A 141,477-nucleotide genomic window follows, 5' to 3' on the forward strand; every position below is an offset into this window, starting at 1 on the left:
ATCCATACCAATAATTCCATCCGAAAAAATATTTCAATATATGTTTCTTTATTTAACCATAGTTAGACCTGTTCATGGGCTTGTGTACCCGCCCAAGCCCGCACCCTAAGGCTGGGCTTGGATAATAATTTTTTGTCTAAAGCTTAGCATGAGCCCAAAAAACCCAGCAATTTTATAGGCGTCTCCATATTTTATTTTTATAGAATTTCTTTTTTCTTTTTGATAATTTTTTATAGAATTTCTTACGTAAGCCCGAAAAAAGCCTGACCAAAGACCGCATATATAGAATGTAAGAGTCAGGTTTGGTTAGGAAATCTATAAACCCAAACTGCGGTCGAGACAGATTTGGCCTTATATAAAAATTAAAAGTCCGGCCGGCCTTAGCCTGGCCTATGAACAAGTATAATTATAAATGTTCAAATGTTAATTTTTTTTTATCTTAAAACAAGGTCATTAAGAACTCACGAGGTAAATCAATGCAAAAGCAAAAATATATGAGATATAAATTTACGTATAAAAGAAGATATCATGATAATTGATGCTATTATAAGAGTTCTTGTCCTTCCGAATTTCATAATAATCGCCGGTTGAATAAAGATGACTATAGTGCTCAAAATTGAAGATATAAATAAAAAGAGAAATTTTTTATGGAATGAGTAGTCCAACAATTGTAGCAGAAATGGCTCATAGGTTATGTATATAGAAAACGCTAATAACTAAAGTAAAATCTTTGCTACAACGGTAATTACTAAAGTTGGACGCCTCTGATGATGAAAAATTTCTGGAAGATGATTGCCAACTTTATATCTTAACACATTTTCTTCAATTTCATCATACATATCATCCACACAAAATGTATCCCTTATTTTTCTAAGCACGACCTTAGCTTTGTTTTGTCTTCCATGCTCAATTAACTAAAAAGGTGTCTCGTAGATGTAAAATGATGCAATAGATTAGAGAAACACAAACGGAATAATAAATCCACTAGTAAATCCTAATACCCACACATGGTGATACAACGCAAAATAGCTTACTCCTAGAGTAAATGCAGGACCAACTGCCGTAAAATATCCAAATTCTAAAATTAACTTATCCTGGAATACCTGATATTTCTGTAACGTAAGGATTGAGATTAGTAATTTCAAAATTGGAGAATAATAGACGAAATGGTTAAAATCAGCATGAACGAAAAATGTCGGAAAGGATTTTAATAAGAAAATAAAAGAAGATAAGGGATTATGGCAAAGATGTATATAAATAAAGAGTATAGGGGTAAATAGGTCTATTCATATGTGGGAGTGCGTGCCAAATTGACTTGGTCAACAAGTCAAATAGGTTTGACTTTTAAACGTGATAGACGATCGTTTGTAAGTAAGTCGGTTAGGCAGAATATTTTGACGAGCTACTAGACGATCGTCAGTCTAGTAGACGATTGTTTGAAATGGTAGACGATCGTCTGTGGGGTCTGATGTAAAAAAAAACGAAAAATATTCATTTCTTGTCATCTTTTCTCTCACTTAAAATTCTAGAGAGGGAGAGTTTAGAACTCAAGACTAGGGCTTCTATTACTGATTCAGGCCATGAAAGCTTAAGTTTAGGATAAGCTAACAAAGAATTTGAGGTTGCATGTGACGATGAAAGTGAGAATTGTAGAGATCTTGGGGATTTTCGTTCTTGAATTTCAAAGTTCCATATCTTCTTTATCTCTCAAACGTTTTTTGAGATTTTTGGAGGAGAGGTTCTTCTAAGTAAGATAATTAAACCCTTTTGATTGGTTGGTCTTTTTATAGTTAGAATTTTAATTGTGGATTATGTAGGATTTTGGTGTAACTTTAATTCGACCTTGCAATTTAAATTATGATATAGCTATAATACAATATCACAAACGCGTTTAATTCATAAGCGCCAACTTAACATGAAACCCTAGGTTTAAGGCTAGATCGACATCACGTTTTCTTGCTTTGATCAGCTTAACTTGTTGTTTTACTTAACAACTCGACCTTGCATAACTTGTACCTTTAACATTACATTCGATTTTAACATTTTTAATTCGATAGTCCTATCATGTCAACTCGATACCCTTTATTAATCTTATCGTTTATCTTTTACACTTAATCGGGAGTCTTCAACAACCCTTCAAGGTTTCGTCAAATTATAATCGAATACATGGGTCGAGGATAGGCAAAAATGCCCCAAACGTTGTCTTTGTCTATTGTGCTATCGCACAGCTTGCCAAGCTATGCGTTTGCACAGCCCTAGGAAATGAGGTTCCGGGCCGATTCTGACATACTTCCGAGTCCAAAATACATACCCATAATGTTTAATACCTTAATCTCTCCAGATTACAACTTAAAACAAAACAACGTGATTTGAATTAGTTCGATTTAGTTCGATTCGAATGTATTGAAACTAAACTAGAACAACCCATATAAATCAGAATTGCATAACCAATTCTTACCTTGAGTTGAAGTCTTAGGATGATAGAGGATCAAATTCTAAAAAAATCGGTGAAAAAATCGTTGAAAACGGATTTGGAACAAAGAAACCCTAGTTTTTATACATTCAGGTCGAGTAAAAATGAAGAACTGATTTGATTTCACGAAATAGGGGCTATTTATACCCATGAGCTGTCAAAACGTAGTGTGCTTTTACACACATGGAGTGTGCGTTTGCACACCTTCATTTTTCAAGGTGTGCGTTCTCACACCTACTGTGTCCATTTGCACACTATCCAAAACTTCGCAGATTCAATATCCCAACTGTCAATTTGTAGACCTCTTAGGGAGGCCTCCGTCAAGTTTCGTCTCGATCCAACGGTTCAATTGGAAGAGATTGTTGGTTTACTAAAAAGTGTCAATGTGCAGGCAACATTTGTGAACTGTCTCAGAAACTCTTCGAAAATGAATCGAAATGGCCCCAATCGTACACTCATTATGCAACTCCATATATGGTTCATATACACTCATTTCCTTTGATAATATATGTTATCCATGCCAGGTCAATAATCCAATTGCTTAGGGACACATAGTCTTATTCCATTTCAAAATACACTTATCTTTAATACTACTTCAATCCCGTAGCATATTTAACTTTATTTCCAAAAGATATCTCGTATGCAACACGTATCACATCGAGATTCCGATGATTCAAACGTCATATGTTAATAAATGACGTCACAGTTGGAAAATTTTCCGGTCATCCTCAGATATGTTCTTGGAACAGATCCACGATGGATCTGTTCCGAGAACAGATCCACCGCGGTTGTTCCTTCTTCAAGATCACCAGAGGTTCCCTCGGGTGGATATAAGAGCCTGGATTACCCTTTTTCCTATATATATTTTATAATATTTTTATACTATTTTTTGGACATTTTTGAAATTAATCCCAAAGTTATTAGAGTGAAAAGAGCCCATATGACGCATATATGCATTTGGGCTCTGATAGCCCATATAGCCTAATTAAACGTACCAAAACGGAGCACTGCAAATTAAAGTCCAAATTGCAAATAATAAAATCGCCGCCAGCAACGAGAAATTGGTTCTGATCTGGAAACGAAAAGAAGGGAATTGAAAAGAAAAGGAAACGAAATCCACACCACCACTATCTCTCCAAGCTGCTGCACTACTTCAATTCTCACATCTCGTAATCAAATACTTCTCAATTCTCCATTTCGTCACATTTATCGTGCTCTGATATTGAAACCAGATAACAAGACTGTAGAAAAAATAAAATCGCCGGGCCAAACCCTAACCCTAACCCTAATCCTCGTTTGTAATTTAAAAATTTGATGGCAAGCGACACCGAGGCTTCCCGTCGCAAGCACCGTCGATCACCTACGGACGATGATGCGCCTGCTCTGGTCGACGAGGAGAAAGATAAGCCGTCTAAGCGGCATAAACATCGCCACCACCACCGTCATCATCGTTCTCACCGAAGTAAAAAGCACGACGGTGATGATAAAAGCAAACAAGACGGAGGCGGCGGTCATGATGAGGTCTCTATCCTTTCTTCTGCTCCTCCTCCTCCTCCGGTTCCGAATGATGACGTGGAGGAAGGTGAGATTTTGGAAGAGGAGGATAATTTCACTTCCCAGAATCTGGTGTGTTCTATTCGCCCTTTTTTCGGTAGTCTTTTAGCTAGTTTTTGATTTTTTTTTGTGTAGATAGTTGTTGGGTTTCTGTTTGGTTGCTGAGAAAATTAGGTGAAGAAAATTTTAAGATTTACTAAATTTTTGAATGATTTTAAAAATTGTGAATATACTAGTTTTTTTTGCTACAGTGAACTCTTTTGCTTCTATGTTATTCAATTTAACTTTGTTTTTTTCGTTTAAATCAATTTTCTCAGTGACCAAATAAATGCTCATGGTGGTGCTGCTGTTATTATCATCCTTATGGATTATATGATGAGTTTTTTTGTTTGTTTGGTGAGAGTTTATTAGATTATGTGATGTACCATATTACTACATATGTAAGAACCTGCTTGCACTACACACGAACATGAGTCAATTATTCGCCAAAAAGAAAGAAGTTTCCTTTCCCCTTAGGCGTTTCAATGGACAACTGGTGGCTTTTGGTTGATTTGTAAGAGCCTAGTTACAAAGTTTTTTTTTCTTTCTCTTTGCATGCGCATTTCATTTGTTTATCCAGTATTCTTGCTGTATTTATAAAGAATCATGTATTTATCTTCTTTAATTGGTTTTTCCACTCTCTTAATTTGTTGATTATTGTTTCAGGCTGTTCATGCTGACAAAGTTGACAGTGGTTTGACTAATTCTGGCAGCAATGTTAGTTTGCCTAATGCTAAGCCTGGGGCTTTAGATGAATTAGATTCTAGAAATGACCACAAGTCTCTTTCTAATGGGGATTTAGGTCGTGAAAAATATTCTTTTGAGACCAAGAAACAGCATGGGGATTCTAGGACAGCTTCAAGAGGAATTTACAAGCAAAAGAGTCATCGAGGTGATTTTACACCTGAGGGTGATGACGTTAAATTGAATGATCGGGTGAAGCCACTGTCTTCTAAGAGTGGGGAGGACAAGTTAGAGACTGTGGCACGCGGTGCTTCTTGTGATAGATACCATGATGAAGTTATAGTAAGGAGTAGATCTCGTTCACGCAGCATATTAGATGAAGATGCTCTTTTGAAGAGAAGGCGACTAGATGATAAGGCTGAGAATGATTCTGGCGATGAGAGAATGCCTAGGCATGATATGTATATGCAGGGTGGTAGTAGAGATGTGGAGAGGGAGCGCAGTACTGGTTACAACCAAAGTCTGGGAAGGGAGGAGAGCCATGGAAGCTGGGGCTCACAAGGCAGGGAGAGGGAGATGGCCTGGGTACAGAGAAGGGAGCATGGACGAGAGATGAGCAGGGAAAGGGACCAAAGAAGAGACAAAGACCGAGAGAGGAGCAGGGACCTGGATTTGAGAATGGAGAAAGACAGAGAGAGGAGCAGGGGCAGGGAGATAGACAGAGATCAAAGAGGTGCGAAGGAATGGGAGAGACGGAAGGATAGGGAGATTGAGACAGACCAGAGAAGAGAGAAGGAACGGATGTGGAGCAGGGATATGGAGATAGAGAGGGATCGGAGAAGAGAGAAGCCACAGGAGAGGAGCTGGGATAGGGATGTGGATAAGGATCGCAGGGAAGAGAGGGGGCGCGGTAGAAGCTTGGATAGAAGGAGCTGGGATAGGGATGTGGACAAGGATCGCAGGGAAGAGAGGGGGCGCGATAGAAGCATGGATAGAAGGAGCTGGGATAGGGATGTGGACAAGGATCGTAGGGAAGAGAGGGGGCGCGATAGAAGCTTGGATAGGAGAAGGGACATGGAACATCGTAGGAACATGGACATGGAGAGACAGGAGAATAGAAGCAAAGAAAAAGACATATATAGGACCAGTGACAGACAAAGACATAGGGAGGGAGAGGGGCGAGATAGGGATAATCACCCTGTGAGGGAAAGAGTTAAGGACCGTGATTGGAGAACTGATAGGGAGAGTCTTAGTGATAGAAATAGGGACAAAGACAAGGACTCTAAGGGCAATTCAGCTAAGGTATATAACTCTAACAGTGGTTCTTTGGGAGGAGACAGGGAGAAATTGGAAAGGTATTTTTTAGAAGCTTCTTATCTTATTTTTTGTGATGAATTGCCTAAAGGCCTAGTTTAGTTAAGTCAAAATAGATCCTCCCATTGAAGTATTATCTATGTCAAATCTTCAAATTTTTAACGTTTAGTCCTTGGGTTTTTGGATGATTTTTTTTCTTTGTTTTGAAAGCGAAAAGGTGAGACATTATTTGAAATTTGATAAGAATAATATTCACAGAAGTGAAAGACTAAAGAATAATGGGATATGAAAGATTAAAGAACGAGTTTGGGACTAGTTCATTTTTAAATTAACACGGAAGGATTCAAGTATGAATTTTGTAAAATGTTAATCTGGTTTTGTGATTGAACTTCTTTTATTGAATTTGTTTAATATTGTATCCTTCATCTAACATGATTATTTATTCAGTTTTCCTTAATTTTATGCAGAGATGAAGATGAACAGGATGAGTTTGAAGAGAGGATTGCGTTAAAACTTGCTGAACAAGATGAAGATCTTGATAGAGTAAAAGAGGAAAGCAGAAAGCGCAGGCAAGCCATTTTAGAAAAATATAGGAATCAGAAGAAACCCCAGCAAAATGATACTCAATTAGTTCATGTGGAGAAAGGTAAGGTGATCTTGCACCTTAAAATTTAAGACCCAACTTGCTGTTATGTTGCTGTTTTGCATGCCTGTGATATTGGTATATACCTTGTGAAAAATTACATTGAAGAATTGAATTTTTTAATTTCCTTTCATGGCATGCAAATGATGTGACAGCGTAACTGTAATTGAAAAACTTTTCCTTTGTCTTGATATTAGATTTTGCTTTAGCTTAAAAAGACTCGAAATGTATTTTTGATAACCATTGCTTATTCAATGTTGAATTATGTTGTGTAGTCTGGAAATCACGAAAAAGTTCTTATCAATAATTGATGATTGAGCAGTTCTAAGAAAGATATTAGATCCTAACTTAAATGCTTATGATGACTTCTTTCGTTCTATATGTATACATCCATGGTATGCATAAGCTGTAACAGTGTAACTGTAGTTAATAAGACTTGGCCTTTGTCTTGTTATAGGATTTTGCCTTAGCCTGAAAATATTCAAAATGAACTTTTGATATTTGGCCCTCATTTAATGTTGAGTATTTTGTATGGTCTGGAAATCACAAAAGAAATTGTTACCAATAATCGATGACTGAGCAGTACTAGAAGTATATTAGATCATAACTTTAATACTTATGACTTCTTCTGTTCTATATACATCTATTGGCTCCCATTGCTGCTCATGTTTTACATCTGTGTGAAGCAGATAGCCCTCTTGCGCAATGTTCGGTCCAGTTATTAACTGCTTCTAATGCTGGTCCAGATTCTAACAATGCTAAGGTTGAAAGTGATCCATCAATAGCAGCTTCTGCTTCAGAAAGTATTCATGTTAAGATGGAAAGTGATGTGTATGTTACCGAGCCAGTATTTTCTGTGGGTAAGACACCTCCACAAAATGGAAATCAAGCTTCTGAGAGGATTTCTGGTGCCGCAGGGCTTGGTGAGGGTACTCCCAAGGTGTGTCTTCTTGTGCTCCTTAGATGATTTAACTTTGTGATACTGGCTGGTTGTCTAATAACATTTTTCTCAGTTTTTTTTCTTTAATGATTTTTGTTGGATATCTTATGATACTAGTTATATTCAAATTGCAGAGTGAGGGATCAGATGAAAAATACTGTGATGATATATTTGCAGAGACACCTACTAGAGTTCGTAAACCTGTATGATACTTGGCCTAGCTTCTCTTTTTAACTACTCATACAGCATGTCATCCAGTATACATTATGCTGATGCTTTGTGCATTCTGTCTTATTTAGAGTAAAGGAGATGGTTTACAAATTGCACGGAGCAGTTTATATGACAATTGGGATGATCCTGACGGGTATTACGGTACGTGTCTAGTTGTGATATTTGTTTATTTCTGCTTTTCGTTCTTTCATCTATTTTCTTTTTGAGTTTTTGCCTCTTAGTAGAGGACGCCTCTTTTAAAATTTTCCATTCTTCTGATTGGTAGGAGGAGCCATGGCCTTCCAAAAATATCTAGGTTTGAGTCAGTTCCTAAAAGATCTAACTTGTAATGCTATGGCCTCTTCATAGTGGGTACTTTTATAATTAATTTTAAAAAGAAAAGCCTTTAAGCAACTTGTAAATCATTGAATCTGTAAATGCATATTTTGCTTCACTTCATTCCCTACTTATCTGGGTTCCTCATTGATTTGATTATTGTTCTTCTTCATAGATTATCGGTTTGGTGAAAGACTCGATGGTCGGTATGAAATTGTTGCTGCTCAAGGGAAAGGTGTCTTCTCCACAGTAGTTCGAGCAAAGGATTTAAAGGCTGGTGTTGGTGAACCACAAGAGGTGGCTATAAAAATTTTACGTAATAAGGAACAAATGTATGTTTATGTTCTCTTCATAATTTTTACTGTCTTTGTTTTCTTCTTCTCAACAGTTTACAGATCGCTTCTTTTACTTATATGATGCAGGCATAAAGCAGGTCAGAATGAGGAACTGATATTCAGTAAATTAGCGGCAGCAGATCCGGATAACAAGCGCCACTGCGTTCGTTTTCTTTCAAGTTTTAAATATAGAAATCATCTTTGTTTAGTTTTTGAGTCTCTTCATATGAACCTTCGCGAGGTTCTAAAAAAGTTTGGTCGAAATATTGGCCTTAAATTAACTGCTGTTAGAGCTTATGCAAAGCAGCTTTTTATTGCGCTGAAGCATCTTAAGAATTGTGAAGTTCTTCATTGCGATATAAAGCCTGATAACATGCTGGTACGTTTTTTCTTGATGTACATGAATATACTGTTTTAAAATTAATCAAACGCCTCACTTTTATATTTTCATCTCCGTGTCTCTTCAGGTAAATGAGGCAAAAAATGTGCTGAAACTTTGTGATTTTGGTAATGCTATGCTTGCTGGTAAAAATGAAATCACTCCATATCTTGTGAGCCGTTTTTATCGAGCACCGGAAATAAGTAAGTTCTAACTTTGAGTTGTTTTTTCCCCTGTATTAACGGGATAGAATTTGAGTTGCACAACTGGCTGTGGCTTACTTTAGGTATACTTCTATTTCAGTTCTTGGCTTGCCATATGATCATCCAGTGGATATGTGGTCTGTTGGCTGCTGCTTGTATGAGCTGTATGCTGGGAAAGTCCTTTTTCCAGGTGCAACGAATAGTGACATGCTTCGACTTCACATGGAATTGAAGGGCCCTTTTCCAAAGAAAATGCTGAAGAAGGTGCGTTTTCTCTCTGCTATAATCATAAATGGTCTAAACAATGGGCCTAGTTAGTTTGATGTTCTATTTTCCATGTTTTTGTATCTTTGGATCAGATGATCTATTGGTCCTAGGTTTCCTTGTCGAACTTCAGTTTTTTCATGTCTGTAGTGCGAGACCATTTTTTCAGTGCGACTGGCTTGGATCTATGTTTCTCAAGCTTCACTTATTGCACCGAGGTTGTGATAACTTGACTTTATCCTTACAGGGCGGTTTTGTCGATCAGCATTTTGACCAGGATTTAAATTTTAATTCCATTGAGGAAGATCCAGTGACTAAGAAGGTATTTGTGTGCCTATGTGGTGAAATTTTCACATCATTTGATCGTTTTTTTTGGATGTGTCTTTGTCATGTTTTTCTTTTATACTAATTGAAGTTTGTTTAATTTTATAGATTATAAAGAGGGTATTGGTGAACGTAAAGCAAAAAGAAATTGGATCAATCATTAAGATCTCCCCCGGTGACGACTCAAGTATGCTATCAGCTTTTAAAGATCTACTTGACAAAATTTTTGTGCTGGATCCTGAGAAGAGGTTGACAGTTCATCAAGCACTAGCCCATCCATTCATCAAACCCTGATTTTACTGACTTCATGCTGTTGCTCTAGCTTATTCTACAATATGGTTTTATTGTCAGTCCTCTAATCAGGGTATATCTGTCGTCATTTTCAATATGCTGGCATATGGATGGTGAACAGTTTTCAGCGCCGATGAAGCCAGAAGCCATAATGTATGGTCAGGCGAACTTACCGACAGTTCTTTCTGGGGAATTTACTGTTCCTATCGTAAGACATTTTGCCAAAGGCGATTTATCACTCTTGTAACCATTCTTGATTAAGTTATGGCAGTGTGAAAATTTACCACATCTATTTTTCGTTTTCTTTGCCACCATTACTTTTGTACTTTATAGATAGTTTCTGCAAATTAAGTTGTGAGGATTAATAAGGAGAGATATTTCGGATTTCTTATTATTCAGTATTTTGGAATTTATTTTGTGACCACTTGCTGAACCTTTGGAGATTGATCTTTTCACCAGTATCCTGGTTTCTGCACAGTGGAATCTTGTTTTACTCCTGTTCGTTCATACTTTTTAGATGTTTGCTTATTGTTCTTGAGGATCTAATTCGATTTTTGGTTCAGGATGTCACTCTTGCTCTGGGGCATCCCTCAAGTGCTTAATAGCTTAAAAGGCACCCAGGAGAAGGTACCTTGGTTTGTTTATTGGGAGCATATTCACAAATGCAAAAATAATATAATGTTTTCTTGCAACCTTTACGTATGACTGTTGCCTCTAATTTGCTATAGAAAAGTTTCTCGTATCACTTTGGATTTGTTGCGGTTAGTTTCCTCGAGAGTAGTTCTAGGAGATCTCGGACATTGAACACGTGTACTTTTTGTGCATTCTTATTGTTATTGTAAAGGGAAATGTTTTAACAAATACACTATTGCTATGCATCCGAAGTACTAGACATAAAAGTGACTTGCCCCTCTTCTTGATGTATTTGTGCAAGTATTTGTTAAGTTGTGTTTTCAATCGCCTGGCATCATTTTTAACTTCTCTTTTGCTTTTATTTTATGTTTTTATCTTCTTTGTAACTTCTCTTTTTGCTTTTGTGTCCTTTTTATTTTTGTCATTATATCTGTGTAATCCGAGTTCTAATGTTTTCCTGTACATCTGATCCATGGACTTTCTATCTGGAGGAAAATGCTCCTGAAACTGCTGCTTCAACATTAACGTAAAAGCATGTGTGAGTATTTAATGTTCTTACTAAAGACTAGAGAGAAATTTCCTCATGGTTTTCCAAAAGTATTAACGGATTCATGTCTTTTCTTGTCTATTTAGGTGATTCTTGTCACAGCTTTGCGATTCGTGTAAGTATTTTAAATCTTCTTACTGGGTATTAGATCTTTTAGCTCCAGAATACAGTCAAATGGTTTTTATGGTAATTTTTATGATGTTCTGTGTTGTATTGTGGATAACTGCTGTTTGAGAGTCCAAGATTATATGCTCATGCTGTTTGCTTGCCGGTAAAATAAAAATGAGGGATTGTAGTTTTCTTTACCACAAAAGCATGAGCTTGGGGCTGTGTGATAGTCAAAGCTACTGCAACTCGTTAGCATTTAAATTTTATTTTATTTAATTAACATAAACAGAATCAATACTTCAATTTTTATGTTTTGTTTAGACTTTTAGGCACCATTTGCTCTATCTGCTTGTTTTTGTTTGCCAATGTTGCAAGTTGGTTAGGGACCTAGGGTCTATGGGATTTAGTTGGGAAGGGATAGAACAAACAGGTGGAAGTCAGGGGCACCATTAAATTAGTGTGGAAACCGTGGAATACCTTCTACATTAGTTTGAAACCTAAGTATTGTGAAATGGGTTATAAAATTATACTCCCTCCGTCCCAATAGAGTTGTCCATTTTGAGAAATTTTTTTGTCCCAAAATACTTGTCCACTTTCAAAAAGTAACTAACTTTTACACTTAATTTTTCTATATTACCCCTATTTAAAATCCACTAATGAGTAAATTGAAAGTAAATTGCAAGTGTGCCCTATATTAAATAGGGGTATGACAAGAAAAGTTAGTAAAAATTCACAAAACCCACAAACAATAATTGCTTTTCTTAAACTGTGTGATAAAGGCAAAGTGGACAACTCTATTGGGACGGAGGGAGTAAATAAAAGTATCTCCATAACTCGAAACGTTTTTCCTTAAAAACAAACCCCGAACTATATTTGTAACCTAAGTACAAAAGAATATGAATTTCCATAATATTGTCTGTTGGCAACCTACACCTTCTTGTAACTCCCTATGAAACCTGAAACGTTACACCTGGCCTCCTGATCGGCTGCTTCTACATTAGTTTGAAACCTAAGTATTTTGAAATGGGTTAATAAATTATAAATAAAAGTATCTTCATAACTCAAAACGTTTTTCCTTAAAAACAAACCCCGAACTATATTTGTAACCCAAGATAATTTGTAAAATGACGAGTACAAAAGAATATAATTTCCATCTGTTGGCAACCTACACCTTCTTGTAACTCCCTATGGAACCTGAAACGGTACACCTGGCCTCCCTGATCGACTGCTTCTGTGCAATGGTTTATTAACACTTTTTTTTTCCGCACAATTAAGAACTTACGTGTTAACTGTAAAGCTTTATAGAATTTGTTTTTATTTGGATTTTTAGATGTTTGATTTGTTTTGAGTATGAACTTGAAAATTATAAAGCTGTTTAGTTTGCTAGATTTGTTTTTCAATGTGCCATTTTTCTTTTTATTTGGTTGGACTCGATTTACAGTTGGCAATGATTTTTTTTTTCTTTCTTGACTTATGCTTCAGTTTGTCTTTTTGCCTTTGATGTTTTACTAGCATTATTTTCTTTTTCGAAACTACAATTTTTATAAATAATGTTTTTTTGCATTAATATGGAAATTTTTATGGGAAAAAATCTTGTTAGTTGGATTAAATTACATTAGGTTGTTGCACTCTGTGGATTGTTGAAAAATTTGCTCATGCAGACTGTTAGAGAGATTATATCGGGAAATAGTTTGTACACTGTAGAAAAAAATTTAAATTTTACATTGGTGTACTGCTAAAAATGAGAGGAAGAGCTTTTGGCTTCAGGAATATGTTTTTGTTCCCGCATTTTCCTATATAATTTCCTGCACATGATACAATATGCTAATAATGTGCTAATAACGATTGGAATTTTCCTATTGCAATTGCTTTATTGGTTTTTAGTGTGTATATATATTAATTGATCAGATCTCCGGTCTTGGGTCTTTGTTTTTTCTTTTATGTTTCACTATGCATCCTCACAGGTATGTGCAAGATACATAATTCTAGATTATTGATGATGTTGGATCCCATGTTTTGCCATCGTTACCGAACAGATACCATTTGGCTTTTGATTGTTTTGGGGGTAAAGTAATATTCGCTAACCATTGTGCAGTTATGCTTTTTACCCTCCAAGGCTTCATTGTGTTTTTGTGGTAAAATTGTTTAGCCATTGTGCTAAACAAAATTGTTGTGCTGCGAGGTGAAGACTGTCTATTTTATTCATTAAAATTTTTAATTCTTGTGACATGCGTGTTTTAGCAATGGCTTTGTGCCCCCAATGTGCGATGTAAATTTATGCGTGTAGTTTTAATTGATACATCACAATTTTCTTCTTTAAAGCTATGTTTTATTCTCAGGATAGGCAAGGAATGTTAAATATTTTTTGTTTGAAATCGTTGTTCTTTATTTGTCGTCCTTGTGATAGTAACTTCATGAAATTATTATTTTATGATTTTTATGGAATACGTATTCTTCCAAAAATTATTGAATAGTATGTTATTCTTTAGAAATAGCTATTTCATTTTATTTATATTTTCATGCTACAAATCGAGCATAACTTGTGAGATTTTCAAATAATGGGACGTCAAGCAGGGAGCACTACTCTCTACTTCACCTTTTGTTTGGGAATTTTTTTTAAAAAAATTCTCCTTATAATCATCCTTGTAAATTTTGAGAAAATATGGCACGAATTGAGAATTGCTTAAATTTTTTAAATGTTTACTGCTTTTATCAGTACTAACCAAGAATTTAAGTTTAGTATTAATATTTAAAACTTAAAATTTTTTGTTACAATGAGTCCAACTAGATCAATAATGATGATGATCTCCTAGCTTAATTAGCTAAGGTGTGAGACATAAGATTTAAAGGTCTTAGGTTCAAATAGGGAAAAATATTGAAGATTTATTGAGGGTATTTGGAGGAAGGTTTAAAGTGTCATAAACGATGGCTGTGATATTGGTGAGCTCGTAAAGGCGCTGCGTTCAATGTAAACCGTATGGATGGCGTACAATATTGTTTATATTTATAAATGGTAGTGTGTATATATATGGAGAGAGATATGTTGTAATAGTGCAATATTTATCCTTGAATATCTATGTATGTTAAAGAAAATAGATCAATTATAAATTACAGGTCAGTGTTCAAAATTTAAATTTTATTTAAATTTTATTTTTACTTTTTTCATTGCAATTCTATCCAAATTTTTAAAATCAGTCTAATTGTGACCATGTTCCAATTCTATGTTGCATTTCTGTCCACGTGGAGATCCGTGTTGCAATTTTAACCATTTGATTTTGATAGTGTTATGATTATTTTTAAATTTATTCAAATATTTTGAAGTTTGTTAATCTATTTTTATTTGACAACTTCACTGCATTTTTGCTCATTTTTAATCAATTTAAAGCCTGTCAATCTTTCCCCTCAATATAATACCTATTTATTCCATTCTGATATCTTTAGTTTCGAATTTGTTTCTTTTTTACTTTAGCCATCGAAAGTTAGAGAAGTTTGAAATAAATATTGATGTTGTTTTTAATTTTCTAATTAGGAATTAAATTATAAAATTATATAAATAAATTTTTTAATTATAGAGATGATATATAAATTCAACTGGAAATTTTGGCGATTAAAATGGTTAAACAATTGGATAAAATTGCAACGAAAATATCAATTTGAGTTGATTTTGCAAATGTTGAAAGAAATTGGCTTTTTGGCATCATCAAGTCAAGTGGTAAAAATTCCAACATGGCAAGCCACATGAGCAAAATTAAATCGTTATTAGAAAAAAGATAAAATTACAATGAAAAGATAAAATTGGGATAAAAAGTAAAAAAAGTTAGTTTAAATCTGAAAAATAAAATAAGCAAATGTTTGGATCTATAGGCACCATTTAAACTATTTGCATTATTGTTATCTTACAAGTGTAATTTATTATAAGTATTTTTAATTGAATAAACTAAACATAATTTGATATCGTAACTGTCATTGGAAGATAGTTTATTAACTAAACTCACCTAAAAAAGGACAATACAAAAATGACCATTTAATGGTTGACATGTGAGGAAAATCAAACTCAATCGGTTCAATTGAACGGACTTGACTATAATTAAAATAAAACTGTTTAAGACAGATTATAATTATTGAAATTGAAATTTTTAATTAGGATTGATTAAAATACCAAACACTCGAATTTCTTAGCTATTACTACACTAATGGAATGGAAGGTTTTCCAGATGATCTGAACAAAGAATACAGTGTAACTGACAATTCCTTGATTGGTTGAGGTTTAAATGTTGATTTTATGAATACTTGAGCCCCCCCCCCCTCTTCCTCCAAAAATAGTTAAGGTGATTTTTCGAGGTTACGTTTAGGTGATATTTTGAGTTAGTTAGATTAATTAGATTAGTTAATTAATTGAAGAGAAAAGGTGCAAAAATGACCTTCATGTATACCTCATGTATCTTATTGGCACTTCATGTATTTCGGATCTCAAATATGACCCTAACGTTGCGAAAAAGTATCAAAAAAACACAAAACATGGACGACGTTAAACATAAATGTGTACGGCCTTAAACGGAAATGTTAACGGAAGGGTCATTTTTGACACTTTTTCAAGACGTTAGGGTCCTTTTTGAGATCCGAAATACATGAGGTGCCAACATGAGACACGGGCTATACATTAGGGTCATTTTTGCACCTTTTCCCTTAATTGAATTAGGTTAATCAAAGTTAATTTTTGGATCAATATAAATTAATTATAAAAGAATTGGCAGAAGTGTCATTTTGGTCTCTGATATTATCAAAAAAGACTTCAAGGATCCTAAACTTTTAATTTTACATACTCTTCTTTCAATTCGATAAATTGGCCTATAAACATCTGAAACTTTGAGGTTGCGGATATTTGACTTATATCCGCAGTTCCTTTGAATCATTATGGGTCAATTGTAACAATTACGATTCGATCTTTTAAGTTTGTCGCTACATGTCAATTTGACCTCTGAATTTTTTTTAAAATTGACCAAAAAGAGGTTTGTATAGGATATTATATAACTAATTTTGAGTTAATAATATAATTAGATAATTTTACTTAATTTGATCCAATCAGTTTATATAGGTACTAAGATTGATTAATATATGATTAGTTGGTTGTATAGAATATTTAAGATGATAATTAATTAAAATAAACTCACATAAACATATTTAGAGTTAATTAACAAAATAATAGACATTAAATACAATCAACTATAGACATAGAGATTAATATATGTTCAGATGAGTGTCATACCACTGTGAATGTAGGTTTAAATGCTTTCCTCATATATTTTTAAATAGACAGACAAATTAAAGAGTTATTGTTATTGTTGTAAAATATCTTCACCTTTCGCACTTTGTTTTTCGATTTTAGCGCAATCTAAAAGACGTGGCATCATATATATATTTCAACTTTTTATTTTGTAGTATATATAGCCTAACTGTCTTATCGTTTTTGTCATTCAAACGGCTAAACTGATACTATTATTTTTACGGAAAATAACGTATAAAACGGCAACTAAGCTGTAGGATGAAATTTTGGGAAGATTGGAAATGTACGGTGAAACGTTTTTCAGATTGGACAGTGGCAGATGCATTGTTTGGTGGGTGAGATTCATGGACCCCTTCCTTTTTTAAGAACAAAAAATCCTCTATATATGCGTATAATTAAAGTAGGAAAAAACAACCAAAATCTTAATTAATCCAGAGTTGCAGCATCTATGTGTTAAGAAGTATAATTTCATATATTTGATAATAATAATAATAAAACTTGCAATAGTAATGTGAATATATATTATCTTTACATTTCACATTGAAAACTTACAAATTAAAATTCTAATAAACTTCATTGAAAAATTTAATAAGTTACTTATATTTATTTTATTGATGTTTATTAAATTTTAAAAGTTTATATTTCTTTAGTTATTTATTCAAGTTAAATGTATAATTTAATTTATATGTATATATACCTTTATTTAGTCAATTGTGTCGAAATATTATAAAAGACCAGGTTCGTGAGCAATTGAATTTAATTTCTCACTTTTTCAATAACCTAATTCGGCAAATATAATTATAATTTTTTTTTGATAATTGAGGGGAGAAAGTGTTTATAGGACTAAATTTTTATGTTGGTTAAGATGTATTTTTACTTTGAATGAAACTTATTTAGCGAATATTTATATATTTTGTAATTATAATTTTTAATATATAAGGACCCCATCATATCGAGGTTCTGGAACCTCAACTTCAGATGTAGATATTTAGTAACAATAACCCTAAACTAAATTAGACAAATAGTAAAATATAAAAACCTACATATAAATTATAAAATACTAACATCCAAACCCTAATTTTTGATTTGTAAAATTAGTTAGAGCTGGCCATGGGCCAGGTCGGACCGTTAACCGGTCTGATCAAACTCGGCCCGGAACCATTCCAAAACTGGTTTGAAACTGTGGAAAGACCGGTTCCGGCCAGTTCTTAATTTTTTGAACCGTGAACCAGCGGTATATTTCAATGTCCACGTTTGTTTGTTTTTTTCGTTTCATACCTAAAACAGTAAATAGTAAATTTTTTAATTAACATAATATTCATAATTTGTTTTGTTTCATTACTTTCTTACAATACTATCTTCACATATTATTTTATTTTTAAATTATACTTTTTAAAAATTAAATTTTAATTATACCTTTAATATTTTTTGAACCGCCTAGAACTCAAAACCGAAACCGGAACTGGAACTGTCCGATTCCAAACCGGCATGAAACCGTCATTTATACAGTTTTAGGTCGATTCTATTTATTCTTGAACCGTGACCCACGGTCACCTCTAAGATCAATAGTAATTCACGATAAAATTTTAATCATTATTTGAAAATAGAAAAAGTGTTATAGTTATGTAGGGTGGCCGGTGGTGACACCATAACCTTCACGGTAGTTCTTGTTTTGTGATTAATATGCTACTACAAATTTTGATTAACAACAGTACTGTGTTCGCTAAAATATTGTGCGAGAATTTCATCCCGCCACTTACAATAATATAAAAGTTAAATTAAAAAAATTATTTTTTTCACTAACACAACAAATATTAAAAAAAACTACGTATTTTGTTTTTATGAATAAACAAAAAATAAAGTTTTAAAAAGTATAACATATATACACTATTTAATCATCTGCACCCTTTGGCAAAATAAGAAAAACATCTGCACCAATCGTCATCTATTACTCATATTTTTAAATTTTATCTAACAATAAAAACAAAAATTAATTAATCAAAAGTACATATTTTTATCAAATTTTAGCCTTTTAAAAAAGACAGTGTCTTTCTAGTTATTTTTATGTACCAGTACTAAAAAGGATAAAATTGATTAAAAAAATCTAAACTCTAGAAAATGGCATGGGCAGACTGTTTAGTTTTTCAACTCATGTTATTTACCAGTTTAAAAAAAAAACTCATATTTACCATAATCTCACCAAGAAAAAAAAATGGTAAATGGGATCGCAGGCAGGGAACTGAAAATTATGAAACTGAGAGGTATTTTAGCAAAAAAAAATGGAGAGTGGTGAAGATAACAAAAAATTCGAAAAGTAAAAAAGAAAAAGAAAACAGACATAACGTATCACTGACACTTCTGCAACGTCCCGTCTCTATCATCCTCTCGTCTCCTTCTCCCCTACTTTTCTCTACTTATCTTCCTTCACTACCAAATTTTATTTCACTTCTATTTTTTTTGAGTTGTTCGTTTGATTTTTCTCTCGTAGTTAGTTAGTCAGTTAGTTAGTTAGTTCCGGTCTGAATAATTTTGGTTCGGTAGATGCGTCGCACAAGAATTTCAGCTCTTACTACTTTATGAATATATTATGTAAGTTCAGTGTTTTAGTTTACTTTTGTTCTTGATTATGTATTTTTTTTTGTTATGAGATCAGTGTTCTCTTTTAAAGTAAAGCTAATGTTTAATTATTTTAGTTTAGTATGTTCTTGAAGTTTTTTAATAATTTTTTTTATTGGGGAATTTGAGGATGACTGGGAGTTCTTTTGGTTTTATAAATATTTAATTAGTGTTTTAGAATAATGATAATGTTCATGTTTTTTTTTAATTTGATTTGTTTAATATAGTCAATTCTTTGCTGGCATTTTTTAAAATTTATTAACTTTTAAGTTGACATGTTCTGGTGTAGATCTAACAATGGAGTTTTTTGTTGATGATATCAAAATTGACCATTTCTTGACTTGTGTTTTTTTAATAATATAAAGGGTTTATTAATAGCTCCACAATCATTAATAAATGATTGGAAAATTGGAACCTCAGCAAAAATAAGTCTTAAATTTTCAGTCCTAAAATGAAATGCCTTCACTCTTTGATTCATGCTGCATTTTCTGCTCGTTTGGGTCGATTTTTCGAGTACTAATCCTCCGCTGTTAAATCAATATACTCACATTCGTGCTCTTGCAGCGTCAATTTGGGAACTCCTTTATCACTTCCGATTTGTTTTGGTTGTTATTTGTGTACTTGTATCGGATTTGGGAGCATAACCCATTCAGAAGAAGGTTTTGAATGATCATGCAATTTTCCTCCTTTGTCTCAATCTATGTTTATAGATATGTGACTGATTGTTAGTAAACTTCAGTATAGTTGCTCGGTTTACTTGCTCACAACTTTTATGTCGAAAAAGCTATAAAACCGGCACAGTGTAGTTGCTTAATCTGCTGTTTTTTGCTAGAGTAATTAATTGAATTGTTTCTTGCTTAGAGCTTGATATGTATATTTTCAGATACATTATGAAGAGTTTATGGCAATGGGAAGTGGCTTTTGCTCATGGAAATGAAGGAGAGACAGCGTTGGAGAGCTGAAGAGGACGCTTTGTTACGTGATTATGTTAAACAATATGGTCCAAGGGAATGGAACCTTGTCTCACAGCGCATGTGCTTGCCCCTAAACAGAGATGCGAAATCTTGCTTAGAAAGGTGGAAGAATTACCTCAAGCCTGGAATAAAGAAAGGATCCCTTACTGAAGAAGAGCAACGTCTTGTTATCCGACTTCAGGCCAAACACGGTAACAAATGGAAGAAAATTGCTGCTGAAGTTCCGGGCCGAACTGCTAAGAGACTTGGCAAGTGGTGGGAAGTGTTCAAAGAGAAGCAGCAGAGAGAGCACAAGGAAAACAATAAGACTATAGAACCGATAGACGAGGGCAAGTACGACAGGATTCTCGAGACTTTTGCGGAGAAGCTAGTGAAAGAGCGACCTACTCCAGCGTTCTCCATGGCCACTTCCAATGGGGGATTTCTTCATACTGAGCCATCTGCGCCTGCGTCGGCACCTGCAGCAAGTTTGCTTCCCCCGTGGCTTTCTACTTCGAATAGCATGTCCACTGTAAGACCACCATCGCCATCCGTAACTCTAAGCCTCTCACCTTCAACAGTTGCAGCACCCCCACCCCCTTCAATCCCTTGGTTGCAGGCTGAGAGAGGACCCGATAACACTCTTGTTTTGGGGAGTTTGCCACCGCATGGTTCAGTCCCGCCTTGCAGTGAGATTATGGTAATATCAGAGCTGGTGGATTGTTGCAGAGAGTTGGAAGAAGGGCATCGCGCTTGGGCTGCACATAAGAAGGAAGCTGCCTGGAGACTAAGAAGAGTAGAATTGCAGCTGGATTCAGAGAAGTCGTGCCGGAAGAAGGAGAAAATGGAGGAGATAGAGTTGAAAATGAAGGCTCTTAGGGAAGAACAGAAGGCTTCTCTGGATAGGATAGAAGGAGAATACAGGGAACAATTATCTGAATTGAGAAGAGATGCAGAAACCAAGGAGCAAAAACTTGCTGAGCAATGGCAGGCCAAGCATTTACGTCTTTCCAAGTTTCTCGAGCAGGTAGCGTGCAGGCCGAGGCATGCAGAGCCTAATGGACGGTAAGAAAGATTTGTTCTGTCTGGTTGTAGTTGGCTTGCTGATTTCAGAAATGGTGCAACATTTAGGAGAATTTTATTCATGGATGTCTACTTATTTAATGCCTGCTTACGGATTAGACTTCTTAAATGTAAGGTATGATTAAAATTCTGTATTTGGATTCTCTTTTGAAAAATATGTCATAAATGATATGCTTCTAGTGTTTGAAACTTTTTAGTGATGGTCATATAGGAAGATTCATATATGCAAGTGTTTGTATCCTTGAAGATGAATTGTTTAGAGGATTTTCGTCTATAATAAAATCCGAGTTAGTCACCGGTGATACTGTATTTCAGTGGTTACTTTTAAAATCATGGTTCAGTTTTGATTCTGTATGTTCCGTAACCGGTTCGGTTTTAGCTATTGTACTACCGAACCTAACCGTGGTCACTCAATTGATCATATATATCATAGCATGCGTTGTCCTTGATTGGAAAAGGAGCATTGATTATTACATCACGTTTCTCTATATTTGCTTCATTGAATATGTAAAAATTAGAATAAATATGAAATAATTAACCCTTACTTTTGGTTCATATAAGTTTGGGCATTTCCAAATGATGTTCACAGGTTTTACATGCAATGGTGTGAGCTTTCATGTTTCCGGTTTTGTAATTTTTGGAGTACAATTTCGTTTTTTAGCGTTTGGGAGATTTGGAAAGCAAAGAATAGAAGGATTTTTAGAGAAGAGGGGACAAATTATTTAGATTTGATTTTTGTTTGCATTAACAAATGAGTGATTCATTATAAATTTCATAATCCTAGCTTTAACTATAGGGGAAAATGATGTATTTAGATCACTAGAATTTTTCCTATCGGGCTAGTATTTTTTTTTGTCTTTCACTTGTGGTTGTGCTAATATAATTATCGTTTATCAAAAAAAAATCATAAAATTGTATAAAACAAGTATTCTTTCAAAAGTTAAAAATAACCATGTCATTCATTTCAAACAATAGAATGTCATTGGGAGCGACTCATCTCCTCTTCAGCTTTTGGTTGGAATTCTTTTTCTAACTTTTCCCCATAGACAACATTTTACATGTTGAAAAAAATATGCCATTAATAGAAGTGCCGATGACCTAAAATATCAAATGGTTGCCTCGTTTATCATTATCGATTAATAGGTGAGACTAGGGCTGTGCAACTGGTCGGTTCGAAAAAACCAAAAATCAAAATTTGATAAAAATTCAAAATCAAAACGAAACCAAAGTTATGTTCAAACTGCATCCGACCGAACCAAAAACATTTAGTTCGATTAGGCAAAAAATTTATTTTAAATTTTATTTTAAAAAGTTGACTAATGTTTTTTTTATATGGTATTAGTATATTTTATATATTATATGAAATTTATTAACCTACATATTAAGTATAATTAAAGAAGAAAGACTACAAAGGTATAAATAATTATCTTACTATTAATTTTTCAAATTTTTTTGGTCGTTCAGTTTTCAAAAAGCTAAAACCGAATATCAAATTTTTATATTGATAGAAACCGAAACAAACCAAAAAAACCGGATCAATATTACAATTTTAATTTGATTTGGTTCGATTTTTTTTGCCGGTTCAGTTTCTACACACCCCTAAATGAGAGTGCATATAGAGAAAAAAAAGATGAAAGAGGACATTACATATAAAATAACAAATAATGTTTTTATTTTCTAAATGAATATCGCTCTAATAATATAACCTTTTTTCTTAATTCATCCTTTTTAACTCATATGATATGGTAATTAAAGAATGGATGAATTAAAAATTGGTTTTTAAAATTTATATTTTTAAAAGAGAATTATACGAATGAATTATAGAAAATGAATTACAATGATGAGATATAAAGCCTTTTTCTTTTTAAATGGAATATCTCACGTTTTTATTGATTTCTTTTTGACAATGGAGAGAGCCATATATTTCTTGTCCATTAGTTTGAAAAGTATAGAAAACAAAATATATTTATTTAGAAGACGATTTATTAATGGTTAATGTCATAAAAATTCACCAATTTTACACGTTTTTTTTAATTTAATCACGTTCTTTCAAACTTCTCATAAACATACACCAATTTTCATTTTTTTTTCCCAAATTCATACATGAGGTTGACGTGTCACTCATCCATTGGTAAAAATAACTTACACCTCAGCAAATTGCACCAATGAATGAGTGTCATGTCAGCACCGTGTATGAATTTGGGAAAGAAATGAAAATTGGTGTATGTTTTTGAGAAATTTTAAAGAACGTGATTAAATTGAGAAAACATGTAAAGTTGTTGAATTTTTATGACATTATCCCATTTATCAATTATAAGGACCTGTTTGGAGACTCATGAAACCCGGTCAGTATTTTAAGAACAGGACCAGGCCGGCCGGTTGAATTGGTTAAATCGGAAACCAGCTTGTAGCTCGGTCTGAAAATGTAAAAAACCAAATATTTTAGTTGAACCGGATTGAACTGGATTGAATCGGATTATACCGATAAACTGGAAATTGAACCGGTGAACCAAAAATTAAACCGGTAAAAAACCAATAAACTATAATTTTTTTAAAGTTTTTTTAAATTTATTAAACTAGTTGAACCGGTCATTAAACCGGTTCAATCGGAAACCGGTAGTTTCAACGGTTCGGCCACCGGTTTAATTTTTAAAACATTGCATGTAACTCACCAAAGGTTTCTCATGAGACTTGATTGAAAATGGAAAAAAATATGAACGAAGGATAAAAATAACTCCTGAACTTAACACAAAAGATCAAATAAGTCAAAATCATGAAACCGGATCAAAAAAATCTACACATATGGTAAATCGGGTCAAACACACCCTTCACGCACCTTTGCTCACTCTCATACTGTGTGTGAAATGCAATCTCCTATTAAAAAGTCTAAATAGTCTTTATTATATTTTAAAAAATTCAAATTAGTACCTAAATTAAAAAAACAATAATTTTTAATTTTTTTTTTAATTTTTGGAGGAGAAGGAGCTGATCCTCCTCTTTCGAGGAGCAGCAGCTCCTCCAGCGAGGAGCAGCATGCTCTTCGGAAGAGCAGCAAATCTGCTCCTTGTCTTATAAGATGTTGCTCCTTGAAAGAGAAGGAGCAATTGGAATTTAAAAAAAACAAATAATCATCGGTTTGCGGTGAGTGCGCGACGGTCTGTGGTCGGAATGGAGTTTTCGGAATAGATGAGTGATTTGATCCGGTTTATGTTATAATTTAAGAGGTTAGTTTTCTCACTCTCTTTATTTTGATCCATTTTTACAACTATTAAATTTTTTTAATTTATTTTTACAACTTTGAACGTATTTGATCTTGCGTTGCCAAGTTATAGTGGTGCACCATGTCATTCGTGCAATAACCTATAATATGTTAGTCATGTATGTTTAATGATAAAAAAATATAAAATATACAAAAAAAGTTCTAATGCAAATGTTCATTTGATTATTGTAAAAAAAATGATATCACATAATAATTGCATGGAATAAACCTTAAACAATGGATTTTTTTTTTTCTGTCGGTGGTTGATAATTTTGGATGGAGTAAGATGATGAGTTGAGTATAGTGTGATTATGAAGTTTTTTTTATCAAAGGGTTATTCTAAAGTTATAAATTTATTAAAAACCTGGATCTATTACGGGGTCTAATTAGTCATAGAAATAATGTTTAAGAACGGTTCTACTTCTAATTCTATTAAAATCAACATTATTTATTATTTTGATCAAATCCATCTTTAGGTCCTCGTACTTTTAAAATTTTATTTATTTGGTTCTTTTTCAAATTTTTATCTTTACATAGTTCCTATTTTTAATTTATTTTGAGTTTTATGGTCCCTTTTTAGACTAAAAAGGAGTGTCATTGCCCTTGTCATGAATTGTGCGTGAGTCCGAATTTAAATATCTGGCTAACTTGACACGTTGATAAAATGTGTCACATCATCAAACTTTACGAGAGACAAACTAAACAAAAATTCATAAGTATATTGATTTACTGAATAGAAAAAGAAACCATATAGACACAAATTTGAAAGCATAAGAGCCTTTTGTGATTTTCGACGTAAAGATTGTTTATTACTTAACCGCGATTGAGCCACACGCTCACAAATTCCGTCCACAAAAGACCTATTAGCCTTTTGATAAATTAAGCCATATATTTACAAGTGACTTCCATGTATATAAAACGCGTTTCTTAAATCCTCAAATTTCAATTTATGTTATGAAAAAGCCGCTTTTTATACAAAGTCTTACCTGCTAAGTCTTGCTTAAACACGCACTCTTATTAATAATATATTACTATTCGTTTCTGTCATCAGACAAAGTCTTCAAAAAACACCTCAATCTTTCTCGTCATCTCATAAAGGACCAAATAAGCTGCTCCTACTTTGTTGTCTTCTGCCTCTCAAAAAAACCAACACTACACAAAAAAACAGAGGACATGGGCAAGACTATGGATTCCATTTTCAGAAGAACATTCAAGGCTTCGAAATTCAAGTCAGCTATCAATCTTGCTAACTCTCGTCTTGCGGTTTTCAAGAACAAGCATCAGGTCAGGTGTAATCAGGCTCACTCTGATGTTCTTCAGCTTCTTCAACAAGGCCACCATCAGCGCGCTCTTATTCGCGTATGTTTTTCTTTTCTTTTCTTTTCGTTGAGTTCATTTCTGTAAGGCGTGTTCTTGTTTTATTGATTTTTCGAGGTGATTAACAGGTTGAGCAGGTGATTAAGGAGCAGAACATGGTTGATGTTTATGTTTTGATGGAAGGATACTGTAATCTTATTGGAGAAAGAGTTCACCTCATTGAACATGACAGGTTGGTTTAGCAGAATACTGGTCAACGTTTGTACCATTTGAGCTATAGGTCGTTGGTTTCTTCTTATTATTATTGATTATGATGATCACATGTTATATTATCTTTCTGATGATGGTGTTTTTTATCAGAAATTGTCCTGAGGAATTGAGGGAAGCTATATCAAGTTTACTATATGCATCTACGAGATGTGGGGATTTCCCCGAGCTTCAAGAAATCCGGACTGTTTTAACTTCTTGGTACGGCAAGGAATTTGTTGCTCGTGCAACCGAATTACGGAACCATTGTGGAGTTAATCCAAAGGTATTACACATAGTCATCTTATGAATCAGTCAAGAATCCAAATTTAATTTGTTGACTTTGTCAGCTTAGCACAAAATAACATTTTGGTTTTCCATGCTTGAATTTTCTGTTACATTAGTCTATACATTAACATAATTGATTTTATATTTTGCTCTACGTGTTTAAAACAGGAACTATTTAGTTTCTTAATTTTACAAAATGTTGATATGTTTTGGTTTGTTATAGATGATACAAAAGTTATCAACCAAGCAGCCGGATTTGGATAACAGAACGAAGCTGCTCAAAGAAATTGCTTCAGAGCACAACATTGTTCTACAACTCGAAGAAATCTCTATCAAAACCGAGGTATGTATTGTTTATCTCGAGTATTAAGAGATGTTGTGTCATTAATGTATATGTCCGCTAACGTCTGAAAATTTTCAGAAAAAACCGGAAGCAAGCACGAAGCATAGTGAGCCTGACCCTGATAAATCAATTAATTCAGGCAGCCCGAAGGTCGTCGAAAATCTAAAATTTTCCTCGGAAGAGATGGGAAGTGACGGGTTCTCTGATTCGGTGAAGTCCAGGAAAAAGTATAGGGATGTAGCTGCTGCAGCTCAAGCAGCTTATGAATCAGCAGAATATGCTGCTGCAGCTGCACGAGCCGCTGTGGAGCTCTCTCGATCTTACCCTCGCGATCCTGACGATCAGAGCAGTCCCAGTAACAGAGGAAGAAAGGTATACGTTAATGAGGAGACTCAAAAATCTGAATCTGAACTTGAAAACCATGAAATCCAGAGTCAAATTGAAGACAGCCAAGTGAAAAATAACAATGCAGTGGAACAGAACTCGGTGCCGAGTTCTGCTACAAGTTCATTTATTGTGGGAAACGATTCGAGAGTGACATCGATGACCCTGGATGCCGAGGAGCTAGTTAGGCGGTTGGATAAGGATATAGTTTTCGACGAGAGCGACTCCGAAACTCATTATTCGGGTTCCGAAGTCCGGAAAATTCCTCCTGTAATTCAAGCTGGTAATAAATTAGATTCGGTTAACGGTACAGAAGGGTCAGGATTTCAAAGTTCAGAGCATCTAAACAGAGGAAGGCAGGGACGATTTTCAGTTAGGACGAGAAGCATATATTAAGTTTGACTATTGCGAGTCTTTTCCATGAGTTTTGTTCAATAATCTGATTCTTTTTTTTCTTCTCTTATTGTAGAAAATTTTGTGAAGTTTATAATGAGATTGAAAAGTATTGAATTTTGTGTTTGAAATTGTATGGCTCTATGAAAAGAAGTCTTAACAAAGAGAGCAAATTGCTCTCCCTCCTCTCTAAAATGTGTCACAATTCATATTTTTCTACCATTTAAAAAAAATTAAATGATATAGTTTTTTATTTTTATTTTTCAACAAAAGTTAGTTCATCCGTCCATTTAATGTGTTAATAGCTCAACTAAAAAATTTAACTAAAAAATTTAAATTTCAATTTAGTCCTTAAACTTATCTTTAAAACAAATATAAATAAAAATTATTAATTTATAGGATCCAACGGCTCAGGGAGCAGAACTAAGAATTCTACTATGGGGTGGCTAATTTGTACAAAACAAAATTTGAGGGGGCTAATTGTATAAAAATTAAAATTAAGTAACTATATTTTTTTAATAAATTAAAACTTAAAGGAGGAATTAAGCCAAAAAAATAAATTGCGAGGGCGGTCGCTACCTCAGCCATGTAGCTGGTTCCGCCCCTGCAACGGCTTAATAAGTTCAATTAATGTATTTTTTATTTTCCTTACTTTAAATTTCAATTTTTTTACTTCATTTAATTTTAAAACTTAAAAAGTTAAATTTAATAGTAGCTTTTTTTCTAAAAATTAAAACATAAATAAATACTAAAAATTAATGAGTTGTTAGCTCAGTAAATCTCATAATAATATAATTTTTATTAACACATAGTAAAAATATAAGTTTAAATATCAAATTAATTTTTTTAACTTAATTAACTAATATAAAAATAAACAGAATGACTAAAATGTCAACGGAAATAAAAGTGAAAATTTGATCATCGATCACAAGAAATAAAAGTGTGAATTATTATATATATGAACGCCACAAATTAATTTAATCTAACTTTATTTTTTAACGAAATCAATCTAATTATCACTTTTAACTATACTATAACTAAAATATTATATTATCATATTTTTATTAGAAATGATTCAAAAGCTATATGCAGTTAGCTTTTTTTTTTTTCAATGAGTTTAGATTAATTTAAAATCGAACTATATTTGCTAATTTTTACTTGTTATCATGCCTTGTGAGATTGACAATTTTTGTTGAGAAGAAAAATAAAAATAAAATAAAATTGGACAGACTAATTAATAAAAGCCCAGCCTAATAATGATTATTTCGGACCCAGCTAAATAATGATCATTTCGGGCCTAGCCCAGCCCAAAGAAAACATGTGCATAGCTAGGGTTTTATCATTTGTTTCTTTGGTTTTATACCCCTGAATTTACAAAACCATATCTCTAGTCTCTTGCAGCCAAGAGAGAGCCAGAGAGGGATTCAGCGATTTTCTTCTGCTGTATTTTAACCACCTCGTAAGTCAATTTCTTACTTATCCGTTGTTTGTTTCCCAAGAAAATGCTAATCTGAATAGAAAATGTTGCAGTTTTTTGGTTCGGTTAGTTCGCCTTCTATGTTATGAAAGTAGCCGAATTCGATTCTCTAGGGTACTCCAACCTTTTATTTTTCGTGCGGATCTTTTAGTAGTAGGGTATAATTAGCAGCTGTAGATTTAATCTTAATGTAAAGTTATCATTTTTTCAGTTTTTTTAATTTTTTAATTTTCTATGTTAATTACTTGGTAGACTATTAATTACTATCAATTAGAAGATTGTTGTATGAGCATCTGAAAATTTTTAGGAAAGGAAAATTATTTATATCTGAATTAACTCATTTTGTTACTTGCCAGTTGAGCAATGAAGCATAACAATGTTATTCCTAATGGCCACTTTAAAAAGCACTGGCAGAACTATGTCAAGACATGGTTTAACCAACCTGCCCGCAAAACAAGGAGACGCGTCGGTAAGAAGTTGTTTCTTTTGTTTTTTAGGTTGCTGCTTTTCGGTTAATGATTTGATTCTTGTCAGCTGTAACTTGTCGACTGTAACTAAGATAATGTTTTTTTATTTTTAACTCATTCCTTCTATTGTTGCCCGTTGCAACTCTTATCAGCTCGTCAAAAGAAAGCTGTGAAGATCTTTCCTAGACCTACATCGGGTCCTCTTCGCCCGATTGTTCATGGAATGACATTGAAGTATAACATGAAATTGAAGGCTGGGAGAGGATTTACTCTTGAAGAACTCAAGGTTTGTTTCTTGTTCTGTTGATGTTTCTCATGTTTTAATCTTCTAGCTTTATCTCTTAGGAACATTGTAATTTTATGTGAACTTACGTTATTGGTTTTCTTTATATTTCGCTTGGTCAAATTTCTTGACATAGTTGATGAGAGGTTCTAAATGTGTTTTTATAAAATTGATATTGACATTTTTTGTTTTAGGTTTATGACAAATCGTTAAATGTAGTTTTAATTCGAAGCACATTTCTCTAAGAAGTGATGTAGTTTGTCTACATTTGATGTGATATCGGTTTGTATCAGCTACCTTTGACAAATCAACTCTGATGTTTTTTGGATTATTATCAGGCTGCAGGTATTCCAAAGAAACTTGCCCCTACAATCGGAATAGCTGTTGACCATCGAAGGAAAAACCGGTCTTTGGAGGGTTTACAAACCAATGTTCAGAGGTTGAAGACCTACAAGGCCAAATTGGTTGTTTTCCCAAGACGTGCTCGCAAGGTCAAGGTAATGTAGATTCCATGTATTCCTAGTTACTAGTATATTTACTCATCTGCAATATCATTAATCTCTGAATCTGTAATTTTCTCATCTCAGGCTGGTGACTCTGCTCCTGAGGAGCTGGCAACAGCAACCCAAGTCCAAGGGCATTACATGCCAATTGTACGTGAACCCCCAACCGTGGAACTTGTTAAGGTCACTGAAGAGATGAAATCATTCAAGGCCTACGACAAGCTACGCATAGAGAGGACTAACCAGCGCCATGTTGGTGTTAGGATGAAGAGAGCTGCAGAGGCTGAGAAAGAAGAAAAGAAGTAGGAATTGTTTGTTGTTGTCTATCACCATTTCAAAGTTTACTTTGGACTGCTTTTTTGCAATTTATTTTCAAGTATGTTTACTGGAATTTTCTCAATTATTAGTGCTAGTCTCAATTAATGTTGCGTTATGGTCTTCTTTTAATATTATATTTTTTGGTTGGACTTGTAATCAATTTTGTGTACTCTTAAAGGCTTCCATGCTGAGCTTCAATTCAGATTTGTGTGCAAAAATCAATCCAAATGCTGTGCAACTAAATCAAACTATTAAGCTCAGTATAGTTTGGTTTGATTGCACTCTTGATTCAAATTTTGCTTTAGAGCTATTTTCAACATTGTTAAAAGACTAGAGGTGTTGAAATGCAAGTTAACCCATCATATTTCGAATGAAGTGAACCAGATCAAAATCTCTTAATAATTGAAATTGCAAATGAAAATAATTCAGTACAAAATAAAGGTATTGTCGTAAAAAAGTATATTTAAAAAAAGTTACAAAATAAATAAATTTATTAGAAGTTTGTTATACTCGAGAGCCGAATATGTTAATGTTGAAACTCGATTCGATAATTGACTCTCGCAGATCCAACTCGATTCTAATTGATTTGAGCATCTTGAGTCTAGTTTAAGTATTTTTCGAATAAATCTCAAGTAGTTTGTGAGCCGACCTGACTCCATTACATCCTTAGTAAATGTTTTTTTTTAAAAAGAAGCTATTTCGCTCACAAGGTCTATTGTACCTCTGATGATTAACATGGAATGCATATATTACCTGCAAGAGGAAGATAAGTAAAACTCGATATGCATATGACAAGACCTTCGATGCCAATACTGAGACGATTTTCCAACTTTGGACTGTATCCATAGCTTGGTTTGACAGTATTTGATTGGTTTTGGGACATATCCGTAATCAGGTTTTTTCTAAGATCAGGTTTTGGAAGATAACCATAATTTGATTTGCTAGTTTCTGGTTTGGAAACGATCAACTTTGGTTGTTCAGGTTTTGCTTCTGAGAATATTTTTCATCAGGTTTTGCTTCAAAATGTTTGACATTGGGTTTTACAATTTCTGATTTCTCTTGTGGACTATATTTTTCGGGTTTGGAGAATCTGGCTTTGTCTCGGGATACTGAATATCGGGTTCTACACTTTCCAATCTTCTGGACTGTACTTTATCTGGTTTGGCATCTTCTGATTTTGAATTAGGGTAGGTGCTTTTGGAAGTAAACGTCAGGTTTTGTGGTGTCTGATTTCGATTTTGGATTATAATGGTCTGGTTTGATTTGGATAGACAGTATCAGGTTCAACTTCAGTCAAGAGTCCAAATATAATTTGTTGATATTGTCAGCTTAGCAGAAAATATGCAATGTTTGTTCTAAACATTTTGGTTTACCATTTATAGTTTTTGGCATGAATTAATTGTATGCCCTCATATATTTTAAGCCTAATGATCTGCAAGAGCCGCTGAGGAACTCTCTCGATGTAGAAAATTTTGTGAAGTTGATAATAGAAAACTATTGAATTGTGTTTGAAATTGTATGGCTTTATGAAAAGTAGTTGTTTAAACTATGGAGATGAAGACACAATTAAGTGGAAACTGAAGTAAAATTACCTGTCTTACAAGGATGCAGAATATACAAACTCAGTAACATATATATATCCAGAAAGTGACTAGAAGTTGTATGCGTAAATACATGATAAAACATATAACTCATTCGTATAAACTCACTGGCCTCTGGTACGCTTCTTACCAGGTTGAAGCAAATCACTGAATGACTGCAAACTCACACCAACATCTTCATCATACTCGAATCCAAGTTCCTCCTACAGAGACATTAGCACTTGTTAAGCACAACTTGTGCCACGCCAAAAGCAACATACAAAACATGAATTTACAACCACCTTAAATTCCTTTAGATTCTTGGGTGAATTTTCAGTAATAGCGTCCCAGAGATCCTTAAACATCCTTTTACGCTTTTTCCAGTGACTTATTTGCTCTGAGTATATTTTCTCGATAGCCTTTCGCTCTTCTGGGCTAACCAAGGTAACTCCTCCACGAAGTTTTACCATTTTGTCCTCCATTTCCTTGACCTAGAATTGACAAATGGCATGTGCACAAAAAGTTAGCAAAATACACATTTCACATCTTTGATTTCCAAAAAATATTAAAATACCACCCCTCTGACCACTTGTATCTGTAGTTAGTCGAGACACTAAATTCAAATTGACGACAGCACAAAACTTCGATTTAGGGAGCAGAATACCAAACCATACAACAGTGTTCACCTTGTAAAAGTTGAAGGTGCACAATTTTAAGTGATATTACCATGAAATGATGATTTGAAAAAAATAACATCCTATACTGCAACTAAAACAGGCTAATAAAGAGTCCAATAAAGATGCAATTCCCTTCAACCACTAAGGTACAAAACAGGAGACACAAGCCTTAGTAATGGAGCATTCGTTAAAGGCCACTACAGGCACTTGCATTTCACCCTGAGAGATGTTGCAGTTCAGGTACGCCCAAGGCCAGAGGATGCACTTTGATCAATATGCTTTGGACTACATACAACAATCAGATACTTGAAAAGAATCAAAACTAATTACCTCGTTTCTCAATTTTACTTCTTTATCATGTATCTGCTCCAATGTCAAATTTGACTGCAAAGCCTTAATTTCTGCAAAAAAACAATGCAAATGAGATGAAACCACATGCTAGACAACTGAACCAAATTTGTTATAATTCTCCTAACATCAATGACAAGTAAATCCCACACAAATCTATGCAAAAATATCTTATTTTATAGGCCCATTCTTCTAATTCCAACTTACATAAAGAGTAAATAATATCAATTGTGCAAAGAAAATGCTACCTCCCTCAACCGCATTTGTTGCTTTCTTCTGCTCTTCAACCTGTTTCTGAAGCTCAGAATTTTTTTCTTTCATAAGATTAAGCTCTTCAGAGTTTGGAATTTCAAACTGATCTTGGCGAGCAATGTAAATCTTTTGCTTGCCATACTCTTTAAATGAAATCTTTCCACTATCTGCAAGAGAATCAAGTGCTTTCTGTACAGCCGCCTTTTTGAGATTAAACTTTTGCAATGCATCAGCAGCATTTTGTGAATTCACCGGTCTATTTTGCTGAAACAAAGACAAGTAGTAGAACCATAAAAAATCATTACATCAAGCTTGAAGCACTCTCTAATTCTCTATGTAATTTACGCTGTTTTGTCAATTAAAAGGCATAATTTCCTCTATCAAAAATGTACATGAGTATTAAATTCAAATTTATGTCCTCTTATATGGAAATATTCTGAAAAAACAGTATTAATCTACAATGTAACGTTAATCTACTGGTGTTCATAGCATAATCGACAGTTCTAGAAATACATATTATTATAATTATTTTAAGTAAAAAAAACGAATTAAAAAACTTCTACGCCAAATTAACAAAAATAAGGGGCAAAAAAGAGAGATTAAGTTACCTCGTTAACAAAGTTTAACACGATCGCTGTCAAAACAAAACATTAAAAGAGAAGTTAATTAATGAAATACCTAGAGTTGAAGAAATGCAGATTAAAATTTGAATCGAAATGAAGTAGAATAAACTGAAAAAAGTAATCAAAAATTTAGGGCGGAGACTGTTTATATAAAACAAGTAATTAATAAATGGAATAGAGATAAAGAGTCGTCTTCTACCTTCTGCGCTATCCGGTTTTGGAGCCATTCCTTATCTCGCAGATGAGTCAATCGGAGAAAATGCGCGGGAAATTAAAAGTAGCTAAAAGAAAAATGAGCCAGTGCTGTTTGGCAAATTTGATACGATAAAATTAGGAAAGAAGAATAAAACGGTGTCGTACTATTTTTTTGATTTTTTTTGTGTCGGTTCATTGGGTTGGATATTTCGACAGAAAACGTAACGATAGCCCATAAAATGAGCAAAAGGTTAAACATAGTCCCTAGACTTATGATTAGAGCAAATCAGTCATTTTCAGCTATTTTAATCAATTAAAAATAATACTCTCTATTTTCAGGATAATTAAGGATAATATTATAAGTTTTAGATCAACTAAGAATAAAATTGAATCATATCGATTTTCAAATTTGTTCATATTATATGTTTCTGTCTTTAATTGACATAAAAATGAAAAACATAATCCTTAATTGATCAAAATTGTTAAAATTGAGCTATTTAACCCCAAATTACAAGTTCAGGGGCTCAATTGACTACTTACTCCAAATAAAATTGCAGATTAGCCAGTGAGAAACTGAAAATAAAAAATGGCAGCAGCTCAACCTCTAACACTACTAAGTAACAGCTGCTGCCACTCCTTCAATACCTTTCCCGCTCCAACGACGACGTTTCGTTTCAATTCAAAATCATCAACAGTCGCTCACCGTCGCCATTCCATCTACAACAACAATCAAACTCATACCGCCCTGAAAAACCGCTTGAAATTGAATAAGATTAATACCCAATTCATTTGCCACGCTGCTCGCCGCAAACCCACCGCCTCAAACGCGGCCGTTTCAATAAAGCAGGAAGAAAATGGCGGCAAGAACAGTAAAATACTGAAATTGCTTCAAGTGATATTATGGGGATTTGAAGGTGTTTACATTTTGTGGCTCTTTCTTCTTCCTTATGCCCCTGTAAGCAAATTGTTCATTCCCACTGTTAAATAACTTCAATTTTTACCTAGGTAGCACGTACACAGGAACATAAGACATTTGGACACAGATACGGTGAAACAGTGTTATTTTAAGATTTTCTATGTAAAAAAGTAAAGTTTGGTGTTCGAAAGGTCCAAGTGTCCGAAATATTTCTGAAACGGGACACGTTTATTGAATGAAGTGTGCTACTTAGATTTTTACTAATTTAATTTTTGATCTGTTATGTGTTTGTGATTGTGTGTGTGAACAGGGAGATCCAGTGTGGGCTATTAGTAAGGACACTATAGATTCACTCATTGGCCTTTCTCTCAATTTCTTCTTTATCTTGCCTTTTCTCAACTTTGGTAAGGTTTTAGAAGTTTAATAACTTTGTGATAGAATTGGTAATTTAGCTAATGAAATTTTGAAACCTTGATTATTTGCTGCAAAATGGACTTTTTGACAGAGTAGTTGGCATTCATCTTATTGATGCCCCGGTGCTTCACCCGGTAAGCTCTAGAATTATTATTGTTTGCAGTGAAATTTGGTTGGGTTCCATTGTTTTTTTGAAGTACGAAATCTTTGTTTCTTCAGGTATCTGAGGGATTATTCAACTTTGTCATTGGATGGACTTTTATGTTTGCTCCTTTGCTCTTCACCGATCGTAAGAGGGATCGGTACAAATGGTCGTTAGACGTTTTGTGGAGCTTGCAGATGTTCCTTACTAATAGTATGTTTCCTAAACTTTTTGTGTTTTAGTTAGCTTATAGATTGTTAGATTGATCTTCATATGAATTTATGTTCTTTTAGTTTAACCATGAGTCATAATTTATATTTGGTCTAATTCAAACTTATTGACCTTTATTAATTCTCAGCTGACCTTTTATTTTCGGAAATTACCTGATTTGGATAATTGCATTCTAATTATAGCCAAATGTCTCATTTGAGTGAATATCACTCAGTTACATATGGGCGAAAGTCACATGTTATTCACTCATATGGAACATTTGCTATAATTAAATGCAAAACAAAATTAAAAAAGTCGAGTTAAAATTGATAAAGTTCGATTAGATTTGAATATTTTGGATGGTTCGACTTAGATCTTTAAATTTTTGTTTTTCCTATGACTTTAGCTACCATTTTAGTTTGCTAGTATAAAATGGGTTACTTCTTGGTCCAAGGGCAACCTGGTTTTTATTATGTTGAATAAATAGGAGTAGGATTCTGCTGGGAATTTTGTGCTAACAGATGTATCGTTATTTTTCATATAACACCAGCATTTTTGATACCTTATATGGCAATCCGGCTAAATGAAGCTGATTCTGAGTCAGTTCCACAAAAGCGCTCTCCGCTAGGCAGTGTGATGACAAATGGTGCACCAATAGTGGGGCTGATAGGTGGATTTGCATGTCTGGTTTCAGTATTATGGTCCCTTTATGGCAGATCGGACGATAATTTTGGAACCATAGCAGATAGATGGGAGTTCCTGATAAGTTACTTAGGATCGGAGAGGCTGGCTTATGCATTCATTTGGGATATATGTTTTTACATAGTTTTCCAGCCTTGGCTTATAGGTGACAATTTACAGAACATTCAGAAAAGCAAAGTGAGTTTACTGAACTATCTTAGGTTTGTTCCGGTTGTTGGTTTGGTGGCCTATCTTCTTTGTTTGAACCTTGATGAGGAATGATAGCTATATGCAGTTCAACAATTCATGCAAAGAAATTCGATAAGCTTCATCTACCAATTTATATGTGATGTGTGATTATTTTTTTATTTTTTTTAAAATGTGATGTCAAAATGAAGAAAATGTATTGAGTTTCGAATCTCATTATACTCGAAACTAATGTACTTCTATAATTTTATTTTATGTGTTATTACAATCCTTTTTGCGCTTGCAAACATCTTAGTATTTTGGAAAATAGAAAAAATTAAGATGTGCTGTTAAAGTAAAATAAAATAAAGTAAAGTTTGAGTTTTATTTCTTTTGTTTGGAAAGAAATTAAAATAAACAATGGATTAGTAATAACAATAATAACTTTGTATCTGATTGAAGGCTCAGTAAATATTGAATTATTAATATTTGAGGCCTAAGCAAAATAATTATCAATTTTTGAAATATATTTTAAGGCCAAATGCAAATGCATAATTATACTCGTGAATTTTAACATTTTTTTTCACCTACACATTTCAATTCTTCAAATCATAAAATGTCGTAGATAGAAGTTTAGACGTACAACAAACTCATGCTATTGTTAAATTTATATGCTAGAACGAAGCGAGAGGTTAAGGATCAATTACACATCTAAACTTAACATTTTTGTTAGATTTAAACACACTAGTGACAATTTGGAGATGACGAGCAAGGTGATATACGCTAGAATGAAATGAGAGAATAAGGATCAATTACACATGTAAACTTAACATTTTTGTTACATTTAAACACATTTGCGACAATTTGGAAATGATCAGCGAGATGATATTGAATAGGCTCGAATGAAGCGAGAGGTTAAGAATCAATTACACATTAAACACATTCCGAAAAAGTGACGGCCAACTTAGCTCACAACTAGGCACAATGATGGCAAATGGTGCATCATTTATGGATGAAAAATTTGGGAGCATAGCAGATTGATGAAATTTTTCAATCGTTCAGCCTTGGTTGTTCACTGACAATTTGCAGTAACATTCAGAAAAGCAAGATTGATATAATGAACCATCTCAAATTAGTTCCGATGGTTACTCGCGATCTATTCAAAATTAATCTGAAAACACGTAAAATTAAGTCGAATTTACTCGGTCAAGCTCAAAGTTTGAGCTAATACTGAACTCCAAATCAGATAATGACAAGGCCAAGCTCCGAATCTATGTTACACCAAAACCTTGAAACGAAAAATGCCGAAACAAATGAAATAACATTTTTTACAAGATTACATTATAAATATAGAATTTTACAGTTTCAGAACATAGCTCGGAACTATAAACTGGTAGAATGACAACTCTAAATTCAAATTAATGCGAAATGCCAAAACATGATAGAATTACAAAAATTAGCAATGCAAACACAAATACAGCATCCATGAACATAATTAATCAATGATACAACAGGATGCAATTGTAACAAAATTTACCAACTCAAGAGGTAAGATTGCCACCACTTTGCTGCCACAAATTGATAATATCAGTAGCCTGATTAAGCAATATAATCATTTTCTTCTGAGAAATCCATGGCTTACTCTCTAAAGTAGTCTTAAGCTCTTCCCAAGCATCTTTTCTCGGCCAAAAAAAGTAGGGACTCAAAGGAATTGTACCATGTCCAGGAATTACCTGATCAAGTGCCAATCCAATGTTCTTCTCCATCCATATAAACTTCAATACCAATCTTGGCTTCTCCACTTGCTTCACAGCCACCTCAATTTGCTGCATAAATTCAAGAAATCACAAAAATTAGCTAAAGAAACTAACAAACTATATAACTCAAATCGTATAAGCGCTGAGCAGCATTCTGCCAAGGTCGTTATAGAAACTAACAAGCTATAGATATAAGGTCGTGGGTTCTATTTCTCCCACAAGCGCTCGCTCTACCTAATTATATATTAAAAAAAAATAAGTTAAAGAAAAAGAAAGATTTGAACCTCTGAAATGGGTTCTTCAATTTCTGGAGCTTCTTCTTCTACGGTGAGAGCTTCGGCGGATGCAAAAGTTGGTAATCTTGGGTTTCTTGATTCTGGGTTGATAATTCTTGATGAGTGGAGGAGATTTGGTTTTGGATTAACGAAAATGCTTGTTTTGATCGGCTTGGATAAGGGTGTTTGATAAGGAATTGGTGAAAATGTTAGAGCAGGACTTATAGAAGATTGAATTGCTGTTATGGAGAACATTTTGATTTTTGTTTTGGGATTTTAGAGGGAGTAAGAAGTTAAGGATAGAGGATGATTGATTCTATGGGAGGAGAATTAGAGCATTGTGTTTTGGTATTTGTTCTTCACTGAATCACTGATGAGAATGGAGCTGGGTTTTGGATAAGGGATATGGGATTTACTGGGATTTGGTTGTGGGCTTATGGGCTAGGCCTACACTAATGTGTATGGGTTTCATTTCTATGGGAGGATCCGAGCAATAACCATATGCTTACCAAATTGAGGACATTACATGAGCACTGTAGAAGTTCTCTCTTACACGGACACGCTTGGTTTCTTACAAAATAACCCCACTTTTCTTCTTCCAAAAAATCGAGAACAGGGAAGGAAGATGGAAAATCATCAAGATAGTGAGAGAAGAAAACACAGAGGCCGACCAAATAGCTAAAGCGGCCTCAAAAAGGAGTGAAACATTCCAAGACCTGGAACTAAACGAAGAGATCAACCCTCCGAGAATCGACGAACCAACGAACTACTACGTGCAGGATGGATGCAACTGTTGAAACATTGATACCGATTGTTGAATCTTTGGTACCAATTGTCTTGACCGGTTCTTGACCGGATTGGTATGCGCAGCGGAATCGAAACCATTGGTAGGTATTTAATTATGGATTTGATCAACAAACAATAATATAGAAAAATAATAAATAACACAAGAGATTTACGTGGTTCTGCTTTAAAGCGTACATCCACGGGCGAAAGATTCGAGCCATCCACTAATCATCAAAAGGAGTACAAAATTGGTGTAGAATCACCAAATAGAGAACATCTCTAGTAAATATGCCCTTAGAAGAAAAACCCACAAAGTGTTTCTCTCTCTACAAGAAATACCCAAAAGGGTAAGAATTAACTTATATTCCTCACATCACACACACCCCCTTTTCCCCTTATTCACATCAATGTCTACATTGTGTGTTCGGTTTTTGGTGTCTTCTAAAAGGTGAATAAGGTAGTGTATATATAGTGAATAAATAGTCTATATGGCATTAGGAATATTAATCCTAATTGGATTTATACTTCCTAATTACTCAATGACAACAAAGTTATCCTTCACCTAAATACCCCACAATAGAGTCCTAATCCAAATAGGAAATAGAATTTTAGGCATATTCCAACAATCTCCACCTTGACTTGAATTCTCCAATAAACTGTGATTACTGTTGTGCTCCACCTTCTCCATTTAAGTTCAAACTGAACTTATTCCAAAAGAGGTTCTTTGAGGAGGACCATACAAGTTTCAAGAACGTCTTGAACTTGCTGAAACCAAAATGACTTGAAGATTTACTATCTTCGGGTGTATCAATCAAAATTTCACGAAGCTTCGAATTTTGTTGGTCTTAAAACTGATACCAGAAACAAACGTCATTAGTAGCCTATAATGATTAAATAAAAAAAAACAAATGTTGAGATCGTAGCATATCCCTTAATCTTCATAAGTCGATCACCCAATGAGCATACATCACAAGTGCAGCATCCAATCTCACTTCATCGCCAAATAACCCATAAAACTCGTAGTTTTATATATTGAGATACCAGACATGTGCATATAGAAATCATGTTGAACATACATTATTGTTCTAACTGCCTCATTATGCATCTTGTCCTTGACTGAACCAAAATCCCAAAATTCTGCATGTATTGACCGTTACCCATAACTACACTCCACTATCAACTCAGTTGTAGACGGAAAACCAATCGAAATTGGCACATATGTGATATGAACAACCTGAATCTGCATAAATTTTGGATAAAAAATATTCTGCCTATCTCCAAACAAATTGGCTTATGAGCGATTCAATAGTGACGCCGTTTCAAATTACAAACGTTGTAATCCATCTTGTGTCTAAGATTGCTACTTAATCAAAACAAAATCTCTTTTGCAATATCATGATTTTATCAAAAATCTGATTATGCCCAAACGAACTCTTCATTAAACAAACTCTTAAAAGCAATTTTTATATTACCAATAGAATTTTATGAGAGTATAAAGAGATTACCCCAATCATTCATCTTACAAAGGCTCTATAAAATCCTCAAATAGTTGTGTGTTTAAAAAAGTCATACCTTTTTTTTTCTTTGTAGTTTAAAGTAGCATATTGATCTCCATCACAAAAATCTCCTAAAGAATTTTAATACCCAAGTCTGTCTTCAATTGACGACTTTCGGCACTTCCAAATTTGGTGGCTTCTCTATCTCCAAATAATCTTCTTTGTGTCAAGTAATTTCGTCTTGCGAAATCCTCCAAATAATACTTTGCCATAATAATCATCTTCCAAAATTAAATCTGAAAACCAAATTAGCTCCGATACCAATTGTTGAAACATTGATACCGATTGTTGAATCTTTGGTACCAATTGTCTTGACCGGTTCTTGACCGGATTGGTATGCGCAGCGGAATCGAAACCATTGGTAGGTATTTAATTATGGATTTGATCAACAAACAATAATATAGCAAAATAATAAATAACACAAGAGATTTACGTGGTTCTGCTTTAAAGCGTACATCCACGGGCGAAAGATTCGAGCCATCCACTAATCATCAAAAGGAGTACAAAATTGGTGGAGAATCACCAAATAGAGAACATCTCTAGTAAATATGCCCTTAGAAGAAAAACCCACAAAGTGTTTCTCTCTCTACAAGAAATACCCAAAAGGGTAAGAATTAACTTATATTCCTCACATCACACACACCCCCTTTTCCCCTTATTCACATCAATGTCTACATTGTGTGTTCGGTTTTTGGTGTCTTCTAAAAGGTGAATAAGGTAGTGTATATATAGTGAATAAATAGTCTATATGACATTAGGAATATTAATCCTAATTGGATTTATACTTCCTAGTTAGCCAATGATAACAAAGTTATCCTTCTCCCAAACACTTCATTAATAGAGTCCTAATACAAATAGGAAATAGAATTCTAGGCATATTCCAACAATCAATCATAAAATATATGGAGGAGAAACCCTAGAAGACACCAAAGAGGTAGAGAAATAGAAGAATAGCTAGCATGTATGCTATCTGCCACTACACCCTATACAGAACATCAGTTAGTCATCCGTGGTTCAAACGCATATCTAAAAGGGAATGACTATATGTCCTGAGGAAAATACACGAAGGAATAGGCAGAACTCATGAAGGGGCTAAAGCTACAACATAAAAGGCATCATTACAAGGGTACTACTGGCCAACAATGGAGATAGACGCACAAAAAATGGTTAAGAGATGCGAAAAATGTCAAAAACACAGAGACAAATCACGTGTTCCATCCCAAATGTCTTTTAGCTGAGTTGTCAGTTCAGTTATTTACAGGGGACACTTGTCAAGCACGAATGGTGCGAGGTATCTTGTGTCTGTTAGAGTACATCTAGTGTGTAGAGAATCTCTAATGGTCCCCATACCTTACTTGTTGATCAAGTAGTGAGCGATATGCCTGTATCCCGACTAGTAGGTATCAATGTCGGAGAACGTGTTTTGATGCTGAGACAGGGGTATGGGATACAAAAGTACTGTGGTATCATTGTTTATCAGTGTTATTGGGACCATTAAACTCTATGAGTCAGATTTTATAGTCGGGAGTCTATAGGTCGGGATAGTTGTTTGGATTTGTAGGTCAGACTTTGTCTTTTTTGGACTTAGTGACATTTAAAGTTTTTGAGGTTGTTTTGCCCTATTATATTATCGATAGTTATATAATTTTGATGAGTGTTAGATTCGTGATCATTTTTTTGGCTAAAAAATGAATATCATTGATAGATAAAATAGACTACAAAAGTCTCAAACTACAGTACCAGGCTATATAATCACAACAAATACAAATAGAACATTCCGGCTAACAAATGTGTCACCCAAAGGGATCTATTACGTAAAAAAAATCTAGATTAAAAATAAATATAAAAAACATAAGTCATATTGTAAAATTTCAGATATATAAATATCTCTAGAGGAAACATAAAAATATCTCTGATCCGACGATTCCAACTTTAGCCGAATTTCCGAATAATATCTTGTTGAAGTTTCAAACTTGATCATTATCTGTTGCAATCGGATATTCGTGATAATGAAAGTACTTCTCAATACACACATATAGGTGATGGTCCAAATTCACAAATAAAGAAATTGCTCCTTACAATCAATCATCAAAACTGTGTATACAGTTAGCTGTTAGCTTTTATAGCCACGTTCCTATATTGAATGCATTCGTTAAAATCTAACGAATGATATCCCCAAAATTCAAACATCTCAATAGAAAATCACTCCACATATTATAAAATGATAAATCATTTAGACAAATATATTAATTCATTATCACTAAGTTAGTTAATATTTATTATATTATAATTTTTTTAATTTTAATTTTAATTTATTATATGTTAATAGTTAATTTTTTTATTAATAATTTTGTATTAGTATTAAAAATAAAATTTATTCTATGTTGAAATATGAACAAATTAATTTAGGGTGGGGATATTTTCAGAGCGAGTTTTGATATAGTCAGAGTAACTTTTAAAAATTTGACAACACTATCTTTTTATAATTAATCAACTACTTTTTTATTGGTTTTAATATTTTTATTCATAAATTAAATTTTTTTTATGGAAAGTAAACAACTACCTAAAATTTGTTTGCATATAATCTCTTTATCTTCATTCAAACAAAACTGTTTTAATAAACTGAATCAAATATAAAAAAATAAGATAAACTTTCTAATGCATTTACATTATGAGGTAAGCTAATATTGTTAACTCTTTAGAGTGCATCGATCTGACATTAATTCTTATTATTTGTTTATTCTCACTTGGGTTATTTATGGGATTATTTTTCAAATATTTGTTTTGGGTAAAGTATTTACACTATTTTGGCCTATCTTTTCCTCTTATCCTACATTACCTAATAAGCTAACTTATTTACTAAAAATATCCACTATATAAAGAAGAGATTTTTAGACAATTACCTATAGAACGCTGAAATATTCTCAAGTGTACGCATTGACCAAAAAGTATTAATTTTTACTGTTTGACCAAAATTTATTGCCAAAATAAACTTTTCTATTTTAAAAAATACGATTTCTCTGTGGACGTTATATTGCAGAAGCTTGGCTTACAAATTAGCATTTCTCAAACTCAACGGAGACGATAGTTTTAAAATTAAATCTAGGGAATGTGATGATCAATCAATAGAAAATGAAGAAGCAATTAACTTTGAGATCGACGACAAGGAGGAAGATGGTGAAGATTGGGAAGGAATAAAAAAAGTGAGTTAGAGAGGGTTTTTGGAGGTGCGATGGGTTCAATTTGGAAGAAGAGAGAAGCGTTCCTTTTGATTCCGGCATTTTTCCGTTCTCATAACTCGCCGGAACTCATCTTCTTAATTACATTAATTGCACAAAGTAATTAATTCAATTTCCTTTTCTTTTCTTGAATATCTCTGTAATTTTCTATTTTTATATGAAAAAGCATTTTCAATGTAGAAAATGGGTATTGAATTTTCTTTACAATTTTAAAAGTAGAAGTATGTGATTATCAACAGAAAAGGATGTAATGGCTCCTGGTGCTCAAAGGTAAAAGATATCGGTTGATTCCAGAATGTTCTTGTTTTGGGTTTCAAGATTTTGGCTTTGTTTCTTCATGGTGAGTATTTATTGCATTTTGATTGACTTTAAATAAGATCAGTGGGTACAAACTCATGTCAAAAAGTTGGGTTATTTGTATGATACTCTATGTTGGATTTATATGCTTTTTGTGGTTTTATGGGTCAGTGTCGCGGTGTGTTCGATGAAATGTCTATGAGAAATGTTGTATAAGGGACTATTTTGAATGTTGAAAATAGAAATGGGGAACATTATGCTTAAGTTTACTACTATAAACTTACAAAATTCGTTTACCTTTCGATTTACTAAAAGATAAGTCTACTATCGGTTTACTAACATTTTATAATTACAATCAATTTTTGTATAAAAATTAAGATTCTATTCATTAAAAGTTAAGAGCATGACTTTAGTTTATTAAATAATCAAACTTACTGTTAGTTTGCTTTCGAAATTTTAAAACTTCAAAGTTGACTAATGATTTGCTAACGAGTTATATATAGTTTACTAAAAAATATGTTAAATAGCGATTTATTATTAATTTACTAAAATTTTCATTAATTTCATTTCACTATCAGTTTACCTTCAATATTTTAAAAGGAAAGCCTACTACCGGTTTACTATTAGTTACCTGAAAAATAAATTTTTTACTTTCGAAATCATAAATTGTAGTAAACTATTTTGCTAAATTTATTATCAATTTACCATCAATGTTATTAAATATACAAAATTAAATTTTAATTTATAAATTTTAATTTTTCAAATTTGGTTTATCATGGATTTAACTTGAAAAAATAAATAAAGGAAATTAATTTCATACATATATATAACAATGGTAGTAAAGTGACAGTAAACTAAGTAAAATAATATACTTTTTAGCCGGTAGTGAACTAATAGTATAATATTGAAAACGTTTCCATTATATAATTACCGCCGAGTACTTAGTTTTACTTTTTCCATAATAATATTTCTTTCTTTCTGTTTCTTCTTCTTATCTCTTGTTCCTCAATTAATTTGTAGCTGTCTTGTGCAAGTACCCAGATGGTGATATCGATTGGTATAACATTTTAGGATTCGATTATGTCAGTTATATCAGTTCCATTTAAATTAAGTTCGCTATTGGTTTACTATTATTAGACTAGGGGTTTACTAAAACACAAATTTATTATTAGTTTGCTATCGGTTTACTAAAATATAAATTTATTATTAATTTATTGTCGGTTTACTAAAAGATAAATTTATTATTACTATACTATCGGTTCACTAAAAAAATAAGCTAACTATTAGTTAGTATCGGTTTACTACCAGCATTATAAACATGTACAAAATTAGTTTCTTTCTTTAGTTTTAGACTACTAAAAAAACAAATTTACTATCTTTACTTAAAAAATAAATTTACAAACAATTTACTAAAATATAAGTCTGTTTACTGACAATTTATTAGTTTTATTAGTAAATTAAAATTTATAATGCATGAATTATAGGTGGCACTATGTACATAGTTGTGGAAATATTAATCAATGCTATCGAACCAGATGTTCACTAACAATTTACTAATGGTCTACCATCGGTTACTTAAAAATCAAATTACTATTTTTCATTTTAAAATTATAAAATGTTAAAATGAATTATTACTTAATTTACTGAAATTATTGGTTACCATCAGTAAATAATTGGTTAACCAACAATAAAATAATTACAGATATATAAGTAAAAAAAATTACATAAAAAATTAAGAGCATCATCAAAAAGTAATTATAAATTTACCAACGATTAACTTAAGATAGATTAACAGTATTACTAAAATCAAATTTATTTTTAAATTATAAAATATTAAAATAAATTATTACTTAGTTTACTATAAGTTCACTAAGAGTTTACTAACAGTAAACTAGCAGAGTCTACTTTATAAAAAAATAAAGTTATTTTAAAATATATGTTTAAAAAACTAAAATATATTTTTTCTCTATAAATAAATACAAAACATAAACTTTTACTTAAAAATGGCCACTACAATTAGTTGATGCCTCCACAATCCTCCTCCTCTAGGCTTCCCTTCCTCCGCTACAAAAAACACTACTCAACAACTTACTTTATAAATCTTAATTAATTTCATAATCTAATTAGTTCACTAACGGTTTACTAAATATTCGTTCACGTTCACTAACAATTTACTAAGAGTTTATTATCAGTTTACTTAAAAAATCAAATTACTATTTTTTATTTTACTAAAATTAAAATGAATTATTATTTAATTTATTAAAATTATTAGTGTTATATTAGTAAACAATTGGATAACCAACAGAAAAACCATTACAAATACACAAGTGAAAAAAAAGTACATAAAAAATTAAGAGCATCATCAAAAAATAATTATAAATTGACCAACGGTTAACTCAAGATAGACTAACAATATTATTAAAATCAAATTTATTTGTATACTATTATTAACTATTAGTAAACCATTGGTAAACCAATAACAAAATCACTACAATCATAAATTACAAAATAAAATCACAAAACATAACGGGTTTGATTTTTCTCTTTCAGGTAGAGACCCCATTTTTCTTCTGATTCGAATCTCTCTGTTGTAGCATCATTGGAACGAAGAACTTCATTGAGCTGTGACTCCATGCTCTTTATTTTTGCGTACATCAAAAAGTGAATTTAAAAACATCATGATACATTTTACTAATGGTATATTGTCGGTTTACTTAAAAATCAAATTACTATTTTTTATTTTTAAATTATAAAATGTTAAAATAAATTATTACTTAATTTACTAAAATTATTAGTGAACCATTAGTAAATTATTGGTTAACCACCAACAACCATTACAGATACACAAGTGGAAAAAGATTACATAAAAATCAAGAGCATCATCAAAAAAAATATTATAAATATATCAATGATTAACTCAAGGTTTACTAACGGTATTACTAAAATTAAATTAGTTAGCTAACAGTTTACTATCTGTTATCTTCAACATAAAGATAGAAATTATACTCGTTGCAAATTAAAAAGATAAGTAAAAAAAACCATAAGCTTAGGGCAACACTGAGCCTACAAACGGGATTAGTTGCTCAATATCAAGTGGCTAATAGCATTTGGATATGTCCTCCATATAACATATAGGGAGCAATGTCCTCCATATAACAGCACCGCAATCAAAAAGTATAATTCCTACTACATTTCATAGGAATGGCTAGATATTGGCCATATTGGTATTTGATTTTAGCACCCAAAATCAAATACCAATATCTTAATGTCATTTTATCAAACAGTTCGAGTGCATCCATTGTCTTTCCATCCAAGCACATGCCTTTAACCAAAGTTCTAATAGTAACCAAATCAGGCTCAAAACCCTTCTTCATAATTTCACCAAACGCACAAAAACAACACCGCAACCATTACATTGACTAATGATTTCAACTCTTTTGCTTAATTACTAGTGCCTCATAACTAATCTTTCCTTTTGTATAAGAAAATGCACTTTGCATTAGAAATGAAAGAAATAAAAAATCACTGGCTTGAGAATATAAAACAAATTTAAGAAAGTATTATGCCTGGAGTTGAGACAAATTTAAAAAAATCACTGGCTTGAGAATCACTACAGCTCTTCCGACTAACACACTGTAGAAGATAAAATTCCCAAGTCCCAATTTGATAGCTCCGGTTGACCCCAACCCAATAGCCTCTAGCAGCAAAGGCTTTCACGTTCTGGACAACAGCGCCGCCTCCGCCTCCGTTGCACAACAGCGCCGCCTCCGCCTCCGTTGCACAACAGCGCCGCTGCCGCCTCCATTGCAAACCAGCCGCCGCCTCATGATTAAACTTTAGGGTTTGAAATTTTTAATTGGAGGTTTTAGGTTAATGGAATCTAGAATTGAAAAATGTGGAGAGTGTTTTATAACTGAGATTAGAAATTTCCATCAGATCGTATATTTATAAACCAAAAGAACAAAAATCAAAAAGAAAAAGTTCAGATCGTATATTTCAAATGGAAAATATACAGACGTATGTATGAGAATATTTTACTGTTTGGCGGTGCCTCGCGTAATTTCCTCTATAAAGAAGCCTTATCTCATTTTAGGTTAAACTTTTACATAGCCACTTTTTTTCCTCTCTTCTTCTCTCTTCTTTTCTTCTTCTTTTTCATTAGATTTTCAGTTTATCTCCTCCGATTACTTTTGCGTTCGTTTTTTCCGTTCGTCTTTCCGGTCGCGCTTCCGTTCGTCTACTTCCGATGGATTTCTCGTCGTTTCCGGTCGTTTTTCCGTTCGTCCTTTCCGTTCGTGCTAGTTCGTTCGTCTTTTCCGTTCGCGCTAGTCCGTTCGTCTTTTCCGTCCGCGCTAGTCCGTTCGTCTTTTCCGTTCGCGCTAGTCCGTTCGTCTTTTCCGTTCGCGCTATGAATTTCTCGACTCGTTTTTAGATTTGTGTAATTTTTTAGGTTTTTTTAATGATTTAAATATTTTGTAAATAAATTATTGTAGATCTATAATTTTTTGTTTATAAAATTATTATATTATTCATATAATTATTTATTTTGTCTTCTCTTATTCATAGATTTGTTTATTGCTACTGATTTTGTAAAGAAAATATTGATTTATGGTGCATTTGTAACAATTTTACAATATCTTTACGTTTTAGTGTATTTTTGGTGTATTTATAGTGTTTCTGCTATTTTTTAGTATATTTATGGTGCATTTACAATGTTTATGGTGTATTTGCAGTGTTTCATGGTTAAACCACAAAAAACACTACAAAATGCCATAAATACACTACTTATACACTGCTTATACACTATATAAACACCATAAAAACACTATATATACACTACTGTTACATTATAAAAAATAAAATAAAAAATTCCACGAAAAAAATCTATAAAAAATAAAAATTAACACTATATATACACTAATCTTACACTATATAAAAAAAACTGTCGGTCGGTCCAAAAACCGAAATTGAAAACCGAAAAAGGTATTTATTAAATTAAAAAAAAATGTATTTTTTGTAAATGAAAAAAGTCAGAAAAGAAAAGTCAAAACTTGTAATGTAAAGCTGTAAATAAAAGGGTTAATTCCATAAAAAATCACGAATTTTACATGAAATTTCATTTTAATCATGACCTTTAAAAGTTGTCATTTAAAGACACGAACTTTCATTTTGTTTCAAATCTATCATTTAAGAGTATTTCTGTTGACTAAATTCTTCATTAAACCAATAATAAAAGACGCAAATTATAAATCGACATTAAATCTTATTATCTTTCATTTGGATTATGTAGGATTAGGAATTTTTAGTCGAATAAAATACACCGAATTTTACTTTGGTGATAGATTTGAAACAAACTGAAAGTTCGTGCCTTTAAATGACAACTTTTAAAGGTCATGATTAAAATGAAACTTCGTGTAAAGTTCGTGATTTTTTTAGGATTAACCCTAAATAAAATGCCAAAACATGTATTTCGGGAAATTACCACTTATTTTATCCAAACTAAATATTTAACTAAATTATGATATTTAATTTTTATTTTTCAAATAGGTTTATAATATTAAATTCCAAAATATTAATAAAAAAATTGAAAATCACAAATATATATGTATATATGATTAATTTAATTATAAATTTGACCCTATCTCGAGATTTTAAAGAAGCTCATTAGGTATGAATATCATATATGAAACTTTTTTATGTTTTTACTTGTGAGATATCATCTTGATTACTTTCCAAAAAAAACAAAGTTAATTTAAGAATAAAAATATTAAACCAATAAAAAGAAATAGTTGACCAATTATAAAAGGATAGTATTGTCAAATTTTAAAAGTTGCTCTGTCCATATCAAAACTCGCTCTGAAAATATCGCCACCCTTAATTTATTTAAAAAGTATTTCAGCAGTAAAACTTATCTGGAAGTAATTATGCATATTTTCTATAGATAAGTTAGATCTTTTATAAAATTATTTATTAAAAATAGAATGTAATCTATAATTTAAAATGCTAAAATAATAAGGTGGCCTACCAATTTGGAAACAGAAAGTATGCATTCAGTGTATGATTTATTTATGGTTAAATTGTATGCTTAGCTTAATAATATATTTTATCAGCTCTTTTAAATTAATATTGATTATGAAAATCATAAACTATTTTTAACAAAACAATGGCATGTCCTTTTATCTGAAAAGCTTTTATAATTAAGCCCAAAATACAGGTAAGTTGGTAAGACGCTTTCCTGATTTAAATGAGGTCGCGGGATCAAATCTTATTTATATATACAATCATTTAAAATTGGGATCAGAGTATGTCCTTGGTTAGACACTTACACTACTCAAATGAGAATTAGTTTGAATATGAAAGGTTTAAAAGTGTTGTCTTATATTTGAGACCTATTTAAAAAATCTCATAAATATCTATAAAAAAAAGGTTTTTGAATCACAACCGTTTTTTTATATTAAATGATTTATATCTACCACCAGAGGCAAAGTCAAGATTAAATTTTATGGAGCTAAATATGTAAAAATTTATACTAGTTGATAGTTATATTTAAAAAAATAAAATAAAGCGTTCTTTTAAGAAAACAAATGTTAAAGGGATCAATTGTATAAAGATTTAAAGTTAAAATTTTACTTTTTTTTGTAAGGAATAAAGTTAAAGCCCTTTTTTCACAAAAGAAAGGGTTGGGGCGGGGGCAGTGGCCCCCTTTAGAATAACATGTCTTCGCCCCATTGTTTAATTAGAATATCTGTGAATAAATTTTAATTTAAAATAATTTATAATATAACTAAACAGTCATTGTCATTTTATTTTATAATATAATAAAAAAACGTGATAAGAAAATAATAAATTTTATTTTTAATAAAAGGTTTTTTAACTAACAAAAAGAGGATATATATCGGTCAATTTTGATCAAATATAAGGGAGTGAATTAGAAATAGTTGATTTTTAAATAATTACAAAAAAAATAGTAATCACGACCTAATGTGATGAAATAAATAATAATTATCCTTAACTTATCATTTGTTTAATTTTTGTGTGTCTATTATTTTCTTCCATCAATTTTTTTTAGTTTGACCATGAGTCTCTTGAACGGATTTCAACTATAAAACAGTACCTTTAAACTTTCAACATTCAGACTAATCCCCATTCAAGTTAGGTAGGTCCTTTGCGCGAGGTAAAACTCTAACCAAATTTTAAATGACTGTATATATAAATACGGTTCGAATCTGCAACTCACTTAAATCAGAAGAGCATTTTATCAACTCATTTTGCGCTTTAGGGTTCCTCGATGTATTACTTTATCAGTCATTATTATATTCCATTCATTTTGCTATATAGTTTATCATTTATTTATTCGATAATTCATTTTGTATAAAATTCCGGACAAAAAGTTGCTATTAGAAAAAGAGGAAATATTCAAAATACTCTAAAATGGGAGTTTTATTTTGGTAATCACATTAAAGAGGAAATTTCCAAAGTTAGTTCCCCTAAACTGCTAAATATATGACTCTAGATATTTTTTGGTTTTAATTGCTATATTATATATTTATATGCCTACATTTTGTTGTTTATTAGTATAGCATTAAATAAAAAAACTAAACTGCATGCCACACTTATAATATACTAACATTTTATTCTGCACTTCCAACTTCAACCATGGAGAAGTGTAAAGAAAGACAACCTCTTTTGAGATTCAAGGGAGTTAAATGTAACGGTTTAAGTGAAAAAATCAAGAATTCTCTAAGAAATTCTGATCCTTGGAAGATCATTTTTGCTGTCAAAATGGGGCTAGCATTTTCCACTGTATCATTTCTCATAATCTACAAAGAAATGAAGGACATTTCTCAGTATTCTATCTGGGCAATTCTTACTGTCATCCTTATGCTCGAATATACCATAGGTATATTTCGGGTTGAAAACTTTTGCGTGTTTCATCAGTAATATTTTAGTATCCCAACTAATATTTTTTAGAAACGGCCGCCCATTTCAGATCGATTTTTGCTTACATAGCTGCCGGCTTGTTATGGCACATGGTAACGTCCCATGTTAGTGAAAATGCAGATAACCTCTCTATGTAAGCAAAAACCGTTCTGAAATGAGCAGTATTTTCAAGTTTTTAAAAATTATTAGTTGGATTATTAAAATGTTACAAATTAAATATTATAACATTTTGTAAAAAGTGCATAGTTCGGTGATACAAATTCTTTTAACCCGTTAATTCTCTGTCTGAACCATCTAATCAAAAGTTTATTTTGTTTATTATTTATGCTTATTTGCAGGAGCAACTTTCATTAAAGGATTTAATCAGCTGTTAGGTACTCTATGTTCTGCAATACTAGCCTTTGGCTTGGCTGAGCTATCTTTGATGGTTGGAAGGGAAGAAGTACTAATTGTTTGCAGTATTTTCATTACAGGTTTTGTCTTAATTAATTAATTTCTGTTTGCTTTTATGAAATTTTAATGAACTGTTTTGTGTTTCTGCTAATATAGTCTAATTTTTCGTGCGTAAAATAGGTTTTTTTGCGTCGTGTTTGAAGCTGTACACGACGATGAAGCCTTATGAGTATGGATTTCGAGTATTCGTGTTGACGTACTGTATACTTATGGTAGCCGGGAAAGAAACGAGTGAATACAGTTCTGAAGGAGTTGTGGATAGACTGGTGCTAATTACATTTGGTGCTACTGTGTGCTTGGTTGTGAATGTGTGCACATACTTTATTTGGGCAGGTCATGCTTTAAGAATTTTGGTGGTAAGAAATTTCATGGATGTAGCAAATTCACTAGAAGGTTAGCTTTCAATTATATAAGATTAAAATTTCTTGCGATTAATGAACTATAGTTCTTTTACAGAACGGTTATTGACATTCGATTTGTTATATTTTGATAACCTAACTTTTATTTTTACAACAAGAGGTTAGTGGTCACTATTGGAATATAAGCCAGTAATTGCTTATGTGGTCAGCTTTAATTTCTATAGTAACCTCATGTTGTTGTAAAAATAAAGTTCACTCATCAAATTTAACAATTAAATGTGCAATTGTTCATTCCGTAAATAGCCTATATTTCAGTACCGCGCTTCAATTATTTTCTCCGAAAGATACATACTTCTGATGGATTTGCATAAAAAACTGAATTTCTTTTCTTCAGGTTGTGTTAATGAGTACTTAAAATTTGATGAAAATGAGAGATTCTCCTCAAAGATCCAAAACTACCAAGCTTATGATGATCCAATTTACACAGGCTATCGATCGGCAGTGGAGTTTACAAGCAAAAACGTATGCTGTTATTTATAGCTCATCCGATTGTACCACATATTCTCATAATAATTGCCAATTAAGTTTTCAAATATGCAGTTAGCTTTTGCTATATGGGAACCAGACCGTTTCAAAATGATGAATTATCCTTGGAGAAACTATGTTGAGATATGTAGTGCATTGAGGCATTGTGCATTTATGGTCATGGCACTTCATGGATGCATTCTCTCAGAAATACAGGTCATTTCTTTTACAAATTCTTGGTATTTTTTCGGTATATCAAACGATTAACTAAGTAAAGAATAAGTTTCTTGTGTAAAACAGAAAATTCTGAAGCGAAATCACATTTTTATAAAGTTATAAATATAAAAATATTGCAATTTCAGAAGTGTTTTCGGAAACGGAAATTAAATTCTGAAATATAGGATTGAACAAGTTTTCGTGCAACATAATTTGAAGTTGTAGTGTGATTCAATAGACAATTAATCAACAAGTGATACTTGTAGTGTAGTATCAGAATTATTTTAAAAGTTGTAGTTTGTATATGTAGGCCCCGGAAGCAAAGCAGCAATTGTTTCAGAGTGAGCTTCGTAGAGTTGGAGCAGAGGCGGCTAAAGTCCTGCGCGAGCTTGGAAACAAACTTGACAAATTCGAAAAATCAGGCTCTGAAGACATGCTAAAAGAGGTGAATAATGCAGCAGAGAAATTGCAGATAAAAATAGATGAAATGTCATACCTGCCAATCAATTCAGAGAGCTTGGAAATAATTGCTAGAATTCCTACAGAATTGCAGAATTCTGATAATAATCTTGAGTTTAATTCTAGTGAAACTGTGGTCAATTTGACATCATTTACTTCACGTTCATCTTCGAGCAAAAAGGAGTTCCGAAAATATAGGAGTGGAAGTGCATTATCTCCGGCCACATTTGCTACTCTTTTGATTGAATGTGTCTCGAGGCTCCAAGGTGTTGTTGAAGCATGTAAAGAGCTTAGTGAGAGAGCTGAGTTTATGGAGCCTACTGGACAGTGATGGAGCCATAAAATTATATTTGAGCTATACATAAAAATTAATGTAAAAAATATCTAAAATCACTAAGTGGATGAATATTAGCTTAGAGTTGTAAATGAACCGATCCGAGCTCCAAAATGTTTATGTTCGTCTTGTTATATGAATGAAGTATATGTTCATTCAAGTATGGAACGAAGTGTTCACGTTCTGTTCACTACAAATATACAATATTCATGTTCGGTTCGTGTTCAGCTTCTCTTCGTTTATTTAGATGCTAAATGAACATAACGAGCTCGCGAACACGTTAAACGAGCTCGTTCGCGAGTTTGTTTATTTAGTAGTTAAACGAATACAAACAATTAAAAGTTGCTTTTTATGTCAAAACTATCTCATTTTGTTTAAGATTATGTATTTTTGACAAATTAATATTAATATTTGGGAAAAAAAGTACAAAAAAACCCTTTCAGTTATTCAAAAAAAAAAACACATAAGCCCTTTAATTTTTTTTCCAGGGTCACTTAAGCCCTTGATGTTTTTAAACTGTACAAAAAAGTCCTCTAATTTTTTTGGAAAGAGTATTTAAACCCTTTTAATTTACTTTTTGAACACTTTGTTGAGTTTTTAGTAAATATTTAAACATTAAGATTTGATTATGAGAGATATGTCAGCAATTAACGGGAGTTTCTGAATGTGTTGGACGAAAGGGGCTATTTGTTCTATTTTAAAAATAAAAAGGGCTTAATTATTTCTAAAAATAGTTTAAGTGCTAATCTATACTCTTATAAAAATTATAAGATTTTTTAACCTTTTCCCTAATATTTTATATTTAATTAATTACAATTTAGTTCGAGAACTCTTAATCGAACATTTATACGAGTCAATTCATGAACTTTTTATCGAGCTTTATATATGAGCTTGTGTTTAACTAAACGAACATAAAATCAAGTTCGAGATCAGTTCGTTTAGAATACGAAGGAATACAAATCGAACTCCTATTGAGTCGAACGTTGAACTGCTCATGAGCAGCTCGATTCATTTACATAAGGCAGAAGGTACAAAAAAGCCCTTAAGTTTTTCTCAAAAGTACAGATCAACCCTTTTACTTTTTCTGGGCACAATTAAGCCCTTGTGTTTTTAAAATTGAACAATTAAACCCTTATTATTTTAAAATCTAACAAATAAACCCTTTTAGTTTACTTTTGGGACACTTATCCCCTCAAATTTTTGGTAAATATTTTAAATATTAATTTTTTTTGAACTTTTTTCCTATATAATTATGAGAGGCATGTCAGCCATTAACGAGTTTTTCTAATGATGTTGGATGAAAGGGGTTATTTGTTCTATTTGAAAACAAAAAGGGCTTAATTATACCTCAAAAAAGTAAAAGGGTTGATTTGTATTTTTGTAAAAACTACGAGGTTTTTTTTGTACCTTTTACCTTTACATAATATAAACTAAATATGACCGTACTATAAAGTATATAGATATTTCAAAGAGTAAAAGATAATTTCAATTCTTGAATCTATCAGTGGAATTTATATAAATCAAACCTAGATTACTTTTAATAATTTAATCTGTAAATTTTAAAATAAGATCGATTATATCTATCTAGAGCATATAAAAAATTAAGATAAAGATATTTTTATTTAATATTTAATATTTATTTACATGTATTTGATATTTTATGTAATTTACTATATTTATATTTAATATCTTCACGGTTGTTTTTTTACAGTTTTAAAAATATAAGAGCGGATATGAATATTTTATTTGAAGAATTATGGATTAAATCGTCAAAATAAACCAATTCTGATTTATATGATCTGTCTCATAAGTAGAAGGACTGGAAAAATACTTTACTCTAATTGCAAATACAGGAAAAATATTTCAAAAAACCAAAATTGAACATAAAAATAAAAATAAAAGGAAAACTTTAATTTCTCTCATTTTTTCTCACAGAGCTTGGTCAGAGGAAGCCGGCGGGAAATTCTTAAGATCGGTAACAGTTACTCTCATTTTCTTAATCTCAATCTCAATCTCAATTAAATTTGATTAATCTTCTTGATTTTGTAAAAAGGCGATAGGATTGAACAGGAAAATCATATTATAGTAATTAATTGATAATTCATTTAAACTTGAAAGTACCACAGCCGATTATTTTCTGGATTGGATTTACTTAGTTGATTTGTTATTATGTAGTAATTAATTGTTTAATTTGATTCTCTTTTTTTCATAATTTTTTTAGCAGCTAGACGGGATCAGTTAAAGTATTTAGGTTTTCATTTTGCTTTTATTATAGCAGAGAATTGTCTGTATTCTATTCTAGGGTTTGTTATAGATCTCGAAAACTTTATTTTTAATTTTTAGTTAGTTTTGACAATTTTTTGTTAATTATGAATGCTTGGAAGTCAGATTGAGCTGATCCTGACATTTCTATTATAACTGTTTGTGAACCTTATACACTACGGTTTACGATTTTTATGCTATATAACAGCGGCTTTTCAATATTATGGCGATGGTCGATGAGCCACTATATCCAATAGCTATTCTCATAGACGAGTTAAAGAACGATGACATTCAGCTCCGGTTGAATTCAATCCGTAGACTATCGACAATTGCACGTGCTCTTGGAGAGGAGCGAACCAGGAAAGAATTGATTCCATTTTTGGGCGAAAATAATGATGATGATGATGAGGTTCTTCTTGCTATGGCTGAAGAGTTGGGAGTTTTTATTCCGTATGTTGGGGGTGTTGAACATGCTCATGTTTTACTCCCACCATTAGAGACCCTTTGCACTGTTGAGGAAACATGTGTAAGAGATAAAGCTGTGGAGTCGTTGTGTAGAATTGGTTCTCAGATGCGGGAGAGCGACTTGGTTGACTGGTTCATTCCTCTTGTTAAGGTGCGAAAATTGCATTTTTCCATGTTATCGGTTATATTGTATGTGATAGTTTTTTTTTGCTTTTCAGATGCAGAATTATTTTTTTATCACTTTGGCTGTTGCAGTTGCAAATCTTGTAAAATATGCTATACTAATACATTGTTAGTTTTTTTGGTTGCTTGACAAAACTATGTTGCTATTAAATGTCTTCTGTATGTTTAAATTAAGTTATTAATGAAGGCATACAGTTTCAAGTTTACTAATAGGTTTTTAGTAGATCTTGTGGTAAATCTAAAGTGGCCTTTACGTTTACCATTTTGGCCTCCTGTATATTTGTATGGCATCGCAGTTTGCAATGTTATTATGTTACTTGTTTATGTATCCATGTGTGTGTGAGAAAATTCCTTTTTATGTCTATTTTTGGTCTTTGTGATTCAAGTTTCGTGTATTGGGCTCACAACTGGCCTAAGATTTCTTTTGGCTTAGATACTGACTAGGGTGTGCCTGTTTGGTCACTCAAGACTTGTAATTGTTAGGCAGATATGTTTTATTGTTTCTTGCATGCTCTTGCTAATTGCTATTATATTGTCTTCAATTCTATGATTGCTATATGCTTAAATTTTAGCTGTTTTATTCTCCAGAGGCTGGCTGCTGGGGAATGGTTTACTGCTCGAGTTTCTGCATGTGGGCTATTTCATATTGCCTATCCAAGTGCCCCTGATTTGTTGAAGACAGAATTGCGGTCAATATACAGCCAACTTTGTCAAGATGACATGCCTATGGTTAGGAGGTCTGCTGCCTCCAATCTTGGAAAATTTGCTGCAACTGTTGAACCTACACATTTGAAGATGGACATCATGTCAATATTTGAGGATCTTACCCAGGATGGTAAATGAATTTTTATCATATGCTCCCTCACTTATCTTTTTATCATGGGAATTTTTAAAACAAGCTTATATGGCCAAGATAATGGTTATTGAATTACCTGGAACTTCATGGTTGATTGATAAATTATGCGCAAAATGAAACTGGTATTGTAATTCAGTAATTTTTAAATTAACTGTTTCACAGTTACGCATTTGTGGTAGGAGCATTGTGCTTTTTCATTTCTAAATTTGCAATTCATTATAAGTTTAGAGATGAAATACTCTGATTGTGTTTCTCAGATCAGGATTCTGTTCGCTTATTGGCTGTTGAGGGTTGTGCTTCTCTTGGAAAATTGTTGGAGCCTCAGGACTGCGTTGCACATATTCTCCCTGTTATTGTTAGCTTCTCTCAGGTATTGATGTAACCTATCGATTACCATTTGATTAGATGTATAATTTATTGGGCATTCCAAGTCTATTGTTAGCTCCATGTCAAAAAAGAAAAAATTTTGTTAGCGCTATTCTGTTGCATAGCATTTGTTTCTTTATGGTCTATTTAATTAATCTTTAATCATACTCATTGATCAGTTACGTCTATCTTCATTTAACCCGAACAGGATAAGTCTTGGCGTGTGCGCTACATGGTCGCAAATCAATTATATGAACTATGCGAGGCTGTAGGGCCTGAGCCTACTAGGTATGTATATTATTTGATCTCTGCTTAAATATTTACCTATTCTGTATAATATTTTTTTAAAAATTTTGTTTCTAAAGATTCAGTTCTATGTTTAATCCCGTCCTGTTGATTACCCCTAGTGATTCAAAGTTGTTGATATGATGTTTTTTTAAGGACGGATTTGGTTCCTGCATATGTGCGGTTACTTCGTGATAATGAGGCTGAAGTACGTATTGCAGCTGCTGGAAAAGTAACCAAGTTCTGCCGCATTTTAAATCCAGAACTTGCTATTCAGCATATTCTTCCTTGTGTGAAGGTGTGTTTGCACAATGTTACTTTTCTTATTACTTGGCCATCACATTACCTGTTGAAATCTCAGTGCTCTCATATTTTTGCTCCTCAGGAACTATCAACAGATTCTTCCCAGCATGTGCGGTCTGCTTTGGCTTCAGTTATAATGGGGATGGCTCCTGTGCTGGGAAAGGTAAGAAATGGAACACAATAAGTTAAGCAAGAACATTCTATATCCTCATGCAGTGACTTTAAATTCGAATATAATAAATTTTTTACGGCTAACAAATTTTAGGATAGTATCAATTAATTTAGTTTTGTTGAAGTTATCCGTTTGGACTGACTTGGAGTGTGGTGGGTGGGGGTGGCAACTGCTAGTTGTGTTATCTCCAATCCATAAATTAAGGATTGGGACATAGGTTTATTCATTGTATGCTTATTCAGTTTTGTGCAATAGTTTTTCGATTGCTACGTGAGATTGTGATTTGTTACTTGAACAGATCTTCATTCACACTGGAGCCTATTACTAGTGATCTTAATACTAAAAAATTTAACCACTTATTCGTGGATGCTAGGAAAAACAAAATCGCTTCAAGTTGTTAGGCTTACTAGCTATTTAAATTCTTGTTCAAGCTCTTTTTTTCTTGATCTGTCCAATTGCTCTTGAATTTTAATTGGTATAGAATGCACATTGATCGCCTTGCAATCTTGACATTTGTTTGGTTTCTGATGCAGGATGCAACAATTGAGCAGCTTCTTCCAATTTTTCTTTCCCTGTTGAAGGATGAATTTCCTGATGTACGTCTCAACATCATCAGCAAGCTTGATCAAGTGAATCAGGTTTGTAACTTCTTAATGTAGCTGGAGGATCTTGTGCCTTAATATGAAAATGGGCCACCATGGCTGTCTTTTCTTTGTGCAATCAAAACTATTGCATGGGATATCATATATTTAATATAACAAACAATCAATGATCTCAAGGATGTCCTTTGCATCAAATCTCTTTTCTCAATAGTCACGCTTCCGCTTTAAAATTTTCAAGTCAGGACCTTCATACTAGAATATCTAATTTCTCTACCTACATCCCCTTTTTTTTAGTTGATGGCTTGTTGCTGAAGAAATACTAGTCTTTGTTTTTGTGACAACAGTTTCTTCTTGATTTGAGATAGATTAATAGCCTATTGCAGCAACTCCTGCTTATCTCATGATAGTAATTGATCTTTCTCTGGATTCCCATAGGGTTTTTCAAATGATAACGTGCATACTGTTTGAGTATTACCTGTGTAGCAAAGAAGAAATCATTATTTCCCATCTATTTTTTACTTCAATTTTCGTGATAATAAGATTTATTTGCAGGTTATCGGGATTGATCTACTGTCCCAATCATTATTGCCAGCAATCGTTGAGCTTGCAGAGGATAGACATTGGAGAGTTCGACTTGCAATCATAGAGTACATACCTTTATTGGCAAGTCAGTTGGGTGTTGGGTTCTTTGATGATAAACTTGGGGCTCTTTGCATGCAGTGGTTACAAGATAAGGTTTGTGTTTTCTCATCTTGTGCAAATTCAGTAGTACAGTAAAACCCCCTTTCTACTTAATTTACATTTGTGCGACATTGGACTCTATGATCAGCTACTGTTGCTATATACTTATTATTGTTAAAGTGAGATTAAGTAACTAGAAATTGCATTTAAATGCTGAGTGCTTTACTAGTTGAGAGGAAGCTGGATGTACGGCCTAGATTTCTATAGGATTGTGTATGAGATACCACTTACAGTGGAGCATAATAAATACCGGATCTTCTATTCATAAAGATGTGAGCTGAAAATTTGATTGAAGCTGTCCATAGCAATTATTTTTTTGTTGCCTTTAGATGAAATTTTCTTCTGTTGGATTATTGGGATTAGTTTCACTAGCTGATAGATGAAAAAGGGGAAAACAAATACTGAATGAACTCTGCTGTACTCTCTCTACGCCTCACATTAATTTCTACCCCATTAACAACTACATTAACTATTGGTTGATGCACAGTATTGATGTACCTCACTTTGGTGTTTACTGCAGGTTTACTCAATTCGTGATGCTGCTGCAAATAATTTGAAACGACTTGCTGAAGAATTTGGTCCAGAATGGGCAATGCAGTACATAATTCCACAGGTTTCTATTTAAATCTTCTGGATGAGAATTCCTCTTCATATCTAATCATAAATAGTTTTAGTACATTGCTTTTTGTTTCCCTTTCTGGGAATTCTAACCTTGCTGTCGGTGAACCCAAATATTTTAATATCTCAAACAAAAGCCCGAGGCATTAATACAGATGTCAAATGAAAGAACATATTGAGCACTAAGTACGTTAATCGTGTTCGTTATTGCTTAAAAGATGAAAGATTCCTCATTTCATTTTCGGTTTGGTTTTCCCGTCCACGTTACCTTAATACTTTTACCTGCATTTGTCAATTAAAGAAGTAGAAGGTGACATTTAGTTATGCAGGTTTTGGAGATGAGTAACAACCCACATTATTTGTACCGGATGACAATTTTACGTGCTCTCTCGCTCCTTGCTCCTGTCATGGGCTCAGAAATTACATGCTCTAAACTGCTGCCAGTGGTTGCTAATGCATCAAAAGACAGGTACCTGGATTTATAATACTTGCTGACTTGGTCAAAACTATTTTTCTCATGTGCTTGTGGATGCAGAGTACCCAACATCAAGTTCAATGTGGCAAAGGTCCTGCAGTCTCTTATTCCCATAGTTGACCAGTCTGTAAGTTCTTTTTCGCGTTTTCGTTATTTCTTTTTTGAGCTTTTTATTATAGTTATTATGCTATTCAGTGGACATAATTGATTCCGGTAAATTGTTTTCATAGGTTGCGGAAAAGAGCATTCGCCCCTGCTTGGTTGAACTAACCGAGGATCCAGACGTTGATGTCCGTTTTTTCGCCAACCAAGCGCTTCAGTCAATTGATAATGTCATGATGGCTAGCTAGAAGTTCATAATTACACTGAGCTGAATCTATGTTTCTATTGAAGACAATTCTGCTGAAGTTGCCGTAATATTTCATCAGATTAGTTTTTGTTCTTAAGCATTAGTGAGATGATGTCCTTTGGGAGTTGTAACTAACTTGTAACTGCCATTTTCCCCCTGCTAATATAGCGTGTTCTATAAACTCGTATTGTATTGTTCTGTGATGTAGTCCATTTTTTGTATCCCTCTCCCACTATTCAAAAATGGGTTTTCTTACCAAAGATTATGGTGTAATATAGGGGTAATTGATCCTAGGGTACTCAAAATTATTGTATTTTCTGCACTTTGGTGATTAAATTTTGATTTGTTTTGATTTGGTCATTAAATTTTATGTGTTTTTTTAATTTGGTTATTAAATTTTAATTTCTTTTCAATGGGATGCTTTCCGGAAGAAAAAAAATTGCACATGTGGGTTGGATGTTTTTGTTTATATTAGTTTCGCATTACGTGCTACGCACGTGGCTCGTAATGTGATTTGTCAATCATATTAATATATTTATTATAATTATATCAATTTTTTTATTTATAATCAATATTAAATACGTTAGAATTTTTATAAAAATAAATATAATATATTCAGTTATTAAATTTTCAAATTAATCAACATAAAGCACACTCAAATCAGCAACTCACCTTCAAAAAATTCCTCCACACCATCACAATTGATTACTCAAGCTTACATAAATTACAAGATAATTCAATCTTAACAATTTAAAATTATAATCTAAAACCATAAAACAATTTATATATTAAGTAAATTGTCAATTAGAACCGTGGTAATAATTTTAAAACCATAATACAACTTATTACCGATTGTGGTTTTACTTTAACAAAATTCCATTTTCTAATTGTTCTTGAACTGCCGATTTTCTTGGAATGAGAATGTATTATTTGTTATTTAGTAATTGGATATTACAATATTCGATAACTTACTATAATAGAATTTTCTATCTAATTATCTAAATACAATTTATAATTATAAAAATAATGACTTTGATCCACTACAAACTATAAATATTTAATAATTAAATCTAATTTGATTTGAATAAATACTCATAAAGTCCCAAAATAGCTGCTTCTCTATTCATATTGTTATTAGGTTTCAAATGATTCTTCTGTTCCTGATCATGCGCTAATATTAATCATACAATTGTGTTGTATTATATGTAATTTAATGTTTGAAGTTTATTTCAATAGAAACTCAAACGCATAAATTGGAGATAATTTAGTTATTTACTCTAATTAGGACTATAATTATAATATATGTTTAGTGATTAATTAAATAACTAATTAGTTAATGACTATAAAACCTTTATTTAATAATAAATTGAAAAGGATTATTCGGTAAATTTGCCTATCCCTCCCCCATCCGTGCTTTTATATATAGTATAGATATAATATTGTTATCCCAGCAGCTGCTCTACGGGTTAAGCTCTTGTTAAGTTTTTATTGACTTTTATTTAGTTAACTTTAATTAAAACTTCTATTAGTTTTAAATTATTAAATATAAAATTTTATCCTTAATGAAACCTATTAGCATAATTTTGTCTGTTCCCCCCTCCCCTCCTTCCCCCATATAAGATAGTTATAGATAGATAGATTATAGATAGATAGATAAATTTGACATGTATGTATATTTTGGTCAAAAATAATCCATTGAAATATTTTTTTAGAAAAATACAAGTTAAAAACAATTGCCAAGTGGCAGATTTGACTAGCACACTATTATTTTTACCGTAAAACATCTGTTAAAATAAAATTAAAGTTTAGTAACTACTATAAAACAAATCAAAATTCAATCATAAATAAAGCGATCGTTTGGGTCTCTTAGAAACCAATTACCCTATAGTATAGTGATGGACTGTCATTTTTACTGAACCATGAACATGTCGCAATTTTTTTTCAGGTCAAATTAGAAAGTTTTGAAAGGGGAGGAAATTAGGAATTGACTTCTTGATTAAATGTCTATTTTTCCTGAAAGAGAACTGTATAAAGCTATGAAATATGAAGAATTGATCTTCTATCATGTACATTGTGGAATCATCTTCCATGTCAAACCCATACCTCTAGCTATTTTTTTATCAGAACATATAGTAATTAAATACAAATTTACAATAGCACTACACTACATAAAAGTTTATGTAGAAATGTAGCACCCACTAATAAAATCATTAATTTCAGACATCATCTCAATAGTTCTAGTTTGTGCAATTTGAGACTTACTTAAAATCTGAAAGGCATGTCCTACACCTTTATGCACAACTCTCTTCTTCTTACCTTTACACACCAAATCTGAATTAACAAATTCCAAATTCCTGTCTCTTAATATATCCATCTCTGATATACACACCATCATTGGCAATTGTACAATAATTTCACCTCCATCCTTCAATTTCGCCATCGGATTACACCATCGATGGTCGCGATTAGCCCCGCGTGGCAATGCGAGTCTCCAATACGTATCCGATGCCGCCAAACTAAGCGCTGACCGAGGCGATTGTACTAAATTCTTCTCCGAATCGGTCCTCGCCTCTCCTCCGAAAAAGGGTTGGATCATAATCATTCCTTTGAGATTTAAAGTAGTATCAGAACCCACCATAGAAATAACATTGTAGACTATATTGGCACCAGCACTATCCCCAGCAAGAAAAATATTGGAGAAATTGCACTGTTTAGTCCACCAACTTTGACCACTATCACAATTTGATACAGACAGTTTTTTTAACCACATTAGAGCCGTAATCCCATCTTCATAAGCAGCAGGAAGAGGATTTTCAGGCGCTAAACGGTAATTAACAGACATAACCAAACAGTCTGTTTTTGCAGCTAATTTTGACAGAAACTCATGATAGCAACTCCAAGCAGACGACCCGACACAAAATCCACCTCCATGAAAATATACAATCAAAGGTTTTCGATCTTCCGAGGTTGTTGGAACATAAAAACGTGCCCAAATGTTAGAGACTCTGTCAATGATTGTGTCTCTTGAGAGTACTCCAAGCTCTGGAGCCAATCTGGTAGTGACACATGGAACTATCTGTGATCTTTCGACATGGCCATCTTTGTAAACTCTGATTAAACCTGGAAGTTCGTCTGTTACAGCTCCATGCAGGCGTTGGTAAGAACATTCTTTGCCGATTTGTAAGCTGCTTAAGCCTGAATCTAAAGAAACTGCAACCATTCTTATTTTTCTTTCTCAGAATGTAATATTTTTATGTTTAGTTTGGTTGGAACTTGGTAATAGTTTGTATTTATAGTGAGGAGAAGGAACAGGATAAGGCTAAGGATTGTAGAAATGGTGGGAAAATGGGGAATTGGGAAGTGGCCACATGTCAACATGTGATGAAGGTGTGGGGTGGTAGTGGTGGACTAGGATGGGGTTTCTATTTTCTAAGTTTCCCATTATCTGAAGAAAAGTAAGGTTGCATTTTTTTGTGGTTTTAAGATTTGAACCGGACAACAAAATCAAACAAAAAAATTAACCACCGCCTCTCCTCCTTTCTAAATTCTTTTTATCTCAAATCTAATCAATTATTTTGACTTTTGATTTGGACCAAAAATTGTAGTTTCTTCACGGATTTGCTAATATTTATCATGTTTTATCAATTTTTTTAAATAAAATCAACCATTTTTTTATCGTTTACTTGTCAGTTAAAATATATTATTATTTATAATGTAATATATATACCATATTTAGTTACTTGAGTCTGGTTGAATCGTAAATGGATCTTCACACGGATTTTACAGTCAGCTCATTTTTAGAACAATAACATTATTTGCATATATAATTGATCAAATTATTTTTTGAATTCAAACATTTACGTATTTTATGGTCAATTTTTTTATGTTTATAATTATGTTCAATGCGAACGATTTTTTTAGCAATTATATTCTAAAAAATTAATTTTTAAACCAAAATTTTGGCGTCTTTTATCAATTGCGACCAAATTTTCATATATATTTTTTTAAAAAAGTTAGATAATATTTTTAAGATTTAAAAAATAATTTCGAAATTTTGAAAAAAATTGTAAAAAAACTACTCAAATTGTATATAATTAAAGTTAAAAAAATAATTATAATTGATAAGAAATACAAAAATATTTAAATTTTAAAAGTAACTGTTATTATGATATTAGATAAATCTTGTTGCATTTGCGGCTTTCAGATAGGTTGGTGGGCTGTTTCTGACCTACATTATATGTACATGCATTTTAGTAGAGAATGTTTTAATTTAAAATAAAATTGACAAGAATAAACTACATGCTGTGTTCCTTAAAAAGAGAAGGGCAATACATGCTGTATTGTACAAACAATGCAAGACAGACAGACATATATTCATTTTGGGTTAGACGAGATTTTGACTAGGAACAATTCAGTTCACTAAAATAAATGAGAAATTCTTATTTAGTCCCGGTTTATGAATTTTCCATACACCTATCCAATGAAGTGTTAGAAAATCTAATATAATTTTCTCTTTCTTTTTATTATTTTCGTTTTCTTCTCATTTATCTAATACCTCATTGGATAAGTTCATGAATTTTTCATGAACCGGGTCTAGGTAAGAACTTCCCTAAATAAATTAGGTACTTACATAATTATTGAATAGCAATTGAGTACTACTTTACGTAATTCATCAAAAACAATTTGAGTACTTACGTAATTCCTTAATATTAATTAGCATTTAAAAGAATAATTCAAGCATAAAAGCTTGTGGGTTTAAGCTGAAAAGAAAAACATTAGACAAGAATTACATAAAATCATATAATTGTATAAATTAATTTTTTGTGAAGATATAAAGGGATGCTATCTTTAAATTGAGTTGCAAGTTTTCTTTTTACTCGACTGTTATAAATGAAGCTCTGATGAAAAGTAGACTTAAGGTCTTTTCTCCAATAAATTCCGATCAATTGTAAAAATAATGAAAGTACAAGGACTTTGTTATGAGTTTTGCTTATATATGTAGCTTAGATAGTGGAGTCAAAAGTCAAAGATAAGCTACTATCTACACCTAACTTTGGAGTTGCCTTCCAATAACATCCCTTCAGAACCACTGTATTGGGACCGTAATTTTGAAAGAAGTAGTATGAGGTTTGAATTATAGTGGGTTGTTCTTCCATTAAAAGAGGAGGATGAGTCAGATTTGCATGAGAGTTGAACATTTTGTATAAATAGGAATTCAAGTTCCATCTTTTGAGGATTGCTACCCAACATTCTTATTGCTCTTTCAATTCTTGTAGGCCATTTTTAAAAGTAGGTTAGAAAATTGTATGGTCAAAGGGTTTGTATATTTTCAGCTTCTTTAATCATTTACATTCATGCATACTTTCAAACAGTAGATAGCTAAGCCATGACTCTAATTGTGATGGACATTTCTCAAGCTAGATATTTTTTTAGTATGGAGTCTATGGGATTTTTTGAATAAGTCTCAATTATAATACAGCACTTTAAGCCTTTCACATTTAAACGGCTGTATATATGAATAAGATTCGAACGCGCGATCTCACTTAAGTTAGAAGAGCGTCTTACCAACTCATATGTGCTTTTATTTAAACATTATTTAAATGGTGAATAAATACATGTTTAAATTTATTTTAATTAAATTAAATTATAAAATATCAAACTTATTCTTTTAGTATTGTATTTGTATACATTCCTTAATAACATGATCCAAACATTGTATTTTTATTAGAAAGAAAGGAAGTAAACGTTTAAATTTGGACTTTAGAATAGGGGACAATCTCTACTAATATGAATCGAATTCTGCGTTTCTTGACATCCTTGAATATAAAAGATAGTATGCAGTTTGGTGTGTGTTCTAATCAGTTAATTTTTTAAAGTCTAACCATTATGAGAAGTTGTATAATAATCCGAAATTTATTATTTGAAGATAAATTAATATCAACGTTGTTTATCAATGAGTTATAACTCAAATAGTATAAGTGTTGGGCAGCAAACTGTTAGATCGTGAATTCAAATCTTCCCACGAGCATTCACCCTTTCCCAATTATAAAAATTAAAAAAAATTAATTTTCAACGTTGTTTAATGGGCGAGGTTAGTGTTAGTACAGCTCAATGTCTAGATTGTTGTTCTCTTCATCTAAATCATCAATAGTATTAATACTTTTCAAAATAAAGATAAAGACATAATAGTTTTGCAGAAGTCATACATTAAAGGGGTAAAATAATAGTATATTTTTCTACATCAAACATATACATATATTCTATACGAAGATTATTAACTATTTATCAAGCAATACATTTAAGTTTAGGCAACATCCTTTTCACCAGATAATGTGATATAACTTTGCTAGAATGATGAGTGAAATGGCCTCCATCCCAAAATACATGTTCACTAGGATTTGGACAAATCGGTACACCTTTAGCTCCACACATTTTATCCAATCCAGGACTAACATTATATTTTCCTCCAATCCCGCAACAAGCTTTTCTGTATGTTTTAAATCCTGTATGCATAATTAACAAAATTATAATTTAAGAATATTTAATCATATGTATATGTAGGGTCATATAGAAATCTATCTGAACCGATAAATTCCATTCGGTTAGATTTGACTTCGTAAAAAACATTAACCAAATGCACTTATATTTATATGCAATACAAAAGATTTGAAGTTGACTCACCAAGGGTTCGAAGATTTTTGATTATTGAATACGTCGCATTGTAAACATCATTGTAAACAATGATCACATGTGGATTCGCTTTTCGTAATTCTTCGAGTGCTTTTCCAAGTTGAAAGTTATGATTTTCATAAATACTATTGTAATCCTTTAAACAACCAAACGAATCAATAGCAGAAGTCTTATTCAAGAAAGACGATAGGTATGATGGCGAGCAACCAAGGGGATAGGCTGCATCGACAACTATACGACTAGCACCGTAACTAATTATCGTCTGTAACAAAGAAAACATAAAATATAAGATGACAGGCAATTGAAGGCAATATATTTTACAAATCTACTGCTACGTAAGACGCCATATCACATGACAACCGACATGATAGCATAGTTTAAAGAAACAAAACTTCACTCCTTCACTTTATCAGTTCGGAAAGTAATGCGATGTTATCATTTGTTCAAAATTAATATCAGTACATACCACTTTGATACAAATTTTAAATTTTGACACTGAATTGAAAGATAAAAAAAGTTTGATATCGCTGAGACTTTTAATCTGATATAAATTTATAGAATTTTCTATAATTAACTTACTTGGATGCCATCTTTAATGGTTTGCACAACTAATGGTGTCATTGTTTCCTTAGTTTTTGCAATGCTCACATTTTTCCACAATGCACGGCCGTAATCATTTGGCCCGATCCCAACCGAGAAGAGGGAGGATTTAAGTTTCTTTTGACAATCTATTGAAAATATCAATCATTAAATACAGAAAATTATATATATTTTGAATTAATTGGAATGCAATGTGAATATTGTAATTTGTAACCTTTTGTATCATTGCAGATAGAGGATAAAAGTTTTTTGAGCCATCCAAGTTGAACAATGAGGGAGCTATTAGAATATCCAAGATCAAGTTTTAATTCCATTAATTTTTCCTTAGATAAAGCTGTAACACCGGCAACTGCAAAATCCGCTCCATGAGTAAATGTCGAATTTGGATTCTCGTAAGGCTGAAGCAATGGAACTCCGGCAGAAAGTGCTACAAAAATCAACAAAATTAGACAGTTTAATTTATACATCATGAAAACAGTAAAAGAAATGAAATATTAGAAGCTAGAAATAGAAAACTCGTTTTCCTTTTTACAAAAATATATTAGAAATATAAACCAACTAAGTTTTAAAATTGTTTTCGGAAATGAAACGTTAAAACATAAAAGTTGATAAGTTTTCGTATATATAGGCAACCACTCTCATGTGTGTTACTTATTAAAACAAAATGCTTAGTTACCTAGAAAATCAATCATTAAATATCCGTCTGAAGGTCGACCAGTTGCCTTTCCAATAGTTTCACCGTAAGGCAATCGAGCATGATAAGCTGGAGGAACTTCTATTATAGAATTTCCGGTATCCGAAAGAGAATCGCCTAATTGATATATTCTATCGAATTTACAAGACTTGAGATCTTCTGCCTTGGGATCTTTTGCCTTGCAAGAAATTAGGACAAACAATGAGGCAACTATGAGAACTTGAAAGAAAGCTGTGTTTGTATTCATGTTTAGTTAATTAATCTATTGCTAAGAGCTTAATTATTAAAAAATAATTTGAACTAAAGATTATATAGGCACGGCCTATAAAAGGATCCTCTATGATTTTCAAACATGTTAAACTAATTAAATAACCAAATGAATTGATTTGTCGGGGTGGGATGATGTGTATTCATAAATTTGAACCTGAAAAACAGAATTAATTGATTAATTACCAGCTATAATTAACTTAATGTATGTGTTTTGAGGGGCTGTACATGCATCTTGGAAAATAAATAAGCAAAACTGTGGAAAATTCTTTACTAAATATTAGATAAATATTGTAAACATCTACTCGATAAATAACAGCATGTGGCAGCTAGAATTCTCATTTTTGAACAAAAATTACAAGAAAAGAAAAATTCAATTAAAAGAATAGAATCGAATTAAAACTGATACGGAAAATAAATAAAAACTACTGAGAGAATGGCAACTGGCTTTTTGTAACTATTTTACATCTAATCCTGTTTAAATTTATAAATGAATTGTGGTTTATTTTTAAAATAATTTTTAAAATATTTACACTCTATAATATTTTTTTTGAATTCATCGGATCTCATTAAATTGAATATGAAACAGTTATATTTTTAAGAAATTCGGGATAATTTGAAAACTAAATCCGATGACCTGACATGGAACAGATAACATGCTGCCTGATTCGCAGATCTTACTTACGAAAATAAAAATAAATTATTAACTGTTTCGCGAATTAAGTGCCGTCTTCAATCACTCTTCGTTCAAACTTCTCCAAACACCCGCAAACTCACTGCATTCGATTCAATCAACACTTGATATAACTCCTTCTAAAAAAAAGACAACAACTCCTTCTAAAAAGGAGACAACATACCTTTCACAGAGAAAGGTGTAATAACCCGAAAATTTAAGAATTAAAATATAGCCACGTGTCTAATATTTTATTAGACGGGAGTAGGTAAATTAAATTTAAAGATAAATTTAATTTACAAGTGTCCCTAAATTTTTATTATGGCTATAGGATTACAAATTTAAATTTGATTAACTATATAATTAACGGTGGTAATATGGATTTATGAATTGGGTTTAGAATAATTCATAAGTCCCTAGAGAATATTTTTGTTGCTAATATTCGCGAAATATTTTAAAAAGGTTATCGTGAAAATTTGATAAAATTTGGAAGCAGAAATTTTATCAAGCGCAGTCAATGCAGGCTTAATAATCGAAAATGATTTATTAAGAATAAAATATAAGTCGGATGGGAATTAAAATAATATTTTTATTCTTTTTATATTTTATTAGATTTTTGATAAAATTTTCACGAAATTTGGAAGTCGTTTCCGTTTTGGCTACGAACGACTAGTTTAGAAGTTGGTTTAAAGTGCATGATTGAGCTAGTACTAAACTGCACTTTAGCCATTACTATATATATATATAAACCTAACTTAACAAATTGAAGGCAGAGCCTTCATTCTTTCATTCTGAAAGAATATATTGAGCTGCTTAAGCTATGAAGCACGGTGACGATTAGGGTTTCGCGCCGTCGATTCGTTTTTCGATTCTAACTCAATTTTTTTAACGATTACTCACGTAATCGAGGTATTATATCCGTATTAAACGTTTATTTCGGTTTATTTCGAATATAAACTCGTTTATAAACGGTTACCGTATCGAATTATCGTTTTAAACGTCCGTATTGATTTTGAATTGTGTATACGTGATTGTGAACGTTAGAATAGTGTTTTTGGACGTTATATGCAGGACGGGAGGTCCCGGAAATTCAATTCCGGGGCTGGGCGGAAGCACAGCCCACTGTGCGACCGCACAGCACAGTGCGCAGGCGCACACTGTGCTGTGCGGGCGCACACTGTGCTGTGCGGCCGCACAGCATAAGTGTGCGGGCGCACACTAAGCTATGCGGGCGCACAGCTGCCCCGACGAGCAGTCGGGGGTCGATTTTCTTCGGGCTTTTTGGAGGACTTTCCGGGGGCGATTCCGACGTGCTTTCGCCTAATAACCCGAGGTGTTTTCCAACCGAACCTAAAACATTTTTAATAAATGTTTTTAAACCAAAGTTAATTATTTAAAAACGATAACTTGTGTTAGAAGAAAGTGAAAAGGTTTTATAACCTAAACCTAAAGACTTTTAAAAAGAGATTTTAAAAGTAAAGTTAAACGTTTATAATGGACTTTAAAAGAGTTAAAGTCAACGTTTAAACGGTTTCAAAGATTTAGCAATTGAGTTGCTAAATACTTAGTATATGACCGAGAATTGTTTTGACAATTAGGTCTATACTATAAATGGTTTTCTTTAGGTATTGCGATATCTAAAATAACTTCTAATGTGAAGTTAGAACGTTTCCTCAAAACGAGAATTTATAATATGGTTTTAAAAGAAAACAGACCATAAGTGTTACGTGTTATATGATTATATGTTTAACCTAGATCTGGGTTTAAGGACCAAGAAGTTTTATAGGAAACATATATTGATGTGTTTTATCCTGTTTGCTTTGTGTATTTAGTCCGACCAACTAGCGAGCAGTCTGACCACAACCACAGGATTAAGTTCCAGACCTAGTGTTTGTGAGTTCATTTGTTTACTTTTGAATATTAGTAATCAATTGTTTTAACTCCATAAATCGCACTAAGTATGAAACTTAGCCAAGGAAGATCCACTGAAACGAGCTATCTATTGGGCAACAATAGGACTGTGTGATCACCGGTGTTAATGAACTAGATGAGAGGTAAATATTATAAGCATACATATTGAGATTAGGTTTTAAGCCAGATGCTTGCTAAGCGGCTTAAACCTAATGGGTAGTCCTGAGGTGGCAGTGATTTAAGTTCCAGCCCAGCAACCCTATACAGAGTCAAGATGGCTGTGATACATAAGTATACAGCTCATCCAGTATTAAACAAGAGTTGTGCATATGCATTATATATATGATAGCATTATAACGTAATCAGGATTAGGGTTTCATTTGGATCGAGGACTGGTAATATTTTTATATTCCGATATTTTGTTTATACGCGATTTTGGTATTTAACTGTAAACCTATCTACTCACTAAGAAATATTTATATTTCTGACCCCGTTGTTGTTTATCATTTTCAGGTACCTAGCTACCAGGTCTGGTCGAGCTTCCACCCTTTTTCATCAAGGAAGCTTATCCTGTTGTTATGTAAATAACACTTTAAACTCTTAGATGCTGCAATAGTGTATATATGTTTGATATGCCTGTGGCCACGTCATGGTTCCCCTGTCTATATACTCTGATAGGAACCTGACTTTGTCTAGCTCTAATAAGTGGCTACTCAATAGGCATATGGTGTTTTATGGTGTCCCCTACGGGTGGGCCAAGCTTCGTGTTTTTGGTCTGCAAAGACACTGTGTGTAGTTTAGCTGGCCTTACGTTTGTGTGCCTGCTGTGCATGTTTTTAATATGTTTGATATAACGCTTTGAAAAGGAAAGTGTTCAATATATTTTATTAATCATATTGTTCGGGTGCGCGGTTTTAGACAGGGCTGCCTGCGAGGCAAAGCATGTGAGCCAAGTCCCTATACCACCGCACCGGTTTTCAGAAATGCGCGTGGGTCAGAATAACTAGGGTTATTCAACCAGCATTTCTGAAAACGCGATTTCGCTTATATGAATATTTTCAGAATGTGTTTTCCCCGTTAAACGGAAAAACAATTATTTTAACGGTGTTTTCTGAAAACGGGTCGTACGCGATGTACGATCTAGATTTATATTTGCGAAAAATTTATAGAGGTTTTAGGCTTGCTACGGGTTTTGGAACAACCATTCCCATTCCCTAGCGCCGGTCTCGTCTCGAGTTTCGAGGCGGAAATCGGGTCGTGACAAATGTGGTATCAGAGCAATGTTTTAGGACTTGAATGTCTGAAGTATTGTTGCTGATATATGCTAAGTAGAGGTACTAGAAGTCATAAGAATTCCTAGTAAACTATTGCAGCAATATAGGATTCTAGTCATGTCTTGATCAGTTGTCAGTTATTGAATACATTCAGCTATAGATAGCAGCTATACATGTGTGTAGTATGTATTGATGTTTTGATCAGGAACACATGAGTTGTTCTTGTGTTCGGACATGTTATAACTGATGGAGCATGTGAGATGTTCCTAAAGTTGGAAACATGTTACAATCATGAAGTGGAATGGTCAGAACAGATGACCATTATTCGAGGAGAATGGTTCTATTAGAACACAGGACAAAGCGAAGATTTCCTCTGAATTTTTGTTCGAGAAAATAGTTCGATTTTCTCTGAATAGTGTTTGATTGTTATGTGTTTTGTTTATATAGGTTTAATAGTTGATACCTGTTATATGAAAATGTGATTCTTCTATAACTATTACATACGGTACTTACGCTGAAAATTTCATGTGTTTCAGTATGTCTGGGCCTAGTAGAGCTCATACGCATGTGGGGTCTGATCCACATAATGTACTAGGTTTGCCTGTTATACATGATACATCTGTTCTTTTAGAGGCTGTTGACTCAACATCAGCATGTGACATGGACATATGGGAGGATGCTATTGGAGTAGAGGAGTTAGAGAGAATGTTGAATGAAGACATAAACAGTACTGGAAATAGCCATAGCTCTGTGTCTGAGTCGACTGCTACATCAGCTTATCTGAGATTTAAGGTAAAAAAGTTCTTAGCTGAGGTGGACCATCTAAGGAGGGTTCAACAGCAAATAAGACACTCGCCGAATCAGTCGTGGGAATACGTGAGCGAGTGGGAGGTGCAAGAGAACCAAAGTTTGGATAGGCTGAGGGATTATATGGACAAGTATACTAGGGAAGATTTGAATGTGGAGGCATACACTGTTGAGTTTATGCGTTTATGTGAAGAAGTACCCGAGTTAGTTCGTGATAGTGAGGAAGTTGCAAGTAGGTACGTCAAAGGTTTAGGGCCTGAGTTCGAGGAACTCATGGCGGTAATGTCTGATTCTGTAGCATATCTGGCTGGACGTGCAAAGCAGATAGAGAGTAAGTTGAGGAGGAACGACATACCCCTCCAGCCGTACTATTACACCAAACCTGAAGAACCTACTGCTACATTTTCTAGGGTAGGAAACTCTGGACCTGCGAGGCACTACAACCCCTACTTTGTTCCGCGAGGGGGAAAGGATAAGGGAAAACTGAAATTCCGCGGAGGGCGAGGTAAAGGCCCGATGATTCGTGAGGCGTTTCCGTCTTCGCGATCATCGTCAGTTAATGTTTAGTTATGTGTTTAATGTTTAAGTTAGTATGTTTATAGGTTTTCAATATTCGCATTAGAATTGAAAAACATAAACTACAGATATAAATTATATCCTTAAACAAAAAGAGATACACATGTAAGTAAACATTAAAAGTAAATGATAAATGAGAATTGATAAGTTAGGGATGTTAGAAACGTGCATCCTTAAAATAGAAATCAATAATTATTGATAATCAACCAAATGATGTGAAGCAATAATAATCCTAATGTGAGGACAAATTATTAAGATTAAGAAACTTGAAATGTTACAGAGAAGTAGTTTGAAAAAAGCTTACAAAGTGAGTATTGCAGTTTTGTTTTAAAAGAATGTATTATTGTGCTCAGATGCATCATGAATGCATATTGCAACAATCACTATAGAAAAAGGAATACTTGAATTCCATATACTTATACAAAATGATTTTGTTATGACATGCATCATGTATATTGTATATCAAAAAGAAAGAGGATTGTATAGCAACTCTTTGGGGATGAGAGATGTCATCACCCTGAGCCACGATTGTACAAAAGTTTTAAAATGTGAATTGTTAGATTCACAATTTTAAAGAGATGAATTTAAAGAAAATACAGCTGGTACACACATATACTTATATATATGGGTGAATATGTGTATATGGACATATGTTTGAAACGATTGGTTTGAGAAACCATTTGTTTATAAAATAAAATTTTGTGAAAATAAATTGTTGAGAAACAATTTGTTTACAAAACAAACTGTATTTGTTTTAAAATGTAAGCGTATTTGAACGAAAACTCTGTAATAAAGTCAAGGTAGGATACAAAATAGCGAAGATAAGATGTTGTGATTTTTATTGTTCATAATAAACAATAAAGATCTGGATTCTAATGTTTCATTCCGAAACATCAGAAATTACTAAGGATTGAGAAGAGTAGGAAGTAAGAATTTACATTCTTACTCTAAGATAGACTAAGAGGTAAGTCTAGTGATGGATTTTTATGATAAATAAAAGTTCAAGAGTAGATAATAGAAGATAATTGCGATTAAGATAAGAGAGAGTAGGATCTAATTAAACACAACTCAGTTAGTTTGACTTCAAGCAACTGTCGGTGAATAAAGTCATACGTATGTGTTTAATTAAAATGGATCTGAGATTGGTCTTACAGACAAAGCAGATGTCAGTAAAGGACATATCTCTTAAATCCAAACGAGTGGTTAGATAAACCAAAACCCATAAGTCTGAGAGGAGTAAACCTCAGCATGTAACCAATAAACAACAACGAATAGTTAAAAGAAAGATGATGAAAAGGAAAATAATTCTCAGAACCAAGTAGTTACACTACTAGTTCTGATTTGAATAAAGAGAGTCGTTGATTATGTTAACGACTGACAGACTTTGTGAAGTCGTGTCAAAGAAAGTATTCATTAATAAATAATTATTAATTACTTAATGAATAAACAATATACTTAAATAGTATAATAAACCTTGGATTAACATAGATGGAAATGTTATCAAGGTGAGAAAGAAATAAAAATAGTGAACCGAAGGAGTAAGTTTCAGATGTTATCTGGAAACTAACAGAGTATGGTAAAACCCCAGTAACTAGTAATCGAACCGTTAGATCGGTTTGATATTGGGATATGATAATCCCAAGATGGTTATCTAAGTTTTAACCGTTGCGATCGTTGAACGAGGCGTTATATGATGCTCGAAGATGGAGTTGATGTTGTGAAACTTGCGTGAATTTTGGCAGTGAGCCAAAAGTGCAAGTGATCACGATAATAAGTATAAACTTTAGTTAGCTTGGAAGTATCAACATAAGCTCCATATATGTATAAAAATGAATTTGAAAACTGTATTGAGACAGTAATTTCAAAAGATATATTCCGAGAACCGAGCCTTATGACTGTAAAGTCTAGGCTGACTGGTAACGGAACGTACATGTAGTGTACATGTATTTTAGGTGTCGGGCTAGAAATGCATAATGCATGGCCGACTAAAAGTGGAAAATATTTAATGAACATTTTGTTTAAGTTTAAAATATTTTGAAAAGTGGAGCTAAAGTTGATAGTCAGTTAATTAAATATGATAGTAACAGCTATAATGCAGTTATGAAAACTGTTAGCTGTGAATAAGGATGCTATGTATATGGAGTAAGTTAGAAAGTGTTTCATAGGAGATGATTAGATTATAACCGCACTCACACCTATACAGCTACATTCCGGCAAAAGAGAAGATCAGTTACTCAATCTGTAACAGGAAGTTACTATAGATTGAGGAAGAAAATAAAGGACATTCTATACAAGGTATAGAAATGTAAGGAAACTAAAAGATGAATAGTTAGTTTATGAAACTGTAATCATAAAACATACTAAAAGTCATCTCAATAATAAAATGAGCCATAAACAAACAACTAAGGTCGAAAAGAAAACAAAAGAAAGAAAAATAAAGTAAATAAATATGTGCGACAAAGGTGGTATATTAAAAGTGGAGTTATCGAAAGCTAGCAAAGGTAACCTAGTTTTATGATAACCTTGGAGTAAATTAAATGGTATTAACTTATACCAACCTATTTGGATCACTTAGCAAGAAAGAGACTAGAGATTAGTCCTTGGGTTCGTTGAAAGACGCTAAGCTAAGGAGTAAAAGATACTCTATACGAGTTATAGGATCAAGAGAAGTATAAAAGTGGATAATCTGTAGCTGAACGGAAGTTCAAACAGATGATAAGATACAGTAAGGAAGAGGGATATGATTGAAGATGCCAGTCAAAATGGTGCTATGCTTTCCGAAGCATGAAGTGAGATTAAGTATAAGTGAAGTTTGGATTATAAGTGAAAAGTAAGTATATGTAAATTCGAGTACAAATTTATATAAGGGGGAGAGAATGTAATAACCCGAAAATTTAAGAATTAAAATATAGCCACGTGTCTAATATTTTATTAGACGGGAGTAAGTAAATTAAATTTAAAGATAAATTTAATTTACAAGTGTCCCTAAATTTTTATTATGGCTATAGGATTACAAATTTAAATTTTTAGAATTTAAATTTGATTAACTATATAATTAACGGTGATAATATGGATTTATGAATTGGGTTTAGAATAATTCATAAGTTCCTAGCGAAAATTTTTAGTGCTAATATTCGCGAAATATTTTAAAAAGGTTATCGTGAAAATTTGATAAAATTTGGAAGCAGAAATTTTATCAAGCGCAGTCAATGCAGGCTTAATAAATTGAAAATGATTTATTAAGAATAAAATATAAGTCGGATGGGAATAAAAATAATATTTTTGTTCTTTTTATATTTTATTAGATTTTTGGTAAAATTTTCACGAAATTTGGAAGTCGTTTCCGTTTTGGCTACGAACGACTAGTTTAGAAGTTGGTTTAAAGTACATGATTGAGCTAGTACTAAACTGCACTTTAGCCATTACTATATATATAAACCTAACTTAACAAATTGAAGGCAGAGCCTTCATTCTTTCATTCTGAAAGAATATATTGAGCTGCTTAAGCTCTGAAGCACGGTGACGATTAGGGTTTCGCGCCGTCGATCCGTTTCTCGATTCTAACTCAATTTCTTCAACGATTACTCACGTAATCGAGGTATTATATCTGTATTAAACGTTTATTTCAATTTATAAACTCGTTTATAAACAGTTATCGTATTGAATTATCGTTTTAAACGTCCGTATTGATTTTGAATTGTGTATACGTGGTTGTGGACGTTAGAATAGTGTTTTTGGACGTTTTAAGCAGGACGGGAGGTCCCGGAAATTCAATTCCGGGTATGTGCGGAAGCACAGCACAGTGTGCGGGCGCACACTGTGCTGTGCGACGCCGTGCGACCGCACAGCATAAGTGTGCGGGCGCACATTAAGCTGTGCGGGCGCACAGTTGCCCCGACGAGCAGTCGGGGGTCGATTTTCTTCGGGCTTTTCGGAGGAATTTCCGGGGGCGATTCCGACGTGCTTTCGCCTAATAACCCGAGGTGTTTTCCAACCGAACCTAAAACATTTTTAATAAATATTTTTAAACCAAAGTTAATTATTTAAAAACGATAACTTGTGTTAGAAGAAAATGAAAAGTTTTTATAACCTAAACCTAAAGACATTTAAAAAGAGATTTTAAAAGTAAAGTTAAACGTTTATAATGGACTTTAAAAGAGTTAAAGTCAACGTTTAAACGGTTTTAAAGATTTAGCAATTGAGTTGCTAAATACTTAGTATATGACCGAGAATTATTTTGACAATGAGGTCTATACTATAAATGGTTTTCTTTAGGTATTGCGATACCTAAAATAACTTCTAAAGTGAAGTTAGAACGTTTTCTCAAAACGAGAATTTATAATATGGTTTTAAAAGAAAACAGACCATAAGTGTTACGTGTTATATGATTATATGTTTGACCTAGATATGGGTTTAAGGACCTAGAAGTTTTATAGGAAACATATATTGATGTGTTTTATCCTGTTTGCTTTGTGTGTTTAGTCCGACCAACTAGCGAGCAGTCTGACCACAACCACAGGATTAAGTTCCAGACCTAGCGGTGTATAGACCCAGCAACCCTATACAGAGTCAAGATGGCTGTGATACATAAGTATACAGCTCATCCTGTATTAAACAAGAGTTGTGCATATGCATTATATATATGATAGCATTATAACGTAATCAGGATTAGGGTTTCATTTGGATCGAGGACTGGTAATATTTTTATATACCGATATTTTGTTTATACGCGATTTTGGTATTTAACTGTAAACCTATCTACTCACTCAGAAATATTTATATTTCTGACCCCGTTGTTGTTTATCATTTTCAGGTACCTAGCTACCGGGTCTGGTCGAGCTCCACCCTTTTTCATCAAGGAAGCTTATCCTGTTGTTATGTAAATAACACTTTAAACTCTTAGATGCTGCAATAGTGTATATATGTTTGATATGCCTGTGGCCACGTCATGGTTCCCCTGTCTATATACTCTGATAGGAACCTGACTTTGTCTAGCTCTAATAAGTGGCTACTCAATAGGCATATGGTGTTTTATGGTGTCCCCTACGGGTGGGCCAAGCTTCGTGTTTTTGGTCTGCAAAGACACTGTGTGTAGTTTAGCTGGCCTTACGTTTGTGTGCCTGCTGTGCATGTTTTTAATATGTTTGATATAACGCTTTGAAAAGGAAAGTGTTCAATATATTTTATTAAACATATTGTTCGGGTGCGCGGTTTTAGACAGGGCTGCCTATGAGGCAAGGCACGTGAGCCAAGTCCCTGTACCACCGCACCGGTTTTCAGAAATGCGCGTGGGTCAGAATAACTAGGGTTATTCAACCAGCATTTCTGAAAACGCGATTTCGCTTATATGAATATTTTCAGAATGTGTTTTCCCCGTTAAACGGAAAAACAATTATTTTAATGGTGTTTTCTGAAAACGGGTCGTACGCGATGTACGATCTAGATTTATATTTGCGAAAAATTTATAGAGGTTTTAGGCTTGCTACGGGTTTCGGAACAACCATTCCCATTCCCTAGCGCCGGTCTCGGCTCAAGTTTCGAGGCGGAAATCGGGTCGTGACAAAAGGACAACAAACCTTTCATAAAGAAAGGACAAAGTAAAACATTCATAAAAAAAGACAAACTATAAAAAATAAATAAAACTAGTATACCTCATATGAAAGATCTTCAATCTATCGTCGCTTCTTGATAATTGAATTGCACTTCGTGATAAATTTTAATCCGTCAGAAATATGAAAAAGAATTGGCTATTTATTATATTCTATGAAACTAAAATAATATAAATAAAAGGGGTGACTACCGTCAATAGAAAAATTAAGCCATTGACGGCTACCGAAGAAAAAATATTTACACTCTATAATATAATAAGGTAAAATATTTACAAATATGTCATCTTATACTTTCTCTTTATAAGAGTGTTTTTCATATTTTCAAATATACAACCTTATCTTTTTTATCAACAAAAATATTATTTCTCCATTTTTTTTTCATCTTCTCCACTCAAAACTTAATTTTATTTTCTCCTTTTCTCCATTAACATCCACCACCACTAACATCAATCTTCATCTTATATAATCACCACCACAATCTACTTTTCTTCTCCTCCACTCGCTACCGCACCCTCTCTACGCCGCCCCCGCTGCTCCGTTCGTCGCTGCTGCCTTTGCTGCTTCGCTCGCCGCCGCCGCCGTGCCCTCCCTCACAATCTCGCCGTTGTTCCTCTGCACTCCTCACGACGCCGTTCGTATTTATTTCATAAAAGCAGATTTCAAACGATATGAAATCATATTCGTATGTTTAGATCTAAGATTTGTATGTCTAGATCTAGAATTTTGTTCTTGTTGTATGTATAGATCTAAGATTTATTGTATATGATTCGTGATTTGAATTTTCAGTTCGTCTTCATCCTCATCTCCTTCGTTTTTCAGATCTGGAATTTTTATTTTTATATCTGATTTTAAAAAAATTGTACTCCCTCTGTCCCATTCTAATTGAGGAAATTTCAATTGCACATTGTTTAAGAAATTTTAATAACTTTACTTTTATATCCTCATATTACATTATAATGCTTCACCACTTTTTAGAAAAATGCTTTTTAAATGCATTAATTGATGAGGGTAAAAGAAGAAAAATAGTGTGAAAAATATTCTATAAATAGAAGTTTTCAATTAGAATGGGACACCAAAAATAGAAAATTTGGTAATTAGAATGGGACGGAGGGAGTATATATATACGGATTATATACGGATTGAATTTTCAAATCTAATAGATTTGAATTTTCTTTTAAAAAAGACGTATATAATTTGTATATAATTCGTATTATATACGGATTATATAGATAATATACAGATTATATGTGTATACAAAAAAGTTGTAGTCTTGTAAATATTTTTTGAAAATTTATAATTTTATAATTAATTTTTTATATTTCTGTTAAAAAAATGCTAGTATCTTTGTAAATATTTTCATTTTTTTCGGTATTTGTAAAATAATCTCATTCTTTTTCCCAAATTGATATATTTAAAATTATGTCAAAATTAACAAATATTTCCCGAACAAAATCATTTCAATTTGGTTCTATAAATTTATATTGGGTTAATTGCAAATTAATACACGAATTTTACCTAATTTGCAATTACAACACGAACTTTGAAACTTGGCAATTTAATACACCAACTTTCATTTTTTGACAAATTAGTACACCGACCAATCATACAAAAACACGTGGCTGTATATGACAATGTCCACGTTAGTGTTTTTCCAGTTCGGTGTATCAATTCGCCAAAAAATGAAAATCGATGTACCAATTTGCCAAGTTTTAAAGTTCGTGTTGTAATTGCAAATTGGGGTAAAGTTTGTGTATTAATTTGCAATTAACCCTTTTATATTTTACAGTTTAATTACGAAGATAGAAAAGATAAAGAACTAGACTGATTATATGATTAGTGTCTTAAGTTATTTTTAAAATAAATCATTTTATACTAAGGCTTGCTTTCTTTTTAAGAATAGCAATAGGAGTTTTTCTTATACGGGTTTGGATTTCTTTAAAAATCCACATTGTATTCTAATCTAAGACTTGTGTTCTTTGCTAGTCCTCAAAGTTGTAGCCTATAGTTCATTGTAGAGACGGTGATACTTTTGTGCGAAAACTTTGGGGAGTTAGCTTTGCCCTTTTGTGGCTTTAATATACTTACAAATTCATCAAAAAAAATATATTAAAATTTTGATAAGTTTTAAGAAAATAATTTTTGAAATATTAACGTTTTTGTAGTTTTGGATATATTATCATAAGGATAAGAATAAAAATTTATTTTATTCTCTTTTTATTTATTAACTGCATATAATTAATATAAATAAAATATTATTGAATCAAAGTGACATATGTTCTAATCAAAATATTTCTCTTAATTTTCTCATAAATTTTACTCCCTCCGGTCCATAATATTTGTTGCATTTGAGAATTTCTTTTGGTCCATAATATTTGTCACATTAGAGTTTTAAGAAAGCTTTAATTGCTATTTTTCTAAAATTATCCCTAGCAATAAATACTTTGTAAGGTTAAAAGAACTAGTCAAACATAAAACAAGTGGTAATTAATATGGACAATTTAGTAAAACTATACACAAATCAAGACATATTTATTATTTTCTTAATCTATGTGAAATGGTCAAATGCGATAAATATTATGGACCTGAGGGAGTAAATACGCATAACATGACTCATGTGAGACGTATTTTTAAGGTTTATTAAACATATTCATTCATCATCAAAACATTTAAAAAAATCTGTATATGTTTCACACTTTATTACGGAATTCATCAAAATTAAAATAAAGTCACTGTATATTAGAAATATTAGTGGGAGTAATTGATTTTATATAGGTGAGAATGTGACAATGCACATGCTTATGCGAGTGTTTAGCTTCAACCGTGACCTAATTATAACTAAAACTAATTAATAGGTGGTTGAATATTTACTCTAATAAATTCATTTATATTTGTTTTCATAAATAATATGGGATTATTTTTAACACTGTACGGCGAAACAATAAAAACCACAATAATAAAATAGAGTAAATAAAATTTAAACAGATCTCTATCTAGTCATCCCTCCTTCAAGTTGCAGGAGCCGTTGCAACCAATCTTTTATGCCTTTCCATATTCCCATGCCAACCTATTTTTTTTTTTTTTTGTTACAAGGGGAAGAGGCAAAGCCTAAAGACTATAAACTTACATTCCTATCATAAACAGTACCATAGAGATCATGTAAGATCCAAGATATAAGACTCGGAGGAGGACTCTCATGATACGTACTACCAATAATGTAGTCATCACTAATAGACGCCAAGTGATCTGCCGCAAAATTCGCTTCCCTGTAGATATGGCACACTTTAACCTCCCAACTTCTATTAATAAGATCGCGAATAGCAGTTACAATGTTAGACAAATGAGCTGCTTCTGTTCGGCTGAAAATTTTGTCTACCGCAGATTTGCTGTCAACCTCAAGGAGAATCTTTTGTAAACCCATCTTCCAAGCCAACTGCAGGCCTAAGAACATCCCCCTATATTCTGCTTCTAATACTGAACCTTCGCCAAGCGTAGAAGAGAAGCTTGCGAGCCACTGACCCCTGCAATTTCTAATAATACCTCCGGCCTTAGCAATTCCAGTCACTGAGTTAAACGCCCCATCTGTATTAATTTTTACCCATAAATCTGGAGGACAAGACCAGCCTATTTGAATCACCCTCTTCTCAAGTCTGGTTTGACTGAACAACATCTTCTTATCCACAGCTATCTTGATATACTCAACTCGACGGTTAATATCTTTAATCACCTCACAGACAGCCATGTTCTTCTTTCCAATCACAGTGCTATTTCTCCATTGCCAAATTCTCCATGCCAACCTATTTCATTACATATAAAACAACAAATAATTTTATGTCAACACATTAAAAATAAAATAAAATAAAAGAATGAAACCAGTTTTTAATTTTATAATTTAAAATCAATAACTCACAACTACTTTGATTAATTAAAAAAATATTTTATGTTCTTAGGTAAATTAAAAACAATTTTCTCCATTTTCAAATAAGTTAATGACAAAATTAGATCATTCTCATCTCTTACTTTGATCATATTGTACAATCTTATTTTTAATTGGTCTAATTTTTATTCTTAATTGATCAAATGACCAAAAATGAGTTAATTATTTGATCCTAAGTCACAAATTTAAAGACCGAATTAGTCTTTTATTCAACAAAAAACTATTAATTATCTATTTTTCTAATTTCATAATTAATGTAAAGTTAAGGGATCAATAAAGAAAAAATAAATTTACCTATAGACATGTCGAAGCCGCGATTCTTAAGTTCTCTATATTCTTGGCACAATGCACGTTCTTCACAAAAACAATGAACACAACAGTCCGTACAAGGACTGTCCTCCAAGAAAAAATGGCCCCTCAATTTTGATCGGTAAAAGCATGAATACATACACGAACACCCCGTCAAACATAGCATCAATGTGTACAGTGCTCCGCTCACTCCACATGCTGCATAAATAAATAATAATCTTTGCCACATTACTGAAGTATTCGTCGACAAACAAAATAATAAATCCGCAATTATGTCAAAATTGACAAATATATACTGTGGATAGAAAATTGAATCAAATTGGTTAAACGATTTTGTTATTTGTGTTAATTATATAACCAACAAATGGAAGAACTATCTCGAACAACCAGAAACCATATAAAAGATTAATCAGAAGTGATCAATTTTCAAATCCATTTAAGGAGTAAACTTTGGTCTTGAATCAAAGTGAAGGGATACCCCCCAAACGCATTGTCAAAATATTGTTTCGAGTGCAGGCGATTCGGCTACAAAAACTGGACAAACTCTACCATTTAATAATTGTAACCTTACTTCCTGAAGACAAGACTCTTCTCTTGACTCTGCTTCTTGAATTGGTCACATTCTATATAATTTCACTTGGTAGCTTACAAATTCTATTGAATCTCAGCGTAACCATACTAAAAGAATGACTTAAATATCAATTTACTTCATTAATTTATAAGCATTGGAAATTTAAAATAAAAACTAATTTTATTATCAATTTACTTTGTCCTGTAGATTATCCGATCAAACTACTAACTCAGACTGAACAAATTGATTTGCTATGCAAGATGATATTCTTGTTTTTACTGCAATTAACTGCTACGAATAATCTTGAAGTGATCAAAGTACAAATTTCGACTAATTCCACCTGAAAATGATCTAATTTTCCGAAATCCTAACTATCAAAATCAACATTCGCCATCACCGTCACAATCTAAGTACAAAATGTCTGCTTTCTTTGATGAACGTTGAAATCGAATTATCTTTTTCAAAATCTTAAATCCTTCCTCTGCAGTTGTTCCTTCAGCAGGCTGTATTAACATCTTTTCAAGTACTACTGATTCAGCCAAAAGAAACTTTAGAAATTCCAGTTCAGGTCTTACTTCTTTTTTGTCTGAGAGCTTCATCTTCACCACTCGAAGCTTTTTTAGTGCGTTTTCTAACAGGTCTGCTACCTTTAAAAGTTTCGGAGCAAGAGGTATTATTTTACCCGAAGTCGCAACAAACTAAAAAACACATCAAACATCAGTTTTGATAGAAAATATGAAAGATTAGGTAGAAAGCAATAGAGAACAAATAGAAAATTACCACAATCTCAAGCTTCTCTAAGTTAGGAGAGCTCACAATCAAGCAAAGAACAACAGAGATCTCACTCATACACCGAAAACATATACTTGGCAGTTCAAGAACTTTAAGACAGCTAAGAGAAGCTGAAAGTTCAGTCGGCATTGTTCCAGCATAAAGGTACTTGAAGAAAATGCAGGAATACAAAAAAAGCAATTAGAAATAGCCAAGTAAATCAACATTACAGAATTAGCAAATATCCATACAAAGTGGCTTACCTCCACAAAATGATATCCGAGACGCAAGTGCTCAACGACAGGCATACATTCAAAAAGCTTGATAGGATCAGAGGTCTCGCGTACGAAATTTTTTACATCATTTGTGCTGTTATCAACTATAAGTGTTGAAAGATGATGACCAACATTTCTAAAACATATGGACTTAAAAGAACCATAGAACTGAAAGAATTTAAGATAAGAAATGTCAATATCGATGTTATCAATATTGGTACAGCTTTTAATAGAGAGTCTTTCGAGTAAAGGACATTTGGAGATGAAAGTTTTGTTGTAAGTTTTGTTTTTAAAGAGTTATTTCAAAAGGCAAAAGTCCCACATTGGAAATTTAAAAGACTATACATGAGTTTATAAGTGAAAACCCTTTATGGGCTTATAAGTGTGTTGGAGGGAAGGGAATGGCCTCGCGCCCCCCCCCCCCTTCGGAGTTGGACTTGGGTGTGGGTGGATGTTGCAAATCAAGTGGACTTAGTCCAAGGCTTGATTAAATTTTTTTGTTACCCGAAATTAATTATTTTTATTTTTATGATTTAAGCCTTATATGAGAAGGCTATATTTTGACTAAGTAAAAAACATTGACTGAGCAATTAAACACGTTTAATTAACTTCTGATTAGCTTTAACCTCCATTATCTCCACTCTCGGATTTTTAGCAACTAAAAAATATTTTTCTATCTGTTATTTTAAATTTAAACTTGCTGGATTAGGGTTGATCAATTTTTGATCATATATTAACCACTGCTTCTCCTGCGCCTACAATTTACGTAGAAGAGCTGTTGTATCCTGGAGTATACTTCGATATACTTTTAGGGCAGTGACATCACGCCTCGAGCTTAAATACACTCTGTTCATTCTAAATATTGTACAACAAGTTTCAAATACATTGATACAATTAACCGACTGAAACGTAAGAGAAATCAACGTAAGAACGACGCTCCACCTACGGTTGCCGTTCCAACTGGTGTCGTTCCGCCGACCTTAATGGCTGCCGTTCCATACGCCAAACCCTTTCCAGACATCTCAAAGATACAAGTCTTTGACGGTGAAAACTTTCGGCGATGGCAGGAGCGGATCTTCACTGTTCTCGACATGCATGGTGTTGCCTCTGCATTAACCGAGGCAAAACCACTCCCTACTGCTGTCAAGGAGTCCGAAACATGGCTTTATGCCAATAAGGTTTGTCGACACACAATAATCAGTACATTATCTAATGAACTTTTTGACGTTTATTGTGCGTACAAGGAAGCAAAACAGATATGGGAGTCCATGATCAGCAAGTACACGGCTGAGGATGCTGGCAAACAGAAGTTTGTAATTGGCAACTTTTACAAATGGACGATGGCCGAGGATAAGGATATGATTTCGCAGATTAATGAATACCACAAACTGCTGGAGGATCTTAAAGGAGAATCGATTGCACTCCCTGAGGAATTCGTTGCTGGAATTCTGATTGAGAAACTGCCTCAATCGTGGAATGACTATAAGCAGAATCTGAAACATAAGCATAAACAGCTTACTTTGCAGGAACTGATCACTCACATCATCATTGAGGAGACGAACCGAAAGGAGATCAAAGCTGCCCGAAATAAGGCACTAACAGCAAGGGCAAACATGGTGCAAAGCAAGGGGAACTTCAAGAGGTATGATCAAAAACCCCCTGTAGTTGTGAATTCCGATTACATGCCCAAGGTTGCTAACTCCACTGCTTTTAAGAAAAAGAGTACCTGTTTTGTGTGTGGAAAGCCAGGTCACTTTGCAGCTCAATGCAGAAAAAGAATGAGAAATGGCAATCCTCCTAAGCCAAATGCGAATTTGGTTGAAGGAGATGACATAGTTGCTGCAGTCATTTCTGAAGTGAATCTGGTGGCTGATGCGAGAAATTGGGTGGTAGACTCTGGTGCTACCAGGCATATCTGTGCAAGCAGAGATGCTTTTTCCTCCTACAAACCAGTAGGGGATGGAGAAGAACATGTGTTCCTTGGTGATTCCCGAACAGCCCCTGTTCTTGGAAAAGGAAAGGTTCTTCTCAAGCTCACATCAGGGAAGACATTGGCTCTGAATGGAGTACTTCATGTACCAAATATTAGGGCTAATTTGTTGTCTGTTGCACTAATGGGTAAGGGTGGAGTTAAAGTGTCATTTGAGTCTGACCAGATTGTAATGACAAAAAATAATGTCTTTGTGGGAAGGGGTTATTGTAATCAGGGTTTATTTGTTTTGAATGTTGCTGAAATAATAAAAGAGACTGCATCTCCTTCTGCTTATATTATTGACTCTATTGATTTATGGCATGCTAGATTAGGACATGTGAATGCTAGCTATATAAAGAAAATGCAATCAATTGGAATAATTTCTGGCATTAATAAAACGAATTTGGATAAATGTCAAATATGTGCTGAAGCTAAATCAACAAAGAAAACCTGTCATTCCATTGTTAGAGAATCTGAACTACTTAGTTTAATTCACACTGATTTAGGAGACCTAAAACAGACCATGACTAGAGGTGGTAAAAAATATTATGTGACCTTTATAGATGACTGTTCTAGGTATGCTAGGGTTTATTTGCTAAGAAATAAAGATGAAGCATTTGATATGTTTTTAATTTATAAGGCTGAAGTTGAAAACCTACTTAATAAAAAGATAAAAAGAATTAGATCAGATAGAGGAGGAGAATACATAGCATTTAATGACTACTGTGAAAAAGAAGGAATAATACATGAAGTAACCCCTCCATATTCCCCTGAATCTAATGGTGTAGCAGAAAGAAAAAATAGAACCCTAAAAGAAATGATGAATGCACTATTAGTTAGTTCTTCTGCTAGTGACAACTTGTGGGGTGAAGCAATATTAACTGCCTGTCATTTACAGAATAGAATACCCTATAAGAAAACTGGTAAAACACCTTATGAACTGTGGAAAGGTTATAGACCTAACCTGAAATATTTAAAAGTGTGGGGGTGTTTAGCTAAAGTAATGTTGCCTGACCCTAAGAAAAGAAAAATAGGTTCTAAGACCTCTGATTGTATGTTTATTGGGTATGCTGAACATAGTGCTGCATATAGGTTCCTTGTTTTGAAAAGTGATGTACTTGATTGCAACACTATAGTTGAAACTAAAAATGCTGAGTTTTTTGAGAATGTGTATCCACTAAAGACTGAGTCAATTTCTCAGATGCCCACTGTTAATGAAAATGAAACTGAAAATATAACAGTGAACTCTACTGAGGAGTTGAGACGGAGCAAAAGACAAAGAATTGAAAATTCTTTTGGAAATGATTTTTATACTTATTTGGTTGATAATGAACCTCAAACTTTTAATGAAGCTGTTTTCTCTTCTGAATCTGTTCTCTGGAAAGAAGCTATTAAAACTGAAATTGATTCAATTAATCAAAATAATACTTGGGTTTTAGTTGATTTGCCTCCTGGCGCAAAACCCATTGGCTGTAAATGGATTTTTAAAAGAAAAATGAATCATGATGGTTCAATTGAAAAATATAAAGCTAGATTGGTTGCGAAAGGCTTTTCTCAAAAACCAAACATTGATTATTTTGACACTTTTGCCCCTGTAACTAGAATTGCTTCAATTAGAGTTTTAATTGCCTTAGCTTCAATTCATAAACTTTTTATTCATCAAATGGATGTTAAAACTGCGTTTTTAAATGGCGAGTTAGAAGAAGAAATTTATATGACTCAACCCGAGGGTTGTGTTGTTTCAAAACAAAAGAACAAAGTTTGTAAACTTTTGAAATCATTATATGGTTTGAAACAAGCCCCTAAACAATGGCATGAGAAATTTGACCAAGTTGTGATTAGTGATGGATTTTCCTCTATTGATGTCGATAAATGTGTTTATACTAAAGTGACTGAAAGTGAGTCTGTCATCATTTGTTTATATGTGGATGATATGCTTATCTTTGGTACATGCCTTGGTATAATACATGAGACAAAGTCTTTTCTTGCTTCTCAATTTGATATGAAAGATATGGGTGAAGCAAATGTAATTTTGGGTGTTAAAATCATAAGGAATGGTGATAGTATTATGCTGTCACAAGGACATTATGTTGAGAAACTTCTTAAGAAGTTTGGACATTTTGATGTCACACCTGTGAGTACTCCTTATGATGCTAACACTCAATTGATGAAGAATAGAGGAGATCCTGTGGCTCAAACTGAGTATGCTCAGGTTATTGGGAGTCTGATGCATCTGATGAATTTCTCTCGACCTGACATAGCTTATGCTGTGTGTAGATTGAGTAGATATACTCATAATCCCAACCGTGATCATTGGAATGGCATTGTCAGACTAATGAAATATTTGAGAGGAACCATGAATTATGGTATCCTATACAGTGGATTTCCCGCTGTACTAGAAGGGTACAGTGATGCTAACTGGATCTCTGATTCAGATGAGACAAAATCCACTAGTGGTTATGTGTTTACACTTGGAGAAGGTGCGATTGCTTGGAGATCATCTAAGCAAACGTTAATTGCCAAATCTACTATGGAGTCCGAGTTTATAGCTCTGGAATTAGCTGGCAATGAGGCTGAGTGGTTGAAAAACTTCTTAGTCAGTATTCCTTTGGGAATAAAACCAACTCCTTCAGTGTCTATGCATTGTGATTGCCAAGCGGCAATAGCCATTGCTAAGAATAAGGCTTACAATGGAAAGAATAGACATTTACGTCTAAGACATGATGTGGTAAAGCAATTGCAAAAGGATGGAATTATGTCCACTGATTATGTGAAGTCAGAGCTGAATTTGGCCGATCCTCTGACTAAACCTTTGGGAAGGAAAATGATCCTTGAAACATCGAGGGAAATGGAACTTGTGCCAATTTGAGTATTAACCGTGATGGTAACCCGACCTCTGTGATTGGAGATCCCATGAATTTGGTTCATACGGGTAATAACAAGTCATGTGTTAGTCCTGCTAGTACTAAATTTTGATTTAGTTCATTCCTATGGTGTGTGTTGTACTAGAAGCAACTATTGTGAGGTTGAGTTTGTAATTCTTAATGATTTCATAGTCCTTACGGATAGTTTATATTTAGTTGCTATATAAACTTGATGAAATCACCTATATGAGTGTGGAGTGGGGCCGCTCCTATATGACTCGTGGCTAAGTCGTTAGAGCACTCATGAATAAACAGGTACGCGCACGGCCTAAATGCGCACAACCGCGTTGAGTAGCAGTTTGTGAAAGTATAATGTGATTGTTGAGAACTATAACTTGCAAATGGAATCCTTGGTTCATAGAAGTTTAAAACTTCACCAGGCTTACCGTGAGTTATAACTCTACTTTTCAGGTTTTTGTTCATAGTCCAAAAGACACCGAAACTGATGCATTTATATAAAGAATCTAGTCCAGCAAGCGTTTTGAAATAAGTGGGGGATTGTTGTAAGTTTTGTTTTTAAAGAGTTATTTCAAAAGGCAAAAGTCCCACATTGGAAGTTAAAAGACTATACATGAGTTTATAAGTGAAAACCCTTTATGGGCTTATAAGTGTGTTGGAGGGAAGGGAATGGGCTCGCGCCCCCCCCTCCCCTCTTCGGAGTTGGACTTGGGTGTGGGTGGATGTTGCAAATCAAGTGGACTTAGTCCAAGGCTTGATTAAATTTTTTTGTTACCCGAAATTAATTATTTTTATTTTTATGATTTAAGCCTTATATGAGAAGGCTATATTTTGACTAAGTAAAAAACAGTTTGGGTTAACGCCTAAAAAATCGGAACAAAATTGGACTGAGCAATTAAACACGTTTAATTAACTTCTGATTAGCTTTAACCTCCATTATCTCCACTCTCGGATTTTTAGCAACTAAAAAATATTTTTCTATCTGTTATTTTAAATTTAAACTTGCTGGATTAGGGTTGATCAATTTTTGATCATATATTAACCACTGCTTCTCCTGCGCCTACAATTTACGTAGAAGAGCTGTTGTATCCTGGAGTATACTTCGATATACTTTTAGGGCAGTGACATCACGCCTCGAGCTTAAATACACTCTGTTCATTCTAAATATTGTACAACAAGTTTCAAATACATTGATACAATTAACCGACTGAAACGTAAGAGAAATCAACTTAACAAATCCTTGAAATGCTAATGGAACTGTGAAAGTACATGAGGACAAGGTCAGGCGCCTCAATGTCACACATGAGAACAAAAATGACGGCAATCTATGATGTTTATTTTCTCCAATATTGAAGAAAATTTCCTGAACGTCTTTCTTGCTTAGGTAAAGCATCAATTGGTTAATCTCGGGATACATTTCCAATAACGGAACATGAAGAGTAAAATTCAATATGGATCCATGGTGAAGTAATAGAACTTTATAGATATTAAACAAAAGTTTAGTAATGTTAGGTTGTGCAGTAGAAGGTAAAACTGATGTCTGATAAAACGTATTATCAAATACCAATTTGGAAAGATACATCCACTTAAACCTCCATTTCTCGGACAAAATACTAGTCCTCACAGCTTCTTGAATCGGCAGACAAATTAGAATATTGTCTATGACATTACTTGGCAGGTTACTGATTATATTGGACCTTGAGCTGTTTTCGATCTTTTTGGCCGGCTGGATATCCTGAAAATCAAAATCAATAGACATAATAAATTCATCATTTTGTGACTTACATTATCATATGATTCCAACCACATTATAATTATCTGAGCAAATAAAACTAGAATAAGAGAGGAATAGTCACTTACCATAGTTTCCGTTTTTCGTCTACTATTTTACGTTTTGTTAGTGACTTGCTATATATAGAGCAGTCAGAGAGAGTAATTGGTGGATTGTAGTGTGTTGAGAAGTTGAAAAGGTGAGATTAATGTAAGGCAAATAAACAATTTAATAAGGACCAAAACACAAGACACTGAATTGCTAAACACAAGACACTGAATTGCTAAACAATTTAATAATGTAAGTCAAATGCAATGAATATTATAATAGAGTTAAAGAATATGTTCTGTTCCAACCCATATCTTCTTTTGTAGACTATATTGATTTGGCAAAGCAAGTTTTTAATTTATCTTTAGTTTTTATAAGACGATGTGTGAATGAAGATAGCACATGTTAGCACAAAATGTTCGACTATCAAAAGTGTTTTTTAGACTTTTTTTAATTTTAGTTAAGAGTCTATAAATGTCTAAAGTACATTCCATGCCTTTATACTTTGTACGTATCATAACATAATTGCATGGTATATTTTCCATTATTTGAGTGGAATTTTGGAACACCACTGGATATTATAATTATCCTAAATTTACTATTTAAAGTTAAATTAAATTCCAACGTTGTTTAATGAATGAGGTTAGTGTTAGTACAGCTCAATGTAGGTTGTTGAAATAAATTTTCAAGTACAGGGTTACTCCATAAATAAAGCTAGGTTGTTGTTCTCTTCATCTAAAGGGGTAAAATAACATATTTTTTCACATGAAACATATACATATATTCTATACGAAGACATTATCAAAAAAAAAAAAAATCTATACGAAGATTAACTATTTATCAAGCAGTACATTTAAGTTTAGGCAGCATCCTTTTGACGAGATAATGTGATATAACTTCGCTTGAATGATGAGTGAAATGGGCTCCATCCCAAAATACATGTTCACTAGGGTTTGGACAAACCGGTACACCTTTAGCTCCACACATCTTATCCAATCCAGGACTAACATTATATTTTCCTCCAATCCCGCAACAAGCTTTTCTATATGTTTTAAATCCTGTATACATAATTAACAAAATTATAATTTAAGAATATTTAATCATATGTATATGTAGGGTCGTAAAGAAATCGATCTGAACTGATAAATACAATTCGGTTAGATTTGACTTTATAAAAAACATTAAGTTTTTGGTTCAATTCGGTTTTGAACGTACATTGTTTTGATTCACTTATTATGTATGAGTTGAATCGAATCAAATATAAATCTTTATAAATTTGGTTTGATTTGTTCTTTAACATCAAAATTTGATTATGTTTGATTTTAACCAAATGCACATATATTTATATGCAATACAAAAGATTTGAAGTTGACTCACCAAGAGATCGAAGATTTTTGATTATTGAATATGTTGCATTGTACACATCATTGTAAACAATGATCACATGTGGATTCGTTTTTCGTAATTCTTCAAGAGCTTTTCCAAGTTGAGTGTTATGATTTTCATAAATACTATTATAATCCTTTAAACAACCAAACGAATCAATAGCAGAAGTCTTGTTCAAGAAAGACGATAGGTACGATGGCGAGCAACCAAGTGGATAGGCTGCATCGACAACTATACGACTAGCACCATAACTAATTATCGTCTGTAACAAATAAAACATAAAATATAAGATGACAGGCAATTGAAGACAATATATTTTACAAATTTACCGCTGTGTAAGAAGCCATATAACATGACAACCGACATGATAGCATATTTTTAAAAAAACTTCACTCCTTCACTTTATAAGGTCGGAAAGTAATGTGAAGTCATTGTTTGTTTAAAATTAAAATTAGTAAATTTTTCATAGCACTTTGATACAAATACAAAATTTTGACACTAAATTGAAATATAAAATAAAGTTTGATGTCGCTAAGACTTTTAATCTGATATAAATATATGGAATTTTCTATAATTAACTTACTTGGATGCCATCTTTAATGGTTTGCACAACTAATGGTGTCATTGTTTCCTTAGTTTTTGCAATGCTCACATTTTTCCACAATGCACGCCCGTAATCATTCGGCCCGATCGCAACCGAGAAAAGGGAGGACTTAAGTTTCTTTTGACAATCTATTGAAAATATCAATCATTCAAAATTAATACAGAAAATTATATATATTTTGAATTAATTGGAATGCAATGTGAATATTGTTATTTGTAACCTTTTGTATCATTGCAGATAGAGGATAAAAGTTTTTTGAGCCATCCAAGTTGAACAATGAGGGAGCTATTAGAATATCCAAGATCAAGTTTTAATTCCATCAATTTTTCCTTAGACAAAGCTGTAACACCGGCAACTGCAAAATCCGCTCCATGAGTAAATGTCGAATTTGGATTCTCGTAAGGCTGAAGCAATGGAACTCCGGCAGAAAGTGCTACAAAAATCAACAAAAATATACAGTTTAATTTATATATCATGAAAACGGTAAAAGAATTGAAATAGCAACTAGAAATAAAAAACTGATTTTCCTTTTTACAAAAATATATTAGAAACATAAACCAACTAAGTTTTAAAATTGTTTTCGGAAATGAAACGTTAAAACATAAAAGTTGATAAGCTTTCGTATATATATGCAACCACTCTCATGTGTGTAACTTATTAAAACAAAATGCTTTGTTACCTAGAAAATCAATCATTAAATATCCATCTGAAGGTCGGCCAGTTGCCTTTCCAATAGTTTCACCGTAAGGCAATCGAGCATGATACGCTAGAGGATGTTCTATTATAGAATTTCCGGTATCCGAAAGAGAAGCGCCTAATTGATATATTCTATCAAATTTACAAGCCTTGAGATCTTTTGCCTGGCAAGAAATTATGACGAACAATGAGGCAACTATAAGAACTTGAAAGAAAGCTGTGTTTGCATTCATGTTTAGTAAATTAATTTATTGTTAAGAGCTTAATTATTAATAAATAATTTTAACTAAAGATTATATAGGCACGGCATATAGAAGGATCCTCTATGATTTTCAAACATGTTAAACTAATTAAATAACCAAATGAATTGATTTGTCGGGTTGGGATGATGTGTATTCACAAATTTGAACCTGAAAAACAGAATTAATTGATTAATTACCAGCTATAACTTAATATACTCCCTCCATTCCTTAATAATTGTCGTTTCAGACTTTCCCAAAAATTCCAAAATAATTGACGTTTTGAATATTATAGCCTGATTTTGCCAAAATTAACCTTCATTCCCACTACATCGAAAGAATACATTTTCTTTCAGAAAGAAGACTTTCTCTCTCTGAAACCTTTTCTCTACATCTCTTCTTTATTTTAAAACTAAAGATTAATTAATCTACTCAACCTTCTTTCTCTCGTTTTTCGGTTAATTTTCACTCTGGTTATTTTTTTTAGTTCTTTTAAATCTGAAAAAAGATCGAAATTATAGTGAAAATGGAAGAGACGAGTATAAAAGCGATGGTTATGGTGGCCGTGATGGACAAAGGATGTCTGCTGCCGGTGGATATGGAGGTTTTTATGGCGGCGGCGGTGGACAAAGTATGGATCCGCTTGAAATAAAAAGTAGAGAACAAAGATTATTGTTGTTTTTGTGGTTTTTGGATATAAAATTAAGTGGGCAAGTGGAAATATTATTGTTGAATTCATAAGTTAGTGAAGAAAAAAGGGACAAAGAAAACTTGGGAGGGCATGATGCAGCAGAGATGAACAAAACAATGGCAGAAGGTAGTTAGGCTTTAGCTTTATGGGTGGTAAAGAAAAATTGGTAATTACCGACAAAGCAACAGTGAAGGGTAGATTAGGAACTTTTTCATGTATTAATTGCTTTCTTAATTTGTGTGCCCCTCTCTAAAACGTCAAGTATTAAGGAATGGAGGGAGTATATTTTTTTGAGGGGCTGTACATGCATCTTGGAAAATAAATAAGCAAAACTGTGGAATTTTTTTTACTAAATATTAGATAAATATTGCAAACATCTAGTAGATAAATAACAGCATGTGGCAGCTAGAATTCTCATTTTTGAACAAAAATTACAACAAAAGGAAAATTCAATAAAAAGAATAGAAAACGCATTAAAACGAAAAATAAATAAAAACTACTGAACGAATGAAATTGTAGTCGCCTCCAATTCGGCTACTGGCTTTCCGTAACTATTTTACATCCAATCCTGTTTAAATTTATAAATGAATTGTGTTTTTTTTCTTCAAACCAATATATTTAAAATTATGTCAAAATTGACAAATATTTCCCTAACAAAATCATATCAATTTGGTTCTAAAATTTTATATTTTACGGTTCAATTATATCCAAGAAAGATAGAAAAGCTAAAGAACTAGACTGATAACAATAGGCAGAAGGCTCACATTAGCTCTGAGGTCGGACCGAAAAAAATTAATAAAACTCTGAGGTCGAAGTGCGCTTATTTTAACCCCTAATATTGTCCAAAATAGTTCATATCACACTAAAAATTTGACTCCGCCAGTTTTCTGTCAAATGATGACGTGACATGTATGGACAAAGTTCAAAAATATTCTTAATATTTAAAATACTTACCAGTTTTATATTTATAAATTTTTAAACCATTTTCACCCTCTTCTTCAATTAAATATCAATAATTAAAAAATAATTAAAATTAAAATATTTATTAAGACACAATTAAGTACTTCAAAACTAATTAAATGCTTCAAAATCCAATTAAATAAATTGGAATTTGGTTAAACCAATTAAAAATAAATTTAAACTTAACTAAATTTTTAAACCTAATTGAACCTAAAAAAATTAAAAAAATAAAACAATAAAAAAATTCACCAGAGAAGACGAATGGGTTCGTTTTGTTCGTCTTCTCCTGTGATTTTTTTTATTTTTCTTTTAATTTTTAGTTGAAATATTTTTTTGCCGGAGATTAGATTTTAAAGCGTTTAATTGGATTTTAAAGCATTTAATTTTGTTTTGAAATTTTTAATTGTGTTTTAATTATTTTAATAAATATTTTTAAATTATTGATATTTAAATGAATAAGAAGCTGCAAATTGTTAAAAAAAATTGTAAGTAATAATTGGTAAGTATTTTAAACATTAAGAATTTTTTTGAACATTTTTCTTATATGCCACATCATCACTTGACAAAAATACTGACGGAGTCAAATTTGCGGTGTGATGTGAGCCGTTTTGAACAACGTTAGGGGTTAAAGTGAACAGACTTCGACCTCAGAGTTTTATTAATTCGTTTGGTCCAATATCAGAGGTTAAATTGAGCCTTTTGTCATTAATAATATATGATTAGTGTCTTAAGTTATTTTTATAATAAATCATTTTATATTAAATTTTTGTAATTTTCAACTACATAGTTGATAATCATATATAATTCATAAACCTTTTTGTAATATTATTAAAATTTTGATAAATTTTGATAATAATTTTTGAAATATTAACGTTTCTGTAGTTTTGGAGCATATCGTCATAAGAATAAGAATAAAAATTTATTTTCTTTTCTTTTTTTATTTGTTAACAGCATATAATTAGTATAAATAAAAAATTATTGAATCATAGTGACATAATGTTTTAATCAAAATATTTTTTTTTAATTTTATCATAATTTTAAATATACATGAGCTCTTTATAATCCAAAACTCTTTATTATAAGGGCTTTTAATATGGAATACTTTTTTTTTCAAACATTTACTTATTTACTCTCTCTTCTAAATTTTTACATTTCATACCAATTTTTTTTTCTTTTATACTACTTTTTGAAAAAACTTTACTTTTGATATTAACTCTCTTTTTTCAATATTTTCTTTCATCATTTAATTTTTTTTCACCATTATTTTCCTGCATATAATATTTATCACATATTTAAATTTTGAATATTTTTTTTAATTTTGACTTTTTTTTACTGTTGATGTTTTTCGTCAGTTTTAATATCAACACGAAATCAACATGAAATCAACATATATAATAAACTAACTAACTTTAAGTGTTTGATATTTTTATACACTAATTTTTATTTTTTCAACATTGTTTCAATTTTTTTTAATTTTTTATTTTATTTCACATATAATGTGTTATTTTTCGTGAATGTAAAATTATTTAAATATCAACATAATATCAAAACAATATCAGCACAATATCAACATTGTAATACAATAATTTAACATCATTATTAACAAAATATCAACCGAAAATCAACACAATATCAACTTTACAATAATTCAACATCATTATTTATCTTCTCGGATGCTATCATATCATTATCTATTCTCAATTTAATTTAATTTAATTTAACTTTTTTAGTTTATTTCACAGACAATATTATTTTATTTGTCAATATTAAAATCAAAAAAAAAATCAGTTGATATCAACATAAAGTCAACATAAAATAAACAACAATGTAACATTATAATAATTCAGCAATCAATCATCATTAACTAATCGTTCTGCAGAATAAAAAAACATAGAAATACAACTAAACACAAGAAAAATGCAGAAATAATATAATTTTATTTCATAAAATCACAAAATTATTCTACATAATATGAAATGAGTATTAGATTCTTTAAAGATATTCTTTATACATGTTTAATGGTGAAAAACGGTAAAAAAAATAAACAAATTACAGATATGAAAATGATAAAAAAAAGAACAAAAAATTTCAGATCTGAAAATGATAAAAAAAACAAAAAAATTCGATCTAAAATAAAAAAAGATAAACGAAAAATGGCGACGAGACGAAGGCGATACGAGATGGAACGACGGAAATGGAACGGCAGAGGCGGAACGATGATCTGAGTGTGTGAAAGGCGAGTTGAGAAGAGAGAATTATGATGAGAGAGAAAATAATTGTAATTATGAGAGTTTGTATTATTAAAGTTCTATTTATATGAATGATATAAAAGTAATAAGTTTTTTTTGTATGGTAGCTTTGAAATGTAATATGAGTCAGTATAAAAGTAAATCAAATCTGAATGTTAGTTATTTGAGTGAAAAGCCGTTATTATAAAGATAAAGACAAAAAAACTGGTCCAGTAGACTCTATTTTTAAAAATAAAAATAAAAAATTAATTTGACTCTACACATCTAAAGAATCAAGCTAATTTTTTATTTTGCAAAAATGCAACTATTTTCACCTTCATCTCAATTACCTTTTCATTTCTGTTAAAAAAAGTTTTCACTCAGCCATTTTTTTCCTTTCTTTTTCTTTAAAAGAAAACAATCTTGATTCAAATTGGTTCTTTTTATTTCAATTAAATTGATGATTATGTAGATATTTAAATGTAGTCTCTATATTTTTGTTGACGTCGTTATTGCTTTTTGCAGGAGCACCATATTTGATGCTCCAATGCTTTTCAATGAATATCTGATATCTTTATCAGTCCCATAGGTTAAATTTGGGTCTAATTTCTAGATTTAATTTCAAAAATTAAAAGGGTGTTGCATAATTTTTCTAGGTTTAATTTTTAATTTCTGGACATGAACAACCATAATTCAATTGTTAGCATCAACAGAAATGGTAGAAAATGGCATCACACATGATGCTTGTTCCACTTAACATTCTATACTTAGAGATTTTCAAAGTAAACACTACTCAGCTACTATGAAATGTTCATTATTATTAAAAGATAAAAGTTCAACACTGAGCTTTTAATTTGTTTTGTTTCATTCTTTGAGAAAAGTTACCATCAACCTTTAAACAAGTGATATGATATAATTTTAGGCTAATTAGAGATGACTATTTCTATTTTTGGATTAGTGGTTATTTTTTCTAATAAAATAACTTGGTTAAATGTAATGGCAAATTAACGAGGCATAATTCATTCAAAAATTAAGCTGCATCTGCAAATAGAAGATAAAGAAAATGATAACAGACTTAATAAAAGAAGAGAAAAAGTGATGATAATAAAATGAGAAAACAAATCAAATAATGAAAAAAGTAATATATTTTAGATAGTCCATTGGATACAATTAGGATGCACGGAAACCTTATGTAGAGCAAGTTTTTCCGTTTCGGAAACATTTCTCCATTTCGGAAACCCTCATAAACTCTTCGGAAACATTTCGGGCCCGTTTCCGTAAATAGTAAAAATTGGAAACTCGATTCCTATATAGAAAAAAAGTTTTTAAATAGTTTAAAAAATCTTAGAAAGATTACTATAAATAAAAGGGAACTAATCAATTACTCGGACTTTTTAATTATGGAATTTATTATATGTTATATTTGTTATATATTCACATTATAGACTTTATAATTGTGGAATTTGTAAATATGCTATATTTGTAATAAATTCGAATGATTTATCTTATTAATTGTTATAATAGTTTATTTATATGAAAATAAACTTTTGTAAAAAAAATTAATATATATATATTAAATAATTTTATGGCTTTATATATTTATAAATATACCCCTGTATTTTAACAATTTACACGTTCCCCCACGTTTGCGTTTGCTACATTTTTAAAAAAATCTGTTTCGCCGTTTACGTTTCTGTTTTTATTTCTGTTTCCGTGCAACTTAGAATACAAATAAAATTTACACTCTTTATTATTAACGATACTCTTTATTTATTTAAAAATGCTCTTTATTTTAAAGAGCACCATTGAAAATGCTCTTAAACATATTCATTCATTAAAATATTAAAAGAATATCGTATACGTCTCACACTTCATTACGGAATTCATCAAAATTTAAAAAAAAAGTTAACTGCATGGCAAAACAATAAAAACCACAATAATAAAAGAGAGCAAAACAATAAACAGATCCCTATCTAGTCATCCCTCCTTCAATTACAGGAGCCGTTGCAGCCAATCTTTTCTGCCTTTCCATATTCCCATGCCAACCTATTTCATTACATATAAAACAACAAATAATTTTATGTCAACTCATTAAAAATAAAATAAAATAAAAAAATGAAACCAGTCTTTAAATCTATAATTTAAAATAAAATAACTCACAACTATTTTAATTAATTATAAAAAAAAAAAATTATATAATTTTTTTTTTATAAATATTTTATGTATTTAAATCAATTAAAAATAATTTTCTCCATTTTCAAATCAATTGATGACAAAATTAGGTCATTCTAATATCAAAATTAAGATTTTTTTTTGGCAAAAAAAAATCTTAATTTGATCATATCATACAATTTTATTTTTAATTGGTCGAAAAAATAAGAGTTTTATTTTTAATTGATCAGACTGAGAATGAGTTAATTATTTGATCCAGAGTGGCAAATTTATAGACCGAATTGGGCCTTTACTCAACAAAAAACTCTTAATTGTCTATTTTTTTTATATTCATAACTAATGTAAAGTTAAGGGATCAAAAAAGAAAAGATAAATTTACCTATAGACATGTCAAAGCCACGATTCTTAAGTTCTCTATATTCTTGGCACAAAGCACATTCTTCACAAAAACAATGAACACAACAGTCCGTACAAGGACTTTCCTCCAAGAAAAATTGGCCCCTCAATTTTGATCGGTAAAAGCATGAATACATACACGAACATCCCGTCAAACATAGCATCAATGTGTACAGTGCTCCGCTCACTCCACATGCTGCATAAATTCATAATCATCTTTGTCACATTACTGAAGTATTAGTCGACAAACAAAATAATAAATCCGAAATTTTGTCAAAATTGACAAATATATATCGTGAATAGAAAATTGAATCAAATTGGTTAAATGATTTTGTTATTTGTGTTAATTATATAACCAACAAAGAAACAAAAGAGTCTAATTAATAGAAACTAATTAATTAGTCATGTTTAAATAAAAAGTTTGCAAATTTTTAATTTAAACATGACTAATTAATTTGTCACTAAAGTAACTTAAGTTGCTAAATTATCTTTATTTTAATCAATTAAACTTATCTTTTATATTTGTCGGATATAATTGATACTCCCAACACTAGGTTTACTAGACAAAACTGATAAGAAAAAATTTATTCATATTATACTTGTAAAATGTCATTATAGTTATGGATATATTTATGAATACTGACATTGTACCCTAATTCCTAATCTTTTTATCTCATATTCATAGCAAAATCTGTTTAAAAACACCGAATCTTAATTAAAAATTAATTACCAGTTGATCCTCTGTCAGCCATTTCTGCAATTCTTCCAAATGTAACACAAGGACACCAGCATGTTAAGCAACCTGCAAAATTTTAGTTATATTTCTATAAAACTTAATTTACAAAAGTAAAAAAAAACACATGCATGCTTAGCAATGGAGAAATGTGACGTAAAAAACACCCACAACTGCTCATATCTTCGAAACAGCCACAGAGACCGGTGGACCAAGCAACCGGAGAATGCAAACTATTAGAAGAAGCGTTACGGTCCGGACGTAGCGGAATGCCGGTGGCTGTAACGGAATTATCAGTTTTGGAGTAAAATGTTGGTGTTTGCGGCGGTGCAGATGGTGTAGAGTATGCAGATGATGACAGTGGCTCCGCCGGAAAGTCGGTAGTAATTGAAGGATACATGTTGGTGGTGGTTGCTGTTGTCTGACTCCGATGAGAATGATAGAGGAGGCTGACATAACAGAGGATTTTGTTTTTGAATAAATAGACTGCCGTTGGACGTGTCTCTTCGAAAATAACTGCAAGTAGCAGTTGGTTTGGTGCAATTGTAATTTTTGCACTTTTTTATTCATGAGATGACGTAAATATTAATGTGCTTGTGAATTTATATGCAATAAGCCAATTAACATCAAAACTGTCGATGAAGGTTCATTTTACCTTCTTAACTTAACATAAATTATCAATTGAAATCAAGTTTACTGCTTTGAAAAAAAAAAGCATAAGGTATAAAAAAAATCGACTTTTTTTTAAAAGTACATATTAGAGTTTTTAATTTTTTAGACACAATTAAATCATTGTATTTTTAAAATTGAGCAATTAACCCCTCGTTATTTTAAAATCGAACAAATAAATTTTTTTAATTTACTTTTGGGACACTTATCTCCTTAAATTTTTGGTAAATATTTTAAGCATTAAAATTATTTTTAAATTTTTTTCCTATATGATTATGAGAGACATGTCAGCCATTAACGAATGTTTCTAATAGTGTTGAAAGAAAGGTGTTATTTGTTCTATTTGAAAATAAAAAGAGTTTAAGTATACAAAAAAAGAGTTGATCTCTACTTTTAAAACAATTATGAGAATTTTTTTGTATCTTTTGCTAAAAAAACAATATAAATTTGTTATTCCATCTCATATTTTTTTTTGAGAGAAATCTCATTTTATGCCTTTAGCGTTAAACTGTCTACCACATTATATAGGTCTAATTTATATATGAAATTGTGTCATCTAACTCACATTTTTCAACTTTTTTTTGTACCATCAGATGACAAATGTGGCAATCAAAAAGCAGATGGATAAAATTCTGTTTTTTGAGATATACATTTTAAAAGAGAGTTAGACAAATAAAATATTACCATATTAAGTGGGTATTTTTTTATAATTGAAGAATAGAGAGCGCTTATGAGAGAATTTGAACCCACGAGTTAGCAGTTTTTTTATATAATATTAAATTTAATATCAACTATAGCATATGCCAAATTATACTATTCAATAACAATTCATTATTAACTAACTCTTTACGTACCATAGTTTTTTGGCCAAATGCCGAAAAAGGCTAAATTTGTCATGAAAGCTTCACAAAGTCCACACTTTTCAATTTTATCCAATTTATTTTGAAATACATGATTTTTTTTTCAATTATGTCCAACTACATAATTTTACTTATATGACACTGATGTGTGACATTGCCACATCAGTGCCATATAGACGTCACATGAGTAAAATTACATAGTTGGATATTATTGAAACAAAATCATGCGTTTCAGGATAAATTGGATAAAATTGAAAGTTTTGAATTTTTATAAAATTTTCATGAAAAGTTTGGACTTTTTTTGATCATTTACTCTAATTTGTTTAACATTTATTACTTTGTGCTTCCTTATTTTATTTTTACATTCTTGATCGAATTTTTTTTATAATAATAGACCATATGACAACATAATAGAAAAATACATTAAAGTAATTCAACTTTATATAGTTTACTAATTTGTTGATCACTTTTTAAAAAAAAAAAAACTCATTGTCATATAAAAGAATTTTATGAAAATCTTTACATTTTATTGTTTAAAAAATTATTACATAATAAATCAATAATAATTAATACACACACATGATAAGAGTAGAATTATTCCTATTTTACATGTCTATTTATAGCATCTAATAATGTCTTTGTATGCTTTTCGAGTCACGTATTGCTTATTTTCGCATCGAAATGTTTCAGATGCAAAGCGAGAAAACTTAGAGCAAACTGAGCCAAAGAAGCAGTGAGGGCATCAAGTAGCCTATCTCGTTCGAGACAAAACTTGTTTCGATCGAAACTCACCCAAAAAAGCTTGTCTCGATCGAGACATGTTGGATTTTGATCGAAACCATGTCTAGGCAAAGCAGGAGCAATTTTGATTAAGCCCATTCCGAAAAAAAAAAAAGTCACCCATTTCGAAAAAAAACACATCATTAATGAGGACATATGGTGAAAAGCTGAATCTGAATGTGTAGGCATCACCTTGATTTATTTTTATTGTTAGCTTCAATTAAACTTGTATTAGAATGTAATTTTATTCCTTTTTTTTTTGTCCTAAACCTATATAAGACTTCCTATTTCCCATTTTAGGCTTGACATTACTTTGAAGAATTTGTAGCCTCTCCATAACTCTTTTTTCATATTTTGTTCTTTTTGTTCTTAGTCAATTATTCTCAGCTTTTATTATGGAATATTAATAGAAGATTAGTATTCCTCTTATCAGTATTGTGTCTGCCAATGATCTCTAGCTCAGTTGGTTAAGAGTGAGGCATCAAGTTTCAAGGGGCGTGGGTTCGAATCCCCTTGTGGACAAAGAAGATGAAGATTATTGAAGATTTATGGAGAAGGCTACAAGCGTTAGAAGCGACGGATGCGGCATCGTCCCGCCACAATGGCGAGTCCCGTAAAGCGATGTATTCAACGTAACACGGCATGGATGGCATATAATTTGTATATATTTGTAATGTCGTGGATGTAGTTAGTTTAAATTAATCTATCTCTGTTAAAAAAAAGTATTGTGTCTCATTATCCCTTTAATGCTTTTAATCTTCACTTACTATATCCAAGGTATTAATCTCTACATTATGTTTACTTCTTGTTTTTGCTTGTTTTTGTTTAGTTAATGATGTTATGTTAGGTATGAGTAGTTAAACCCCCTTATTTTAGGATTGTATATGATTGCCATGTTGTTGATTGGGTGAATAGGGCGTGGTTAGTGATTAGGGTTTGTAATGCTTATTGGGATTAATGCTTAAATTAAAGTGATCTCTTAATCTATATTTTGGGTATAATTCATTGAACGAAAGTTATTTAATTAAACGGACTTAGTTAATTACTTGCTTCGGGTTTAATCATGCGAGAGCGATTTAAGGTTTCGGTGGTTGTTAAGTTTGCAAATTAACCGGTTAATAATCACCCATGGCCCCGTACTTTTAGGGTCCGATCACTAAACCCTCTAATCTTTAAAACGATCACTAAACCCCTGATCTTTGTGGTGGCGCTCACTAGACCTTCTAAGAGTGAAAATCGGCAATTTAAAAAAAGGTGGCGTGACATCGATTTATTAATTTCAGAGCAACAAAAATCTGATCTCACGTTAAGTGTCAGACACCTCATCACAAATCAAAAAAACCCAAAATATCCTGAAAATCAATTAAAATTAAAATAGAAATAAAAACATTGAACCTAATTAAATCCAAAAACAACCATTCCACCCCTAACTGCCGCCACCGGTTTCCGGCCACTATTGCCACCAGTCTTCGGCCACCACCACTCGACGGCCGGAAATATTTTTTGGCCATCTTCTTTTTGGATCTTTTCTTCATCGAGAAGAATAGACGACATATTCTTCATCAAGAAGAAAAGATGAAGAAAAGATCCAATAAAAAGATGGCCGGAAAAAAAATTTCGGTCATTGAGGCGATCGGTGCCGGCGGTGGTCGGAGACTGGTGGTGGTGGTGGCCGGATGTTGAGGGTGTAGTGGTTGGGTCGGATTTAATTGGGTTGAATATTTTTTAATTTTTTAATTGAATTTTCGGGATATTTTAGATTTTTTGTATTTGTGCTGAGGTGTCAGCTGACACCGGCCTAACATAGGGGCAGGTTTTTGTTGGATTTGAAATTAATAAATTGTTGCCACATCATCTTTTCTTAAAATCACCAACTTTCACTCTCAAGAAGTTTAGTGAGTGTCGGCATAAAGATTATGAGGTTTAGTGCTTGAACCCCTAAAAATTAGGGGTAATGGGTGATTATTAGCTAAATTAACCATATTCAATTAGTATTATATCGAAATCTAATTACGCAAAAGTGATTTAGATTTCGTTATTAATCGAACCTCAGTGCTTTCAATTTTAGACTCGAAAGAGCAAAATTGATGTTTTTGATAATTTGACCCGAACCAATATTACAAATTGACCCGGTTACCTAGGATTCGTTAATGGCGTGATTGGCAACCTTTTGATGCCTTTTATCTATTTGATTAGACCCGTTTAATTGCTGATTATATTAGTTTGATATTAGTTTGCTTAGTGTTAAGATTGTGGCTTTGTTTAGTTCTTTGTTCCCTTTGTTGTTTAATCGTATCCAAATGATTTCTTGCTAAATGAATTGAGGTTTAAAGTCGCTTTCATTCTCGTCAAATCTTTCATCCTCGTGGGTTCGATACCTGGAATTTAATCCACTCTATTACGAGTTGCAATACTGTATATTTATGGTAAATGACTAACAACACATACACACACACACACACATATATATATATATCCATTTTAAATATTGTGTTTTCTCTTTTTATTTTTACATTTTTGGTTGATTGATAGACCGTATGTAAAACTCTTTCAACACATAAATTTTTCCGTTGTTAACATGAATTTCATATAATTTTATTATGTTCACGATACAAATCTAAGATGAGCTAAATTAATTTAATCATAATAATAAGGCTTAATACACAAAAAATCACCAACTTTCGCGTGTTTTTGATATTTGATACGAACTTTTAATTTTGGCATATAAATACACGAACTACCAATTTTTTCATATATGACCAAGTTTTCGTTTTAGGTGAAAAACGGTGCCGTTTTAGGTGTAAAACGTTGCTGTTTTAGGTCAAAAACGGTGCCGTTTTATATCAAAAATGGTGCCCATATTATATATGTAAAAAATTAAGAGTTCGTGTATTTTATGCCAAAATTAAAAGTTCATGTCAAATTTCAAAAACACGCGAAAGTTGGTGATTTTTGGAGCAATTAAGCCTAATAATAATGAAAAATAAAAACTTGGAGAGGTGCCAAAAAAAATTACTATCACAGGTGGACTAGAGGACCGAGCAACAACTTGTTATCTAAGTGAAAAATGGCTAAATTATTTTATGAATTTCAAAACTTTGTATATTTTATCAATTACAATTAAATTTTTTAATTTTAATAATTATATTCAATTTGAATTTTTTTTTACTATATCAAAACTTTAAATTTTATTCTTAAATTTAAGTCTTTATGTATTTTATCAATTACGACCAATTTTAATTTTTTATCTACCTTCTACGAATAAATATTTGGTCGTAATTGATGAAAAAACGCAAAAATTTCAATTCAAAAAAATTTCATCATAATTGTAAAAGAAATTTTCAAATTGGATATAATTTTAAAAACTTAAAAATATGATCGTAATTGATATAACAAAGATTTGAATTTATAAAATAGTTAAGCCTTAAAAATTACATCATAACGACAGCAACGAAATTTTGTTGTAATTGTTGAATTAAGTTTTATTTTACTTGTCCTGAAAACATTTCAATATGCAGTTTTTAAAAAATAATTCATTCTATTAATAATTTAAAATTATATTCCAAATAATTAATCATTTTATTATGCAGACTCTACACATTATCCTTTTATAGAAACTCTACACCTAATGGTTTAGACTTAATTATCCAAATAAACCTCATATTATTTTTATTATTTATTGTTCGAATTTTTAAAATTTTAAATTTTAGTTCATTTTTAAATTTTCAGTTTCAATTTTAGCAGTTTGATTAAATTAGAGTTGAAAAGGTTCGAACATACGTGCTTCGTATTATTTTATATTGTTTCAATTCGTTATTTTACCGTAAATTCATATATAAACTCCAATTTAATTACATGGTTACAACTTAAATAAAAAAATTAAAAGATAAGTTAAAATTGACGATTTTAAAAATTGGATCATAAACCAAAAAAGTTGAAATAATGGAGTATTTATCGATGATTAAGCCATGATTTTATTATACAATTTCTACCTTTATATAATCTAAATACTCTAAAGCTTAATTGCATATAAAATTACTACATTTATCCAAAAATTTACAATTCTATCACGATCTTTAAAACTTGTCAATTAAATTTGATGTTTTTTGATTTTATGATCATGTCATTAACAAGAAAATCGAAGACTGACACGACAAAGTAAGTCAAAATATACATGAAGTGCACGGTTTTGGTAAAAGAACTAAAAATGACAAAACGGCATCATTCTTCTCTTATTCGTAGCTTTTTCAAATTTTCGAACCAAATTTGAATCGTGTAAAAATTCAAATATAATCGATTCGTCGTTTATCTCTTCTCTTATACCACGGAGTCTTCTATACCGAAACAATCAAACTGAGTTTGAGATGAAGAAAATTTATTTTTAATCTATGTGCAAACGGAATATGTCTATTTTTAAACGGGACTGGGTACATATTAATCCACTATTTTATTAAAAATGTATTTAATTGTAAAAAAAAAGGTCAATGGTTAAGGTTATTTTAATTGGATATGATTATGAAATTCACCTGCAAAGGACCTATAGTGTATAAAATTCACTATATTATTTAGAATAGATTAATGTGGCTTCCTGGAATCTGTTACTTTTTGGACTTGGCTTCTAGGAATTTAAATTATATACAAGTCATTGATTTAACGTGTCAAGATGATCATGTTTTTTTTTAATATCTGATCTCCCAATAAGCAGTTTCATTTTTTATATATTTAGGAAGTAGGACCATTAAAATCAGAAAATAAAGGGAGAATCATTAAAACAGAAATTAAAGATAAAACTAAAAGAAATCGGTGGATATTTTTTCATTATTTTCTCATTCTTCTCATTTCTCTAACACCTTATTAGATAGTTCATGAATTTTTTATGGACCGGATCTAGATAAGTATTTCCCAAATCGGTAATTGAAAAAAAAACGTGATGAAATAATTATAATTGATACAAAAAGATAGATACAACCACTAACGAAAAATAATTAACATATTTAAAATTATAACAAATTAATAAATTTATCCCGATTTTCAAAAAATTATTTTGGTATACATATATTTATCTATCCATGGCTTTTTCATGTTTGCCATATTTATTTTAATTGATCTTTCAATCGTATCATTTAACAACATTATCTTTTCAACTTTTGCCGGATACACCTACTATTTATTGGTAATTGATATAGCACGATATTATTCATTTATATATACACAAAACAATCATACATGCATACAGTATTTTAAAAACCGGACCGGCCGGTCAACGAAAATTCAGCTGGTGGTCTAGTCTAAAACATTAAAACCGGATTTTTTTGATTGAACCGGTAAAAACCGGTGTTGAACCGGTGAACTGGAGATTGAACCGGTGAATTACCGGTAACCTCGACTTTTTATATTTTTAAAAAAATTGTTAAACCGGTTAAACCGGTCATTGAATAGGGAACCGGTGGCCTCACCAGTTCAGCCACCGGTTCAATTTTTAGAACACCGCATGCATATATAACCTCGTGGCCGCCGACTTTAACAAATTATGGTAAAAGTTGAAAAATGGTGATATGTGGTAAAATATAAAGATCGTATGTAGACTTTTGGCAAGCATCTTAAAATTGTGGCTAAATAAGTGCATTTGACCTTTTTTATCTTATTTTAAAAAATTGTAAATTTTTCTCTAAATATGGACTAACTTATTACTAAACTAACCTAAAATACTTAATTGTATATCTTTTTTTATCAATTTAAATCATTCATCTTTAATATCCACAACTTTAATATAAATAACTCAAAAAATAAATTGTGTTTAAATTTATTTTATAATATATGTGAGCGATGGTGCTTTTAGAGTTACGATTCGCTCAGACTTATGATCACTTTAAAGGTTAAAATTGGAATTATCCCTATCTGAGGTAGGAAAAGAGGGTGAATAATGTAGGTTTAAACAATTAAAAACTTTGTTTTCAAAAAAAAAATCAAAAAATTTGATTAAATGTTTAAAGAAAATAGATTTGAGTTTAGAAAAATGAACACGATATTTAGAGTGGTTCGGATTATAAATCGATCCAACGTCCACTATTCAATTAAAGATTGAAATTGTATAATTCACTAAAATAGGTGCTTAATCTTACACCAAACTAATTACAATTTTTTTTTATAGAGTTAAACTCAAACTCACAATAGATTGGTTTTTTAATGCTAATTAAGAACCTATAGTAATGGTGAAACAATAAATGTTTATTAATAATAAAAGAAAATCAATCAATATAAATTGATGCACAATATATAAAATAAAAAGAAATTGATTGTTTATTATTTGAGAGTTTGTATTCAGATGTGATGGTTGAAGGAGATTTATATTCCACAATAATTTTTAGAATTTTCTAGAAACTTTAAGTCAATTTTTTGCTGTCAGGACGAAGGTCGCGTCCAAGATTTTATATGCCAGGCCCGCGATCTCTAAAAAAGTATTAAAGTGCTTCAACGGTCGATGCCATGTGGCGGCCATATGTTGGAAAACTCAAATGTATGTGTTGGAATTTCAACGGATCTATAGGCGACCTTATAGTTTGTGTTTGTGAACTTCCAAAATTGTTTGAAGAAAGTTGTTTTGCTAAAGGTCACACCCATGACTTTTTAGTTCGTGGTTGTGAATTTTGCTAACATAAGGTTTGCACACGAACTTTTCTCTAGACCGAAAGAAAACCAAAAACTTGATCTGTCGCTAGAAGTCTTTGAATCGTTAGTGTTTTAGGATGTGTTTATACACTAAAAAACAATATTTAGATTTTTTTTAATTGATTTTCAAAGTCAAAGTTAGAGAGATCAAAAGGACTTGATCCAACACCAAGTAAAATATATCATGTTATACATGCAATAAATTTTTCATCAAATTGATTTTCCAAAGTAAGATCTGGAAGATAAATGATTGGAGATAAGTACATAAAGAAAATGTAAACATGCATAACATTTATGACTGAAATATGACTCGATTTGGACTGTCATAGTAAACAAGAAGAAAGTACTCTGTACTTCTCAACAAACATATAACCCTAGAGGTTTCGAACACATAATGGATAAAAGCGGATTTTATTCCAATTACATGTATGAATCCTAAACCGAATGTAAAAGTCAGATTGATTTTATATTTACCGTCTTGAATGTTTATACAACTACGAATTACATATTTCATGGCTGTCCTAAGGTTTCTATGTAATTAATTAGTCTGAAACTAAATTAACATGATTATTTGATTAAACCTGTTAATAATGGATTTGTACATACGTTCAAAGCAATAAACATTATTTACATACCCAAAACAGTAGATTTAGGATATGATCAAAAAAATAGTAGTTGTTCCTCTTGTCAACACTAGTCCACCGGTCCAAATCGGAGTTGATTCCGAGTCCAAACAAAGTGGAAAACTCTAGTATAGGTTATCGGGCCGAAGATCTGACATCATGACCCATGATGCCATTGATGACATGGAACATGGCGCCATTGCTATGGAGGTGGCATGATGACTGGGATAGGTCCAGGTGTTGGTAAAAATACGCAAGCGTACGTATGCCAACTTGTAATACAGACTGCGAAGTCCGGATATCGTACCCACAGAGAAAGCTCTAAAGACAACTAGTTAAAGTACTCGATTCGAATAGCCGAAAAGATAATTTTTGTTGGTTTTGTAAATTAAAAGACAAATATTGATAAATGTAGATTAAATTAAAGTAAAGCTGTAATTCAAACGGTGTTTTAACAATAATGGAAAAAGCAGGGATTATTAATCTTAGTTATGCTGTTTACTTGATTCGGATTATGGATTATATGGTTCTGATGACGTTCGAACTAATCTAGAGCACCCAAAATTCTCTCTCGAGCAATTACAGGCAAAAGCATTAAACTAACTAATATTAGGTTAATTATTCACTCTCGCACAATGATTAACTTAAGTATAAATCGATTTAATGATTATTAAGCAAATTCAAAGAATCCGCACTCGTTAATTCACTCTCGCACAATCAACTCCTGCGTTCTTAATTATATTGTTCTATTCCAATTTTACTCTCTCGAGCTAAAATCAAAACATATGGCAAAGACTAAGTGATCAGTTTAGGCTAAGCATTAAGCACAATAATTAAAACTCATCAAGAACACAAAACCCATAAGTCCAATTCAATTAAACAGACATAATTTCGATTAATAATCCCCAATGAAGGGTTTAGCTAGACATAATAATGAAATAACTCAAAGCAATAATTAAAGAACTCATTCTAAGATTAAATTGAATACTGAATATAGAATTGAAAATAATCGTACCTTGTTCGAAAGTAAACTAATGATAATCGACAATAAAATAATGAAGAACTTGAATAAATCGATAATCCAACAATAAGAAAACTCTAGTCTATGGTTTATGTGATTCCAAAAACTATGCGAATCTTTGTTCGATGTTCAACTCACTATTTATACGGCTCCTAACTTCATAATCTGATATTAGGTCAAGCTAGATGAAAACCCAGAAGTGCCCTTTGAGTTTCTCGGAGTTTGGAGTTAAAACGGACATTTTTGTCTTTTTCCAGTCGCAGCTTTCGACACTTACACGACCGTGTAAGGCAGTACACGTTCGTGTTCTTTATGCCTTAGCCAAATCTTCATGCTTTCAAACTTCACAAAATCATGTCCTTCGGCGAAAGTACACGTTCGTGTACTTTTGTTCTTCGAGGTAGTACACGTTCGTGTACTCTAGGACTTGGCTGAATTTCCATTCTGGCTTCCAAAACTCACCCTTCGGCGAAAGTACACGTTCGTGTACTTTTGTACTAGAGAGAAATACACGACCGTGTACTATGTGACTTGGCCAAAATCACCTACTTCCGCTTCTCGATTCTCCTATGATCCACTTCGACCTCTTGCAATCTCTGAATATCATCAAAATCACTCCAAATTACGCCATACTTGCACATTTTCCCTGAAATACTCGACATAGCAATAAGTACCCAAATAAAGCTCAAAAACACATATCAACATGCAAATACCGTATCAAAAGTATACCTAAATATAGGGGTATTTCTACCCCTATCACCAGGTAATTACATAAATAAACCTACAACTAACGACATGGCCAACAGTTATAAACGGGGAGCAATTTCGAAGGCGAAGATTTGGAGAAGCTAAGAAGGCAGAGACCACGGCGCCAGATCTCAAAAAAAAACATGCAAAAACAGTGAAAAACATATGATTAAGTTGCTGGAACTTGAAAACGATCAAAATAACATAGGGAAAGCAATTAATTAAGAACACCTTAAACATGGATCTAGAAGTGAAATTAAAAATCATAGAAAATCATGGCAGTTTATGAAGAACTCTAAAAATCCTAATCATGCATACTAATGAATTGAAATTTAACATAAATGCATAAATGAATATACTTATGATGTTTAGGGACTGATTAGGATTCTTAGAAGTAGCGTTCAAAATATTGAGGTCGTTAACACAGCATATTGGTTTCTACTGCTGCTGCTGAGCTGAACTTTCTTCTTGAAGTTCAAGTTGATGTTGTTGCTATGTTTTCTTGCTTATTAAGAAATTTCTGGATTGATCTTATGGAAGTATGAATGCTGATGTGGCATCTCAGTCCTTGCTCCTGAGCTCATGCTCTTCTTGTGTGGATCATCTCTTAGCTGGCTACAGCCGTCATTCCTTAGCTGGTTACAACTGTCATTGTAACAAACTTAGATTCCTTTTCTGTTTTAAGATTTGATAACCGTTTCTCCTTAAGTCTATAAAAGGAAGCAATGGTTCTCATTTCTCTTGTAATCTTGATTTCTGAAATTAATAAAGATTGCAAATTATTTTATGGTATGAAAGCCTTGAATGCTCTCAATCTTTTCTTTTTCTTCTAAAGCAAACAGTTTTCATTTTCTCAGTAACCAAACAGAATTTACAGATAACAATGGCAAACATGAATTACAGGCAAGAAGAATCAATCTCCGTTTCCAGTCCTTATTTTCTGCATCCAGGTGAGAATCCCTCACTTGTTCTAGTTTCAACTTTACTTGATGGAGGTAACTATCATAAGTGGTATAGATCGATGAGAATGGCTTTATTGTCAAAGAATAAGTTCAAATTTGTAGATGGATCTATTTCAGTTCGAAATAGAGATGATGTTTCTTTTGAAATCTGGGAGAGATGTAATACTATGGTGATGTCTTGGCTTTATAGAGCAGTTACAAGTACCATTGATGAGAGCATTTCTTGTTTAGATTCAGCTTATGAGATATGGAATGATTTGAGAGATAGATTTTCACAGGGAGATAATTACAGAATAGGTGATTTGCAGGAAGAGATTTACACATTTCAACAAAGTAATTTGTCAATTACTGAGTACTACACTCATCTCAAGACTCTGTGGGATGAATTACAGATTTACCTATTTGTCATTGTAATCCTAAGTGTTCATGTGGAGCTTTAAATCAGGTAAGGGACAATCAATCAAGTGATCAGTCTATTAAGTTTCTGAGAGGTCTCAATGAAAACTTTGCTCATGTGAGATCTCAAATACTGATGAATGAGGTATTGCCTCCCATTAACAAGGTATTTTCACTTTTGATTCAACATGAGAGACAATTGAACAATCCTGGAAGGCAAGCTAATTCTGAGGCTAGTATTTTTGCTGCAAAATCTAGCTTCCAGAATCAATATGAAACTGAGTCCAGTTACTCTGATGGAAATCAGTTGATTGGATATGAGTCCAACATCAATTATGTGAGAGGAAGAGGTACACCAGTTTATAGGGGAAGAGGCACCTATAGACCACCTTTTAATAGTGGTTTTCAAGCAAATAAGTTGAAAATGTGTTCATATTGTGGCTACAGTGGACACACAGTTGAGATTTGTTACAGGAAGCATGGGTACCCTCCAGGATTTCAACCTAAATACAAATCAGATAATTATTGAGCAAAAAGCACAACTTGTAATAATCCGGAAGTCGGAATCGATCCCACAAGGAGTGAATCTAGAGCGATTGATGAGAATGAATTTTAGTTGCGATTCAATTCGTTTAGCGAAACTCGAATGGTTGAAGTTCAAGTAAGATTAACACTAAATAGGCACTAAACAACTAAACAATTAAACTAACAATTCAAGCGACTAAAATAGAAACGAGTTTAATCAATAAGTAAAAGATGTCTAGGGGTTGAAATCATTCCTAGGTCATGCATACATGGTAATGGATGAATTGGTATCTAGCAAGGGCCGAGTTGTGCCTAGCGCACCGTTCCCGCTCTCTCGAGCTTCTAAGAACGACAAAATCAATCATCAAGTAATCAATTAATGCCTAACTCACTCTCGTGATACTAAACAAAACCAATTACCCAACATCAATTAATCAACAAACTCAAGGTCACCTAAATCCTAATCCACTCTCGTGGTATTACAATCTAGGCTTCTAATTTCAAAGTCTATTCACCTAACCATTTCTCAATGAGTCAAGCAAACACTAAATCATGCATTAGATAGCTAGGCTAACACAAGCATTAGGAACTAGAATTAGAACAAGCATTTAACCAATCAACCATACCATTTAACATAACAAGAAGGAAATCATCTCAACCCCCAAACATGGGGGATTAGTTACACATTCCAAGAGCTAAATTAACAAAATAATAAATGGAAGGCATGGGTAAAGAGTACTTACAATAAGATGAAAAACCCACAAATAAGAATTGTAATAGAAAATAAAACTTGTTCATTCAATGAAGTTTCAAAGATCTCAACAATGGTGGAAATATAAAAATCTGGAAATTCTATTGAAGAAGAAGACTAAAATTTAGGGATTTCTAAAATTAGGAGAAGATTCAAAAGTACACTAATAGAATAAAGTCTAGGAAAATCTTCTATACCTAAAATAGAGATAAGGCCCCTTATATAGTACTTACAAAAGAAGGAAAAAGACAAACATTCATTTACACATGTGTTGGGCCCAAAATAGCAAATTAATAAAGCCTTGTTGCATCTTGAACTAAGATTTCCCCATTCCAGCAAGCCCAAGCTCGAATAGAGCTCCTTGGGCTAAATGAGGAGCCCGATTCGAGCTGCCATTTTCTGCTCCGGATCTCGATCTTCAAACCTTCGTAACTCGGTGTAGAAATGTCCGATTAAGTCGATTCTTGAACCGTTGGAAAGCTTAGGACGTCTACTTTAACTTTCATGAAGATCACGAGTTCATTTGAGGCTTCTAGCTAGTCCAAATTGGTAAATTAGTGCCCAAGGGTCAGCTTTTCAGATTTGCAAATGAGCTTCCGCATCGCTTTTGTCGTCTTTTCCAACTTTTGCACCAAAATGCTTCCGCAATGCTCCTAAGTACCTGAAATACTAAAACACGTAATAAGGCATACGAAATACCATAAAACCGTGATAAAACGTTAATAAAGCATGCGGAAACGACGCTAAAGATAGGAGTAAAATACTCCTATCAAACCTCCTCACACTAAATCTTTGCTTGTCCCCAAGCAAGAAATGAACTTAGGCAAATCAAACGGTAACTAACCATGGCGATCTTGAACAAGTATCAACAAATGAACTCCTATTCAACAATGGCTCAAATGATATCGCCTAAAGTCAACAACCGCTAATGATGCACACAAGAGATGAATGCACTTTTAATGACAAGATGAGATGACAATTAGACTACACTTGCATTGGCTTAAGGTTCTTGTTGAACAAATCAAGTCATTAAGGTCATCTAAGGGACATGCACTACTTGGTCAAGTGATAAGAGGGCAATCAAGGCATAGCAAACATAGGCATCAATTTAAAAGCATATTAATTCTCACAAGATTCACTCTAACACACAAGTGTTTGGGGTGCACACAATTAAACTCAAGAAAAATGCTAATTCACCATAGGCTTGCTTTTAGTCCGATTCTCCCCTACTTAGTTCGGTAATCAATTGCTATCATATGGTCTTTTGAATGGGTTGTAACTTGGCTAGGGGTTAGGGGGGTAGGTAGAGAAGGAAAATTTTGGCTACAAAAATTTTGACTTGACAACTAGATATTTGTTCACATTTATTTGTCTAGCTTGGAATTTTCTTGCACATTAGAACTTCATCTTAATTTTCATGCCTTTTATTCAACTTTTCTTTTTACTCTTTTTATTTTATTTTTTTTTATTTTTCTTGATCTTTCTTTATTCTTTCTTTCTTTTGGTTTTCTTTCTTTTATTTAGGCACATAATTACTTCTTTGCTCATGCCTTTCCTACTCTTCAAGTTAGACAAACTTCTTAATAGTTAAGAGTCATTCAAGTCAATTTTTGGGGTATTTTCAAAGGGTAATTTGTTGAAGGGATGGTGTGTTAACATGTGTTACAATTTGAAAGAAATGGTTTAAGGCTCAAAGGGGTGACCTAGTGGTAAGGGTAGGCTTTTTAAGTGGTTTTAAACAAAATGGTGATCCTAATGCCATAATCATTTAGCAATCGACACTCAACTATATAGTCTTAAATGGACACCAAGCAAGTTCTAGGAATATAGCTACACAACACACAAGAATTATAATCAAGGCTCAACATTTTAGAAAAGAATGTGGTGTTAAGCACTAATTTAATTCCTATGTTCTCATGCCAATCATGCCCAATTTTATTCACAAATGACCCAAAATTTTCAAAAATTTGCACATCATGCATCCATATCCCAAAACAACTATCATGCTCACAATTGTTTTCACCAAAGAACATTTTCACCCAATTTCCATCAAAATTTGTCACATAAAAGTATTTTCATCAATCAATCATCCTTGGAAGTTGCTCAAATTAGACAAAAACACATTCATGCCATTAAAGATCGGGAGATGTCACAAGTTGATAAATTTCCAAATTCCGCCACAATCACAAACATTCAAAACATTCACTATCATGCTTAGAACAAAGATTTAGTGGAGGTGACTCAATAACTAGACTACTAACACAAACTAAAACAACAAAGTAAAATAAAACACACTAAAGCATAAAACAAGATAAATTTCAACTAACGACATACAATTGACTAACCCTCCTCACACTATTTCGAACTTAGTCCCTAAGTAAGAAATATAAAGCAAAATTGTATGAGTTGAGTTAGAGAAATGCAAATCTTGTTTTAGTCGAATTCCGGTGGTTCGGGCGATAGAGTTGGAGATGGATAAGCCGGCGCCCCCGGGGCATTGAAATAGTCACGTAATTTCTCCTCGTGGCGCCTTTGTCGATCATGAAGCCTCGTCATGCGATATTCCATACGTGCCCACATCTTGCGTTGATCCTCCATGAATCGGAGTTGGGCGGCTTCAAAGTCATTCCTTGTATCCACATTAGGAGCGGGAGGCTCCCATTGCACGCCCTCCGGTATTGCTCCTCCTTCGGCGCTTGTTCCGGCCGCATGTTTGTCTTTCCTCCTCACCGGCTCTTTAGCTCGCCTCGGCTCTACCTCTTGCCTTGGTGATGCGCACAACCTAGGCGGAATTGGTTCACCGGGATGTCCTTCCACCCAATTATCATACTTGTACTTTCCCACAACTCTTTCCTTCCGCACATACCCTCCGATGCTCAAGTGATCCATGTCTATCATTCGTGGCGGTTGAATTTGATACTTGCTTTCATCAAACTCTGGATCTTTTCGTGCCAAAAACAACACCAACCATCCAAATCCTTTCTTCTTTTGAGCTTTAGGAGTCTCTTGTATCGACTTCATCAAGCGGTATGTCAAATGCACTTGTTTGCCCGGTTCCGTTGGGTGATCCAACGCTTGCAAAAGGAATAAATCCGACTTCGCTATTTTGTTATGCTCATGGCGTCCATAAAAGGTGTGGCCATACCACTTGAGCAAGACTATGGTGGCAATATCCCGAACCTCTTTCAACTTGGAAACGTGTGAGTCGTAGCTCGGTTTACCCGATGCCTTGTTCCATATCTCGTTTGCCTCAAAGTCACCCATTTCCGTCAACACCTTCAATCCCTCATCATTCAATGCAAAATCTTGAAATAAGTCTTCCATGGTATATTCCCGCTTCTTGCCATCCAACCGAAATGTAATAGAAGTATTGTTGGTTGGGGCAAGAGTGGTGAAGAATTCAAATGTGAGTGCCTCGCATTGATCGTGCGGAATCCTTATCAATTTGTCAAGAAAAAGGAATTGAATATCCGCCTCCAACTTCTCATGAATGCCTAATTTCTTCATAGTCTCCCAACAAATGGCATACGCATCGGTGACACCCAATTCCTTAAGCTTCTCATAGCGTTCACCCTCACTAACCGAGCGGATTTCGAAGGGTGCCTTGTATTTCCGCGAGAGAGCCCCGAAGGTGGTTGTCTTCCTTGAAGAACGGATAGGTTGTGGTGGTAGCTCCTCTTGAAATTCTTGCTCACTAGGAGGTATGGATTTTTTCTTGGAGGCTCGGCTTGCTCTTGTATTCCGAGACATTGTAGAGGAAGGAAAAGGGTGTTTGAAAGTGTATTTAGTTTTGAGTTTGGCTTAAAAATGGTGGAGATAGAGCTTGGAGAATTTTTGCTAGAAGAAAGAGAATGGAGTTCTTGGCTATGGAGTTTTTGATAATTGGGGAAAAGAATTTGGAGAAGAAGAAGTGTTGGAGTTCGTTTTGTGGTAAGATTTGAAAAATAGGAGAAGAGGGGTGGAGATCTTGCCATGTCATTGATCCTTGTAGGGTGTGTTTTTAGTTGAAGGGTCAAGATTTAAGCCACCTCATTAATCCAAGAGTGAAAAAAATCAACCAATCACTACATTTTAAAAAAAATGTACTCCTTCTCATTAAAGGGGGGAGCTCCAAAAACTTGTTGAGCAAAAAGCACAACTTGTAATAATCCGGAAGTCGGAATCGATCCCACAAGGAGTGAATCTAGAGCGATTGATGAGAATGAATTTTAGTTGCGATTCAATTCGTTTAGCGAAACTCGAATGGTTGAAGTTCAAGTAAGATTAACACTAAATAGGCACTAAACAACTAAACAATTAAACTAACAATTCAAGCGACTAAAATAGGAACGAGTTTAATCAATAAGTAAAAGATGTCTAGGGGTTGAAATCATTCCTAGGTCATGCATACATGGTAATGGATGAATTGGTATCAAGCAAGGGCCGAGTTGTGCCTAGCGCACCGTTCCCGCTCTCTCGAGCCTCTAAGAACGACAAAATCAATCATCAAGTAATCAATTAATGCCTAACTCACTCTCGTGATACTAAACAAAACCAATTACCCAACATCAATTAATCAACAAACTCAAGGTCACCTAAATCCTAATCCACTCTCGTGGTATTACAATCTAGGCTTCTAATTTCAAAGTCTATTCACCTAACCATTTCTCAATGAGTCAAGCAAACACTAAATCATGCATTAGATAGCTAGGCTAACACAAGATAGGAACTAGAATTAGAACAAGCATTTAACCAATCAACCATACCATTTAACATAACAAGAAGGAAATCATCTCAACCCCCAAACATGGGGGATTAGTTACACATTCCAAGAGCTAAATTAAAAAAATGATAAATGGAAGGCATGGGTAAAGAGTACTTACAATAAGATGAAAAACCCACAAATAAGAATTGTAATAGAAAATAAAACTTGTTCATTCAATGAAGTTTCAAAGATCTCAACAATGGTGGAAATATAAAAATCTGGAAATTCTATTGAAGAAGAAGACTAAAATTTAGGGATTTCTAAAATTAGGAGAAGATTCAAAAGTACACTAATAGAATAAAGTCTAGGAAAATCTTCTATACCTAAAATAGAGATAAGGCCCCTTATATAGTACTTACAAAAGAAGGAAAAAGACAAACATTCATTTATACATGTGTTGGGCCCAAAATAGCAAATTAATAAAGCCTTGTTGCATCTTGAACTAAGATTTCCCCATTCCAGCAAGCCCAAGCTCGAATAGAGCTCCTTGGGCTAAATGAGGAGCCCGATTCGAGCTGCCATTTTCTGCTCCGGATCTCGATCTTCAAACCTTCGTAACTCGGTGTAGAAATGTCCGATTAAGTCGATTCTTGAACCGTTGGAAAGCTTAGGACGTCTACTTTAACTTTCATGAAGATCACGAGTTCATTTGAGGCTTCTAGCTAGTCCAAATTGGTAAATTAGTTCCCAGGGGTCAGCTTTTCAGATTTGCAAATGAGCTTCCGCATCGCTTTTGTCGTCTTTTCCAACTTTTGCACCAAAATGCTTCCGCAATGCTCCTAAGTACCTGAATTAGTAAAACACGTAATAAGGCATACGAAATACCATAAAACCGTGATAAAACGTTAATAAAGCATGCGGAAACGACGCTAAAGATAGGAGTAAAATACTCCTATCAATAATTACTCTCCTCAAGCTAACTATGTTGATACAAATATGCAGCAGGCATATTCAGAGCAAACTGCTCTTGAGAGTAATATTTGCAGACAGTCTCCTGAAGTGAAAAATGCAAGCCATGTTTTCCCTTTTACTCCAGAGCAATGTGAGCAAATAATGTCCTTGATTCAGAACTCATCCAATGGTCCCAGCATTCCTGAAGTTTCTCATGTAAATGCACTATCATCAAACTTCAATCCAGAAATGCAGACTCAAGGTACTGTTTGCTCATGTCACTTTAAAAACAATACATCCAAGAATGTTTGGATTCTTGACACATGAGCTACTGACCACATAGTCTGTAGCATTGATTATTTAAAGGCATACATACCTGTCATGAATGTGAATGTGAGACTGCCAAATGGAACTCTTATTCCTGTGACTCATATGGGATCAGTTCAGTTAAATGCTGATTTAACACTGAAACACGTTCTTTGTGTTCCAGCATTCACTTTTAATCTTATTTCAGCAAGTAAACTCACTGAAGATAAGCAAGTATGCTTAATTGTTCATCATGATTCATGTTTCATTCAGGCTCTGCCTTCATGGAGGATAATTGGCATAGCTAAAAAGAAAGAGGGATTATATCAGCTATCTCAAGGAGACAAGCTTGACAATGTTTCTAACACAATTTGTTCAGCTAGTGTTAATAATAAATCTGTAAACCTATGGCATTACAGACTTGGACATTTGTCTTCCAAAGTTCTGAAACAAATGCAGAGGTTAGAACCTTCAATTGTTAGCAGTATGGAGCATGCCTGTGATGTTTGTCATTATGCTAAACAGAAGAAGCTACCTTTCCCTATAAGTACTTCTTTTACTAAGCAAAACTTTGAATTGGTTCATGCAGATATTTGGGGTCCTGTTTCTGTTAGTTCAATCAATGGTTATAGATATTTCTTAACTATTGTTGATGATCACTCAAGATATACTTGGGTTTTTATGATGAAAAGTAAAGCAGAAATTAGGGGTATCATACAGAATTTTAACACTTTTGTTCAAACTCAGTTTGATGTGAAAATTAAGACCATTAGAACTGACAATGGTCTAGAGTTTATGAACACTAACTTTTATGAGAAGAATGGAATTCTGCACCAAACCAGTTGTGTTTATACCCCTGAACAGAACAGTATAGTTGAGAGAAAACATCAACACATACTGAACATTGCAAGGGCCTTAAGATTTCAGTCTTCCCTATCTATGCAGTTTTGGACACATTGTGTTCAGCATGCAACTTACTTGATAAACAGAACTGCTTCTCCTGTGATATTAAACCAGACCCTATATGAAAGAATATATGGTGTTTTACCTGTTCTAAGTCACATAAGAGTCTTTGGCTCTTTATGTTATGCTGGCACTATTAGTGAGGGAAGAAAAAAATTTGACAGCAGAGCTTTGAAGTGCATTTTTTTAGGCATTCCTACAGCAACAAAGGGATACATTCTCTACTCTTTAGACACCAAGAAACTTCTAGTTTCTAGAAATGTGATCTTTTATGAACACATTTTTCCCTTTTCATCAAAGTCTGACTCATCATCACCTATCACACAGTCTTCTGCTGATAATTCCATTCTAGACTTTGATCTATACACACCTCCATCCCTCCCACCACCATCTCCACCTCAAACCAACTCTTCTACACCTTGGAATGCTGAACCTGTCATTTCTCCACCTTCACCATCTCTATTTCAAACTGAAGATTTTCCTCATCTCAGAAGATCTTCAAGAACCACCCACATACCAAACCATCTAAAAAACTTTTCTTATTCTTTGCCTCCTTCCCTGAATAAAACAGCAACAAGTTCACATACTATAGCTAATGTCATGAGCTATGATAACTTGTCTGCTACACATAAACATTTTGTTTTCACTATTGATGCCATTCCTGAGCCCAAAAGTTATAAAGAAGCTGTTAAGCACAAATGTTGGCAAGAAGCTATGAGTTCAGAACTGCAAGCTCTAGAAAAGAACAATACATGGACATTGACAGCACTACCACAGGGAAAACAACCAATAGGTTGTAAATGGGTTTACAAATTGAAGTATAACTCTGATGGCACAATTGAAAGATGTAAGGCCAGATTGGTTGCAAAGGGTTACACTCAGCAAGAAGGACTTGATTATCTAGACACTTTCTCTCCTGTGGTTAAGATGACTACAGTCAGAACCTTGCTTGCTATGGCTGCTGTTCATGGATGGCACCTTCACCAACTAGACATCAACAATGCTTTCTTGCATGGTGATCTAGTTGAGGATGTATATATGACATTACCTCAAGGGTTTACTAGTCATGATCCTTCCAAGGTCTGCAAATTGCAGAAGTCTCTATATGGACTTAAACAAGCTAGCAGACAATGGAATGCTAAATTGTCTACTGCTTTGCTTGCTTTTGGTTTCTGCTCTTCTGCTGCTGATCCTTCATTATTCATCAAGTCAACAACTTCAAGTTTTACAGCTCTCCTTGTTTATGTTGATGATGTCATCATTGCAAGCAATTGTACAACAGAAATTCAAAGTGTTAAGGATTATTTGCACAATACATTTAGCATTAAGGATCTTGGTCAGTTGAAATATTTCCTTGGCATAGAAGTGGCAAGATCTGCTAAAGGTATTTCTTTATGTCAAAGAAAATACACTTTGGATCTCCTCAAAGATACTGGATTCTTAGATGCTAAACCTGTGCCTACTCCAATGATTACCTCTAAGAAACTTTGCAAAGAGGATGGAGATCCATTACCAGACAATTTTCTATACAGACAGTTAGTTGGAAAACTGTTGTATCTTTGTGTTACCAGACCAGACTTATCTTTTGCAGTACAGCAACTCTCTCAGTTCTTGGATTGCCCAACTATCACTCACATGGTTGCTGCTAACAGAGTCTTGAGATATCTGAAGTCTGCTCCTGGAAAAGGCCTTTTCTTCTCAGCAGATTCTGATCTAAATCTGCAGGCATTCACAGACTCAGATTGGGCTACATGCTTGGATACTAGAAGGTCTATTTCTGGTTATTGTGTATTCTTAGGTTCTTCTTTGATCTCTTGGAAATCTAAGAAGCAAACAACTGTATCAAGATCAAGCTCTGAAGCTGAGTATAGAGCTTTGGCAATTCTCACTTGTGAATTGCAATGGCTTTCTTATCTCTTAAAGGATCTCAGACATCACACAACTCTCCCTGCAACAATTTTTTGTGACAATCAATCTGCAATTCAGCTTGCACATAATCCTGTTTATCATGAAAGATCCAAACATATCTCCATTGATTGTCATTTGATTAGAAAGAAGCTTACTGCAGGCATTATCAAGCTTCTTCCTGTTCCCTCTATCAATCAGTTGGCAGACTGTTTGACAAAGCCTCTTCCACCTATCTCTTTCTCTCAATCAGTATCCAAGCTGGGTCTCTTAGATATCTATGCCCCAGCTTGAGGGGGGGTAACACAGCATATTGGTTTCTACTGCTGCTGCTGAGCTGAACTTTCTTCTTGAAGTTCAAGTTGATGCTGTTGCTATGTTTTCTTGCTTATTAAGCAATTTTTGGATTGATCTTATGGAAGTATGAATGCTGATGTGGCATCTCAGTCCTTGCTCCTGAGCTCATGCTCTTCTTGTGTGGATCATCTCTTAGCTGGCTACAGCTGTCATTCCTTAGCTGGTTACAGCTGTCATTGTAACAAACTTAGATTCCTTTTCTGTTTTAAGATTTGATAACTGTTTCTCCTTAAGTCTATAAAAGGAAGCAATGGTTCTCATTTCTCTTGTAATCTTGATTTCTGAAATTAATAAAGATTGCAAATTCTTTTAGTCGTTTCTGGAGATCCGGATGCAAAATTCAGTATAGATCCGTAAGCAGCATTAAAGCTTTTAAGATCTGAAGTGCAAGAGTTCGATTGATTCGTGTTAAGTGACTGGAATTTGAGTGTGTGGTGGCTGGAATATTCATCTAGTGTCATACAAATTAGGGTTTCTATGTTTGATTTTATGCCACTTGGCTGCCTCCTCTCTTAGGATGTTTAAGTGAAGTATTTATAGAGGTTCGGTTAGGACAAGGTGTGGTTAAAGTCTAAATTATGCTAAAATTGTATTTTAGATTAATTAATTAATTATTATTATTTTTAAAATACACAGTGTGTGCCATAGAAAAAGTGGACTACTATTTACCGCCCCAAATTACTACCTACCGCCCAACTTTTTACCAAAATACCCCTAAGCCATTTTCAGTTTTAAAAAAAAAATCAATTCTCTCAATTCAATTAAAAACCCAACGAATACCCGAGCGAATTTATAATAAAAATGTCAAAATCGACTAAAAATAAAAGACGGAACATCCGATAAATAATCGGTTTTTATTTATTTAATTTTTTAAATTTTTTATTTTTTTTTATTTTTTTTTATTTTTTTTTTATTTTTTTTTTAATGGACCATCGCCCTCAGATGGCGATGGCCCATAGGGGTCATCGCCTCGATTTGGCGATGGCCCTATAATTGCCATCGTGATGGCCCTATGGGGCCATCGCCAAATCGAGGCGATGACCTCTATGGGCCATCGCCATTTGAGGGCGATAGCCCATTAAAAAAATTTAAAAAAAAATTAAAAATTTAAAAAACGAAAAAATTAAAAATCGATTAATTATTAGAGGTTACCGTCCTCTAATTTTAGGTGATTTTGATATTTTTATTATAAATTTGCTCGGTTATTTGTAGGGTTTTTAGTTGAATTGAGAGGATTGAATTTTTTTTTTAGCTATAAATGGGTTAGGGATATTTTGGTAAAAAGTTGGGCGGTAGGTAGTAATTTGGGGCGGCGAATAGTAATACCCTAAAAAAATGGCAATATGTCATTTTTGATCTTTGAAAGTGTTAAAAAGGATCACCAGGACCACTAAAGTTAAGATTTTAGGCAATTTACTCTTTCAACGTACAAATTAACTTATAAACTTCTAAAATATTATAATTAGTTCTATTTATTAAATTTCTATCACAATCTCTTTGAATTTTTATGGTTATTTGCGACAATTACACTTCAGTACTTCAAGTTTACTGTTGCGTATTGATCTAGTCCATTTGAATTCTAATAAGTGGATCGCTAATTCGTCATCGAGACGAGTGTCTCTAAAAATCATCATCGGACGCTTCAGTTCCTTATTATTTTTCTACGTGTTCAGAAAAGAAGTATTTACAATATATTTATTAATTTTATTGTAGTTCTGAGTAGATTATTTTATTTTACCTGTATATATAATATAAAGTTGGTCATCCCATGTATATCCATTTAATTATTCTGTGTAATAAAACTTCTACGCAACATATATATCCAGTTTAATATAATGAAAATGCCAAGCTCCGTGACTATAAAACCCCATTCCATTACACACTGATTAATTAACACCATATCAATTAATAGCAGAGCAGAGATGGAAAAAATGAAGAATCCAAGCACGTTTCCTGAAGGGCAATGGACCACTGGCCTATTCGATTGTTTTGATGATCCCTCTAATTGTAAGTAATTGCATGTTTAAAATTAATTCATTTGTGTTTTAATCACTTATTTGCTTATTAATCACCTTTTTTGTTGTTTTGAATTAAGGTTTATTCACCTGCTACTGTCCATGCGTTGCCTTTGGTCGGATGGCAGAGATTATTGATGCAGGAAATACAAGTAATTAATTAATTAAGCATTTATTTTGTTGCTTTTGCAATATCATTAATTAATAGATAAATTACATGAGTGGTGCCTGATTTTTTTAAATCTTCTGTTATGGAGTATGAACTTTATCAGTGTTTCAATTTCTTTAAAATATATCAAATGATTGTGTTATCCATTTCCCGATTACTGGACTACTAATTTTAAATTTACTTATATAAATTGTCATTTTGATTTCATATAATTATATCCTTGAATACAAAATCACCAAATTTTTAATAAAAAAACAAGAGTTAGTTTTGTATTTTAACACATAATCGGTGACCAAAAACGGTTAAGAACACTTTTAAATATATATTCTAAAGTTGAAACACTAATAGTAAGAAAAAAACTTCAGACATTGAAATAGAAAATTTAGAAAAATTAAGATGCTAATATTATTTTTCTTAGTTAATTATTTAGCAATTTTTTTTATGAATAGTAATTTTATTTATTTTGTTAGTTTAGTTATTGTTTTGTGAATTGTGTATGAGCAGCATGTGGGCATCATTGTCTAGTCTCGTACGCAATGGGGTGTTGTGCATGGCTCTATGCATCTTCTTATAGAGCCAAACTGAGGAAACACTTTTCGCTACCGGAGGCTCCGTGTTCTGATCGGGTGGTGCACGCTTTCTGCTGCGGTTGTTCTCTCTGTCAAGAGCACAGAGAACTGCACAATCGCGGAATCAATACTTCCATAGGTAGGGTAGCTATTATTTCTTAATAATATAGTAAGTTTTGAATAACGAAATAATAGTCGTTCTAATCCGTAAATTTACGTTGCAAGATCAATTAGGTGTAATTTTACTCATTAAGGTCAAACAGACTATTTCAAATGGATTCAATTTTTATTACATTCCATAACGATCTAGATTATGTATGAATCTATTTGATCTGAATATAAAAAGTTGTGGTATTTATTTGATCTCTATTGATTAAATTAAATTTATTTAATTTGGCATTTTATTTTCAGCACTTAATTTTGAATTTTATCAAACGCGACCTAAATTTGTGGACTATAATTATGACTCTTTTCTCTTTGAAAAGCCAATTTACTAAAAATATGCTTTCATTTTGAAGGTTGGGAAGCAAATGTGGAGAAGTGGAAACGAGAGGCCTTAAGCCCCCAATTGTTACACCAGGCATGGATCGTTAGAGCTATCACAAAGTCCAAGTCCGAGTTACAATATAAAACTATGATATATATATATATATATATATATATATATATATATATATATATATATACTATTTATCTTGTAATACACTATTAAAACGAATCAATTTTTTATTTTGTATAATATGCAAACTATAACAAAAATAAGGCTAAATCTATTTTGGGTCTCTAAATTATACAACTTTTGATTATATGTTCCTTCATCTTCAATTTTGTCTTTTCTAATCCTTAAATTTTTATATTTTGATAAATTAGATCCTTTTAAGAAACTGGAAAAGGATCCAATTGCTGAAAAAGTACAAATTTAAGAACCCAATTATTGAAAAATAAAAATTTAAGGATTCAATTGGTGAAGAAATAGAAGTTTAGGGACTCGAGAAGACAAAATTTAAAATGAGGGACTAGATAATTAAAAATCATATAGTTTAAAGACCTTAAAATATGTTAATTGTAAAAAAAGTGACTTGTTTCATATGTAGGTTGTGAGATTATATAATTTAATATGTTGGATTGCATAATCACTTCATTTGATTTGATTTTTTATTTTTTGTATTATAATTTAGTTCAACTATTCTATATTATTTGATTCTATTATATGATCAGCGCTGATCAGTTCAAAATTTTAAAGTCCAGGAAATTTAAATAACTCAACCTTAGATATATGCTAATTAGCTAGCACTGAAAATGAAAGAATTTTAATAAAATGGATAAATAAGTTTGCTTCCCTAATTGCTGGTCAAAAGCCTTATGGATAATATACCATATAATTTACATGACAGTAAATGTTTTTTTTTTAAATTGTGGGAGCGCCACGCAATTTCGGAATTCATGCAATGTGTATTGATTAACATATATAGGATCAGGGGCGTAGGCGGAAATAAAAATTAAAAAGGGAAAAATTTTAACTTTTTTATGTTAATATATAAAATTTAAAATTTATTAAAATAAGGAGATCAATGTATATTTTTCTAAATAACATTAGATATTTTAAAAAAATTACTTGAAAATTTTGTACTTTTTAAAAAAATTGCCCCTCTTATTCCTCAAGTAGTTAGCCCCTGTATAGGATATTAAACTCCCTAAATCACGGAGTTATTTCAATATTACAGAAAGAGTATTAAATTTTAAATAATTAAAAAATAGTTATTAAATTATCAAAGTATTTTATAAGATGTCACTCGAATCAAAACACACTAATTTTTTTGTGTTTTATTCTAAATGGCATGTCATAATTACAAAAGAAGTATAATTCAGTATCATTTTTAACATAACGGTATAACTCAGTACCTGTTTTATAATTTGCAATAAATTAAATAACTTTTTTTTAAGACGGTAACTTCTCTGAGAAATAATTTTATATTTAACGATTTGAAATTTAGTACTCTTTTGTAATATTAGAATTACTCAATAATTAAAAAAGTTTAATATCCGAAATATATAAGAGTTGTCGCGTGCTAAGCTATATATATATATAACAAGAAAAGAAAAAAGGATCAGTTACTCCTACAACTTGTCACACAATTTTAGAAAAATTTAGAACTTAAAACCAATATTATTTATACCTTGAACTTATCCAAACCAATTCAAATACTGACATAATACCTTAATTGGAGAATGAGTTATCATCAATCATAATGCACTCTAATTAATTATAATCAAATACTGCCTCCATCCCAATAGAATTGTCCACTTTAATAAATATTTTGTCTCAAAACTCTCATCCACTTTCAAAAAGTAACTAACTTTTACACTTAATTTTTCTATATTACCCCTATTTAAAATCCACTAATAAGTAAATTGAAAATAAATTGCAAGTGAGTCCTATATTAAATAAGAATTTGACAAGAAAAGTAAGAAAAATTTCACAACACCCACAAATAATAATCGCTTTTTTTAAACTGTGTGATAAAGGCAAAGTGAACAACTCTATTGGGACGGAGTGAGTACTAATTAATTTTTTTTGATTAAACTTTAATTAAATTAAAAATATTTTTGAACTTTTTAAAAAAATTAATTTTTTTTTATTCCAGACAAGGAGGATCCTCCAAAAAAAACAACAGCTCCTTGGTCTGTTCTTCACGAGAGCAATCTGCTCCTCACAAAAACGAGGAGCACATCGCTCCTCGTTTCTGCACCTCACTGGAGCAACAACTATTCTTTTTAGACTACGAGGAGGAGTGATTCCTCGCCTGGAAATGCAAAAAAATTGAAAAAATATATAAAAATTCTCTATATTTTTGATTAATATTAATTTGATATATAATGTTTTAAAATTAAAAGAATTAAATTGTTGTTTATAATTATTGTGTGTTAATTTAAAAAATTAAAAAATATTTAATACTATTTTAAATTTTAAATTTATATTTAAATTAAAAAGTGTATATTTCACTTTTTTATTTTCTTTTATTTTGATTTAATAGTACTTGTATTTTCTCTACGTTGAAGAAAAAAAGCTACTATTCTCAAAGCATTCCTTGTGCATATTTGTTTGGTTTTCCAAAACGTTCCACTGTCTCGATATTCCCTTTATTAAATTCTTTGCCCCCTTCCTTTAATTTAACCTATACAACTTCTCAACACACTACATTGATCCTTGATCCACAAATACTCTGACCACTGTATATAATCAAAAGTTTTTGTTATAGCAGCAACGAAAAAAAGGAGAAAAAACTATGGTAATATATTCATTTTTCTTTTATCTGTCAGATTATGATTTTTGTTTATGGTTATAGTACTATTATTTCATATTTGTTTATTGATTTTGATTTTCAGGATAACCAGAACAATTCAAAATCTGATATAATCAGCAACATGCCGAGTGACATTATCGATAATATTCTATGTTTTCTGCCGATTAATGAAGCAGTGAAGACTAGTATACTCTCCAAGAAGTGGAGATTCAAGTGGAGATATCTTTCCAAATTGGTATTTGACGATATTTTTTATCAGACAACATCAGTATTACATTCTACGGAAAAACCTGACGTTACTAAACTGTTCTCTAATATATACAAAGTTCTATTACTTCACCATGGACCGATATTGAATTTTACTTTTCATGTTCCGTTGTTAGAAAATTATCCTGAGATTAACCACTTGTTTGTTTATCTGAGCGAGAAAGATGTTCAAGAAATTTCTTTTGACATTGGAAGAAAACATACACACCATAGATTGCCGTCATTTCTGTTCTCATGTGTGACGTTGAGGAGCTTGACCCTTTCCTCATGTTCTGTCACAGTTCCATTGGGATTTCCAGGATTTCGTAAGTTGATTTTCCTTGAGCTTCATTCTGTTCATTTTAATACCAATGGATTTGAAACTTTAATCTCCAATGGTCCATTACTTGAAACACTTTCCATAAAAGACTGTACGGAAATTGATAACATCCATATCGAGAGTCCCTATCTCAAGTTCTTTCATTTCTCTGGTTCTTTGAAGTCTATTTGTTTTAGAAAAACTAGTCGGCGTCTTTCAACATTTATATTTGATGGATACTTTATGGGGAACGAGACCTCTGAACTGACCATGCTTTTCGAATGTCTGACTATCGTCGAGCACTTGCATCTTGGATCTCGTTTTTTCATGGTAAGCTAGCCAATTAATTGGTACGGATATTTGCTAATTCTATGATGCTAATTTAGCTGGCAAATTCCACTTTTTTTATTTTGTATTATTGTATTTTCTTCAAGTACCCGCACAAAACAATGCCAAGGAAACTTTCAGCCACTCTCAACTATCTTAGAGTTTTTGAACTGCCGGGAATATGTTTAGGGTGTACGAGTGAGGTATCAGCTGTTCTTTGGTTGATTATGAGCTCTCCGAACTTAGAGAAGCTTGAGATTGTGGTAATTCTCTGTTTTTTCACTTGCTTTGTACGTATACGTACATGATATTTCCAATCAAAATTAATGTTTGATTTGTTTTTCCTTAGTTTGATGCAGGTAGAGCTGATGAAGACTTTCTTGCTCGGGAACTTTTAAAATTAGAAGACCGCTTGAGCAATGCACTGAAAAAGCTTCGAGTGGTGAAAATGAGGCTCCCTGATATAGAAGTAGTGAAAGCTGAAATGGAATTTATAAAGTTTCTATTGGCGGAATCAGTTGTACTAGAAAAGTTTCTATTGCCGCCGTGGAACGAAAGATTTTGAAAGAGATAACTCGATTTCAACGATCTTCGAGGAAAGCAGAAATTTTATTCTTAGATCCTCATGATATATATGATGATTGATGAATATTGATTTTGATAGAATTGGAGGTTCGGATGTTTTTGCCTGAAATTTACTATATCATTGAATTACTATTAACTGCTCTAAAATAAGATCACAAGAATGCTTGAGAATAGAACTCATTTTCCAGACTCAAAAGAAAAAAGAATGCTTGAGAATATAACTTATTTTCCATATTCAGATCGTGCCCATAAGCAAATCCATTAGTAGTATATACTACGTCCATTCCACAATAATTGGTTTACTATTAATTTTACATAAATAAAATCAATTAGCACCTAGGTAACACTACTTGGCCCGGATATGGGGAAATGGGACACGAAAAAACGGTGTTATTTCAAGATTTTATATGTAAAAATTGAAGTTTTGTATATAAAATGTTAAGTGTTCGAAAGATTTCCAAAATGGGACTTTTGGCACAGCCGCACAGATGTTATGAAATGATTGGAATTCTCTTATATTCATTTTGAATTTGAAGGGTCATGATCACGATCTACACCATTTATTATAAAATGAACGGTATAGATAAAAAAAAGGTATATTTTTAATCAAATTAATCTACACTGTTCATTTTATAATGAACATTGTAGATCGTGAACATGACCCCCTCAAGTTCAATTGAACTTGTGGAAATTTCAATCCATTATGAAATCCTTTGTTTTTGATTGCATGTCAGGCAGTCAATAAAGTGATGATTTAATGGAGTAATGTGTATTCTTTTAAAATAAGGGAGTTGTTGAACTATAATTACGGTTAATTTCATAAAAAAATTATGAATTATACACGAAATTTTATTTTAATCTCGACTTTTCAAAATTGTCATATAAAACCATGATCTTTTATTTTTTTTTCAAATTTATCACCGATTATTCTCCGGTATATTTTTAATTTTCATTTTTTTCAAATCAGCCGGATTCTGGTTGCCACGTCAGCAAAAATAAACTGAAAATTAATTTGGTGATAGATTTAAAAAATTAAAAATTCATGGTTGTATATGGCAAATTTTAAAAATTGTGATTAAAATGAAATTTCATGTAAAGATCATGATTTTTTATGAAATTAACCCTTATGATTATTAGTGAAGTTAACATTGATTTTTAAGATTTAAATATTTATATGAACTTACTTGTTTGGTTAATTGATTCAAAATTTGTCTGCTGTTATCGATTTAATCAACAATAATATTCTACTCCTGCAAAAATAGGAGGTAAAATAATAATTGACCAGTTGGGAACTCTGCCAGGATATATGGCTCAACTTAACTTCCTTTGATCATCACCAAGTCAGATGGATCAAGCGGACCAATATCAAAATGGCTCATAGATTAGTTCAACCGGAAAAAGCGAAGTTCCGCGTATATAATGTTATTATTAACCCGCTTTCTTAGCAGCTTGCTTTGAAAGCTACTTGTGGAAAAAAAAAACATTCTTTTATTATGTATATTAGCTGATTAAAGTACCAAATTGATTATATATAGTCGATATTTTTGTAAATAAGTTACTCCCTCTGTTTCAATAGAGTTGTCCATTTTGAGAAAAAAAATTGTCCCAAAACTCTTGTCCATTTTCAAAAAGTAATTAATTTTTACTCTTAATTTTCCTATATTATCCCTATTTAAAATCCACTAATAAGTAAATTGTAAATGAACTTTATATTAAATAGGGGTATGACAAAAAAAGTAAGGAAAAGTTTACAAAATTCATAAATAATAATTGTTTTTCTTAAACTATGTGATAAAGGAAAAGTGGACAACTCTATTAAGACGGAAGGAGTAGAAAAATAGGTAACGTAAGAAATAAAAAAATGGCCAAAAAAGTATAAATAAGTTTTAAAAATAGATTATCTTGTAAATAATTCCATATAACAATTGCAAAATGAAATTTTGTGAATTTTTTATTAGGCCTAATCACTAAAAAGCCCTTCACCTTTAAATATTTTTTCTATTGCACCCTCTTACGTATTGTTTGGATTAGGGGTTGAGATAGGAAAGGAAGGGAAGGGAATGGTTGTAAAATTTCAACCCCTGTTTGGCAAATTTTTTTTAAAAGTTTTGAGGGGTTGAAAAATATTTCCCAACCCCCCTCAACCCTCATATGACAACCCCCCATATTGGGGTGTTGGATTATTTTTAACTGATTTTTTTTATAAACCCTTCATTTATTTTATTATTTTCCCAAACATGGAAGGGTTATGCACAACCCTTACCTTCCTTTACCGTCCCTTATGGTACTTTACTTTACTTTAAAAATCCGTACTTTACTTTAATGCTTTTTCTCCCAAACAAAGCCTTAAAATCAGAGTATGTGACGGACACAGAAAAAAGAAAAAACAAGAGGCGGATCAACTGATCCGCTTGAAGATACAATACATCCGCCATTACTGTCGTGTTCACACATCTGTTGATTTATTTCCCTCTTAAAATCAGAGCCTTGGGCCAAGGAAGTTTCATAGAGAGTGGCGACTCAAATCCAAAAAAATATCCCGATATGGGTTGATTTAGTCAGATCTTCGAGTCAAAGACCAATCTTCAAGCAACAGTGGAAATCTTCTTCTCGTCAAGCCTTTATCATCCGGCCTGATAATGCCATAATGGTAACTGTTTTCTTCAATACTTTTTGAAAATAATAACCGCCTTTATTAATTTATGAAATCTGATCAATTGTATGAATTAAAAACGATGAATTCAAAAGTATATAAATCTTAACTTTTCAAAATCACCAATTTTTAGCGTGTAAACAAAGTAAAAATTGAAAATTTTGAACTTTAACAATTTATCATCGCCGGCATCTTTCTCAGTTTCAATTTTTTGTTCCTGAATCATTGTCAGATATTAAATTGGCAAGTGCTTAAAATTTTTCTGCAACTATAATGAATTCGCACTTTAAAAACTTATAATTTTTTCCTCTCTGCAAAAATGAACGAATTGGAATTAGAGGTTCTAAGGACAAATTAATTATCTTGAAGCGTGTCGGTGATTGAAATTTTCAACTTACAAAACTCTTTTCGTTTTCACCAAGCTTATCATAACATATAAGTAAACTGTTTTTGAGAAGTTTAATATTCCTTACTTTATTTTTTATTTGGTTTGTAATTGGCTTGAATTTAACCGGAATGTGATATATATGCGCTATAGAACAATTGCTTGAACGTTTGCCTCTGAACAGGTATGTGTTATTTTATTTGTAGTTAATTATCATAATTATTTCTGTTTTATGGTGTTGGGTCTTGAATTCTAAAACTGAATTTCATGGTTTTGTGAAGAGGTATGCGTTAATCATTATTTCATATCTTTTTTATATTAAATTCCAACCCAAGTCATTTTTTTGTAAAAACTACTCATTAAAGTGTTTTTTTATCGTAGTAATATTTAAAATAATATATAGTAAGTAAAATTTGTTATTTCAATTTGTGAAGTTAAAGTACTCCTTGTGAGGTTAAAGTATTCTTTGTGAGGTTAAAGTACTCCTTGTGAGATTTCATACTCCTTGTGAGGATATTGTACTCCTTGTGAGGTTAAAATACGTTGATGAAGGCCTCTATCGTCTGCAATGTTTAAGATAAGTTCCGATTCAGCTATAATATAGTAACAGTCGTTGGTATGATTTGTATGAAAATTTTGAGTTTTATCACTTATTGTAGTTCTCATTGTCTTTCAGGGATTATATCACCGAAGTTGCGAATACACTGGAATAAGTCGAGAAAGATATTTTATCAATAATAGAAGTCATAATTCTATACCGTTCGCTTACTTTGCATATGATAAGCGAATGTGTATTTGGATGGCCCATGAAATGGCTAAAAAGTCCTTAAAGCCTCCTTTTTAGGAGTTATTATTGTAATCTCTGTTATCTAGTTCTCTCAAACATTATGTACTTCTATTTACCGAAATTAATACAATTGCTATTTTGCCAAAAAAAAAAAAAATTGCACCCTGACGTTGAAAAACTCTCTCAAAACCCTTCCACCTTTAAATTTCATTCCAATTGCACCCTGACGTAGGAAAATCCTCTCAAAATCCCTGCACCTTTAGATTTTTTTTTTAATTGTACCATAAATTAAAAAAAATTATAGTTTTAATTTTAAAAAGTTATTGGATATAATTTTGAGAAATATAATTGTATACATTATTAATAATATTACTGTTTAATTAGAATATAGATTAAAAATGAAAGATTATTTTAATTTTTTTTTATGTGACAATTTAATATTTTGGGGTACAATTAAAAAATAATCTAAAGGTGGGAGGGTTCTGAGAGAATTTTCCTATTTCAGGGTACAATTGAAAAAAAAGTTTAAAGGTGGGGCTTTTGAATGATTCAGCCTTTTTATTATTAGAACTTTAAATTGAAATTTACAAATTTATGATGGGCTAAACTCATTTAGAGGCCCTTGTACTATATCATTTTTGTTTAAAAAGTTCTTGTACTATTTTTTTGTTGTTCAGGTCCTTGTACTTGGCAAAATTCCGATTTTTAGGTCCTTTTGAGGGACCGGAGGAACAAAATTTTTTTAAGTAGAGGGACTGGATAAAACTAAAAAAGAACCTGAAAATTAAAAATTATGTAAGTAGAGAAACTTAAAAAATAAAAAAATAATACAGAGACTTTTTGAATAAAAATAATATATTATAAGGGCCTCTAGATGGATTTGCAATGCCGACCATCGTTGATATATTAATTCATGATGACCCCTCAAAATCATGATACGATGCCGATTGGCAATTGATGATATAAAACAGATAATTTTACTTATGGCATTTATTTATCCTTTCACGGTTTCACCATACCTATAGTACGTGATTATAGGATAATGAATCAGATCAAAAAAATCAACACGAACTGAAATTTCTTGTTTGGTTCGTTTTTTCGGTGAAAAAATTTCATCCGATTTTTAATTTTAAAAACTTTAAAATTCGGTTAACGGTCCGGTTTTGGAGGTTGTAAAACCGAAAAAAACAACCAAACTGAACTTTTCAAAAAAAATGATTTTTTGACTTTATATCTAAATTTTGGATTTTTTTTTATTATACCTAAAAAAATTTAGATTTTAATTTAATTTTAAAAACAAATCCAAATTGAATTTTAAAACTGAACCGGCCAAAAATTTCGGTCAAAGAAAAGTTCGGTGTTTCGCTAAAAAAATATGGTTCGATCGAAGATCAGTGGCGGAGCCACGTTATGGATAAGAGGGGCATTTGCCCCTCTTATTTTTCCAAAATTACAAATTTCTCAAGTAATTTTTTTAAAATTTAATGTGTTATTTAGATAATTAATACATATTGACCCCCCTTAATTATATAAAAAAATTAAATTATATATATCATATGAATTTTTTTTCTATTTTGCCCCTCTTAATTTCGATTTCTGACTACGCCACTGTCGAAGATCATAAGAAATTCGGCCCCTCTATTCCGGCCAATTCAAAAACAAACAGACCGATGCTCAGATATATATATATATATATATATATATATATATATTTAAAAATAGATTATGTTAAAATAAACATTACAATACATTAGTATAGATCAATTGATACAAAAAATTGAGAAAAATAACCAAACTGAATAACTGATATATATGGAAAAACCAAATAACAGCAAAAATATAAAGATGAAAATTTGACGTTACAGAAAACATGATGAATCTAAGTGATATAATTTTGTGACACCATTTAAACTATTAGAATTCCTATTTTCGTCATGTTCCGCTGAAATGAGTTTCAACGGACGAATGAATATATAGGTTAAGTGGTATATACGTTGGGCATCATTATGTTAAAATAGTGTATTAATTTATTCAATTACTTCCACGTACGATCCCCTCCCCATTTATCAAAAAAAATATTTTAACGATCTGATCAAAACCTTTATTCATCAAGAACTTGAACATAAAGTTTGGACAAATATTTAATAATCTCAATCTAATTAAAAATTGACACATCAAACCTTAATTTAGACATATGATTCCATAATTTAAAAATAATAAGATTTTGATGGAGGATTTTAAAAGTATTTATTCTTGACTAAAACCTGTATAATAAATTAAAAAACAGCTTGCTAAAATATTGTGGACCTCTAATTTTGACCACACAAGCAATATCTTGTCTTAAAAGTTACTTGATCAAGCTTTAGTTAATTGCGATGGTCTACAATTATTTGATTCCTTCAATTGAAGTTATCCAATTTTCAAGTAAAATAAAACAAAATTCTATGTATGAAAAATCCAAATCCATTGGATCACTTAAACAAAATTGTATGTGTTGTTAAAGCAATCTTCTCTAGTCATATCCATCATATAAAATTTACTAATACATTAATGAAGCAAATTAAGAAGAATCCATTTAGTAACTTACAAAAAGAGACATATTCTTCCCCTTGACTTCAAT

At 32.3% G+C, this 141,477-nt stretch overlaps 16 protein-coding genes across 31 annotated transcripts; 8 read left to right on the forward strand and 8 right to left on the reverse strand.

Annotated features, from left to right (window-relative positions):
- Nucleotides 1-3,467: 3,467 nt before the first annotated feature.
- Nucleotides 3,468-13,665, forward strand: LOC126674130 (uncharacterized). 14 transcript variants are annotated; one of them, XR_007639446.2, is made up of 17 exons: nucleotides 3,468-4,099; nucleotides 4,733-6,105; nucleotides 6,532-6,710; nucleotides 7,394-7,647; nucleotides 7,782-7,850; nucleotides 7,947-8,019; nucleotides 8,369-8,525; nucleotides 8,616-8,907; nucleotides 8,996-9,110; nucleotides 9,211-9,374; nucleotides 9,622-9,696; nucleotides 9,807-9,946; nucleotides 10,050-10,197; nucleotides 10,553-10,616; nucleotides 11,114-11,160; nucleotides 11,256-11,284; nucleotides 13,242-13,665. XR_007639446.2 is itself a non-coding variant. In XM_050368512.2 (13 exons), the coding sequence occupies exons 1-13, from the start codon at nucleotides 3,788-3,790 to the stop codon at nucleotides 10,234-10,236; spliced, it is 3,390 nt and encodes a 1,129-aa protein (XP_050224469.1). In that variant the 5' UTR covers nucleotides 3,468-3,787; the 3' UTR covers nucleotides 10,237-10,482. The 14 variants fall into 14 exon arrangements, 4 of the variants coding, with proteins under 4 accessions (XP_050224469.1, XP_050224471.1, XP_050224470.1 ...); XR_007639447.2 differs by having other exon boundaries at nucleotides 13,373-13,665; XR_007639444.2 differs by having other exon boundaries at nucleotides 10,553-11,160.
- A 5,165-nt stretch (nucleotides 13,666-18,830) lies between these two features.
- On the forward strand, nucleotides 18,831-21,402 carry LOC126673939 (transcription factor AS1). 2 transcript variants are annotated; one of them, XM_050368271.2, is made up of 2 exons: nucleotides 18,831-19,150; nucleotides 20,039-21,402. In XM_050368271.2, the coding sequence occupies exon 2, from the start codon at nucleotides 20,105-20,107 to the stop codon at nucleotides 21,197-21,199; it is 1,095 nt and encodes a 364-aa protein (XP_050224228.1). In that variant the 5' UTR covers nucleotides 18,831-19,150; nucleotides 20,039-20,104; the 3' UTR covers nucleotides 21,200-21,402. The 2 variants fall into 2 exon arrangements, with proteins under 2 accessions (XP_050224228.1, XP_050224227.1); XM_050368270.2 differs by having other exon boundaries at nucleotides 18,832-19,150; nucleotides 20,061-21,402.
- Nucleotides 21,403-25,509: 4,107 nt separating this feature from the next.
- On the forward strand, nucleotides 25,510-27,574 carry LOC126671608 (uncharacterized). The gene is made up of 5 exons (XM_050365389.2): nucleotides 25,510-25,831; nucleotides 25,918-26,021; nucleotides 26,150-26,321; nucleotides 26,547-26,666; nucleotides 26,745-27,574. Exons 1-5 carry the CDS (start codon nucleotides 25,646-25,648, stop codon nucleotides 27,444-27,446), a joined length of 1,284 nt encoding a protein of 427 aa, XP_050221346.1. The 5' UTR covers nucleotides 25,510-25,645; the 3' UTR covers nucleotides 27,447-27,574.
- Nucleotides 27,575-28,792: 1,218 nt separating this feature from the next.
- LOC126675051 (60S ribosomal protein L13-1) lies at nucleotides 28,793-30,606 on the forward strand. Its single transcript, XM_050369624.2, has 5 exons — nucleotides 28,793-28,902; nucleotides 29,277-29,389; nucleotides 29,540-29,673; nucleotides 30,009-30,167; nucleotides 30,258-30,606. The coding sequence occupies exons 2-5, from the start codon at nucleotides 29,284-29,286 to the stop codon at nucleotides 30,477-30,479; spliced, it is 621 nt and encodes a 206-aa protein (XP_050225581.1). The 5' UTR covers nucleotides 28,793-28,902; nucleotides 29,277-29,283; the 3' UTR covers nucleotides 30,480-30,606.
- A 1,451-nt stretch (nucleotides 30,607-32,057) lies between these two features.
- Nucleotides 32,058-34,298, reverse strand: LOC126675065 (homologous-pairing protein 2 homolog). Its single transcript, XM_050369640.2, has 6 exons — nucleotides 34,171-34,298; nucleotides 33,957-33,982; nucleotides 33,345-33,612; nucleotides 33,079-33,149; nucleotides 32,374-32,562; nucleotides 32,058-32,295 (listed from the first exon to the last, which is right to left on the reverse strand). Exons 1-6 carry the CDS (start codon nucleotides 34,196-34,198, stop codon nucleotides 32,197-32,199), a joined length of 681 nt encoding a protein of 226 aa, XP_050225597.1. The 5' UTR covers nucleotides 34,199-34,298; the 3' UTR covers nucleotides 32,058-32,196.
- A 414-nt stretch (nucleotides 34,299-34,712) lies between these two features.
- Nucleotides 34,713-36,872, forward strand: LOC126675064 (uncharacterized). The gene is made up of 5 exons (XM_050369639.2): nucleotides 34,713-35,121; nucleotides 35,393-35,486; nucleotides 35,593-35,630; nucleotides 35,716-35,851; nucleotides 36,399-36,872. Exons 1-5 carry the CDS (start codon nucleotides 34,753-34,755, stop codon nucleotides 36,809-36,811), a joined length of 1,050 nt encoding a protein of 349 aa, XP_050225596.1. The 5' UTR covers nucleotides 34,713-34,752; the 3' UTR covers nucleotides 36,812-36,872.
- Nucleotides 36,873-38,004: 1,132 nt separating this feature from the next.
- On the reverse strand, nucleotides 38,005-39,120 carry LOC126671043 (30S ribosomal protein 3, chloroplastic-like). The gene is made up of 2 exons (XM_050364738.2): nucleotides 38,757-39,120; nucleotides 38,005-38,541 (listed from the first exon to the last, which is right to left on the reverse strand). The coding sequence occupies exons 1-2, from the start codon at nucleotides 39,000-39,002 to the stop codon at nucleotides 38,257-38,259; spliced, it is 531 nt and encodes a 176-aa protein (XP_050220695.1). The 5' UTR covers nucleotides 39,003-39,120; the 3' UTR covers nucleotides 38,005-38,256.
- A 13,099-nt stretch (nucleotides 39,121-52,219) lies between these two features.
- LOC126674194 (aluminum-activated malate transporter 9-like) lies at nucleotides 52,220-55,057 on the forward strand. The gene is made up of 6 exons (XM_050368603.2): nucleotides 52,220-52,525; nucleotides 52,905-53,039; nucleotides 53,140-53,412; nucleotides 53,773-53,900; nucleotides 53,979-54,119; nucleotides 54,430-55,057. Exons 1-6 carry the CDS (start codon nucleotides 52,282-52,284, stop codon nucleotides 54,907-54,909), a joined length of 1,401 nt encoding a protein of 466 aa, XP_050224560.1. The 5' UTR covers nucleotides 52,220-52,281; the 3' UTR covers nucleotides 54,910-55,057.
- A 1,719-nt stretch (nucleotides 55,058-56,776) lies between these two features.
- LOC126673517 (serine/threonine-protein phosphatase 2A 65 kDa regulatory subunit A beta isoform) lies at nucleotides 56,777-62,954 on the forward strand. 2 transcript variants are annotated; one of them, XM_050367687.2, is made up of 13 exons: nucleotides 56,777-56,887; nucleotides 57,383-57,790; nucleotides 58,411-58,657; nucleotides 58,936-59,048; nucleotides 59,253-59,332; nucleotides 59,486-59,627; nucleotides 59,715-59,795; nucleotides 60,338-60,442; nucleotides 60,959-61,141; nucleotides 61,668-61,760; nucleotides 62,095-62,234; nucleotides 62,301-62,367; nucleotides 62,471-62,954. In XM_050367687.2, exons 2-13 carry the CDS (start codon nucleotides 57,398-57,400, stop codon nucleotides 62,588-62,590), a joined length of 1,764 nt encoding a protein of 587 aa, XP_050223644.1. In that variant the 5' UTR covers nucleotides 56,777-56,887; nucleotides 57,383-57,397; the 3' UTR covers nucleotides 62,591-62,954. The 2 variants fall into 2 exon arrangements, with proteins under 2 accessions (XP_050223644.1, XP_055961119.1); XM_056105144.1 differs by having other exon boundaries at nucleotides 56,875-56,893.
- Nucleotides 62,955-64,578: 1,624 nt separating this feature from the next.
- LOC126671445 (probable carboxylesterase 6) lies at nucleotides 64,579-65,975 on the reverse strand. Its single transcript, XM_050365217.2, has one exon. The coding sequence runs from the start codon at nucleotides 65,807-65,809 to the stop codon at nucleotides 64,766-64,768; it is 1,044 nt and encodes a 347-aa protein (XP_050221174.1). The 5' UTR covers nucleotides 65,810-65,975; the 3' UTR covers nucleotides 64,579-64,765.
- Nucleotides 65,976-68,783: 2,808 nt separating this feature from the next.
- LOC126671315 (acetylajmalan esterase-like) lies at nucleotides 68,784-70,859 on the reverse strand. The gene is made up of 5 exons (XM_050365079.2): nucleotides 70,556-70,859; nucleotides 70,094-70,306; nucleotides 69,859-70,007; nucleotides 69,271-69,541; nucleotides 68,784-69,092 (listed from the first exon to the last, which is right to left on the reverse strand). Exons 1-5 carry the CDS (start codon nucleotides 70,818-70,820, stop codon nucleotides 68,875-68,877), a joined length of 1,116 nt encoding a protein of 371 aa, XP_050221036.1. The 5' UTR covers nucleotides 70,821-70,859; the 3' UTR covers nucleotides 68,784-68,874.
- A 15,841-nt stretch (nucleotides 70,860-86,700) lies between these two features.
- Nucleotides 86,701-87,805, reverse strand: LOC126671318 (uncharacterized). The gene is made up of 3 exons (XM_050365082.2): nucleotides 87,539-87,805; nucleotides 87,285-87,443; nucleotides 86,701-87,202 (listed from the first exon to the last, which is right to left on the reverse strand). Exons 1-3 carry the CDS (start codon nucleotides 87,581-87,583, stop codon nucleotides 86,885-86,887), a joined length of 522 nt encoding a protein of 173 aa, XP_050221039.1. The 5' UTR covers nucleotides 87,584-87,805; the 3' UTR covers nucleotides 86,701-86,884.
- A 5,659-nt stretch (nucleotides 87,806-93,464) lies between these two features.
- On the reverse strand, nucleotides 93,465-94,267 carry LOC126672814 (F-box/FBD/LRR-repeat protein At1g13570-like). The gene is made up of 2 exons (XM_050366765.1): nucleotides 94,190-94,267; nucleotides 93,465-94,139 (listed from the first exon to the last, which is right to left on the reverse strand). Exons 1-2 carry the CDS (start codon nucleotides 94,265-94,267, stop codon nucleotides 93,465-93,467), a joined length of 753 nt encoding a protein of 250 aa, XP_050222722.1.
- A 796-nt stretch (nucleotides 94,268-95,063) lies between these two features.
- LOC126671316 (acetylajmalan esterase-like) lies at nucleotides 95,064-97,142 on the reverse strand. The gene is made up of 5 exons (XM_050365080.1): nucleotides 96,893-97,142; nucleotides 96,434-96,646; nucleotides 96,193-96,341; nucleotides 95,601-95,871; nucleotides 95,064-95,281 (listed from the first exon to the last, which is right to left on the reverse strand). Exons 1-5 carry the CDS (start codon nucleotides 97,140-97,142, stop codon nucleotides 95,064-95,066), a joined length of 1,101 nt encoding a protein of 366 aa, XP_050221037.1.
- Nucleotides 97,143-102,996: 5,854 nt separating this feature from the next.
- Nucleotides 102,997-104,855, reverse strand: LOC126671317 (cell number regulator 2-like). The gene is made up of 4 exons (XM_050365081.1): nucleotides 104,500-104,855; nucleotides 104,326-104,397; nucleotides 103,579-103,791; nucleotides 102,997-103,073 (listed from the first exon to the last, which is right to left on the reverse strand). The coding sequence occupies exons 1-4, from the start codon at nucleotides 104,726-104,728 to the stop codon at nucleotides 102,997-102,999; spliced, it is 591 nt and encodes a 196-aa protein (XP_050221038.1). The 5' UTR covers nucleotides 104,729-104,855.
- An 11,725-nt stretch (nucleotides 104,856-116,580) lies between these two features.
- Nucleotides 116,581-117,584, forward strand: LOC126672815 (uncharacterized). Its single transcript, XM_050366766.1, has 2 exons — nucleotides 116,581-117,063; nucleotides 117,105-117,584. Exons 1-2 carry the CDS (start codon nucleotides 116,581-116,583, stop codon nucleotides 117,582-117,584), a joined length of 963 nt encoding a protein of 320 aa, XP_050222723.1.
- The last annotated feature ends 23,893 nt before the right edge of the window (nucleotides 117,585-141,477 follow it).

The sequence above is a fragment of the Mercurialis annua genome, linkage group LG3, assembly GCF_937616625.2.
Source record: "Mercurialis annua linkage group LG3, ddMerAnnu1.2, whole genome shotgun sequence".
Lineage (NCBI taxonomy): Eukaryota > Viridiplantae > Streptophyta > Magnoliopsida > Malpighiales > Euphorbiaceae > Mercurialis > Mercurialis annua.

Bases quoted from the DNA above. Each gene is read 5' to 3' on its own strand.
- LOC126671608 (XM_050365389.2), top strand. From the start codon at position 25,646: ATGGGCAAGACTATGGATTCCATTTTCAGAAGAACATTCAAGGCTTCG. The intron at 26,022-26,149 runs GTTGGTTTAGCA...GTTTTTTATCAG, and splicing joins CACCTCATTGAACATGACAG to AAATTGTCCTGAGGAATTGA. The intron at 26,322-26,546 runs GTATTACACATA...GGTTTGTTATAG, and splicing joins ATTGTGGAGTTAATCCAAAG to ATGATACAAAAGTTATCAAC.
- LOC126671043 (XM_050364738.2), bottom strand. From the start codon at position 39,002: ATGTTCTCCATAACAGCAATTCAATCTTCTATAAGTCCTGCTCTAACA. The intron at 38,542-38,756 runs GTTCAAATCTTT...GAATTTATGCAG, and splicing joins TTGAAGAACCCATTTCAGAG to CAAATTGAGGTGGCTGTGAA.
- LOC126674130 (XM_050368512.2), top strand. From the start codon at position 3,788: ATGGCAAGCGACACCGAGGCTTCCCGTCGCAAGCACCGTCGATCACCT. The intron at 9,111-9,210 runs GTAAGTTCTAAC...CTTCTATTTCAG, and splicing joins TTATCGAGCACCGGAAATAA to TTCTTGGCTTGCCATATGAT. The intron at 9,947-10,049 runs GTTGACAGTTCA...TTTTATTGTCAG, and splicing joins GTGCTGGATCCTGAGAAGAG to TCCTCTAATCAGGGTATATC.
- LOC126675064 (XM_050369639.2), top strand. From the start codon at position 34,753: ATGGCAGCAGCTCAACCTCTAACACTACTAAGTAACAGCTGCTGCCAC. The intron at 35,487-35,592 runs GTAAGGTTTTAG...TTGACAGAGTAG, and splicing joins CTTGCCTTTTCTCAACTTTG to TTGGCATTCATCTTATTGAT. The intron at 35,852-36,398 runs GTATGTTTCCTA...ATATAACACCAG, and splicing joins GCAGATGTTCCTTACTAATA to CATTTTTGATACCTTATATG.
- LOC126671317 (XM_050365081.1), bottom strand. From the start codon at position 104,728: ATGTATCCTTCAATTACTACCGACTTTCCGGCGGAGCCACTGTCATCA. The intron at 104,398-104,499 runs GTGGGTGTTTTT...AAAATTTTGCAG, and splicing joins TTTCGAAGATATGAGCAGTT to GTTGCTTAACATGCTGGTGT. The intron at 103,792-104,325 runs GTAATTAATTTT...GAATTTATGCAG, and splicing joins GGCTGACAGAGGATCAACTG to CATGTGGAGTGAGCGGAGCA.
- LOC126675065 (XM_050369640.2), bottom strand. From the start codon at position 34,198: ATGGCTCCAAAACCGGATAGCGCAGAAG. The intron at 33,150-33,344 runs GTAGCATTTTCT...GTTTTTTTGCAG, and splicing joins AACAAATGCGGTTGAGGGAG to AAATTAAGGCTTTGCAGTCA. The intron at 32,563-33,078 runs GTAATTAGTTTT...TGTCAATTCTAG, and splicing joins AAGTAAAATTGAGAAACGAG to GTCAAGGAAATGGAGGACAA.
- LOC126672815 (XM_050366766.1), top strand. From the start codon at position 116,581: ATGGCAAACATGAATTACAGGCAAGAAGAATCAATCTCCGTTTCCAGT. The intron at 117,064-117,104 runs GTCATTGTAATC...GCTTTAAATCAG, and splicing joins AATTACAGATTTACCTATTT to GTAAGGGACAATCAATCAAG.
- LOC126673939 (XM_050368271.2), top strand. From the start codon at position 20,105: ATGGAAATGAAGGAGAGACAGCGTTGGAGAGCTGAAGAGGACGCTTTG.
- LOC126671315 (XM_050365079.2), bottom strand. From the start codon at position 70,820: ATGAATACAAACACAGCTTTCTTTCAAGTTCTCATAGTTGCCTCATTG. The intron at 70,008-70,093 runs GTTACAAATTAC...TATTTTCAATAG, and splicing joins TATCTGCAATGATACAAAAG to ATTGTCAAAAGAAACTTAAA. The intron at 69,542-69,858 runs GTAAGTTAATTA...TCTTTGTTACAG, and splicing joins CCATTAAAGATGGCATCCAA to ACGATAATTAGTTACGGTGC.
- LOC126672814 (XM_050366765.1), bottom strand. From the start codon at position 94,267: ATGGTAAGTGACTATTCCTCTCTTATTCTAGTTTTATTTGCTCAGATA. The intron at 94,140-94,189 runs GTAAGTCACAAA...TTTGATTTTCAG, and splicing joins GGTTGGAATCATATGATAAT to GATATCCAGCCGGCCAAAAA.
- LOC126675051 (XM_050369624.2), top strand. From the start codon at position 29,284: ATGAAGCATAACAATGTTATTCCTAATGGCCACTTTAAAAAGCACTGG. The intron at 29,674-30,008 runs GTTTGTTTCTTG...GATTATTATCAG, and splicing joins TTACTCTTGAAGAACTCAAG to GCTGCAGGTATTCCAAAGAA. The intron at 30,168-30,257 runs GTAATGTAGATT...TTCTCATCTCAG, and splicing joins GACGTGCTCGCAAGGTCAAG to GCTGGTGACTCTGCTCCTGA.
- LOC126674194 (XM_050368603.2), top strand. From the start codon at position 52,282: ATGGAGAAGTGTAAAGAAAGACAACCTCTTTTGAGATTCAAGGGAGTT. The intron at 52,526-52,904 runs GTATATTTCGGG...GCTTATTTGCAG, and splicing joins TATGCTCGAATATACCATAG to GAGCAACTTTCATTAAAGGA. The intron at 53,413-53,772 runs GTTAGCTTTCAA...TCTTTTCTTCAG, and splicing joins TGTAGCAAATTCACTAGAAG to GTTGTGTTAATGAGTACTTA.
- LOC126671445 (XM_050365217.2), bottom strand. From the start codon at position 65,809: ATGGTTGCAGTTTCTTTAGATTCAGGCTTAAGCAGCTTACAAATCGGC.
- LOC126673517 (XM_050367687.2), top strand. From the start codon at position 57,398: ATGGCGATGGTCGATGAGCCACTATATCCAATAGCTATTCTCATAGAC. The intron at 57,791-58,410 runs GTGCGAAAATTG...TTTATTCTCCAG, and splicing joins GGTTCATTCCTCTTGTTAAG to AGGCTGGCTGCTGGGGAATG. The intron at 59,628-59,714 runs GTGTGTTTGCAC...TTTGCTCCTCAG, and splicing joins ATATTCTTCCTTGTGTGAAG to GAACTATCAACAGATTCTTC.
- LOC126671316 (XM_050365080.1), bottom strand. From the start codon at position 97,142: ATGAATGCAAACACAGCTTTCTTTCAAGTTCTTATAGTTGCCTCATTG. The intron at 96,342-96,433 runs GTTACAAATAAC...TATTTTCAATAG, and splicing joins TATCTGCAATGATACAAAAG to ATTGTCAAAAGAAACTTAAG. The intron at 95,872-96,192 runs GTAAGTTAATTA...TATTTGTTACAG, and splicing joins CCATTAAAGATGGCATCCAA to ACGATAATTAGTTATGGTGC.
- LOC126671318 (XM_050365082.2), bottom strand. From the start codon at position 87,583: ATGCCTGTCGTTGAGCACTTGCGTCTCGGATATCATTTTGTGGAG. The intron at 87,444-87,538 runs GTAAGCCACTTT...ATTTTCTTCAAG, and splicing joins TCGGATATCATTTTGTGGAG to TACCTTTATGCTGGAACAAT. The intron at 87,203-87,284 runs GTAATTTTCTAT...TGTGTTTTTTAG, and splicing joins TAGAGAAGCTTGAGATTGTG to TTTGTTGCGACTTCGGGTAA.